Source organism: Vipera ursinii (assembly GCF_947247035.1).
Source record: "Vipera ursinii genome assembly, chromosome: 6".
Lineage (NCBI taxonomy): Eukaryota > Metazoa > Chordata > Lepidosauria > Squamata > Viperidae > Vipera > Vipera ursinii.
The window spans coordinates 62,614,582-62,738,341 of record NC_139515.1 but is presented as its reverse complement, the minus strand read 5'-3'; the positions used below and the strand labels follow the sequence as shown (position 1 = coordinate 62,738,341).

Sequence of the window (123,760 nt, the reverse complement as noted above, 5' to 3'; positions counted from 1 at the left end):
CCATAATTACTGTAAATGTACTTAAATGTGCAACAGATTAGTTTTTCCTACTAATAGGCAGAAGAGTACGCTTGGGTGGTCTAGAAAGAGATGCTTAAGCTTTGTTTTATTCAAAATTCCCCTTGTGCAGAAAGAAAAGAAACATAATCCTGATTAATGAAGATCCAACTAGAGAAACTTAAGAGAAGTTTTCAAGGGAGAGACAGACTGAGAGAAAAGGAAGAAGATATTACATTAGAAATGAAAAATGACATGAATACTGAGATAATTGCAATAAAATCTACCTTGTCAATCAACTTAGCAATGTATTGGGGATTTATTTATATCCTGATTCAATGAAGATGGTCTCATTTGTTCTGGAACTCATGAGTGCTTCCTCCTATCATTTGTCATCATAAGAATTACCCCGTGACATACATTATATTTGAAGTTTATACTGAGGGGCTTGGTCAGGTTTTTCATTGGGAAGGTTGAAGTTAGTTAAGATGGCTCTTTATATTTATGATTTCTATATTAGACCCCACCCAGGTTGATTTGAGAGGATATTTTGTGGAACAAAATCTAAATGCACATATGCCTACAATAAACTACTGTGTGCCTTAAAGGGTACAATGCTGGAACAGTAGCAACAGCATCCTTGCAAAAAAAAATACACTTTTGTGGTAGAGTTGACCTAGAGCAGGGTCCGGGAAAGTTGGCACATACTGTCATGGAAAAGAGAGATCCCAAAGATGCTATAACCACGGCAAAAATCAAGAAAATACCCTTCATGCGATGCGGTGTCAAAACGTGTGCCGTTGCTTAAGGACGTTATTTAAGGACGCACTTTATCTCCTTATAGGGGTGAAAACGCCGAAAGCATGAAAGCAAATAATGGTTTGCACGAAAGCAAGCGTGCTAACACTGACAGAAAGCATGAAGGGGAGAAATCAGTCACACACACACCCAATCACTCTGCAACGCGGGTTTGTAATAAGAGGCGTCTATTTAATTGCAAAAACACCGTAGCCGAAAAAGTTCCAACTCAAAAACTTCCAATATCGCCAGAAATTTCGTTTGTTGCTGATCCGCCCACCCCACTGAGACAATCAATTGAGATAGTACATTCAAATGAGTGTGGTCCATGCAGCCAATGGAAAGGAGGTTAGTGGGTGGAGTCTTGATCCACTTCCTCGGAGGAAAGTTTGTATTCATAAAAAAAAAGGTCGGTGGTGGAAGAGTTCTAGTTGTAACTTAAGTATAGGCGTGCGTAGTAGGAGTTGCATTCTCAAGGTGCGTTTTTTTCCCCTCTCTATACTCTAGTGATACTGTATGAGCCTGCTATTTTCTAGTCACACGTTACTACTAGATTAGCATTAAAAACTATCCCATTCTTAATAAGTTGGTATTACTTTATTTAAATTTTCAGTAGAAAATTTACGTTTTCCAATTGTTGATAGTTGCTGATATTTTATTTTCTTCAGTTGCAGGCAGAAAGTGAATTATTTAGAGGTTGTGAATTTCTTGCAGGTACAACAAAATTTTCCTCTATTAGTAAGTTCCAGAATAGTTTCAAGTGACTCTGCTTGATTTTTATGTGTTTCTAAATGTATTGCGTGATAATTTAAAACAGTGGAAGAAAAGGGGGGGGGGAATCACGTAAGGAAGCATATAAAAATAAAGATGTGCAGCAGACATGGGTTATGAAATTTGAGTCTTTCTATGATATGCATTGTAAAAATCATTTCTAATTTTCTTTCTAAAATTACCGTTGACTCCTAAGTTGTGCTAAATTCTTAAAGTCAGGTTTCTAGTGAATGAGCAGAAGCTACATTTTGTCTGATAGGAAGAGAAACTAAACAAAGATGCTTGTGTAGAGCTTATGCTGTGGAGTGTGGTTTTTAGTTATCTAAGAATCGGTTGATATAACTGCATGGTAGCCTGAGTTATAGCCAGGGCTTTTTTTCCTCAGTTCCGGCACCTTTTTTGGATGGAACCTTGTAGGGTAGGCAAGGCAGGTTGTATGACATGTGTGAGTTCCGGCACCTTTTTCTTTTACAAAAAAAGCACTGGTTATAGCCATTCCTTTTCTTGGGGGATGTTGTACCCTGATAGTTTTTTTTTCCCTTTTCAGTTATGTCTGATTCTCTGAGACTGCCTGGACAAATCAATGCAGTTTGTTTGGCAAGGTTTTTCAGAAGTGGTTTGCCATTACCTCCTTCCAAGGGCTGAGGAGAAATGACTGATCCATAGTCGCCCAGCTGGCTTTGTGTCTAAGGCATCTCCTGGTTTCTAACCAAATGCCTTAACCACTACACAACCTGGCACTAAAAAAGCACAGTAGGATTCATAGATTAATCACACAAATAGAATATATAAAAAAACAGAAGAAACTGAGATGAGAAATTAAGGATATAAAACCAGTGTTACGTTTGAAATATAAAATGGCAAGGGCACTTGTGTTTAATTAGTTCAGTCAAAATCATTTGACTTACATTTATATCCTCATGATCACAAATAATTAAAAGTGCAGAAAAGTACCCACTGTCATTTAGCTGGTTCTTAACATTGATGGAATTGCGCATCTGAAAGCATTATACTGTATAATGTTGAAGCATCAAGATAAGTACAAGTGTTTTGGCATGCACCACACACATATGAAAGTTAGAAGAAATGTCTCTCAGCTGGAATGATGGAACAGGAGATATGTAGGCATACAATACTTCTTCAGCCTTTTATCATATTTGCATCAACGGCAAAAGATAGCTTCTTAACATTGGAAGAGCTTTTGCTAAAATATGTGCGTCCAAGTAAGAAATGTGAAAATGTATTCCCTTTGTAAACCACAGTTACCTACAGAATAACCCTTGCTGGAGGATCCCAGCAAGTTAAAAAAAATTTTTTTTTGAGAAACTGCAGTTGTACTGTATCTAGGAGACAGCAGGTTGAAAAAAAACCTTTATAAGATGATTCTCTGCTGGCACAAGTGAGAAAATTCACATAGCAAGTCTACCTAAACAAGATATGCTTGTGTGGATGTTTTATTACCGTGTAACTGTAGGCATCTCTCTAGCTTTGATATTCCCTTCTGAAAATTCTTTTGCAGGTGATGAGAGAGCAATCTTACAATTGCCAGTAGATGCCAGGCTGTACAAAATGTTTTCTCTTTGATAAGTTTGGAGGAAACAAGGGGTATTTTTGTGCCTTGTCTTCTGATCTGTTCACAGCTGTTCTACTATCCCTGCTCTCTCCATCTTTCCACAAAACTACTTGCCTAAGGCATCTTTCCTTCCTTGCATAGACTATGTCCGAACCAGCTGATTATGTTCTCTGTGAGAAATTTGAGGCCAATATGTTTGCCAAGAACCGATGCCAGAACTGTTTGCGAACAATCACTGCTCATCAACATGGTAACCAGGTGAGCTTAATTTTGATATGGAGGAAAATAATTCATGAGGAATGCTTAGTGTTGGGAAGGGTAGCATCATAAATGTTACAAGGGGAGTTTTACAACAGTAAGGGGTTAAAACAGAAGCAATATTTCTGGTGATTAAGATTTAAGGCAATAGCGGCCAATCTCCTTTTTAAAAAAATCAAGAGTCTGTTAGCATCTTTTCCAACTAGCAGACTTTATTTAAAAGGATAAGCTTTTATCAGTTGCAGCTTCATTCTCCCTTTTAAACATTACCAACTGTGCTGGACAAATGTAACCATTTGGCCAGAGCATGCGCTTAGAGTATTTAGCTGAAATGGAGAATTACTCCTTTTTACTATTGTGGCTCCCAGAATTAAGATGCTTTATAATTCCAGAAATCATACAGTTTAACTTGAACGAAAATAATTGTATAACAGACATTTTTATTGTCCAGAAGCTTTAAGCAAAAGACTTGCATTTTGCAGGAAAACATCCGGTCATCATAACATATTGAAATGATGACATCTGTTCATTTCAGTAGGTAAAAAGTAGGTAAAAAGGAGTAATTCTCCATCTCAGCTGTTCTTGATTACAGCTGCTAGTCACACGTGTAGCATAGTTGTTTAGAACAAAAGATTTACAACCCTGGCGTGTGGCCAGGAAATTCTGCAATAAACTTTGAAACTCCTCCCACTATTCTAGATAAGCTAAAGGATTTACTAAGAACTAGACTACATCTCCCAGAAGCCATCTCTTAAGGAAATAGCATTTAACCCTTTAAATGCTAAATGTTCTCACATACAATTCTCTTAATGATACAACATTAATCCTGTAAATGCTAAATACTCTAACACAGTTCTTAAGCGCATGCACTGGCCAAATGGTTACATACTGGTCCAGCACACCCAAAAACTAATTCTTAATGAAAAGGAGGATAAAGGTAGTAATCCTGTTCAATGAACCCACTTCTTGTCCTTTACATTTTTATATATATGTAAAAACACTTTTGTGCTAGAGTTGGTGCAGATATTTGGGTTGTGGATGTTGCAGGTGTGGAATGGAGGTGGAAGCAACAAGTTTGGCAATTTATCCTGAGTCCCCATCAGATGTTGTCCTCAGAGAGCAAAAGATGTTTTTAATATTGTACTTGGATGGGATACAACTAGGAATTCCTCTGGCTGTAGGCTAAATTAGAAAGTTGAAAGAAAAAACACCTCAGAAGAAGGCAATGGCAAATCACTTCCATGTTGTAAATCCTCCAGAAAAGCCTGAATAGATCTATTTATGTAGTTGCCAGGAGCTGACCTGAACTCAAGGGAATTTTTATCTTTGTTGTGATAAACAAGAATTGCTGGAATGATCTATAGGCACTGTGATAATATGTGATATGCAGGAATCTTAAAGAGTGCACTAGCAAGGGATGTAATATAATAGTGATGCTTTGCCAGATCTGAAAGAATGTGCATATATCTATGGAATTCTTCATTTGAAACACAGGAAGATTCAAATTCTGGATACTTAGCAGAATAATTATAAGAAAGGTGGGGCAATTAAAGCAGGCATGTGCTTCAGTAGACATCTGTGGTATGAACAATGCCACAGAAGGAAAATTATATGTATGCTGTAATAGATACAGAATGGCTAAATGATTTATCTTAGAAATAAAGACTCAAGATTATTGTAGAATAAGCACTTAGTGTCCTCCGGATATATTTTATTTATTTATTTATTTATTTATTAAAGTTTTATACCGCCCTTCTCCCGAAGGACTCAGGGCGGTGCACAGGGCAATAAATATTAAAAAACAAAGTACAAAAGTTAAAAAACAATTAAATAATTTATGCCCGATATATACAATAGTTAAAACCATATTAAAAAACCCAACCCCATATTAAAAAACCCAACCCAACTCTATCAGTCTCAGCCAATATAAAAAATGGCAAGTGACTGCAGATTTTAAAAACTTTGAGAGTCCTTCTCCAAAGTTATCTACTACCTTTATATTTTTCAGAACTTGCAAGGGAGCCAAGATGACTTTGAATACTTACAGTTCTTCCTCTCTCTCAAGAGTATTGTAGATCTGGGCTTTTCAACCAGTGGTACGGGTACCACCTGTGGTACATTGGTACCTAGCAGGTGGTACGCGACCATCCTAGAAAAGTGGTAGCTGAACTGGTGGTAGCACCGCAGAAGCCTGAGTGAGAGATGGCTGGAGCTGCAGGGCTGTCAGGACTCAGCGGAAGCACCAGGATCAGCGCTTCTTCGGGGCTCTCAGGGCTCAATGAAAACACCAGGATCAGCACCAGGCTCCAGCTGGAGCTCGGCGCTGATCCTGGTGCTTCTGCTGAGCACATGCTGAGCACAGAAGAAGCGCCGATCAGCTGGAATGTTGCAGCATCTCCAGGGTCTTGAGATTTACATTCAGATGCTTGGCAACTGATTTATATTTATGATGGTCACAGTGTCCCAGTGTCTCTGCGGCAACCACCCAGCAGACATGGGGAATAAAAACCAAACACCCCCACACACACCCCTGCTGCCAATCCTCAACAGAAATGCTCACAACAATGAAAACCTCGGACAGGAGGAAGAGTGTGGCCGGGCGGGCAGGCAGGTGTCTTGCTCAGCTGTGGCTTGGGGGGGGCACTTTTTGCAGTGCCATTGTAACTTCAAACAGTCACTAAGTGAACTGTTGTAAGTTGAGGACTACCTGTACTTCATCAGTTTTTTCCTTTTTTTTGGGTCATCAAATTTTTGACACCTTGCTAGGTGACCGGTAGTACTTGGATGTTGACATATCCTAAAAGTGGTACGATGGGTGAAAAGGTTGAAAAGCCCTGTTCTAGATGTGCTAATCCATGACCCTATGCTAAGTTTGGGATAGTGGAGGTTGTTGTGGTTGAAAAACATAGGGAGAAAATTGCCTCATCCTCTTTCCATTATTCCTACAAGGAGCACTTGATGATGGGGCACTTTCTTCATAGGCTGTTTGCAATCCCTCAGTTGGGACTGCTGGCTGATCCTTATTTGGGGCTTCTTCTCCTTCCTTTTGTTCTCTCTGGATTCCTTTGACTTCTGCTTAGGTAGAGGCTTTCACCAGGCTCTTCAGCCGTAGCACCAGCAAACCATGTTCCTTCCTGTACCTTTAAATATGTAAAGTGGGATTATTGAAAAGAATGCCCCTTTTTTATCCTTGTAGGACTGCATCTACTAAAATCCAGCTTTCTGCACCTGCCTGTGATACTAGAAGGCTGATTATTCAGGCTGTAAACTAACCTTCATCCACCTGGTGTTCTTTGAGGGCTTAGATTTCTCTCCTCCCCCCTTACAATTCTCAGGTAGCATGCTGAAGACTGTGGAGTGGGTGGGGAGAGGCCGCTGAAAGTGTCAAAAGTGACTATCCTCTATTTTCCTGTTTTGAAGCATCCTGTGGAAAGCAGAGAAGTTACTCCTGTCACAGTCCCAGCACTTCCTAAAACAATGTTGGCTTGCCGAAAGGAAAGAACACTCCTTCTTATTGGCTTGCTTGCTTTAGTACTATTTGGAAATGTGGAATATCAATAAAATTCTAACGTTTAGTAAAAATAATAATAATGATAAATTAAGGATTGTGTTAGGAGGTGTCAGTGGCTGAAAATGTCGACTCAAGGTCTACTGTGGAGATTCTAGGAGGATTCTTTTCTAAAGGGCTAGGAATTCTGTGTCTTTAATTGCTTCGTGGCAGGCGGCTAGTCAGCAGGTGAAACCTGCCCTGTTTATTTTCTGCAAGGCTCTAGCATGCTTTCTGGCCTGGTCTAGATTGACTGGGCAAGCATTAGCACCATCCTTCCTTATAGAGTGCCAACTTGTAAACAATGGGTTTTACGTTGTGTTTTGTTCACTGGGCTTCATCAGCCCAGGATTATGAAATAGTAATGAGGCTTCTTCTCTCCAATCCTGGCCCTCTAGAATTTCCTCCTGGCTCAGCTATGTGCAGCCCAGAGCCAGTCCCCCTGAGCTTGAGCAAGACAATGGAAAGGAAATGGAGGTGCTGACAGCCAGTCTGCTAGGGACCCTCCCTTTGATGATCAAAATCTGTTAAGGTAACCTGACTGGGTTGAGGGGGTGGAGGGCTCTCTAGCTGAATAAGGCAATAGGATGCTCTTAAAGGCACAGGCACATTTGAAATTCAACTTAGGATCTAAGTAGAAGAGGATGATTTACTTACACTCCATTTCTCTGGAGCAGAGCAGGCAGTGCTTCTCATTAGTTGGTTCATCCCTGATAATCATGGACTTGATCAGGAACCATATGCTAAACCATAATATTTATTTTATTTATTTATTTATTTATTTTAATTCCATTTATATCCCGCCCTTCTCCGAAGACTCAGGGCGGCTTACAAGCTTAGCAGTAGCCTTCATTCTATGTATATGCCTGCTTATTAGGGCTTTCACACACACACACCAAGCGGCATTATATGATTGATTTTCACTTCTAAATAGTGATATATGTGATAGATGTGATATATGTGATATATGAATTCAGCCTATGAGTCAGGTAATCTACACCTCGACTAAAGTTCAAGCTACAATTAGCAAATCTGTGGTTTAACACTGTCTGTAGGATTGGAACTGGGGTGGCCAATTGTAACCTTCAGTATAAAATTATTCCATTAGCCTGGCATAAGCTAGGAATAATAAAAAAGTATCCTCTAAATGGGTTTGTAAATTCCATGAAGCTGTATTGGTTGATTTGGTTCTGACTTTGGTGTTGTGTGAACCCAACTAATAGCTTATTCAGCAGCCTGGGCTTTGCACAGTCTGTGAGTTCCGCCTGAGTGGGAGCTTGGAAATATTGCCAGGCAAAGATGGGTCCATAAAGAGATATAGATGCAATACGAGTAGCTTGTGCATGGCCCCTTTCCAGTTATTTTGCATTATAGATCTTATATCCCTTCTATGTTGGCTGGTCTGGGAAAAGCTGCATTGAAAATGAGTTGTGGGCACTAGATAACTATATTAAATGTTAATGTGAGTTATCCCCTCTGAAGAAAGGTATGCACCAATGGCCAGAGAAGGTTGACTGTGGTGCTGGAGACAAGTGTTGGTAATGTGGTATTCATATTTTTTTAGTCTATGGGCTTTTTGGTCCATGATTTTCAAAGTTCATTCTGGGCCTCTTTATTTGTTAGGTTGTATCAACCTTTTCTCCAGGAACTCAAGGAGGTTAACATGAGGATTCTAACAACTAACCTGATTGCCTGTCTAAGAGCATGACTGGCCCAGATTGCCCAGTCATTGCCATGACTGAAGGTGAAGTTCAAATCTTGTAAAGTGAACAAAACATTTGAGATATTTTTTGTTGAGGTGCTGCTTAAAAAACAGTGAGTTAACAGTATTAGCTGTCCCAGTACAGGTAATCCGCAACTTAAAAAAGTTCATTTAGTGATGGTTCGAACTTACAATGGCATTGAAAAAAGTGGCTTATGACCATTTTTCACACAACTGTTGCGGCATCCCTGTGGTCAAGTGATCAAAATTCAGAAGCTAGGCAACTGACTCACATTTATGACCGTTGCAGTGTTCCAGGGTCATGTGACTACCTTTTGGGACCTTCTGACAAGCAAAGTCAATGGGAAAGCCAGATTCACTTAACAACCATATTACTAATTTAACAACTGCAGTGATTCACTTAACAACTGCTTCAAGAAAAGTTGTAAAGTGGGGCAAAATTCACTTAACAAATATCTCACTTAGCAAGAAAAAAATTGGGCTCAATTGTGGTTGTAAGTCGAGGACTACCTGTACTGAAAGATTCTGAGCAATCAACTACAACACAACAAAACAAAAGTTATAAAACAACAAACTGAATTAAAATAAAATCAGATAACCAAATAATCTGATTAAAATGCTAAGATGGGCACCTATAATCAAACCAAAAGAGGCCAAAGGCTCATTGGAATAATGGTGGCTTTAATTGTTCACAGAAGATAACCCCTGTCTTTCCTCTGAGAGCTGCTGAAGAAGCAATAGGGTACCTTTCTTCCCATGTTTTATAGCTTATCAATTCTTTCTGACAGGGATTCAAAAAAGATGCCATAAACATTCCTAACTGTGTTGCTAGTACCAGCGAATTTGATCCTGGTGATCCATGGGACCCTCTGTGCATTCTAGCATCCCAGTGTAAAGTCTATGTATATGTGGGTTCTGAAGACAGAAGCGAAAGGTAAGAACTGTATTTGTGAGACAAAAGATGGTTTATTTCTGAAACTTACAGCCAGTTCTTCAGCAGGCATACAGAGTTTCCTGGTCAAGCTTCAAAAGTGTGTAACAGGGATGAACAAACTTTTTATATGGTAGACGACATGTGATTTTGCATAATGTTACAAGTCTTAAATATAAGGTGATGTTGATACAAATGAGAGCCAGTTTGGTGTAGTGGTTAAGGCAGTGGGCTAGAAACTGGGAGACTGTGAGTTCTAATCCCACCATTGGTACAAAGCCAGCTGGGTGACCCTGGGCCAGTCACTTTTTCTCAGTCCTAAGACGAAGACACTGGAAACCATTTCTGAAATAATATTAAGAATTGAAGAAGATCACAAATATTAAGATCTGAAAATAGGAAGATAATGGCATAAACTGACTGTGGTGGTCCTAGTGGTTATTAGCACACTGGGTCCCATACCAAAAAAAACTTGGACAGCACTTAAAAATTCTATGAATTGACAAAATTTCCATCTGTCAATTTTAAAAGGCCACACTGTTTGGATCTGCAAATATACTATGCCAATACATTACAACATCTTAGGTTGTTGGGAAGAAGTTGATGTACATGATAGGCAACACCAGTTAATGTACTGGCAGCTGTGACTTCATATTGTTGAGAACAGACAATCATAATGCCTACTCCAGATCCTTGAGAAGGATTTGATTGGTGGATAAAAATGTCAAATGCTGTGTAGACATCTGGTGGACTATATGACTAACCACAATACACAATACATAGTGAAATAAAAATGCCATTCTTGGAATATTTGATTATTTCAGAAGGTTTTACTCATTTTTATTTATTTTAAACTGTATTGTAAATGAATAGACTATCTCTAATGATATCCCTATCCCTACAGTGCCAACTTCCTGAGTACTGTAAACAAATCTTGGGTCTCCATTCATAGAGATAATAACAGTTTTTAACATAACTGCTACATTTTCACTCCTTGCAGTTTTATATGGCAATAGTAAACTATGTGAAAGGTTCTTGTAGCAGGTAAGTGTGAAATGCACCTGGCTATCCAGTGTGATATTTAAATATGAATTGAATTTCCCCAAAAGACAATTTGTTCTCCTTATCCCAGTTATTCCTAAGCATAGTTTCAGAATGGTTTTGCACAAAGGCTCAGGTTATTTTATCACCAACAGTGTGATTTAAACTATTTTTTTAAGTTGGCAATATAGTGAGAGTTTTTTCTTTTTGAAAAAAAAAATCAAAATATAATTAATTTTCTGCAGAGATACAAGAAGTGTATTTTTAACTTGCTTTCTGTGATGTCAGTGGTTATCCTCAAACATTCAGACTTTGCATGTTAACCATAAAGAAAAAATGTTGCAGGCGGTTCTTTTAATGTGTGATATGTTAATTTCACAAGGTTTTTTTTTATTAATAGTCATGTAATTAAACTGTATGATCCATTTAATTGGCTGTTTATATTGTACACAAACATTCTTTTCAATGTTATTTTTATTGAAAGACTTGTAAATATTTTTAAGAGATGACTATTTGTTGATGTATAGGTCTCTTACATCATCCAAATTTCCAGGAAGCTAAAACATTTAGGACATGGGTGTCAAACTCACCACATCATGTGACGTGTCGCAATGTATCGCAACTCTTTTTGCATTGCCGGCAATGGGGCTTCAGTATGATGAAACTGGCCCGTAGGCCGGCAGTTTGACACCCCTGATTTAGGAAATCTCTCTCTCAGTCCAACTCACCTCACATGGTGATTGTTGTGGGGAAAATAGGAGGAGGAAAATGTGTTAGATATGTTTACCACCTTGAGTTATTTGTAAAAATAATAAGGGTGGGATATAAACAAAGCTAAAACCTAGTATTTCAGTTTTAGCATGATCAGAGAATGGTGCTGGTAAAGGAATTATTTGCATGCAAGTATATCAGAGTAGTAAAATCCATTGCTGGCTGGATTCTGTGTAGAGTTTCTCCCACTTAAATTGGAACCTTACACCTTCCTTGGCTGATAGGAGACATCCAGCCTTCTTACTTCAGATAATTATGAGTAGAGCAGTGAAATTATACATTCATTTTTGGCTCTTACAGTAGACCAATGACAATAGAGGAGCAGAACATCAGAACAAAATTATAGCATTTCACTTGGCAGAATGAGTAGAAGAATTTCCAAATGCATCAGCCTCATGTGACACAGGTTTAAGTCAGTAAAGTCAGCACCAAATAAAAACAAATCTGGAGATTCACTTTAACTAATTGGCATAACTCTTGATTTTGACCACCTTTACGTGATTTATTTTAAGCAAGGCTGAGCCTTCTATTATAGGCACAGCTCTTAAAATTACAATTGTACCTTAAATGTTGGTGGTTCTCAGTTGTCTGACTCCTGCTTGCCCCACAGCCGGCAGGAAAGCTTGGATCACACTCAGCTCAACTGCAGCAATGAAGAATCTGAAGCAGCAAATACGTGCCCTGATGCCAGCAATATCCTCAGTACTGATGCAGATGACAATGCCATGCTTAGTGAGGTAAGATCAATTCTCATATCTGCTTTAACAGTAACTCTTCCATATGCATGCAAAATATTCCATAGTTAACATTATTCTTTTTACCACACAATACATGTACAATGAACTTCCTGCATTCCTACATTTTTTTTAGCGACCTGAAGGGAAAATAGGTCTAGTCTGCACATTCTCTGCTGCTACAGAGCTGTATGGCACTTTTTTTTAATCCCATTTATATCCCGCCCTTCTCCGAAGACTCAGGGCGGCTTACAATTTAAGCACAAACCAATGTGCTTAGCAATAGCCTTCATTCTATGTATATGCCTGCTTATTAGGGCTTTCGCCCCCCCCCCCAAGCGGCATTATTACAAAGTCAGCTTATTGCCCCCAACAATCTGGGTCCTCATTTTACCTACCTCGGAAGGATGGAAGGCTGAGTCAACCTTGAGCCTGGTGGGACTCGAACCTGCACTAATTGCAGGCAGCTGGTGTTACTTAAGGAGGCATTAGCCCACTGCTCCACCAAGGCTCTTCCCAAAATTTGCTCATGGACTCTTCTGGAAACCTTCTATTCAGGATTCTGCCAAAATAATGTTTGCAGGCACAGTTAACAAACCAGACCCTGGTAGATGTCCCCTCCACTCTTTCTACAAAAGAATAGCATCCTTCCAATAGTCAGACCCTGATGCAGTTTTCACAAAAACATTGAATGAGTAGCACATGCATTCCACAAGCAAAAGATCAGTACAGGTAGTCTGCAACTTACGGCCACAATCGAGCCCAAACTTTCTGTTGCTGAGACATTTGTTAAGTGAGTTTTGCCCCATTTTAGGACCGTTCTTGCCACAGTTGTTTAGTGAATCACTGCAGTTAGTAAGTGAATCTTGCTTCCCCCTTGGACTTTGCTTGTCAGAACGTTACAAAAGGTGGTTACGTGACTCCAGGATATGAGTCAGTTGACAAGCATCTGAATTTTGATCGCATGACCATGGGGATGCTGCAATGGTTATAAGTGTGAAAAATGCTCATAAGCCACTTTTAGTACTGCTGTTGTAACTTTGAACTAAATGAACGGTTGTAAGTTGAGGACTACCTGTATTTTAATATTCCTTCACTTACCTTCAACTTCACTATTTGAAGTTCTTACCGTGTGAAAAGCATTCTCACCGTATGAAATAATAAGTACATGAATAAATCTGCTTCGTTGTAGGGACTTTTTAGCGACATGTTAATTCTTATTCTCTTAGGACCAGGAAATGACTAGACTGCTCAGCAACATTCTGGAGTCTGAAAAAGAAAACTCACTACACCTTGCAAGTCTGAAGAAAAAGGTACAATCTGAAAACTTGCACCCTGATAGGCACAGATGGGCTGAGGCAACATCCTGTAGAAGAACAGTGTCCTGGAGTTGTCTGAAACCAGGTATGTTTTCCTATCACCAACAACTTTCTGAAGACCTTGTTTTTAGAAAATAATCTCCTCATAAAAAAGAGACTTTAGTGCTCCACTACGGAAAACAAATCTGTATTCTAAGTAAACTAAAAATTATTTTCTCTCTCACAGTTTATTTCAATCTTCCCTAAAGGGTGTCTTCCAGATGTATTAGTCTTCAGTTCACATACCTTTCTGTTATACTAGATTTCAACTCTGTTTGGCGGTTTGGGAAAGCCCTATCTAGGTTTCAAAGAACCTAAAAGTTTTAGACAGGTTAGTGGTGGATGTAAGGGAAAAAGGAAGTAATACTTTTAAAAATAGTTTTTATTAAAATATTTTGTATACATTTAGGTTTTTTTTTAAAAAAAGATATAATTAACATAAGAAAAAAGATATAAAAAAGAAAAAAGAACAGAGTAGAACAGAAAACATGAAAAGGCTTCTGATTGTCCTCTTGGCAGTCATACATACAATTCCAATCAAACTTCTCTGTAAAATTACATCATAATCCTCTTCTTTCTAGAACCTATAATATTATGTTGGCCTCTTTCCATCTGTCAGGAATCTTTCCATTCTGTAGAATAATATTCATTGTTTGTTGTAAATGTTGTAAACATTCATCCTCAAAACATTTATAATAAGAGGCCAGCAAACCATTTGGGCCAGCTGCCTTCCTTGTTTTAGTATGTTTTTCTTGACTTTTATATAGAGTAAAACAATGCTGGGGAAACATTCTGCATATTTGCATTATCTGTTATTACAGTATTTCCTTCTTATAACTTTAGTATTACTTTATTTTTCTTTTCACAACATATGCCACCCATTTCTGCAGTATACTTGCAGATTCAACTTTTGTTTTGCATAATTCATCTTTATTTCCATCTCTCTCACTGTTAACATAGATAACCACTTCTGTAGAAGCTTAATTTGGTGAGTAATTGTTGTTCTCTCTGATGACATTTCCTGTTTTGCTTTTCTCTGTCTCTAACACTTTAGTCCTAATTAACTCTTCATAGCTACAATCACACAATCTGGCTCATATTACAATTACCTTCTTATTTTGTAAAATCCATCAAATGTCTAATTTCCTTAATAAATAATCAATATTCCCATGAAGTTCCATTCTAGTTGTCTAGTTAATTTTACTATTTTTAAAGAGACTTCAAAGACAATTCTTCTGTTTTCTAAAACTATTGTCCCCTTATATCTGTTTAAAACTTAAATAGCAATCTTGTTTGCTTTTAAGTCAAAATTAGGGTTTTTCCCCTCTTCTTAATTTCAAAAAGAAGGCAACTGAATGAGTGTCTTTATTCTTTCTTGTTGCTTAGAAAATCTCTCTTAAGACATAAATTAATTATATCTGAAAGTGTTTTTTTTAATGAGTCTTTGGCGGGTCCAGTGTCCATAAGAGCTGCACAGTGTTTTTGAGTGCAGTGATATTCCCTCTACTTCCAAGCCACTCAACCCATGATTGACCACAAGAAGCAGAATTCCTGTGGCCTCTTTCTCTAGAACACAAGTGGACGATCTCTTGATCTCTGAGGAAAATTTTGTTGACCAGAACTTTCAACCTGGCTGCCAATCTGTTTGCCATGGTGTTGTCCCTGCTCACAGGAATGTCTATCCCATCATAGATCCTCACTCAGGAAAGAAAGTAATATTAAGAAAAAGATTACAAATTTGAAATGACCTCCCAGAGAGGACAAAAAAACAACAAGAAGAGAATTTCTGAAGAAGAAGAAATTAATATTAGGCACTAAAGTCTTTCCCTTTGACTCATCTTCATTGGATTTCTAAGTAACCTTTAGTACTACTAAATACTAATACTTATTTATTCAGTAATATTTCCATACACTGTGTGAATAAGTTTGTGCCAGGGACTTAGAAACACTTCTTCTCTCCCTTCTTTGAAAACTGGCATTCTGCAGATCATATCTCAGAGCTAGAAACTGGACTCCATTCATGGGAGGGGTCCATGAAGGAATGGAATGCACGTTGCTTTAGTTCAGTGTAGAAATCTTTTTGGTAATCTGTTTTTCAGCTTACTCTCATCATTGAATATGAAGACTTATTTTGTCCTGAGCAGTGGTGGACAAGCTGCGGTTACAACCAGTCAAAACAATCTTTACTCTCATCCACTCATAATTCCTTTCGACCACCTTGAAATTATTAGATGGGGATTGAGGGCTTTCCTTTTTGCTCACCATGCAAATGCCAAAAGGTTGCTTTTAAATTCTCTAGTCTCGTGAGCATTTTTAAATTAAGCTTTCTATTGGCCAAAAGGATTTGCTATGTCAATTTGGCCACCAGTAAGCATAACTGATAATACAAGAGCCTTCATCAAACTGGCATCCCTTACATAGTTGGATTGTAATTCATGTTTTCACTAGCTAGCATAGCCAAGGGGCAGGCTGGCTGAGGCTTAGAAACTGGTAGTTCAACATGTCTGGACAATTGGTCTGGAAATTCTGTAATAACTCTACTCCATCAATGTATAGGAAGATTCTGAGAAAGAATAAGGCAGAATGCTTTTTGTTAGTCCTTTGGGGTCTTTGTTGCCCAATTCTGTTTTAAAAGCAACTCTCTTCAGAGATATTTTTGAACTGTTCCTTTCCTAGGGATGTGCAAATTTTTGAACAATTTGTCATATCATTTTTTTCCTTCTAGAATCCAGGGCTATGAGCCAGGATTGTGGGGACAGCAGGAGGAAGCATCAAGCTGAGAGTGGCTATTTCTCTTTGGAGTGTTGTAAATCAGAGTCAAATTGGATTTCTTCCACTTCCTGTCCTAATCATAGCATGTTGCCTGCCCCTAGTAATGCCACAGGAGCAAGCAGGTGGACTACTTCCTCCCTCAGCTTGGCAGATTCAGAGATGAACTGGCACAAGAGTGGCAGCAGTGAGGGCCGATGTGGGCTTATAAGGCAGAACTATACAATCTTGGCTGACTTACCCAAGGCAAAACGGCTCCATCGCCAGGATGCTTTTGAAAAAGAGCACAGCCGTGCTCGTAGTCCAGGCCGAGCAGAGGTGGAACGGATTTTTGGGCAGGAACGCAGGTAAGAGATGCCGTTGCATCCCAAACTGCAACTTTTCTCAGCCACAAGCATTGGAACTAGACAAGTTTTTGTGCTAACAATATTACTACAAAGATTCATCTATGATAATATGGAGGACATTCCTTTTGGTCCCTTTAGAGCAGGGGTCTGCGGCCCACTAGCGGGCCGTGGCACATTTAGAACTGGGCCATGGAAGCGATGGGCGAGCATGCATGCACAGCTCCACTTGTGCGAGTGGCAGGCACATGTGCTTGCTGCTTGCACAAATGGAGCTGCACACATTTGCTCACTGGCCACGTGAAACTATCCCCTCTCCAAATTGTAGTGACTCACTTGACAATCATTGTAAAAACAGTCATAAAATCGAGTCTACTCATGTGGTGAGTAGACTAGTCAAAATTCTGGGCTCAGTTCTGGTCATAAGTCAAGGACTGCCTGGATTACATACCTTATTATACCAGCATTCACTTGACTTTGGGAGAATAATAGATTTTATGCTCAAACATGGCTCAAGGCTACCAGACAGGGAAAAAATTTTTATAGATATTATTACAAATAATATTAAAACATATCCTGGAGTTTAAATGCTCATATTATCCCTGCGTTTGAATGTGGAGGTCCTTTGTGGGTTGTTTCAGTTGTTTCTGAAGACTGTCTTTTTAATTTTTTGGGTTGTTAGGAAGTCAGAGACACTGGAAGTGTTCCAAGCGCTGGAAGAAGGCCTCCTAGAACGGTTGGACAGTAAGTCCTTGAAGGTGGCCAAGGAAGGGCGATTAGTCAGAAGGCGGTCGAGCCCCACCCTGTGCAGAGAAGTGAGTGTCTGGTCCACAGACAGAATTTCAGTTTCATTTAACAGCTGAATATAGAAGGGGGAAAAGAAAAATGTATTTTCAGTGTTGCGTTCCTTAATTTGTCTTGCTTTCTGTGATAGTCAAAATGAAACTCTTGCTTTTTCGGCTTTTTCAACTATGGGGCAGAATACTGAGGAACAGACCAGTCCACAACAGCTGAAGATTGTACCACTTTTAAGCACATAAGAGAGTTGTTATCTTGAAAATGCTGTGCTAACAAAATCTTCCTGGTTGCACAAAATTCACCGTGGTGCAAGGGAAAAGCAAACCAATTTAATCCTCCCTTTGATGTGCTAGCTTTCCAAGGCTATCAGATTTGTCCCTTACATATCTTTGCATTGTGGTGTTGGGAAGAAACTGCTTTGCCTTTTCATTTGCCAAAGGATGGCAGAATACTTTTTCATGTGTGGGCATGGCAACTAAAAATAGTTGAAACCTATATTTTAATTTCCTCAACTGCTAGTGGTGTCTGCCAGTGGCCCAGTCCTAGGGAATGTAATAATGTAATAACAGATGTGAACATCAAGTCTGAAAAATAGTCACTATGTGTGAACCAACATGATACAGGAATCTACTTTATCTTTACAAAATAAACTTTTGTTGTTTGTTTTAAATATACAGATAGGGGGCAGCAAGGACATGGGAGGGTCAGAGATCAGAAGCTCAGAATAACCTGCTTGACCAGTTAACCTGATACTTATTATTTGATTGCACTACTATGTGAAATTTCTGGGCTATTGAGAATGTTCCGTGTATTTTGTAAATCCCTTACTGCTGCAAAATTTAGCCTCTTCAGTGTTTTGGATTTATTTTTTTAGAAGTCTTTGCCATGTACTTAGAACAAAGTTCTTACCATCTTGGGCTACAAAGCAGGCTTGTAAGCATTGGAAAAGGTCAAAGAAAATCTCAGAAGGATTAGAAAAGTATAACTAGTAACCATTAATTTTCCTAACTCCAAGAAATTATAATTTTTAATCATTTTGTTTGACCTACATTTCTGGCTGCCAGATGTGTTAAAATTGTAGTTCCCAGAATTTTTTTTTAAAATCCCATTTATATCCTGCCCTTCTCCGAAGACTCAGGGCGGCTTACAATCTAAGAAGCACAAATCAATGTGCTTAGCAATAGCCTTCATTCTATGTATATGCCTAATCAATATACTTGTTGAATTGTGGGAATTGCAATCCAACCAATTTGAAGGATCTTAGACTGGGAAAGACTGGTCTTGAGCTATTGAGCTTTATAGTAGAATGTTTTTCTGCATATGCAATACCCATCTGCTTAAATCGTACAGCCCTAGAACTCCACTATGTCTTTTTGTAATACCTGAAAAATAGTTGATTGCTAGTTGCTTATCTCCAAATCCCAACACTTCCAATCACAAGCATCAATGATATTTTAGCACTACACAATATCTACTGAACCTTCCTGTTCTAAAAGCAATGGCAGCACTTTTTTGCAACATAGAATATACATTAATTTTTAAAATATTGCCTTAATTAAATATTTCTGCTTGGCACTGACCACAAGGCAGTGGAGGATACACAGTGTCACCAAAGGCATCTTGGTAAGTTCAAGCAAGTCTGATTGAATGTGATTTTATCATTAAGTGGAATGAAGCAGCAATTTTGGCCCCTGCTAATGAAAACAAGGGTTTCTGTTTTATTTAACAAACTATATTTGCTTGTATTGAATATTCAACAGTGAGAGACATGTAGCAGGACACTCTTTTATTAGTGAAAATTAAAAGCATATATGAGGAAATCAGACACTGTAGTAAATTGAATTTCCTACAGTTATAAAGTTCAACACGAGGGATACTTTTCTGATGGATGTCTAATTTCCAAGATAATCCATTAAGTTTAACTGTTTGCAATGCATACCTAGATGGGACTTGCATGATTTGTTTTCTTCCCTTCCCTGCTACAGGTAAAGAAAAGATTTCCATGGGAACCAGAACAGCCCAGGAAAAGAGAATCTCTTTGCATAGGAAGATCAGAACAGCAACTCAAGATAAGTAGCCAGAGCCATGGTGAATCCTTCCACTTAAGGAGCCCAACTCAGCAATCAGAGAGAGCAATTCAAAGTAGAGGGATGCCTCTGTGCACAGCAACTTCAACCTCTCAGAAGATGGAGAGAGAAGGAAGGAAATTGGAGGAGCTTGTGTCCTGTCTGAGTTCCAGTGCAAAGAGGGTTGCCCTTTGTCCTATGAGCCATGGGAGGGAAGTGGATAGTAATAAAAAGAGGCAAGTGGAGATCTTGCATCAGAAGAGCCCTGGGAAGAATGGCACAGATACTAGATGGAAAAGCAGTCCAAGTACCTTGCATACTGCTAATCCTTCAAAGACTTTGGACAAGAATCAAGGAAGGCTCACAAGGCAACTAGATAGATATAAAGAAAGTGACCGGAAGGCACGAGGAAAACCTTTGCTCCTTATAGGTACAGTCGACCAGCCAAGGAAGGACATAAGAGACTCCGAAGAAGTTATTTGTGCTGTTGGCCCAAGAAATGGAATCACAGCTAGAGGGAAAGGGGGACAGCCATTGGTTTGTTCAAGGCGTGGGCATGATCAGTGCGGAACCCAAGAAGTGAAAAAGTATTCTTTTAATCCTAGGAAACAAATGGGAATCAGTTTGAAAAGTCCTAGTGCAGAGACTGTGAATAGCTCTACTACTGGAATATCTACTAGTAGAAGCAAAAGAGATATCAGACATTCTCGCGATCCATGGAGATGCAAAGAAGACAACTGGAACAGCTTGAGAGAGCTCAGACACTCTCCAAGTCCTGGGAGTTTGATGGAAAGTAGCCAAATATCCCTTGAACAGACAAGATGCAGTGCTGCTTCACAGCAGCACCTAGAGAATAACTGGAAAAGTCAAAGGGAAGCCAGGAGTTTAAGGGCCAGTGCCAGTAGTGATGGGCTGAGCAAAAGAGACCGTTCAATTGCTTTCACTCAGAAGGAGAACGACTTGCAGGGTTGTTGCACATCCTTTAGCCCCACAGACCCTACAGTTTTTGGACAGAAAGGGATGGCCCAAGAAGTTCTTGCACACACCATCAAACAAGAGACTGGCCCAAGAATCCAAGAAAGCTCCCAGAGCCTTGTACATCCAATGACATTCTTGAAAAAAGAGTGGGTAAGGCAAGGGGAGTGCTTCCATTCTGCCAAGGCAGGGCAGCAACAGTTGGTGGATAACAGGAAAAACCAAGGAGCTCCAGTGAAATGGGCAGAGGATGAATGGATAACTTGGCAGAGGTGTCCCAGTCCCTCAACAGCAGAAAAGCATCTGGGAAATAATAAGGAAAAGCTTTTCTATCAGGTAAGGAAGAGATTAAAAAAAAAACCTGCCAGAAATTGCTTTCAGGTTGTCCTATATTTTCTCTTTCTTCCTGTCTTCTGCCTGGTCTTCAATATGCAGTATGGATAAGCAGGCATGGTTCAGAGGATCCTGCTTTCTGACTCCTGAAACAACATTGATATGTTTGCTTTTTAAGTCAGTATGTACATACGATGTGTGTGTACCCCTGTAAAATATGTCATTTGCACTATTGTATGAACAGTTGAGTCAAGGAGTGGAATTATATAAAAATAGAAAAATGTAGCTAGTACATCTTGGTAGATGTGTGGGAAGATTCCATGGCCCTAATGTCGGTTCTCTAAAAAACATGTTTTATTTAACTAACCAAATGTCCACAAATGATTACTTCAATCTGCATATGCAATATTAATATAGATGAAGGGTTACTCATTCAGTAGAACAAATCTGAACTGTTGAAAAGGCATTAGGAAAGGGCTGTTATAAGCAATCTGTACTACATACTATAGAATATAAAAATTTTCTATAGAATATAAAAAAATGTGTGATGCAAAATAACATATTTACATTGATATTGTGTAAGGCACACTAAAATAGCTTAGAATTGCTATTTTATAAAGACATGCTTATTTAATTTTAAAAAATCCTTGACAAAAACATGCATTGGCTTCTGAACAGAAGTAATGTTTGCTTTTTGAGGCATTTCTTCATTATCCCATTAATGGGGAAATGGGGATTCTCCTAAAATATACTTTTCTTTCTGCACTTTCCTTTGTAGAAACAGCAAGGTGAAGGGCACATTGCAACAAGTGCTTGTTCCTCTAGAAGTCAAATCCTTTATCTGGACTCCAGTAAGAAACATAAGGTACAGTACAACTTTATCCTTTGGCTCAAGTATACGCAACTTGATGTCCTTCTAAGTTTTGGATTTCTTCAATTCCGGTCAACATGCTCAAAAGGAAGGGACTATTGGAAGAAGTCCTGAATATCTGTATAGCCATAGATTGTCTACTCTTGATTTAGCTCTTCAACATTGCCTACTCTTGGCACCTCAAAAAAACCTTATACTTTTCTTTGGAAAGAATTCTTCTGTGCATATTTGGTGCAAATTCAATCCTTAGCATCTCCAGATGCCTGTTAATATATCTTGGACAAATATTGTAATTATAAGAATTTGAAAAGATTTGTTTGTTCTCCTAGGAATACAGGCAACTGCCTTGTATCTGATCAGTCTGCTGATCTATTTAGTTAAATACTATTCTGATGAGAATTGCTCTTCAGAGGAGTTTCCCATCTTTTTTCACTAGATGTTTTTTGCAGGAGGAGTCAGTGGCTGTGTGCCTCATACTTTTAAAGTTGGTACTCTGTCCCTGAGCAATTCTTCTTAAGGGACTGGTGGTACTGAGATCAGCCAAGTACAAATGATATCAAAACTGATAGCAGACTTAGAGACCACTAGGAAATACTAGGGGTGGCAAGCTTAAATAGTTTGTAAAAATGCATTTCTGAATTGTGATCAAGAAAACATGGAAGTACCTATGAAATCAGGAGTTGGGGCTTGACATGAAGATTTATTGACATGAAGGTTTATGTCACCGTGGAAAATACAATACTGATGCAAGCCCACTGAAGATGTTGATGTTTTCAAATAGATGATCATAGGTTGCAAGTAAATGAAATGCACAGAACTAAAAAATATTAGTTCCTTCAAGATTAAAGAATTCCAGTCCCCTTAATATTTGGGTATAAGACTGAGAAAGGTCCCTCTTGCCAATTGCCCTGAATTTATGGGTCCAGGTACAGTGCAGTGTTCAATCTGGACTTGAAAAATCTGATTTTAAAAGTAGTGCATGAATAGCAGGGGCATTGGGGACTATTATTTATTGTTCAGGTGGAGATGGCTGGCCAGCTGGCCTCTTCTGTAGACATTGCATCAATCCCTGCCCCGCACCTCAAAAAAAACAAAAACCAAACCCTTTAGAGCAAGCCTCTGCTTGAATTGCAGCTGCAAGTGAATGATACCAATTTGCCTGCATGCTTTAGGCCAGCTTAGCACCTGTATATCTGCTCTTCTAGACACTGCCTCTACTGTTGAGCATGTTACACCCTTAAGGGAGGCAGCAGCAAAGTAAATAGCCTGAAAGAACCATTAATCCCTATTTAGAAGCGATGACACTGAAATGACCTAAGGCTATATGCAAATATTTCTTTAGTGGGAAGAGATATTCTGTAATACAAGATAAATACATATTTGAGGAGAGTTTGTAAATATACAATCTCCTTAATTTTTTAAAAGACAATATCCATTATTCAGTTAATCTTTTACAGTAAAAACAGGCCTCCATTTACATTTTTACAGATACCAGCTATGAAGAATTTCTCCATTTAAGTCAGGGGTGTCAAACTCGCCACGTCATGTGACGTCTCACAATGTATTGTGACTTTTTCATTGCCGGCAATGGGGTGGGTGCCTGATGCATCTGGCCCACGGTCCGGGAGTTTGACACCCCTGATCTAAGTATTCTGAATTGCATAATTTCTGGGAGGGGAGTGGAATGGAGGGAGGTATTTGGTATAGCTGGTAGAGGACTGCCCTGGATGTCATGCTCCATGGCTACCCAAGAAAACTGTTGGTTTTTCAAGTTCTCCTGGCATATTTTAATAAATAGTACATACATACAAATGAGTTGGGCAACATAGATAAGGTAGTAGACTCATTTTTCTTCATAAAGCAATTCCCCCCTGTATTATTGCATTTTAATCTGAATGTTCAAAATGAAAAATGCATATTTTGTGAACAGAAAATGTTGAAGTACCTTTGCCAATAATTTCTGTTCCTTCTTAGAAATAAATGGTCTTATATTAGACAACTTACAAATATCCAACAGGGAAAAGCTGGCAATTTCTTAAGTACAGTCATGTAATTTTAACTGAAGATGGAAGCAATTTAGTGATTTGCTACAACGGATGTAATACTGAGCAAGGTTGACAGATAGGAGACAGAAGCAGCTGCTTAGTACCCTGTTTAGGAGGTGGTATGCTGGGGTGGTTTTCTCAATGGGTATCATTGACAGAGTGTTCTCTTCCCATCATCCTGCATTTTTCTTGCTAGCAGCAAACCTCATCAATTTTTTCCACAGTGGACACCAATAGTTTTTCTCAAACAAAAAAAGTGTTTTCAGCTGCTGGGCTGTACAGTAAGCAAGTACTTTCGTTTCCAACTGTGAGTGCTTGAAAATGACTTTTTTTTCCTTACTTTATTTATTTAATTGGTTCTTAGGTTGCAGAGTCATTTGAGTTCCCAGAAAGCAGAGTTAGGGCCTATTGTGTCCTGGCTGAATAGACCATTGATGGTGATGCTACATATTTCTTCAGGCTTTTCCAGAGATCATGTCATTACAAGTTCAGCTAGTGCTAGTAAAATGTGAAGGGAAGTGTGCATTTTCTGAAGCAATAAGCTTTTCATTTGGTGCCGGACAGAGCTCCATTTAAGAAAAAACAATGAACAGTAATTCAGATTTCTCTGTGGGATGTATTTATATTATTAAATTTGATTTATGCTTTAATTGCCCAGCCATATAGCTATATAAAGGCAATCCCTCCCTAACTAGAAAATTCTTATCTTTATTTTTAATGATAAAAGAGAAGATCATTTGGAAAAAAGTATGTTCAATGTTAGCTTAACAGTTTCCTGTGTGTTTTCACGCTTTTATTCAGTCTATTCATTGGAGCCTTTCTACCCTTGGCATCTATGTATGGTCCAAACATAGCATTGCCTTCATCTCGTCCTCAGTCCATGCACAAGTCCTAAATTTTCCTTAATTACTATTAAGGAAAGTAATTACTATTACTGAAGTAGTATTTTTCTCCTCATTCTGGCATTAAGCACAGGCAGCCTCAAGACATCTGAAATCTCTTAGGCTTTGTCAGTGTTGCCAGGCAAATGGAGAGACTACTATGCCCTGAAATAGAATCAGGATAGGGATCAGCAGTAGAGACAGCAAATTTATGGCAGCCTAGTTCCCCTGACTCAAAGCTGGGTAGATTAACTATGTGGAAAGGTCAGTGGTGAGATTCAGCCAGTTCACACCACTTTGGCAGAACCAGTAGCTAATTTTTTGTTGCCCAGGCCCAGAATGGACTTCCGAAAGTGGCATCTACACAGAGAACCGGTTGTTCACATATTTGAATCCCACCACTGTGAAAGGTCATCTTTGAGGCAGCCTCCCTGAGGAAATTCAAAGTGGAGCTATGTGTCCACAGTCTTTGTATAACTTGAATACAGCTAGCCCTTGACTTACAACCATTTGTTTAACAATTGTTCAAAGTTACTATGGCACTTTGAAAAAAAGAGACTTATTACTAGTCCTCACATTTACCTCACATTTACAATGGTTGCAGCATCCTGGGGACATGTGATTGTCTTTTGAGACTTTCCCAGCTGGCTTCTGACAAGCACAGAAAATGGGGGAAGCCAGATTTGCTTAACCATGTGATTCATGTAATTGGAGTTATTTCCTTCACCACCATGGCAAAAAAGGTAATAAAATTGAGTGCCATTCACTTAAAAGTCATCTTGCTTAGCAATGATAATTCGGGTCCCAATTTTGGTTATACATTGAGGGCTACCTGTACTCAGTCACATTAAGGGTCAAAATACTCCACTGCACACAAAATGGAAAATAGGCTCCTGGTGCAGGGAGTGACGGAACTTAAATTTATCTTAGAATGTTGTATTTACTCCTTATTTGTAAACAATTTAATGGTTTTGTCACCCCAACTATTTCTCTTATCTTTAGATTTTATGAAGTTGTAAGTTACAAACATTTTAACCTTTATTGGCTTGGTATGGATAATGGGTTTTCTGTTGTTTTTTTAAGTTTCCAGAGAGTAGTCATCTCAATTTGCTGCTGTCATTACCTTGGCATTTTAAAGACAACATTTTGATTTTTTGGTCCCAAGCTTTTGTGAATAGAAACAGCTCACTTGATTATAGAGGTATTTTAATCTGGGACTAGAGGCATAAATAGGGAGCTGAGAATTATGAAGATAAAAGAAATGAAATGCAGTCCGATTGTTTTTAAAAGTTTGATACTTAAAAACTGTTGTTGGTCTTGAACCTGTCATTCCACTTTGATTTAGGAAATGTAATTGGCACAATTCTTGCTCTAACGGGGTTTCCCTCACTTAAATTATTAGTGTTTTTCATTATACCTCTTGGATTGCAAGATAGAAACTGTAACTTTTTCTGGTTCAGGGAAAAGCAGAAATGTAAATACTCATTTTTACAGCATTGCATACTTCAGAGCAAATACGCTGTCTGATCTTGTCAGCCTTTGTGCAGAAAGATGAGCCATAGATTCTCTCCCCCCCCACCCACCCCAATCAATGCAAGCCAGACTTTATATGTAAACCATCAGCACCTGAAAGCAGGACAAGAAGCAATGGATGGAAACTAGTCAAGGAGAGAAGCAACCTAGAACTAAGGAAAAACTTCCTGACAGTTAGAACAATTAACCAGTGGAACAACCTGCCTCCAGAGGTGGTGAATGCTCCAACACTGGAAGTTTTTAAGAAGAGACTGGACAGCCATTTGCCTGAAATGGTATAAGGTTTCCTGCCTGAGCAGGGGGTTGGACTAGATGACCTCCAAGGTCCCTTCCAACTTTATTATTATTGATTATTTATTTTTGCCAAGGGACGTGGTGGCTCAGTGGGTTAGGACGCTGAGCTTGTAGATCAGAAGGTCGGCAGTTTGGCGGGTCGAATCCTGAATGCCGCGTAACAGAGTGAGCACCTGTTACTCGTCCCAGCTTCTGCCCACCTAGCAGTTTGAAAGCACGTAAAAATGCAAGTAGAAAAATAGGAACCACTACGGTGGGAAGGTAACAGCATTCCGTGCGCCTTTGGTGTCTAGTCATGCCAGCCACATGACCACAGAGACGTCCTCGGACAAACGCTGGCTCTTCGGCTTTGAAACGGAGATGAGCACCAGCCCTCAGAGTTGGAAACGACTAGCACGCACGTGCGGGGGAACCTTTACCTTTACCTATTTTTATTATTATTATTATTATTATTATTATTATTATTATTATTATTATTATTATTATTATTCATGATGAATTCCACAAAACACCTTTTATCCTACTTAGGTTTGCCCTCTCAGGCTTCTTTGCACAATTAATATCAGATTAGAAATAACGCCACCAAGGAAGGCTGAGGTAAGGGTGCTTTTTTCCCCGCTTTCTTAAATTGCAACCAGTCTTCTCCCTCCTTCCCAATAATTCCCAGGATTAGAGAAAGACAGGGGAGGAAATACGCGCGGGAATCTGGAGGGATGGTAAAAAGGAGGAAGGCGCAAGCCTTCGCGCCGGATTGTAGTTCGGCATTCGCGCCTCGAGGTTTTCCCTAAGTTGACAGGCTCTTTTTTTACTTGTTTTCATTGGCCAGCCTCTCCTTTGCTCGGGTTGCCAGGCGCAGCCCGGCGCAGGGTCCGCGTTGGGGAAAAGAGCGCGCGGCGCCTCTTGCCGAACCCCGCCGCTTCCCTGCTCCCTCGCAGCTTTAGTCTCTCGCGCCCGCCTCCCCCATTGGTTCCTCTTGCTTCGGGTCAGCTAGGCTCCGCCCCGTCTCCGCTCCTGCTTCCTCATTGGCTGCTTGGTCACAGCGCCTGGCGAACGTTGCAATTCGATACGTTCTTATTGGCAGGGAAGAGCCTCCCCAGGAAGTTTTTGAGGAAAAAGAGGAAAGGAAAAAAAAAAAAGTTTCTCCTGGGCGGATCGGAGAAGTTAGGCGAGTTGGAAAGCGAGCGGGCGGGCGGGCGGCGAGAAATGGCCATTGATGCCGCTGCTCCCGGCAGTGACTTTAGCGTCGCTTGGGGAGGCTGATAACGAAAACGTCCCGGGAGGCTTGACAGCCGTTCGCTTGAGACGGCAGCATGACGGTGAGTGTCGCTCCTGGGAGACTTTTTGTGACCGGGGATTCCGGTTGTGTGTAGAGTGCCAGGGGTCTTCAAACTTGGCCCTTTTATGACTTGTGGACTTCAGCTCCCAGAATTCCTCAGCCAGCTTTGCTGGCTGAGGAATTCTGGGAGCTGAAGTCCACAAGTCATAAAAGGGCCAAGTTTGAAGACCCCGGTCTCTGGAAGGCGTGTCCGGTCAAGTTGAGCGGTCAGGCAATCCGCTACCTTTCGGCTTCGAGCTAAGTCTCGCGTTGTAGATGTCCGCCGGGCTTTCCCCCGTTTTTCCTCTCCTAACGGAGGGCCGATACCTGAACTTCCCTGCTATGGCGCCCCTTTTTAGGCCTGCTGCTTTTTTTTTTTTCCCTCCTCTTTTGGGGCAGAGGTCACGCGTTTGAACACGAGTGCGTGCCGCGCTGGACTTGGGGAGATTTTTGCGCCGGCGGCTTTCAGAAGGGAGAACGGAGGCGAAGATCCCCTCCAAGCCCGCTTGGCTGAAAGCGGCGGACGCCAGTTTCTCCTCTCCTTTTTTCTCTTTGCCTCAGGCAGGGGAAAAAAAGGTGGGCAGAACGAGCAACCGGCTCGATAAGTGTCTTAATTTTTTACTGAAAAAAGATCTACGCAAAGCTTTCTCGGCAACGCAGAATTCTTTCGTTAGATAAGGCATAACGAATTCTGGAGGAAAAGTCTTATTAAAACACGCCGAACGCTTATTCTGGCAGGAAAAAAAAAGATATTCCCTCATGATAGTATGGTGTTCATAAAATATCCATATCCGTGCGAAAGATATGTTTATAGCTAGGAAGAGCCGCTGCTCCTGGGTAAGAAAATAACATTTTGACTGTCCCAGAAAATACCTACCATCCTTTCTAGGCAGACCTAAGAAGTTGGCTTTGTGCAGGGGTCGGCAACCTCGGCTCTTTTATGACTCGTGGACTTCAACTCCCAGAATTCCTGAGCCAGCATAGCTGGCTCAGGAATTCTGGGAGTTGAAGTCCACGAGTCATAAAAGAGCCGAGGTTGCCGACCCCTGGCTTTGTGCAATCTCTTTTCTTCGATTTCTTCTCTTTCCCATTCAGACCTCCTGGGAATGGGTGTGTTGTAATCATAGCATGGAGCAGTTTTGAGATGAACATCGTGTTGATTTGGAAAGCACAGGGGTTTTTGTTTTTTTTAATGGCTGTTGCATATGAGTTGTTAGGCTTACTTTTGTGGAAAACTTTGGAGGGGAAAAAAAAACCTTAGCCAAGCATATTCTGTGGATCTGTTTCTTCTCCTTAGCCTGTGAGTTGGACATTATAAAAGACATTACAGTAAACAGCGTGTGGTTTCCTGTTTACTGAGAAATTTTCAACATTTCATTCCTCCTCTTTACAGAAAAGAGTAACATCCAACATTTTGTGGAATTTCTGAAATAGTTGGCCATAACGGTATTTCTTCTTATCCTTAAGAAAATAAGGAACCGGGAGAGGAGATTGTTCCTGAATCCCAAAAAAGGGAGAGGAGATTGTTCCTGAAAGGGGATGGGATGGGTTGTGGAAAGGGATGGGGTACAAGAGGACTAATACTGAAACTTTGTCTGCTTTTTGTAAATTTGTGTTATGGACCTTTCCCCCAATGCGTTAGGACCATGGAACAGAATTACGTAGTGTGAGATTGAACAAACTGAATGCAGTAACAAGTTAATGTCCCTGGCAAAAATCTTACCTTCCCAGGCTGATTGGCAGGAAACTGATTTGCCAGTTGATCATGGTGGCTGGTGTGAAGCTTGTTGGATTGTGAGATCAATGAGCTTGTTATGCAAGAGGTGAAAATAAATGGGAATCTTAGCTCTTTTACCTTTTTGTTTAGCAGCCATGAAATGCATCTGCTTAGATGTTTGAGGGCAGAGCACTGATCTAGGAATATTTGTAATGTCCTAAAATCTGTGAGAGAGGGCTGGAATAACGTGTGTGTGTGTGTGTAGTGATAGCATTTGGTTATTTATCCTGGCTGCATGAAGAATGAAGGCTTCAAGTGATTCCACAACCATATTAGGGGAAAGCCATGACCCTGAGTTTGCTCCCTGCTTCCTACTGCCTCATTAACATCCTGCAGCCCTTCCTATCCTTCCTGGAGACACCACTCCTTTTCCTCTTCTCTTGCCCTTCTGACCCTCCCACCACCACCACTCCTGGCTCACAATAATTACTGAGAGAAGAGAAGAAGGAAATGGGCACATGAAAACGATTTTCAGTCTTGAGGTCTGTGTGGAGTCACCCTCAGTTCCACAAGAATGGCATAATTCCTGGTTAGATTTTTCTTCTTTTGGTTTTCCATTCTCTCTATTTTTATTGTGGGTGGGTGGAGTTGATTATCAAGCCTTGGCTACAGTGCAGAGGGAGAGGTGGTTTATTTAAAAAAAAAAGTTAATAGTGTTGAATTCCATCTCACTAGCTAGAAAAGGCGAGGAGCTTACCTCTTGCTATTGCTACATTTCTTTCTTCCTTTTGACAGTGTCATTTTTATTAATTCAGTTTTAGTGAGTTCTCAGTGCTTACACAAGAAAATTTTTCCAGGTGATCTTTCTTTGCTCTTAAACAGATCTGTACTTCTTTGGTGGTATCTATTGGAGACAACATGTCATTTACAGAATACAGTAAAGTCTGTGTTACAGGCATGCATTCCTCAACATTTAACCCAAAGGAATGAGTAGATAATAGTAAATGGCAACAAACAATAGTTTGTGTGGAAGTATATGGGACTGTCACCCATGACAGTTACCAGAGGTTACATTCAAATAAAATACTAAGCAATTTAATATGTTAATGAGTTTTGAGTTTCAGTCTCCCTCCCAAGGCATGGTAGTTGAAGAAAGGGCAGGTCAGTTCTTCCAATTCTGTTCCAAAAAGTTGCTGTGGATTACACATTTCTGCATGAATTTAAATTTAATTTTTTTTCTTGAGAATAAGTGCCCAAATGCTGCAGTTATGGGGGTTTGATGCTGGAATTAAGTGCTGAACTAGCAGTGGGGAGCCCAAGTTTCTGATTCTCCGTTAGGCATAGAAGACAGCTGGGTGACCTTGGCCCAGTCTTGGCTCAGTCTGTATTTCTCAGCTCCCAAACAGCATCAAGTTTGCTGATTAGCCTGCTTGAAGAACTAACCTCTCATTGCATCATGCTTTGATGCCTTTGCTCTGTGAAGTAGGCAAGCACAGAGCAATCCAGCAGACTCCTCAACAAGTAAGACAAATGCTAAAAGAAAAAGAAAAAAAAACCCTTGGAATTTGTGGCAGCTGAACTTTTGTGAAATAAACACAAAACTCAGCATAGCGCTTGATCCTTGTGTTGAAACAAAGTCTTTGAGTTTCATCCAAAGAGGCAATGATCTGTGATAGCTTACAAACAAGGATTAGTGGGTTTTTTTTTATTTTAAGCTATGTAAGCCGTGGACTGCTTGTTAAGATGTAGTACCAACCCTGCTAAACTATAATGTATCTTACTTGTTTTTCATTTAGCGTGCAAAGACTAGCCATTGTAGTTGGTGAAACATTGTTTTATTTATGTTCCATCTTTCTACCCCAACAATATTCAAAACATCTATCATTTTTTTTAACAATTCCAAAAAATAAAAACACAAATTACCATCAATATTAACATGAAAAACTAGTAAAAGTTATGCCTTCATAGATTTTTAAGACCAGGGTTTCTCAACCTTGGCAGCTTTAATATGTGGCTTTCCAACTCCCCAGCCAGCCTGCAAGCCTCTGAGAGCAAGAGCATCTTCAAAAGGGACTCTTCTATCCATTTTATTTATTTATTTATTATTGGGACTTATATGTCGCCCTATCTCCCAAAGGACTCAGGGCGGCTAACAACAATAAAATACAATAATACAAAAGTTAAAAAGAAATTAAATTAATAGCCCCAGTAGAATAAATTTAAATTAAGTTAAAAATTAAAAACATAATTAAAATCCCTGTCAGTCCAGGCCAGCCTGATGGAAAAGGAGTGTTTTGAGTCCGCGGCGAAAGGACCGGAGACCCGGGGCCATCCGAAGCTCAAAGGGGAGTTGTTTCCATAGGGCTGGCGCTCCCACAGAGAAGGCCCTCCCCCTGGGGGTCGCCAGCCGACATTGTCTAGTCGACGGCACCCTGAGGAGGCCCTCTCTGTGTGAGCGCACTGGCCGATGGGAAGTCGTTCCTGGCAGCAGATGGTCCTGCAAGTATCCCGGGCCTAAGCCATGTAGGGCTTTAAAGGTAAGTACCAGCACCTTAAATCTCACCCGGAAGACAACCGGTAACCAATGTAGCTCACGCAGGAGGGGTGTAATATGGGAGTATCAGGATGCTCCCATCACTACCCACGCGGCTGCATTCTGCACCAGTTGAAGCCTCCGGGTGGTCTTCAAGGGCAGCCCCATGTAGAGAGCATTGCAGTAATCTATACGGGAGGTAACGAGTGTGTGAGTGACTGTACGTAGGGCATCTCGGTCCAGATAGGGGCGCAACTGGCGCACAAGGCGAACCTGGGCAAATGCCCCCCTGGCCACGACTCCAATATGATCTTCAAAACTGAGTCGTGAATCCAGGAGGATGCCTAAATTGCGTGCCCTATCAACGGGAGGTAACACCTCTCCTCCCATAACCAAAGATGGAACCTCTTGGACTCAACAAGATGCCGGTACGTAAAGCCACTCAGTCTTGGCCAGGTTGAGCCGGAGCCTGTTCTTCCCCATCCAAATCTGTACCGCTTCCAGGCAACGGGACATCACATCGAGGGCATCACTGGGTTGGTTCGGGGTGGACATGAAAAGCTGGGTATCATCAGCATATTGATGATACCTCATCCCGAAACCACGGATGATCTCACCCAGCGGCTTCATATAGATGTTGAACAGGAGGGGCGAGAGTACCGACCCCTGAGGCACCCCACAACTAAGGGTCCTAGGGGCTGACCTCTGCCCCCCTGCCAACACCGTCTGCGAACGGCTCGAGAGGTAGGAAGAGAACCACCGTAAAACGGTGCCTCCCACTCCCAATCCCTCAAGACGTCACAGCAAGATATCATGGTCGATGGTATCAAAAGCCGCTGAGAGATCTAATAGGACCAGGACAGAGGAATAACCCCTATCTCGGGCCTGCCAGAGATCATCCACCAGTGCGACCAATGCCGTCCGTCTCCGTGCTGTACCCATGCCTGAAACCCGATTGGTACGGATCCAGATACTCAGTTTCCTCCAGGACCAAAGGGAGCTGCCGTGCCACCACGCTCTCAACAACCTTCACAAGAAAGCGAAGGTTGGAGACAGGACGAAAGTTATTTAAAATAGCTGGATCCAAGGCAGGTTTCTTGAGGAGGGGCAAATTAACAAATTCATACAAGGAAAAATAGTTCATGATATAAGTAGAACCATATATATTTAAACTTTATGAAAAACATTTTATACTAGTTGTACCGTAGTTGCTAGACACTCTTTAAAGTAGCCCATGTACGATAAGTTGCAATAGCCAGATGTAATCCCGAGTGCCGCGTAACAGAGTGAGCGCCTGTTACTCGTCCCAGCTTCTGCCAACCTAGCAGTTCAAAAGCACGTAAAAATGCAAGTAGAAAAATAGGGACCACTACTGTGGGAAGGTAACAGCGCTCCGTGCGCCTTTGGCGTCTAGTCATGCCAGCCACATGACCACGGAGATGTCCTCGGACAAGCGCTGGCTCTTTGGCTTTGAAACGGAGATGAGCACCGGCCCCTAGAGTTGGAAACGACTAGCACGCATGTGCGGGGGAACCTTTACCTTTACCTTTAATCAGCATTAGTCATTCTCATTAAATTCTGCTGGCTTACAATAATTATTAATGCATTGGCATTAGCCACAATTGCACAAATATACTTCTTGCCATAGCTGCCCTCTTTGAATTCAGTACATCTGAGGATTAAGGAACACTCACAAACTATGGAACTTCTCTTTCTGGAGGAGTACAACCCTGTACAAAAATAGTCTGAACCTGTCACTGAGTTGAGTTACCTATTTATCATTAGCGCATTAATATTACATAGGTTTCAGCTTGTTCTCCTTCATCCAATCCATTATCAGGCTTAGGCGAGACTCAAAGGTATCTAAAATATCTGGATGCTAATAAGCACTAGAACTGGGTTCATCAGTCTGGGTAACATCCTGCTACTGTGCTTTGAATGATCGCCCCTGCAATTTCATGTAGATGTTACACTGTAGGGACGAGACAAGGAAATCTATGGGATAGTTTCGATCAAAGCTTTAATATTAAGTAGAAGTTTCCAACCACCACATTCTGGGTATTGCTTTATATGAAATGCTGGAACTACAGTAAAAGCTAAGGCCCAGTTCCCTCAGATAATCTAGAAGGGTGTCTTGTTGATCATTTTGAAAGCAACCAAGAGGTCCAAAAGCTCCATGGTAAAGTGCATTCACCATTTTCCAGTTTCACTGCAGATCACCAAATTAGCCAAAAACTGTACTTGAAATGTTTCCAGAACATCAACCATAGGTTTGGATTACTTTTCCCAGAAATTAAAATTTTAAGAGTGATATAATTGTACAGAACTCTTGGTCAATAGACAAGGAAGCACTGAATATTTTCCTCAAGTATGGGCCTAGCAATAGTAGAAGCCTATTAAGCAACTATAGTTTTCATCTCTGAAGACATCTTGTGCACATATTCAAGAGCTACAAATATTCTAAAATAATATACAAGTAGTTGCTGCTGAGATTATGTCTGTATGATCTGTTCCAATGCATCACAAGTCAAAATACATCCTTTCAAGTTTATCTGCAAAAAATAATTTGGAAAATAAAGCAAATGAGTCACTGAGTCAGTGATTGCCAACCCTTGACCTAGTATGGTATAATTTTAAGACTTGGCATGTCTAAGAATTTGGAGTTCTGATTACTGCGAACTTGGAAATACAGGAGTTTGAGGCTATTATTCTTTTAATGGAAAACTTATTTAACATTATGGCGAGTGCCTTGTCACTCAATCTATTCTTGTCTTCTCCATTAACTATTTCGATGAAAACAATGTAGAGTTGGTCAGCATTTATTTAAACCAAAAGAGTTGCATGGAAATTATTTATGGAAGTAACTTGTATTTTGGTAGAGAGTAGTTATATGAAAAACTCAACCAATGGTTGGTGGAATCTAATACATGTTTGCCTGTTTGCATAATCTATTCCTAATTTCTGTATAGTTATGCTTTAAAAAGTCTTTGGAGAAGGGCGGGATATAAATGGGATTAAAATAAAATAAATAAATAAATAAATTAGAATCTCTTCTGTTACATGTTGCTGCTGGCCAGAAAAGATTTTCTCTGCTGTTTTATATTCCACACAGATGGTTTTCTTGCTGCTTCTGAACACCAAAACCTAAGTCAGAATCGAGCCTTCGAGTTGTGTTTTTTTTTACTATGGTTCGTCACATAGCCAGATGTTTAGACTGGATTTTATATTTTTATCCACCTATTGAGTCCTTCCCAAGGACCTGGGATGGGCAGATGTGGATGTTTGGTGGTGTTAAAGATATGATTGTTTCAGTAAACTTACTTTTTGCAATTCATTGATGGTACTATTTTAAATGTTTCTGATAATCAAGATTTATTTTAAATAAATGTATACAGTGCAAAGTCACTTTGGGCTATGCTGGAAGTGCATTTCTGGAATTGCAGTCTAAACAATATGACAATTTTGGGCTTTGAAGGCTACTTTATATCATTTTTTTTCCGATAGAAGGATCTTTGTCCTCACTTATTAGAAAGTAAGAATTCTTTACAGTTTACAATTGAAGTGAAGGAAATACCATCAAGGTGATTAACTTCTGGGAAGTTCCATTCATACAAGTTGGAATAGTGGACTGGACTCAAGTAGAACTAAAAGCCCTGGATAGAAAGACCAGAAGAATAATCAGAATGAATTCACCCTTCTGCTATGCAGAGTTGTTGACAGGCTCTCCTTACGAAGGAAAATGGGTGAGCCCAACATGTGGCAAGTACAGGTAGTCCTCGACCTATGCCAATAATGCCCATTAGGTTCGCAAGTTGTGAAAGCCATTAGGTGATTGTCTTATTTAACGACCATCCCTGCTCTCGCCAATGTGGTTGTTAAGTGAAAAATGGGGGCCTCGGGGACTTCAGGGGGGCCCTGGGGGGGCCTAGTGCAGGCTGTACCCTGACCTCTCACCCCCCCCCCCAGACATGGCATGCTCTACTTCCTGCCCTCTAGGGTATCTGGAGCTATTGGGCCTGCTTTCCACTCCACTGGGTCCCATACGCTCCTCCCCCCTTCACAGATCACTCACCTTTTACTGTAGGTTTCCTTCTGGAAGTTCCAAAGATCACAACTGGGGAAGAACGGCAAACTGCTCCATCCATATGATGCATGGCCTGGCACCAGAAGCAAATACCTTTTTCAGATCAGCCTAGCAATGCAGCCAAGGGATGCCGCAGCTTGCTCTTCTGCACTATCTTCCTTTCTATTCCAGGTAGCCAGAAGCTGTGTGGGAAACAAGCTGGGAGAGCTTTGTCGCAACATCATTTTCCACCTCGCAACTTTTGACCTTTTTTTCTAGCCCAGGTGGCTAATGGCTGTCACAACTTGTCCACCTGTGCTACAAAGGGAGGTGAGAAGCTGTTGAGAGGTGGGGAAACAACGCTTGGACAATTTTTACAGAAGTGTCAAATTCAGAAAAATGAGCCTTTGTGCATATTCCACAGATATTTGTTTATTTGTGATGTGTAAATTAGAAGGGACAGATTATAAGATATTCTTACACGATACCCTGTTTATACAAGTAGTCCTCAAATTACAACCACAATTGGAGTAGAAGATTCATGAAGTGGTGCAATCGTTAAGCAGGACACAGTTTGACTGCAACCTTCCCTGCTAGCTTCCCCACTAACTTTGCTTATTGGAAGCTGGTTGGGCAAATTGCAAATGGCGATCACATGACTACAGGTTGCTGTATCTGTCCTAGGTGCAAGCAGGTTGCTAACTGCCTGGATTGTGATTATGCAACCACAGGGATGCTGTGACCTTCATATGTATGAGGACTAAGTTAATTTCAGGGCCCTCAACTTCAGTCGCTTAACAAATGGGTGTAAGCTGAGGACTATCTAACTTGTATACAAGAGAGGCAAACAAAGTTCTTTTGTTTGATTTACATTGATTTAAGTTTAATTTATATCTGAGCAGAATCAGAAGCAATAAATATTAACAACCTATTAAAAAAAAAACTTACCACGGGACATTGCTTTTTAAAAAAAATGTACGACAAAAGTTGTCTTTCCCATACCCATTAATATCTTACTCTTGTGCAATGTGTATATGTAACATTACTTTGGCTGGAACATTTTACGGTGTTGGTTCCAGATCTGTATCACTGATTTTGCAAATTGGAATGACCTTGTAGTAGTCTGGTCCGGTGCAGCAAAGTAGCCATTCACGATTATAGTTGTTGTTTTTTTAAAAAGAGCTTATTTTTCCTATGAAAATTATACTGTTTTGCATAGGAAAATTTATATCTGCAGTGAAATGGGATAAAAAATATTTTTAACTTTGCTTTCAAATTTTATTTTAAGAAATTTACATGCAATTCTTTTATAAATACACTCAAAATCCCTAACAGTCCAGTGTTGATTTAGTATCTAGTTAGTGTTGAAAAATGTGCTAAGTCTTGGAAGAGAGAGCAAAGAAACTAGTTTGCAGAGATAAACCTCTGAAGCTGGAAATTTGAATCCAGGTCAGGGGAACTAGATGCACCAAACCTCCATAAAGTTGCTTGCAGTCCTCAGGTATCCTTTTTCAGGTTGTTTCATGTTCCTTGATGTTCCTGTGGGCATGACTAGGATGAAACACTGGATAAATAGATGTATCAGTTAACTGAGGGTGAAATGTTCCAAAACTCAGCCTACTCATTTATTGCTGCTTGAAAACCCTATAGATACAAATCAGAAAAAAAAATGAACTGTGATTTTTGATGATTAAAAAAATAGTTAGAAAAAAATAAACTTTCCTTTTTGTAGCCATAGAATATGAGAGAGTGTTGTAATTATGCTTGATTTGCTGCAAAGAAAACCAGAAGTTTTTTCTATTTTTTTATATTTTTGCACTTTTGTCTGTTTTTCTCTCTTTTCATTTCTTTTCTTTCTTTATATTAGTTTTGGTTAATTTGTATATTCTTTTAAAATCTTTTTAACAAAATTTATAGGTACAGGTAAGTCCTCACTTAATGAGTTACAACAGACTTTCTTCCAAGAACAACTTATGACCCAGTTCCGGAATTCCAACAGCTGTGCTGCCCCCCCCCCCCCGCCCCCCAAATGCAGTCGTGTGATCACATTTTGGACAGTTGTTAACCAGTTCATATTTAGGCCATTTGCAGCATCCTGCATTCATGTGTTTACAATTTTAGCAGGCTTTTGTCATTTTTCAGCATTTATTTCTGGGTTTGGGCAAAAAACACCCATTGAGTAAAACAGGTTTGCTTAATGACTGCTGCAAAAAAGGTAATAAAATCAGGTACAATTATGCGGTGAGCCTTTTAATGATTGCCACAATTTATAACCATAATTCCAAGTTCATGTATGGTCATAAGTCAAGGACTACATATATGTGTGTGTGTGTGTATTTGTGTGTGTGTGTATATATATATATACACACACACCTAAAATGTTATGTGTGATCTTTGTCCACCCATAGATTGTATTAATGACCAGTTACAACAGCACGAAAAAAGTGACTTGTGACCATTTTTCACACTTATGACGGTTGCAGCCTGCCTGTGCTCACGTGATTTACATTCAGATGCTTGACAACTGATTCATGTTTATGACACTTGCAGGGTCCCTGAATCATGTCGTCCTCTTTGGCGACCTTCTGACCAGCAAAGTCAAAGGGGAAACCAGATTCACTTCACAGCCATGTTATTAATTTAAGAACTGCAGTGATTCACTTAACAAATGTGGTGAGAAAAGTCGTATAATGGGACAAAACTCACTTAACAAATTTCTCGTTTAACAACATAAATTTTGGGCTCAATTGTAGTCGTAAGTTGAGAACTACCTTTACATTGCCAGAGTAATTCAGTGCTAAAGAAAATTTAAAATCTTGGTTCAGGCCTTTTGTAGATGTTCTTAGCCTGGTATCTTCTAGATCAGAAGCCCCCAACCTTTTGGGCACCAGGGACCGGTTCCATGGAGAAAGGTTTTTCTGCAGACTGGAGAATGTGTGGTTTTGTGTGCTGGATGGGAGCTTTGCTTGTTTGTGCGGCCCGGTACCAGTCCATGGACCGGGGGTTGGGGATCCCTGCTGTAGATATATTGAGCGGTGGGTTTTGATTATGGTAGTCACAACACATTCTTAGTAAGATACCAGCTAGGGAAAGCCAGATTTATTTTTGAAAAATAGAAATTGTTATAGTTAAGGTGGAGGATACAGTGCCATGTTTGGTTTTCTCTGTAACTTTACTAATGCTGTGTGCAGAACATTTCTCATTCTCTGTCACACAATCTTTTTATTACAGGACTTGTTTGTTTGCTTTTTTTTCTGCCCTAGTTACGAAGTCCTGTTTGCTTTTGGAGTAGGGTGGATACAATATTTAATTGTGATGAACCATTCTGATTTGATGGATTTTGTGAAATACTTTCAGTTGGGTTCTGTAACCTCATTTCTGAAAAACATGAGCAGGTCACTGTTTTCCGGTTCCAGGTATATTGGGGATGTGGCACAGTTCAAAGAGATTACAGATAACAGCAGCCTTTTATGTCTGATGATGAAGTTTGGTTAGAATTAGATCATTGCTGCAGCGGTCATAGTTTCATTTTAGTATAACTGCACAGTGACTAAGAATGCTTTAATGTATTCGTTAAGTAATCCCTTAATTAACTAATTCATTATTTTAGACTTCCTGAATCTCCGGTGTGTGGACTACACAGCTATGCTGGCTGACAATAGTAGGAAGTCTTGTACGTATATCTGAAAGACTTAAGTGGAGGAAGGGTAGATTGCATCGCCACTGACAACACTGAAATTAAAACTCACCTCCTTTGCATCAAGTTTATATCATAATTTAGTGATCTGTTCTTGCTGCTGAACTTCTAGGTAACAGGGAATTAGTGTGCTAACTTTTGTCTATTTAAATTTATTAATTGGTTTTGGCAGTATATATTTATGACTTCCATGTGAAAAAGATTATGGCTTTCCCAGTTAAGATAAGCCACTGCAAATCAAAAGTTGAAATGGAATTGGAGGGATGTCCTAATGTCCATGCTACAGATTGCTTGATACTTTCTCTTGACTTGGTCTCCAAAGTTTGTGTGGACTTTGTGCCATTTTAATCTTCTCCACAATCCTGTGAAATAGCCATAAGCAAAGAAATTTGGTCAGAAAACCAGTCTACTTAAACTGGACAATTTCATCAAGCTAGCTTTTTTTATGGCTACCGTGTTGTGCTGGAAAGATTCCTGACTTTCTTAGCCTGGCTTTTTTTCCATGTGGCTTCTGTTTTTGATTTGGAGGAAACTGTTCAGAACATTATGGCTTTATTATTTAATTTTTATCCTTAAGTGGTGGCCCCCAAACCTCTTGAGACGTACAAGGTATTTGTAATTCTCTCAGAAACTGTTGGACTCCCCTTTTATGCAATCTTGCTATAAACTACTAGATGTCTTATGAGCATTCCTTTCTTCTTCTTCTACCTTTTGCCAGTCTAAGCAATTCCTCTCCTTTGGTATTTACATTCTTGGCATACTTGCACACTATTATCATATTCCCCATCAACTTCATTTTAGTAGGGTAAGCATTTTTTATTCTTTTTAATCTCATGCAGCATAGGCCTCTTCAGACCTGTAAGAGGATTTGTGAAATACACATGTGCACGCATGCACACACAGAGACATTTTACTACATCTTGTAGCATGTTGTTTTAAGCTGAAATGTAACACTTATGGCATAATTTAATTTGCTGCTGATTGTTTTCTTGTATGACACATCTTTTCTATTATTCTTGTTAATTTAATATTGCCAACTTTCATCTAATTGGGCTACCATATTCTTTTCCAGTATTCCTTTTTCCTAGGTTTTCTTGAGAGCAATATGATCTGCTTAGGCAGGCTGCATTGAGAAGTTAATACAGTTCAAAGTTAGAATACCTGTATATGTAGAAGCTGCCAAGATCAACCATTAGCATCACCGTTTGAAAAGAGTTTGGTAGCACAAATTTACCCCAGCTATGGGCTTATAAGTGATAGCAATACAGATCGTCCTCATTTAATATCTACGTGTTCAGCAATTGTTCAGAGCTACGAGGGCACTGGAAAAGGAAGTTACAACCCCCAGTCCTCATAGTTGCACTTCACAGCATCCCTGCATTCACACGATTATGATCCAGACACTCAATCAATCAGTTCGCAATTACAACATTGCAGTACCCTGCAGTCACATGATCACCATTTGCAATTCTCACTGCTGGCTTCTGGCAAGCAAAATCAATGGGGAAGACAGCAGAAGGTTGCAAAAGGCAATCACGTGATTGCGGAACATCACAAATATGTGGGATTTGCCTAACAAATGACCGCATCACTTAGCAACAGGATTCCTGGTCTCAATTACCATTGATAAGAAAAGAGCAGTTGTAATAAATCACAATGCCTGAAGGATAGAATTGGGAAACTGTTAAGAGTATTGGAAGAGAAACCCTAGAAAGCTGCTTGCTATTTAGAGAAAATATAAGGATTCAAAAGTCTGGTGCCCTCCAAATGTATGAGAGTGCAGTTCTCATATTCCCCCTATCAGTTGGTCAGGCTGGAATGTCTTAATCATTTGCAACCTCTAAAGATGCCAGGATGTTGTTGAGAGAAGTGGACAGCTTCTTATTAGAAGGACAACTAATCTAATTTCATCTCACGTTTCTAAGATGTCTGTTGATGATGCTTACTAGCATGGATTTCTGGAAATTTATATCAAAATGTTGCATTTACATTTTGCATCTGAACATTTTCATATCATTGATAGAACTATCAAACATCCACTTGCATATACACAACCTGCTGATTCCCCAAGAGAGCAACAATGATTTAGATGGTCTGAGTTTGAACGCTTCATTAAACTGCAAAATGTCTCAGATTTTTAAAAATGAAGCACCAAGTGAATCTTTCCTATAACCCAGGGTTTTACTTTTGAAATTTGACAACTATATCTGAGTATTATTACGGTATTCTGTTGTTTCATTTATAGAGAAATTATATCTACATTTGTTGTAGCAATTTTTTAAAGTCAATAACCTAACATCAGATGTTTTAAGTACAACCCTTAACCCAGACAGAAAGATCATTTCCATGGGGGTAATATTATGTTTTTTAAAACCAAAGTATAATCCGTTGCAGCTTCTAGTTTTTCTTGACCAAATGTCACTTTCGTATATATTTATAATATGTATTGCTATGTTTCCACTTGGGTAAATACTTGGATAAATGAGATCCATCTCCGTATTTTGATGTTTGTTGCAACTAGGAATATCATTCCTTCAGATCTGCATAACAGCCTTATGCATCTGGATTTTAAATACTGTTGAAAAAGGGGCTGCCAGGTATAAATATATTATTTATTCTTTTTCTATCTTTCCTTTCCTTTTTTATTTTTTTCCATTCTCTTCTCTCTCACTTTAATTTGTATTAGTTTTACAATCATATTTCTTAATTTTTCAATAAAATTATATTACAAAAAAGGAAACGACAACCTAGAAACATTGGTTCTATCTTTGCTTTCTTTTGCCTCAGTTGTTCTACTTCTATTTGCAAGTGTTTGTATTTCGTAATTTTTTCTAGTTCTTTCTCTTTTATTCTGCCATCTCCAGGTACTGCCACATCCACTATCCAGACTTTTTTGTCTTTCTTATCAATAATGGCTACATCCAGGGTGTTAGGTGGCAAGTGCTTGCTTGTCTATCTGAATTCTAGAATCCCAGAGCACTTTAGCTTCATCACTTGCTATTACTTTGCTTATTTTGTGGTTGCACCAGGTTTTGCTCGCAGGCAAATGGTGTTTCTTGCAGATATTCTAATGCAGGGGTCCCCAGCCTCCGGTCCACAGCATGCCAGGAAGTGGGCCGCACAAACAAGCAAAGCTCCATCCTCAGGATGCAGGCAGTATTCAAACCCACACCCCCCTCTGGTCCATGGAAGAACCTTTCTCCATGGCATCGGTCCCTGGTGCACAAAAGATTGGGGACCTCTGTTCTAATGCACCATTGCTGTGATGGAATCTGGCACGGATTGCAGAAGGGAGGGGATTTTTCTGCATACCAAGGATTTAAAGCCGCTCCCTCCTCCAGACCAGCGCCAGATGCCATTACAATTGTAGCTAGTTTGTCGTGCCATTTGTACCCAGTCTAGTATGCAGTCCTCTTGCAGCAGCTAACTAGGTGTCCACTGTTTCTTCCACTTCTTTGCAGAGGCAACATTTGCTGCCCGTTCCCGTCTTCTCAGTTTTTGTATGGGCTAGTTCACAGGTCTGCAACCCGCGGCTCCGGAGCCGCATGCGGCTCTTTCAGCCATCTCCTGTGGCTCCCAGTCCTCTGCCATGTGCAATTCAAAAAAAAAAAAGTGGAACTAAAAAAGTTCAACCAATCAATTCAAATATGCAGGGTAGGTGCATATCTCGCCTTGGCTCCACTCTTCAGTGAAACCCTGTTCTGCGCATGTGCGCATGTATGCGCATGCGCGCACATTTTTTGCGGCTCCCAGTTTTTCCTTTTGTGAGGGAACCGGTTCTGAGTGGCTCTTTCACTGTTTCAGGTTGCTGACCCCTGGGCTAGTTATTTAGGCTTGGTCTTGTGCAGCTAGAATTAGCCCCAGTAATAATAATGGGGCCATTAGAATCAGGGCCATCTGGATTTTGTGGAGGCCCTTGTTTCAGAGGGCAGGTGCTACTGCATAGAAGGCAGACTTCCAGGATCCCAATAGATGACATTGTTTACTCAAACAAACCCAGAGTACACCAACTCAGCAGGATGAAATTGGTCAGGCAGATCCTGTAGGAGACAGGTGGTATCACATAAAGAGAACTTCTGAATACAGGTAGTCCTCGACTTACGTCCCTTCATTTAATGGTAGTTCAAAGTGACTTACAACCAGTTTTTGCACTTATGACCATTACATTGTCCTGCAATCACATGATCAAAATTTGGTTGTTTGGCAACTGGCATGTATTTACAACAATTGCAGAGACCCAGTCTCACATGATCACCATTTACAAACTTTCCAGGGAACTAACTAGCAAAGTCAAGGGGGAAGCCAGATTTGCTTAATGACAGCTATGATTTATTTAACAACCATGGCAAAAAGTTGTAAAATTAGGTGTGACTCAGTTAATAATTGCATAGCTTAGCAACAAAAGTTCTGATCCCAATTATGGTCATAAATCAAGGACTACCTGTATGATAATTTTGAGCTGTTCTGTAACCTGATGGGAAATGATCAGCATTATATATAATATATGTGGAAGATTCCAGGTTGTTGAAGGTCCTAGACCTGGAGGCACAATTGGTCCTTCAAATACCTTGATCTTAGGTCATTTAAAAAGATATTGACTACCCACCCTTTTGAATCCATTGTATAGATACCAGGTTATGTACTGCTGCTATAAAATATGGTAGAATGCATACATGAGACTTAACTAATGGGCAACAAAAATTACCCTGAGCTCTTTCAGGTACTAAAACAAAATTTTACACATTTTCTTCATGACTTTGATTGTCCATACCTGTCTGATATCTAGGAATCTGATGAAATTGAAATCTCTTTAGAATGGTAGGCTAGAGACAGTCCGCACTTTGTGACCACAATCAGGACTACACTTTCGGTTGTTAAGTGATGTGGTCTTAAGGGAGTCATTATGTGAACACACCTGGTTTTACAACCGTTTTTGCCACAGTTGCTAAGTGAATCATGCATTTGTTAAGGGAATCTGCCTTCCTCATTGGCTTTGCTTGTGGGAAGCTGGCTTGTGACTCTGAGATGCCACAAACAGTGTTGTGAAATAGCTGTTGAGGGGCTCTTCTTCATTCACATGGGATAATTTCATCTCCCTTCTTCTGCTAGGTACTGCCTATTATTTTTTATCCTTTTTTAAACTGGTATACATCCAAATAAAACTGGTAGCAGCTGTCCAACATTTTTATTTTTAAAAAATACAGATAGTCCTTGACGTATGGCCACAATTTTGCCCCAAATTTTTGTTGCTAAGTAAGACAGTTGTTAATTGAATTTTGCCTCATTTTATGACCTTTTCTTGCCACAGTTGTTAAGTGAATCACTGAAGTTGTTAAGTTAGTAACATGTTTCCCATTGGCGTCCCCATTGACTTTGCTTATCAGAAGGTCGCTAAAGGTGGTCGCATGATCCTGGGACACTGCAAACATAAAATATAGATTAGTTGCAGAGTGTCTAAATTTTGATCACATGATTATGGGGAGGGTGCAACAGTCATAAGTATGAAATATGGTCATACTTTTCTTCAATACCTTTGTAACTTTGAACAGTTACTAAATGGAGCTGTTATAAGTCAAGAACTACCTGTACTTGTGGAGCTCATTGGCATTTGAAAGTAAAAATGATGTCATTAGCTGATGCTTTTTTCCTGCTATGTGTTCTGTTCAACCTACGACCGGCCCTGTTTGTGTGTCAGGGACAACCCCTTTTTCCTTTTAACAGTCAATAGGCTGGAAAAACCCAACCCAAATTTATTTACAGTTCAAACAAAAAAGCAACAGAATGTTTCCTTCAATAAATGATTCAAAATATCAAACAAGAGTCAACAAACAAGAGTTAAACAGAAGTAGCAAGAACAGACCAGGATTCTCTTACAATGTCTCCAAACGGTTGCCTTCAGCAACCAGCCCTGCCCACACCTTCCCCTTTTATTATCAGTCCCAAGGCGTGGCTTCTCACTGCCTTCTCTTCTTTTCACTGAGTTTCCTCATTGATTTTCTGCTGGATTGCCTTCTGCTTCTAGCGTCTCTGAACAGATTCAGCTATGACTCCTCTGAGTCCGACACCTCGTACTCACACAGCTGAACCTCATGAGGAACATGTCTGGAGGGGCCAGGCTGAGAATCCTGCAGTGCATCAGACCCTCCCTCCAACACCAAAAGCTCTCCAAACCCCTCCTCCTCCTCAGATTCATCGGACTCAGCTGCTGGGAGCACAGGCTGACACTGAATCACAACACTATGCTAGGAAACCCAAGCAACTATATTAAATACAAATTGACAAATACTGAGGATATACGAAGATAAGACCCTAATTTCCTGTTGTCTTCACACATTCATATGGACACCACACCATCTCTCACTTTCCAGTGGCTAGAGAAATAGAGAGGAGAAATGAGAAAACCTTGCTTACCCGGCTCTAGTTTCCATGTGGTGTTTTTTTCCCTCTATGTTTTCCTAGGGATATCAAGTTCCTGCACCTCAGCAGAGTAGTCCATATTCGTGTCAGAAGCACCTACAAAGCTAACCGAAATGGTAGGCTGGGATTCATAGCTGTAGCAACAGGTGGCCTTGCCCCATACCAAATCAGGTTGTACAATCTGGGATGGGCCTAGCACACATGCTTCAGTACGCCTGCCCATCAGCTGGGGTGTAACCAAACTCATTCCTCTGAGATGAAAGCAGAGAAAGTTTCTTTCAGGTTGGATTTGCAGGCTCCACTTGATCCTTTCTTAGACGTATTGGAAACTCAGCAAGACCTGAGTATCCATCCACGAACTGCTTCTGAACACTGTATCTCTGAGTGGAGAATGTGGCAGATGAGATCATTGGATGGTTTCTCTATAAATGCTTTTCTTGCTGCAGACAGCGCTCTGGTATGGATATATTATTTTATGTATTCTATATGAAGAACCTATGGAAGCCTAGAGTCATTTTGCTGGTGTAAACAGAGTTTAGATAACTGATTTAAATATTTTTGTTTACATCTTATTTTTCTTTATGATGATGATAGAACTACATAGTTCTATCATTTTGTTCTATGTTTGAAGGGCTTAGTATCCCTTTTGTTTGTCTGAAATGAAGAGAGATCTTCCTGAGGCAGCTGTCTTGAACTAGGGAGCCAAACTGGTTGGGGTGCAACAACAGCTGGCATGTGTGGCATTCCAAAATTTGGTTTGAATGGCATCCACCCTATCTATGTTTATAAGGTGTGTAAGGGTTTGTTAGCAGAAACAGGAAGGGAATGGCAAAGGTGGAATGCTTCTGGCTTACCTGAGAAGCTTCTACTGCACGTTTTACATTTAAGATTGTTTTTTCTCAAATCTGATTTGTGCCATAGCCTTGAGTGGGCGATTTTAATATTTATACATTACACCTCCTATGTTAAGCAAAGCTTAACTATGATTTGTTTGCTCCATGTTTTGTGCACAGAAAAAGGAAAACGTATTTTTTTAAAGATATGATTCTTAGTGCAGGATAGCCCTTTAAAAGAAAGTTCGGTTTTTTTGCAAATACACACAAAAGATGCTGTCCCTAAAGAATAATTCATGTCAATGATGAAAAAATGTGTCCTTTTTTTCTGAGAAAAAATGTGGGTAGCTCATTTATCTCAAGTCTAATTACTTATTTATATAGGTAAGTTTAAATGTATTCACCAGTCAATCACTACGGACTGAGCACTTTTAAAAATGTTGCAGAGAAAGAGCTCCTGACCTAGTCATGGATGGAGAGCCCCATGGAATGCAAGGGCTGTAGGCGAGATCATGAAATCAAAAAAACTACCCTAAAGAAGGCAGTGGCAAACAATTTCTGTATTGTTATTGTTGTATTATGTCTATTTAATTATCAGAGATTTGATTACTAATTTATTTGAGAGTTAATGTAGCTATGCAAACATATTAAGTGTGAGCTAATAACTGTATTGTACAAGCAAAATTAATGTTAAATAACAACCAGTACATGAAACTGTTAAAACAATACAGCTCACTTTTTTACATGTTGTTCCTGCCTTATCAGTTACCGGAAGAATAATCAGCTTCTGTTTGCTACTTAAACCAATCATGATTAGGAAAGTTTTTTTTTCTGTTAAAATCTCTAGATTTTGTCTGCCATAAGCAAGTTGGGAATGGAGCCAAGCATAGAATAAGTAGCATATCGTGTATGTATCATAACAGCTTATCTGGCAGTAAATGCTTATCTACCCTGAGGAGAGTCAGGGTATTAAGTAATAAATAAAATTATGTTCTAATTCTTTGAAAATAGATCTAATAACTGAATTTGGGCCAACAAAATGTTTCTTTTCAGTTCTACAACTGCAGTACAGGAAAAGCAGTAATCCTTATTACTCCCCTAAAGGCACTCTTGTAGCGATTCAGTGAGAAAGACCTGTTTGCGTGCTGCTGTTTTGAAGTAAGGTTATAAGCCTCCTAGATATTCTGGTAGCTATAAGTGTAGATGCTTGCTATTTTTTGTGTAGATGAGTTTTAATGTACATTCTTGTGATTCAGGGAGATGGAGGATGTGGATGTTTTGAATACATAAAAGAGCTGTGGTTGATTGTGTAGATAGGTTGGGGAGATATACTGTAGAGGACTTGGTCTCTCATCTTCTCTCTGCATAGAAACCAAGTAAGAGCTTTAAGGAAGAAAACTCTTTCATCTGAATCCTTCTCTATTACTACAACCCCCATCAGGTTAAAAAAAACCCAAACTAATCTTGGAGACTTAACTATATTTACAAAGCAGAGTTAATTAGTCATATGCAGGAAACATGCAGCAGTGGGTCTATGGGTGAATTTTTTCATGTTTTCAGAAGTAAGGGTTTATTGTATATTTCCCCAATGTGTGCTTTAATTTAGTCTTTTCCATCTTCTCGATGCACTGAAATGTCCTACTGTGCCACCCACTTTGTCAAAACGTTATGAATGATAATCATTGCATACTGGAGAGTATAAGGTCAGGGAATGGTGAGTTTAACCTTGTGCTCTGTATTAAATCTGTTCTGTCCTCATCTCTCTTTCCAGCCAGATCTTCTGAATTTCAAGAAGGGATGGATGTCCATATTGGATGAGCCAGGAGAGGTAAGGTGGAAGAATTATTAGAGCGCAATCATCTCCTTCTCTCTATTTGAAGAATTATTAGGACATAATCTACTTCTTATTCCTACTCTTCTTTTTCTTCCATTCCCACTGAAATAATGGTTTTACGCCAACCCCATTTTGAAAATGTGGAAATTAAATATGCTTTTGGTTTTTCTTCATAATTAAATGCATTGCTTTACAGAAGCTTTCGCTTGTGTAACATAAATAAATTATATGTGTCAGTAAAATACCAGTATGGATACTTTACCTAATGTGTCTTCTGTGATTCTTACTGTTGCATGTTGCATGTTCCTGTCAGAAATGGCTGACAAAAAAGTTGGGAGGAATTTTTTTCATAATTAAGTGGCTACTCATGAGGCCGAGTGTTTTTTGAGCAGTATAGGTGTTGAATGGTTTGTGTTTTTGAGAACAAAAACATCTTATATTTTGTCTTGCTGTTCTCCTTCGGTTAATGGTTTGGCCAACAGTGGACAAAGCACTGGTTTGTGCTGACAGATTCAAGTCTGAGATACTACCGGGACTCCAATGCCGAAGAGGTAAGAAAGTGACCTGCATGGGAATCTTTTGGATGTGGTAGTCGGGTATTCAAGGGAAGACTACTGTGCAATGATTGTATGTATTTCCTTCAGGGGAAAATAGAAATGATATGTCATGTATTTCTTTATACACTGAAAAGATAACATGACACTTAGCTTGGAAATAATTATTTAACTGAAGTTGATTAGAGGAAGGAGGCTCCACTAGGCTGGAAAGGTTGTATATCGGGAGATAGGAAATTCCTGGGCTAGATGATTTGCATAACACTTACGGTCTGGAGGTCTTTTCAGGCAGATGATCTAGATGGAGAAATTGACCTACGTACTTGCACCGACGTGACAGAATATGCAGTGCAGAGGAATTACGGCTTCCAGATACATGTAAGCGCTCAGAATCCTGGCATTTGGAAATGAAATAAAAGGGCCATATAGTTTACCGAGTCCAGCAAAGAATTCTCTAAGGTTCTTTAATTCTGTTGTGGAAAAGATGCTTCTGTTTTCCCACCATAATGAAGTAAACGCAAAAGATGGCAATTTAGCTTGTGAATTGAAATTATTTTTTAAACCACAGTCATAAAATTGTAACAGAGAGGATTTGATCAAGCTGAAGTTTTCCAAATGGAATAGGCCTTCGGTTTGCATGAATACTGTCGAACAGAGGGTTAAACTAAGTGGGACACAGCTTCAATTACAGTTAGTTGACTTAGGACTGTGTAATAGAGGCCAGAATTTCAGTTGTGAATCATTGTGTTCTTAAGGCATCATGTGACTGGACCTGGTGGTTTTTGCCATTTTTTTGCAGTGGTCATTAACCAAACCCTGTGGTCATTAAAGGGATCTGGAAGCAAATGCTGAAAGCCAACACAAAATGCCATAAATTGTGGTCATGTAATATGTGCAAATGACTGTAAAGATGAACTGGTTGCCAGGTGCCCAACCAGCGCATGACCATGGGGGTGTGAGGCCATCATAACTTCAAAATCGGGTTATAATTAGCTTTGGGGGAAGGGATCCATCATTACTTTGAACAGTTGCTAAGTGACCAGTCATAAGTTGAGGAATACCTGTAATACTTAGTTTATAAGGTTCTTATGTAATGTTACCCTTATTGAAATCTGGCTGTTTCCTAGTTTCCTGTTTAATCAAAACCCAAACCTGAACTCAAATGTACTTGCAGGACTTAGTACTATCTGAACTTGGTTGTTTGCTTACAGATGTTTCATTTTCCAACTTCTTAGGCAAATGAAACATTTGCAAACAAACAACAAAGCTCAGAGTGTATTAAGGACTCCACAGTTCAGTCCTGAGCTACACTATATTATCTTCTGTTGCCAGTGTATGCTGGCTTCCATTTGGCTCTTACCTTTTCTATGTTGAAGGTGAGCCAAAGGTGTACTTGAGGTGTATAATCAAGCACATTTTGTGTGTTTCTTTTTTCCAGACTAAAGATTGTGTTTTTACATTATCTGCAATGACATCAGGAATCCGTCGGAATTGGATTGAGGCTCTGAGGAAGAGTATTCGACCAGCCAGTGTGCCTGACGTCACAAAGTATGTGGTGCATCAAGCTTACCAATAATTAAATTATAAAGTTAAATCTATAAGACTATGACATTAGAATGGGGATGCCAGAGCAATCATCTTAAATCTGGTGCTCTTTAACAGACATGGTGGTTGAGAATTGCAAGCAAAGCAAACACAGAGGACTCTGCTGAAGTTTTGGTGAAAAACAGGTTTCTTGTGGAGTTGAGTGGAAAGTGCTGCACCTCAGTACTGTCTGCTCTGGTCAATAGTTCTTCTCTAGATTTCAGAAATCCCTCTTCTCCAGCCCCGATTAAATTGGATATAGGTAAAGGTTCCCCCACACATGTGTGCTAGTCGTTTCCAACTCTAGGGGCCGGTGCTCATCTCCGTTTCAAAGCCAAAGAGCCAGAGCTTGTCCGAGGACGTCTCCATGGGGTCATGTGGCTGGCATGACTAGACACCAAAGGCGCACGGAACACTGTTACCTTCCCACCGTAGTGGTCCCTATTTTTCTACTTGCATTTTTACGTGCTTTCGAACTGCTAGGTTGGCAGAAGCTGGGACGAGTAACAGGCGCTACGCGGCACTCGGGATTCGACCCGCCAAAGTGCCGATCTTCTGATCGACAAGCTCAGCATCCTAACCCACTGAGCCATCGCGTCCCTTGTTAAATTGGATATAGCATCCTTTAAATGTTCATTTGGAGTTAGATTGCTATGCTGGGCCTCTTTCTGATTCCCAAGAGGTTGTCTAGTTTGATCTAGTGTTATCAGTCTGGAATGCCTACTCTTCTCTCCAACTGAGCCAGGTGAAAATATTTATTAGCATTATTCATCATAAATGTTTTGTTGTATTTCCAACAATCTAGTTATTGTAACATCTTGAGAACTTGTTCCTCTTGAATTACTATGTGGGATAATAGGGCTGACTGTATCTGGATGGATCCCAGATCTGGGTGTCATCTACACTGAGAATCATTGTAGGCAGTTTCTGCAAACACTTTCCTGAATGATTTCTACTTTTAAGCTTGGCATGACTTTCCTCCTGGTTCCAGGCTATCTGACCACAATAAGGAAAACTCATTCCGCAACAATAAATCCCCCAAGAGTTCCTTCCGCACCGAGCTGCAGCCCAACACTGGAAGTGAGGTGATATCCAGAGCTGGCAGCAGGAAGGCTGAAGGACAGCAACAGGCTTTTGACTGTGTTGAGTTATCCCCCTTACAACAGCGGTCAGCTTCAAATCAGGGGTCCCCACAGCGGTCAAGAGGGAGCACAAGAAGTTCAGATGGAGCAGTCAAGCGGGAAGAGTTGGAGCGGGACCTGGCCCTCCGCTCGGAAGAAAGACGCAAGTGGTTTGAGTCTTCAGTCAGTGGGGGCCTGCAAACAGATGGTCCAGTGGAGAATCCTTGTCCTAAGAAGCCTCACGGGACTCCTCTTACTGAAGTTCAGAGGAGTCGGCTAAGTGAAGACATTGAGAAGAAGTGGCAGGAGCTGGAACGTCTGCCTCTAAAAGAGTCCAAACGGATCCCACTGATGGTGCTGCTGAACCAGGGCAAGGGGAACCCTGAGGATGCAAGTGAGGCACTGGAGAAAGAGGTAGAGGAAAGAGGGAGATGGGTGGTTTCAAAATTAGATAAATAAATAAAATAAATAGTAGCCACTGGCAAAGTCATCATGTGTGGGAGGAAATACCTCTGTCCTTTTCACAAGCCTGAATAATGCAAATGTGCACATTCTCTGAATTGTTTCTGCTGTTGATGCTGACTCTTTGAAATGTGTTGAAACAAGAAGGAAGGAGAAACATAAGCTTCTCTGCAGAGATATCAGTAATAGCATTTAGACTTATATACTGCTCCACAGTACTTTACAGCACTGTCTGAGTGGTTTACAATGTCCACCTATAGCCCCCACCAATTTTACCAACCTCGAAAGGATGGAAGGCTTAGTCAACCTTGAGCCTGTCACAATTTAACTCCAGGCTGTGGGCAGAGTTAGCCTGCAATACTGCATTCTAACCGTTGTACCACACAGCATTTTAGTTTAACACAGTACATGAAACATCCATAAAGCTATTGTGCAACTTGTGTGGTTTGCTCATAACACTAAATAACAGCAAACCAGCACACAGAGATCACTGGAATGGTTCTATGTTTCATTATTTGCAGAAACTGAACATAGTACTTTGAAGCTATCTAAGTATGGTGGCCAAAGCATAGAGTCACCTGAATAGAAAAATGACTTTTGAATGTTGCCAGCAACTTCTAAAATCCATTGTAGAAGTTGACTTCCATGCAGCAGTGATTATGATGTTTGGAGCAGCAAAAAGAGGGAAATATTAAGGGGTTTAAAATTGATGTACTGAATTGATGTATGAGCATGCCAGCATGTTCCTATGTCATAATATCAAGGGTGTGTGGATGGATTAGAGAGTAAGTCACTTGCCTATCCTGGTGAACTGGGACTCATGTTTACAGAAAATTATTCTTTGGTGGTGGTATTGGTTGTTTTGCTAAATTGTTTTTTTTTAACAGGTCCAAGTCCTGAGGTCACAGCTGGATTCCTTGCGTTCACACAGTGAGGCAAACCTCCATAAAAATGGGCATATGCCCCAAGGATACATTTCTCAGGTAATGGTAATAGCCCAACATAATCTTTACATTCTCTGGCTTTTTTTCCTTTCTCCACTGCAGTCACTAACTAGCCAATGTTGGTAGAGAAATGAAGAGAACTCGGACCATGTCCATCATTTTCCTATCAGAATTATCTATAATAGTGAGAGGGAGATTTTTTTCAATAGAAGGCACTTCCCCTGCACTCAGTAACAATTTCTACCAAGTCTTGGGAACTTTTAGCACCAACTTGTTCATTTAAATATTTAAAAAAAATCCTTCCCACTTTTAGATTTCTTTTAGCCATGATTACAGATTTAAAAACTGAATGAATGGAGGGACAAAGAAGCTATGACATTAAAAAAAACAGTTCCAGACAGTAATATATGGTTGTTTTAACTTTAGCTAAAGCTATTTGGAGTTCTTTTGAGGCCAGGCAAAACAGTGACTATAACATGTGAATTGGAAGGGAGAGTTGTCAAGTTTGCTTGGTGGTTGCACGATCAACAGAGAAGGTTGAAACCAAGATTCATTCGGTCTTGGTTTTATAATGCTAAATTACAGTATAGCATTTCCAAATAATAAGATGGTTCAAGATACATATGGTTAAGAGGGTTTGCCTTTGAGGTTCAGGAGTATCTACAGTTTATAGTGCAAAATAGGATACAATTAGTATCATTAACTAAATTATTTAATAAAAAGTAACTGGACAGGCTGAACTTGTTGACTGAAACTGTAAATTAGAGACATCTTTACATTTTGAAACTTTTTGTTAAATTTATTTTTATTAAAAATATTTCTGTTTTCTTATCACAGAATACTCTAAAGCTTTTCAGACCAATTGTAACATCATTCTAAAATATAGCAAGATGATGATTATGAATAGTTTTAATTGATTGTCTATTCAAAGTGAAACTGTTCCAATTAGGGTTACTGTAGATTAGAGCAGGCTATGAATACTAGAAATAAGTAAAGTACCTGATAATTATTAACAATTTTTTAAAATGTAATTTTTTAAAAAAGTACAAGTTACAGGCTAAAAAAAAGGCTAAAATGTAGAATTGATTTTTTAATGATACCCAAAGATACCCACATACTCCTATTGATACTAAGACATAGCATGTACTGTGACTCATTATTGAGTTACTTAGATTAAACTTAAGTTTTACATTTACACGTACGTTTACAAACTAAAATGTTAATATTGAACTTTGTTACTTGATTTCCCTCTGACTTTGTTCATGAGATGTATTTATTTAGATTATATTTGATTTACTTCAATAAACACTAGGTGACTTTTAATAAAATTAAATATTGTAAAACCTTATCAACGAACAGCTAGAGTTAAAAAGTTGAAAGTGACTCTGCAATGCACATAGCTCAAACCCCTAATCCTCAGTGGAAAAATGACGTTTTCACAGCTTTCCAGAATGCTTTGAAGAGATGGGGAGCCACCACCCCAAAGCCTGATTCCAGACTCTCACCCTAATCTCAGAGAAAAAGGACTACATCACCCCTTGCTAGCTAATTAACAGGAAGAGCAGATTCTATTTTTAGGTCCCATAAATAGGTTGGACCCAAACTATATAGTACATGCAGAACAATAACAGTATCTTGAATTTATTAAAAACAAATTGGTGATAAATATAGCCGCCCTACATTCTATACTAGCGAAGTGGTTCTCGCCCAGCAGCATGTAGTTTCCAGGTAGTTTTCATGGATAGGCGTGAAGTAGAATGCATTGCAGTATTGCAATCTAAGGTAATAAGATCATGAATCATTTGGCAGGTGATGAGGCCTGCCAAAAAAAGCCACAGGCTAGCTGAAGTTGGGCAAAGATTTCCTTGGGGACAGATGGTGTCTGCTGCCCCAGTGCAACCCCCAAGTTGTAGACCTGCTCCTTTAAGGGAAGTATAACTCTATCCAGATTGAGAACAGGAGCATCAGCAAATCCAGTGGTCTCTAAATGAGTAGTTCCACCTGGCTAAAGTGTGGTCTCTGCTCATTTAATTCCATTCAAAGTCTTATTGTTAGCAGTCATTGGGTAAGGATACACATTGCATCTCCTACCTGGCTAGGGATGGAGGTGTATAATTGTCATCATATTGATAATACCTGATGATGACTAAACAGACTTCTCCCAGTTTCATATATATATTAAATGACATGGGTGAAAGAGCAGAGCCTATATATGAACAGCCAAGAGTTTGATTGCTCCTCTCTATACTACTGACTGGAAGTGCTCAGGGTAAAATAAAACACCCAGCTCCCAATTCTCATGGGGAATTGAGGTCCGAAATATTAAATACTATTGATCGATGTAACAGGACCAGATCACCTGTATTCTCCCCATCCATATCCCAAAGGAGCATAATGCAATAATCCCAGTCTGAACTGTGACCCAAAGGACTGAGATAATCCAGGTCTGAACTGTGACCCAAAGGACTGAGATAATCTTTACAGGGATCTCTAAAATCATAATTCCACTACCTTCTTCAGAACCTTCAAAACAAGAAGGTTGGGTTCAGTAGAAGTTGTGTATCTCAGATCAAGAAATGAGCATTTGAAACAGAATGTACTTCAAGTACATCCTTAGGCCAGCTATCAATTCCCAGAAGTGCCTGAAGGAAACAGATGGCAGATCTTATGCCTTCTAGTGTGCTGCCCATAAGGTGAGAATCCACAAGATCAAAAGAATTACAGGATAACTTGCAAGACAGTACCCAAATTATCTAATTGGATTCTGCTGATGGGGAGTAAAGATTTGAGTAAATGGAAGCAATTGTATCTGCACAGGGTTTTGCTGTCATGGCAATCTGACAGAAGATTGTCAAACCTGTCCTTCTCTAGTAGGGATTAAATTACATTGGAGAATGGTATTAGGAGATCTTCTGCCAACACAGTGTGAACAGACATACTGATGCTTTCCTGCCCTTGCTGTCCCCATGCTGGCCCAAACATGGACTTCTACCAACTGGTCTGTAACGTCCTCAGAATTATGTGCCTTGATTGCTCAATTAAAACTGCATTTTAACATAGCCTTTCCATTGGAAATGTCTTACAATCTAGCCCTGATAGAGCTGCATCCGGGTGCATGGTACAGGTGCTTGTGTGTGTCTGTTTTTAATATGTTAAGTCCCTGTTAACTTTTTTGCAGTTATCTGTTCTCAGTGCTCCCCTATGGCAAACAGAGATGCATTTTTTATTAATTCATCACATAAAATCTGTTTTTCTGTTCTTCTCTCCCCATCCTCTTCTAGGAGGCATGTGAGCGCAGTTTTGCAGAGATGGAAAATTCCCATCAACAGGTCATGACAGAACTACAGCGGCATCACCAGTGGGAGATGGAGCGGTTGCAGCAGGAAAAAGAGCGTCTTTTGTCTGAGGAGGCAGCTGCAACAGCTGCAGGTGACACGATGCACACACAAAACTAAGCTGTAATGCTTTTCTTCCTATATACAATATGAAAAATAAGAAATTACAGATGCATATTCTAGCCATCTGTTTCTCCAATCATAGTTGATAAAAGATTTCCATTTTGACAATAGCAAGCCAGTTCAAATGCAGAGACTACTTATCATCAATCCAAGAAAGTAGATCCATAGTCTTTTCACTATAACAGAGTAATTTTTTAATGACACATGCCTAGTATTTGGTACGTATTTCTTTTGTTAGCGAATTCCATTTTTTTCCTAAATAGTTAAAATCATGTAGTGCTGCCCTCTCTCGATGAAGAGAGGCAAAGCATGTACTTTGATAGTTAACAAGCATCAAAAATAATTGTAGTCCACAGGCTGTAGTTATCCCTTTAAAATGCTAGGAAGATATGGTTGTTAACCATAGCAATGTTTTCATGATGGAAACAAGCAAAAGATAAGTCTTCAAAAGACAAAGGGGAACAAAAGAGAAGAAAAGGAGAAAGCAAAGGATGGAAAGTTTTAAGGGAATTTACATTAGATATCTTAAAATCAGCAACAAAGCTGAGAAGAGACCCCACTAGTGATTTGGGGGAGCTTCTACTTCATTTTTCATTGGTCCTTGTTAGGGAACTTCAAACAGTATGGATTCTTGCTTTGGCCTCTTCTTTCCCTACTGCCCTGACTCCTGGAAATAGCAGGACTAGATTCATTGAACTGGATTCCCCCCTTTCTGCTAGGTCATGCTTTTAAATAGCTTGAACTTGCAGGTGTTGATTTGTTAGCATTGGGGGTTCTGATGTTGATCTTAAAAATATTTTTCAGTTATTTTTTAATCTAAAATGCATTTCAGTATTGATAGTCTTTAGCAGCTGTAGATCTGTTAATGCATCCAAATCAAACTGTAAAATCAGCAGATGTTTTAATTAGATATATACAGGCATCCTGCATTTTTAGACAATTCAAAATCCTTTTATAATAAATCATTCTTTTTAAGTACATTTGATTAAATATAAGATAAAAATAGAAAAAGAAACAAAAGTTAGAAAACTGACAGAGAAGTGCAAAGAAAGAAGAAAAAAGTAGTGACTCCCGGCTTAATGCAGTAATATACACACACACACACACACACACACACACACACACATATATGTGTGTGTGTGTGTGTGTGTGTGTGTGTGTGTGTAGATCTAGAGTCTCAGGTTTCTTCCCGCGTTCCTTTCATCTTCAGAAAGTTGTGGCGACGTTTCGACAAAATCCCATCCGTCATCATCAGGCCGGAGTGTTCCTCCTGCTACACACACATACACACAAAACCTTTTGCTTTACATTTCAAAACATTCCAGGCTATTCCTATAAGAAGAAAAATATTCTAATCATCAAAACCTAAGATTAAAGTATCACTTTTTTCCAGTTTCAACTAAGAGACCAGAAGCAGTTCCAAGTGGAAATAAAACAAGATAAATTCTTCTCTTTAATTAAAACAGTTTTGCCATCTCCCCTAACTCCATCACCTTTATTATCTGCTCTTCCAGTCTGGAAATTAGTCTTTCCATCTTTGTGCACAAAAGACTTTCGCCACTGTAAACATAACTACAAAGTTCCAAATTTTCTTTAAAGTTCTTTGTCCATCAAACCTAAAAGGAAACTTCTGGTTTCAGTTTTATATTTATTTTAAGAATCTTCTGAATCATGATAAGCTCACCTGATGAAGACTTCATATTTGTGGTTTCAAAAATCTTTCATAGCTTTAAGATGGACAATAGGCAATTTGTTAAAGTGATTAGAAACTAACATTTACAAACTTAGCTTCCTTTAAAAGTCTCCAGCATGGTCGCTGGCAAGTTGGCTGATCCTGTCATCTCCTGGAGCTCCCACCTACAGAAAACCTGCTGTCCTGCAATCTCCTCATGAGGAGCAGCTGTCCAGAGCACATGTGGCCAATCTCCCATCTTTTCTTTGTCCAGAGAGGTTCCAAGGAACTGGTCTATTCACTGGTTCCTTGCTCTTGGCTGTGATTGTCAGTACCGCTTTTGTGGAGTTGTCTTTAATTTGCCATTCCCAGTAGTCCAATAGACAAGTGAATTTCTCTTCAAATAATTGCTTTGAGAAACTTGAGTAAAACCTCAAAGTAAAAACCTCATTTGTTAGCAATTATAATTGGGAATATATGAAATTTCTCTGTTTAACTGAATAACCTGATAATTCAGATCCTTTTAATACTATGGCAGTACGTTTTGGGAAGGAATATTCACAATGATCAATCAAATAAAATGTGTCATTCTCCATTATTTAAAGTAAAGCTTGGTAAGCAGATGTTCTGTTTGTCACCCGATACAAAGTATGAATGCAAAATTTCTTTCACTGGATTTTTCTCCTCCCCAAGACAATTTAGTTTGGAATACGGGTAGTCCTTGACTTACAACAGTTTGTTTAGTGACCGTTCAAGGTTACAACTTCACTGAAAACAGTGACTTATGACCGTTTTTTGCACTTACGACCATTGTGGCATCTCCATGGTCAGATGCTTGGCAACTGGTTCATATTTATGACGGTTGCAGCATCCCGCAGTCATGTGGTCCCCTTTTGCAAACTTCTGACAAAGTCAATGAGGAGGCCAGATTCATTTAACAACCGTGTTACTAACTTAACAAGTGCAGCAATTCACTTAACAACTGTGGCAAGAAAGGTCATAAAATGGGGCAAAACTTTTTTAACAGATGTTTCACTTAGCAACAGAAAATTTGGATTCAATTGTTGTAAGTCGAGGACTATCTGTATATTACAAGTTTAGCGGGTTTTACTGATCCTTCCTGTGTCCTGCCTCCCTTCCCTTTGCTCTAGCAATTGAAGCTCTGAAGAAGGCACACAGGGAAGAAATGAACAGGGAGTTGGGCAGAACACGCAACTTTCAGAAAGGATTTTCAGATCCAGATGCTCTCCAGAAACAGCATCGGTAAGAGACGATTGAAAAAATGATTATTGGAATCTTTATTATTGATGTAGGAGATATAATTATATCTATCAAAATGCTGATTGCTGTAGCATTTGATGAAAATCTTTGGGTGCATTTTGGGAGCAAATTGACTTTGCCATCAATTTTAAATGTAATATAGAAAAGAAAAATATAATTGGGCAGTAGTAGTCCTATTAATTTGTGTGCTTATTTAAATTCATTTGGACCAAATTCAATTTTTGTCCTACCTCTACGGCAGACATGTCAAATTCGCGACATCACGTGACGTCGCGAGACGTATCAGCACTATTTTGCCATTGCCAGCAATGGGGTGGGCGTGGCTTCCAGATGACATGTCTGGCCTGCAGGCCGGCAGTTTGACACCCCTGCTCTATGGTATGTCATTCTTTAACCCAGCCCCCGTGTGTTTTTGGGTTGCATTCTCCCTGCCCCATCTCGTTTAGCTAAGTGCAGCCCTTTTATAGGAAAAGCTAATGACCTTTCAGTTTTCACTTGTTTCCTTTCAACAGATGGGGCCAGATAGGCCTGTAATTAAGTGGGACCAGTAAGGCTGTTTTGCACCAGAGAGAGCCTAGAGAAGGAACTCTGACAACTCAAAAAGACGCCTAGGCACATCAGGCTTGGAAATGGGGATGATAGTAGTAGGCTGTATTTGTGTAGATTAGTGTCTGTCTCATGACGGCTATGTTTTGTTCAGGAGTTGCAAAATAAGATTCTTATTTTGGAAGAGACTGCATTGTTAGAAGACTAGCACAAAAAACTTACTGAAGGCGAAATTACGGTATCTGCTGCAGGTCTGATGTGGAGTCTCTGAAGCGGGAGTTGCAAGTGCTTTCAGAACGGTATTCCCAGAAGTGCCTGGAGATTGGGGGCCTTGTGCAGAAGGCAGAAGAACAGGAACAAATGCTGCAGCGTTGTCAACAGGAGGGGAAAGAGCTGCTTCGGCAAAACCAGGCAAGGGTGGTGCTGCCAGTAGCAGGAATTCTGAGGGATGAACAATGACAAAGTGGCGTTCATGAAAGGAGGACAGTTGCAATCTCCTTAATTTAAAATTCAATTTAAATACCAGAGAGCTTTCCATTCGTCTTACCTGGTGGTCCTTGTCTTGGCAGCTAATTCTGGGAGATTTGGCAACAGTTTTTCTGACGTCAGCCATAGACCTGTATGGAATCCCTAGGAGGCTGAGTCAGATTGAGCGATAGAATAGTAAACACTATTGAGCTCTGGAAAGACGAGCTTTGTAGAGAGCCCCGGCAACATTCAGCCTAAGATGTTTCTTCTCAAGACTGCACAATTGAAGATGGTAGCAGGCCATTGCGTAAAAATGGTGCAATTATCCAGAGCCTTTTGTCAATATAAGAAGTCAGACAGCCGTGGCTTTGCTATATGTAACTCGTCTTTTAATAACTTAAAAAGTTTTTAAAAATCGAAGGAGCAAAGCCAGAAACAATCCGTCTCCCTTGAGGACATTATCAGATGTATTCCCTCCATGGCCCTCAACTATTGGAAAAAATGTTTTAAAGGCTACAAGCTGCAAAAAGGCTTCCTTCGTCTGTTTGATGAATGTGTTATTTCATCCTCATCCTCCCAGGAGTTGCAGAGGCGTCTTTCAGAAGAGATTGGCCAGTTACGAGACTTCATTGCTGCTCGGAGCTCACGTGATGGTGCTTCACACAATGATAAGAGTTCTTGTGAGCTAGAGGTAAGGAGGAGGGTTGCTTATTGCCTGATACTTTTTGCCTGTCAAATTTTCCATTTTCTTTGTTTCAAGCATTAAATTGGCTATGTAATATTGTGAGTGAAATGAATCTCTGCTGAATCCAGAAGCAGGTACACACAGCTTTTGCGGCAACAAATAGCTAGGGTGGAATTGGTTTTTAAAAGGGAGATCTGGGAAATTATACATTAGCCAACTTAATGTATCTTCAAGACAATAGAAATGGTAATTGAGGACATAAAGAAAATCAAAAGGAAAATCAATCTGGATTTTGTCAAATTTCTAAAGTGGTTTTTTTTGTTCTTTGTTTGTTTCTTGAAAAAGCCACCAGGCAGTAGAGGATGGTTGAACAAACATGGTTGAGCAGGTTACGAGAACCAAGCCATAGAAAATCAGTTTGTTCATGAACACTATCAATTTCCTGTTTTGTATCAGACATCATTTTAGTCTAAAGGGGAATACTTGGGCAACCTAATTCCTGCTGTCTTCTGAGGACAGTATCTCACCCATCTTACCACATTGAAGGTGTTTCTTTTGTAGACAATTGTGTCCTGAACATTTCCCTTTCCATCTTTCTTCTGAAGGTGCTTCTTCGAGTGAAGGAGAATGAACTCCAGTATCAGAAACAAGAAGTCCAGTGTCTGAGGGATGAGCTCCAAATGATGCAGAAGGTAGATTCCTAAAAGCAAATCAGAGTTGCTGGTTTGCAAGGAGAAGTACATACACACATAGGCACAGACCGATCATTCCGTGCCCTCTAACAGTATGCAGTGTTATCCAAAGAACAGAAAAGTAGCAAGCTAAAGAAATTAAGGGCATCAGGTAGAAAAGGAAACCCAGCTAAAGCCATTTTGCACCAAATCATTCTGTGTATTGCTCCATATCTTTCTACCCTGGCAGATCACCTTTGCTTCCAATACATCCATACTCATTTTATACTCTGCCTTTAATTCTTTAAATTGTTTGGCTCTCTTTTTTGAGTGTCTTCTCAAATCTCTAAATTCTCAGTCATTCTTTTCATCTCAGCTTTCTTTTTTTTGCAATTTGATTCTCATTGTTTATGATTGACTAATACATTTCTTTCATACTAGTCACTTACTTAACATTCAGCACACATTCATTCTTAACTCTCTTCGATCTCATTTTATCATATTACATGGCATTCAACTTTGTTTCTCTCCTGACGTGCCTAACATAAAACAAAGTGAGCAAAAGCATGCTCTTATATGCAGCTATTGTCTTTTGATGAACATTCACTTCTTGCAATAGACCTATCTACTATTTCTCTAGAAGCATTTGCATATCTTAACATTTCTATAGCCAGGTTCCCATCTCTAGCTAATGTTCTACAACATTAATGTACATCTATTTGCTTTACTTTTTGCCATTTATATACTACTTGCAGACATTTAGCCAGTTTTCCCTGTTATCCACAGCTACCTTTGTGTTTGATGAATTAATTTTCATATCTATACTCCCTGTTGCATCACACAATCTAATATTCAAATCATTCGACTTCTCAGCCAACACAATATCAGCTGCCTCCTCTAGCATGTTTGTATTCCTCTTAACATCTCTGTAAGTCCATAAATACTTTAAACAACCAGAAGAACATCCAGCATCCCTGTCTTATGCTCCATTCAATATTGAGCTATGTGCTAAGCATTTATTCTTACATATGCTTTGTTGCAATCATATAGCACTGTTATTACATTCAGCAGCAAACCTCCAGCACAAAAGTTTCCATAATTCAAGCCTGTTGTATAATTAGTAACAAGTACTTCCCCTCAGAAGATGCCTGTGTCTCTCATTTGTATCCTTGCTTTCTAATCTTTCTGGACAATGGTACTTCCTTCCCCATCCAGGACAAGAAGTTTGCCTCAGGAAAGTACCATGATATCTACCTGGAGCTGAATCACATCAAGCAACGATCAGAACGAGAGATTGAACATTTGAAAGAGCATCTGCGCTTGGCCATGGCAGCCCTAGAAGAGAAAGAGATGCTGCACAACAATATTGGTATAAAAGACACCTTTGCATTAAAGACACATGTTGTGTAAAGTGGAGCTAGTCAAACTGCAAAGGCAGAAGGTGTTGGTGCCCCTTTTATCTCCAGCAGCAGAGATGCACCTTGTATTGGATATCTTGCTAATTGCTTCACAGTATTCAAAAACTTTCTCTTTGCCTCCTCTTCTCTCCCTTCCCCTATTCTGTATGCCAGAGGACAAATGTATAAACAAATTACTTGTAGAATTCTCCATGAAATCAGGTTGAAAGCCACAGGTTGGTCACTGCTACTGTATTAGTCTAGTCAAGCTAGGTTTCATTCTGCATCTAAAATAAGGATGTTACAGCTACAATATATAAATTGTCATCACCAAGACACTCCAAAGGTTTTAGATTTCCATCTTCCATTATTCTTGGCATGGCCACAAGTCCTGCTATGTAGCAAAGATACACTTTTTGAGCATAATTCAACGTTCTTAATTCTATTTCTTTCTTTGTTCCATAGGTTAGTTACTTTTCTGTGCACCACTTAGGAGAAAAAAGCAGCGTTCCTCTCCAGGAGCACTGGGCAAGACTTTACCAAATAACCATCACATCATCTGCATCACTTGGGCATGTTTTGAGCTGGATCCTATTACTAGCACCTTTTTGAGACTTTATAAATGAAAATAACTTTTATATTTTGGGGGGTGGGGATATGTTTTAAAATATGTTTCCCAGCAGTTAACCACAAAGGTGGACCAGATATTTCTCCCTAAAGTTCCTTTAAACCTAATTGTTCCTTCTCCCAAATATGTAGCTTATTTACATTAAAAGTGTTTATCTGCTTTCAGTTTTCTTCCAAATGGAGAAACAAAATCACACAACCCTCAACTTCAAGTTGTACAGTGTTGCTTCACAGCAGTCCATGTTGGAGATGCACTGTGCCGAAAGAATGTTCTGTTGATTACATTGTCAATGGAACTGGTTTGTCCAAAGACCATGCAGAGTTTAGGATCTATAAGTAGCAATTGTTTTCAGAACAATGGGAAATATTTTTTAATGTTAATTAAATGTCTGTGCATCCCATTGTAAACTTAAGTCTTCATCCCTGAAAGTTGGGTTCAACTAATGCATTCTCATGAGAAGAAATTTCACTGCTGATGTTGCCAGAGCCAAACAATGAAGGCGGCTGATTTTCTTTTATTTCTGCAGAATTAACTTAATAAAATCATTGACTATAGAAATGTGTGGTTTTTGCTTGGCAGCAGAAGGTATAAATGTTGAACCATTTTGCATTCTCAAAAGGTTGGTGTTCTTATATTATCATTATTGGCACTTAATGCTCTTTGGCGGTTCAAAGCATTTTCCCTGTTTTCTCTCTAATCTTAGAAATATTTAAGGCAGAAATAGGGAGGGGGAGTTTTATTTACATTTTGGATGACTTGCAATAGATCATCAAATACTTGACTCCAAATTGTTTGGCAATAACATTAGGAAAAAATTTCCACTCCTAAATTCATCTTTCATAATCTGTTCTACAAATTTAATTTTTCATTAGTTAATTTGGCTCTATTTAATAGACTCTGCAGTCCTAAAAAAAAGAGTAACTATAAAATCTGTCCATGCTTGCTGCATGATATGTAAACCACTAATGTTCCTGTTTCTTAGGTCTATTTCAGTAAGTGGCAACACCAAGTTGAACTTGGCTGGTTCAGAAGGTCTTGGACTATTTAATAATTGAATGAGATATTATCAGGAAATCCCAGAATATCAGATTCAAATGACAGGTCAAAAAAACATCCCAGAAAAAAACATCCCACTTCTATATTGTTGCCAAGAAAATATGTCATAAAATCACCAGATACTGGGTTCAGTGTAGAGACTCTAAATGTCCCTTAAGTAGAAATGCAACTACATACTTGCAGCAGTTACAATGTGCTCCCCAAATATTTTCTTTCATTATCCAAAACTGCTTATCAGAAAGTCCTTTTTACCAATATAGATAAAACACTTTTAAGTCAATAAGCAGAGACATCACTGTCAACAAAAGTGCGTATAGTCAAGGCTATGGTCTTCCCAGTTGCAATGTATGGCAGTGAAAGTTGGACCATAAAAAAGGCTGAGTGCCAAAGAATTGAGGCCTTTGAGCTATGGTGCTGGAGAAGACTCCTGCGAGTCCCTTGGACTGCAAGGCAATCAAACCGGTCAGTCCTAGAGGAGATCAACCCTGACTGCTCTTTAGAAGGCCAGATCCTTAAGCTAAAACTCAAAATATTTTGGCCACCTAATGAGAAGGAAAGCCTCACTGGAGAAGAGCCTAATGCTGGGAAAGATTGAGGGCAATAGAAGAAAGGGGTGACAGAGAATGAGGTGGCTGGATGGAGTCACTGAAGCAGTAGACGTGAGCTTAAATGGACTCCAGAAGATGGTAAGAGGACAGGAAGGCCTGGAGGAACGTTGTCCATAGGGTTGCGATGGGTCAGACACAACTTCGCAGCTAACAACAACAATTATGTCCCACTTGTGATTGGGTAATAGATTTGTGTGTTGTCACCTAAAGAAAAACCACTTTTACACAATTTGGGGCAATTTACTAAGGTTTGGGAAGCATAGTTAAAATTTCCAAACCTGATCTTGAACTTAACCCCAAATCACCCAGTTTTTGTATCTTAATGGGAACTTACTGTATGAACTTGAGTTTCTCTATTCCTATGGTATGCTGAGCACTCTACATCAGTGAAATGCCACATCTGAATGCAAAGGTTATGTGCAAACTGTTTAAAGTATGCAGATAAAGATTCTATTATTGCAAATCCATTAAAAAATATATGTTTTGAATTTTGTTAAAATGCTATTATCAGTAGTAAATATTCCAAAAATTATGCATTCTTACTCTTACAAATATTTTTCCACCCACAATTTGCCTTTAAAAAAATCATGCTCTGTATTTAGTACATTTGTATTAATTATATTAAAAAGGGACGCGGTGGCTCAGTGGGTTAGGACGCTGAGCTTGTCGATCAGAAGGTCGGCAGTTTGGCGGGTCGAATCCCGAGTGCTGCGTAACAGAGTGAGTGCCTGTTACTCGTCCCAGCTTCTGCCCACCTAGCAGTTCGAAAGCATGTAAAAATGCAAGTAGAAAAATAGGGACCACTACGGTGGGAAGGTAACAGCGTTCCGTGTGCCTTTGGCGTCTAGTCATGCTGGCCACATGACCACGGAGACGTCCTTAGACAAGCGTGCTGGCTCTTCGGCTTTGAAACGGAGATGAGCACTGGCCCCTAGAGTTGGAAATGACTAGCACGCATGTGCGGGGGAACCTTTACCTTTACCTTATTAATTATATTACACAAGATCAAATTTCAGAATTAAAAAAATCAAGACCATACTAGCGTTCTATCATGCAATTTAATTAGGTAGCCCACAATTGGTCTCTCTCTCTCTCTCTCTCTCTCTCTCTCCCTCCCTCCCTCCCTCCCTCCCTCCCTCCCTCCCTCCCCTTCCTTTCTTTCCAGGCTTCTCATTTGAGATATGGCAAAATGATAAATTCAGTTTAAAACTAGCAATTTCATGTATGCTGTAATTTCATGTTAAGAAAAACGGGTATTTCACATCTACTTAAATCCTCTCCCTCTAAAAATGACCTTGACTGAACCAAGAGAATATAGTTCACGTACATACTGGAGTCCAGCTAAGGAACACTTTGTACTTTGTTTCTCCAACCTCACAGTGATTAATCATGGTTTACGCTATCCAAATTAACGGGGTGTTGATAGCATGGCTGAAGGGTGATTGTGAATCAATTTGTCCCACTAACACAGCCACGAAAAGCTACGTAAGGGAAAATGTAGCTTTTGAGAATTATATTAAGATACGGTTGGGCTTTAAATAGCTAAAAGTCATCTTAAGGAAATCCTACTAAAAATCGTCACCTGTTATCTGAAAACCATCATTTTCATTGCAAAGAGAGCCGCGTATGTGTCCCCCAATCCAGCCATTCCTTTATTCTTTCATTGATTTCCTAAGCCGTCCTTCGCAATGCCTTTCTAAAGCAGCGGATGGGGATGACGCCGAAAGTAAACACAAATTTTGTCGTGAAGCAACTGAGGAAGCGAACGTCCAGTACCCATTATCTGGCTTCGCTATGGGAAACAAAGGAAAGTTGGGGGGGGGGCTAGCCTCTTTTGGGCGATGCGTGTAGTCTATGCCGAAGGGGAAGCGTGTGTGATCATCCAAAAGCATTTGATTGTGGCCATCAAAGACGAATTGTAAGGAGGACTAACATTCCTGTTTCTTCAATTCTTCCAATGTTGGCGCTGTCAAGTAAGGTAGAAGCCTTCCTTCTCCGACTACATTTCCCATAAAACGTTGCTCGCACGTTGTACGGTGGCTCTAGCCGTACAAACCACTTTGACTGATTCCCTCGGTAAGAATTAATCAGCTGATTGCTGAGAGCTCTTCAAAGAAACTATTGCTATTGTCAACAGAGAACTGTCAACATGCTTACATCCCATGGGGATTTTTTATTGCTGGCTCTTATCGAAACCTTTTAAATTCTTTAGTACATACTTACGCGGCTCATACAAAACTACTTTCCTGAGATCTTGACTCGTAATAATCACCAAGGAAGCAAAACCCCACTTTATAATTTCAATAAATTAAACGTTATTTCTTAACATTCTGGAAACATATTTTAGAATTTTGTGCAACATTTTTATACCTTATGTGAATCCTGTAAGTAACCCTCGATCTTAACGATTGATTTTGTACATTCCCTTGCTATTTACAATTCTGGAATATGGGGAAATTTGAAATTTAATGTACTGGCGTAATCTTTTCCCCCATTATGTTCTTCACAATTTTTCGGTATAATGAGTCAAGGCAAGGGAAAAGGCAACGTTAAAAAAAAGTTTTACATGAGTGCGTATTCCCCCCCCCCGTTTTTTTTTTTTGGTCAACTGTCCTAATTAAAAGCAGACTGGATTAAAAAAATATTTTTAAATGTGTAAGATACTAAGATAGTGATAAAAGGTAGAGATTAATGAGCCTAGAGCCTAATCATTTGAGAAAACAATAAGATTAGCAATCCCAATCTTGTTCCACGATGTTGAAGTCAAAGAAATTAAATCGAGATAGACGGGCCGGGGGTTGGGGCCAAGACCCTTCCCCACGACTATAGCCACCAACTTACTTGGTAGTTATCAAGCAACCTCGGGAGTTAGTGGTAGCAGAACAGGCTACCTTGTGGTTTAACTCTATTCTTCTGTCTTATATTTCCCCCCCCCCCCGTCCTCCCCCACGCCATGGGGGTCTTTACTTGCTTTCTCCAAATCGAGGAACGCCTGCTTGCCCCCTTCCTTTTTGGAAGTCTAAGGAAGCTTTCCCAAGAGAAAAAACGCAGGCATTGCAAAGGTGCTGACGTTTTATTATTCGCATTCTACTGCTGCCATATAACTTCATCTCATGATTTTGTACTTAACAAAAACAAAACAGACATACTGCTAACTCAATTTTTGGAACTGAGAAGCGACGGGGTATTTTGGAAAAGGGAAGAGGTGCGAATGTACCTGGACGTGTATTTTTTTGGTGGTGTTCTCCGTGTTGCTAGGATGACAGTTCGATTTTATAATTCCCTTTTTTTAAAAAAGTATTCAGAGGTGTGCTTTTTTTTAAACTTTTCCTCTCTAGTTTTTCCGATACCACAAGCCGACACTTAGTAGCTCCGAGTCTTTCAGGTTGCAGCCACGACGCTTTTCATTAATTTCTTTATTAACAACAACAATAACAACAACACTCCTAAGAGGGGAGAGGGGGGGGAACCACCTCAGTTCTTCCAGCAAGATGGCGATTGCACGTACATGTAGTCTTCCAACATTTAAGCCCCGCCAAGGCTGGCAAATTAGGGTTAATTCAGTTAGGGAAATGGCTCTTCAAACCCCTGTCGCCTCTTATCCCCTTCCCTTCTCGGGAACTTATGTTGGGAAAGTGTTGTAAGTAAGAGGGGAGGCTCCACCTTGAAAAGCCCAAACAAAACAGCTCGTATAAATCTCCAGTCTTTTAGTGGGGGACAAAACAAATCGGGGGGCCGGGGGCACGAAGGCAAGTTGAGCTAGGGAGTGATGAGGGGTGTCTGAGATAAGTCGACAGTGGGGTACTTAAGCAATGGGGGTGTTGTGTCCCCCTCCCGTTTCCCTCTTATGTAGACATACTTATTTTGATCCCATTGCAACCAATGAAGTACGTTTGGGGGTAATGGGGGGCGAGTGAAGAAAGACCCCATTCTTTCCCTCTTCGTCCGAAGTCAAAGGGAAGATCCAGAAGCGTCCCCAAGCTAAGTGCCCCCCAACTCCAGGCAGGGGGCTGCCAGATAGTCCTTGGGGGAGGGGATGGCTGCAAACTTCCCATCTAACAAAAAGGAAAGTTTTCTCAGCGCTAGGGCTTGGGGAGGGGGCGGCTGGAGGACGGGACCCACGGCATGGGGGGCGAGGGTCCCCCCAGAGACACCCCCAACCCTGGGGGAGCCGCTCCCCCCACCCTCCCTGGCCAGGTCTTAGCTGAGTCTCGGCTGGCTCGGGGCTCCCTGTGTTAGTTGGGGTCTGCTCCAGGGCTCCCCGCGCGGCTCTTGGGGCTCTTGGGCTGCCGGAACGGGGGTTTCTCATTGGCCCAGGGGTGCCTCTTGCTTGTCGCTTTCCCTCTTGGCTGGGTTCCCCTCGGCTGCTTCGCTAGGGGGGAGCAAAGGGGAAATGTCGAGGCGCCCCACTCGCACCCAGCGCCGTTTGGGGCGCCCTGAAGCGGCGGAGGACGGCTGCAGAGGGAGCCGGCCGCGGGGACCAAGAGCTGAAGGACCAGAGCAGCCGGCGGCAGTGGTGCGGAACCCAAGAGCCACGGGGAGAAGCGGGAAAAATCCTCTTTAGGCGGCGGAAGAAACACAGATGTCGGCGGCGCGGCGCCATTCGGGGCCTGAACAGGCAGCCAGCAACCCTGTCCTCACCGCGGTCCGCGCCTGAGTGCTAAATACCCGGATGCGCCGGCTGCTGCCTAGAGAACCAGACACAGAGCAAGAAGCGGAGGCAGGGCGCAGCAGAAGCTGTCAGAAGAGGTGGGGAATTGAGTCCCAGAGAGAGAGAAAAAAGAAGACAAGCAGGAGCTGGGCTTGGGCACAAAGCAGTCCCCAAGCCTGAGTGCGGACACCTGCTTCCTGAAAAGACTGGTGAAGGCCTTAGCCAGAGCTGCTTCTCAGGAGTGTGCATTCCCAAAGAAGACTGTCCTGACCACGCCCTGCCACCAACTGCCTGGAAAGACTGTAAGGAGGTGACATCCTCCCTGGGCATTAAAAAAGAACTCTTGTCAGAGAAACTGTTGGTGAAGTTTCAGTACATCTCAGCAGGGTCCTCTGTACCACGCAGGCTGCTGAAAAGAAGTCCCACGTGTCTAGAGAAAGTTTAGGACCAGACACCAGACCTGTCTTTCTGAAAGGAAACTGCACAGCAGGATGACTGAAAACTCTACCACAGCACCTGCTGCCAAACCCAAGCGGGCCAAGGCAGCCAAGAAGTCCACGGACCATCCCAAGTACTCTGACATGATTGTGGCTGCTATCCAGGCTGAAAAGAGCCGGGCTGGTTCTTCACGCCAATCTATCCAGAAATACATCAAGAGCCACTACAAGGTAGGGGAGAATGCAGATTCCCAAATCAAGCTGTCGATCAAGAGGTTGGTCACAACAGGTGTCTTGAAGCAGACCAAGGGTGTTGGGGCTTCAGGTTCCTTCCGCCTGGCCAAGAATGATGAACCCAAGAAGGCTCCAGTCAAGAAGGCCAAAAAGGAAGTCAAGAAGGCTACAACTCCCAAGAAAGCCACTAAGCCCAAGAAAGCTGCTGCCAAGTCCCCGGCTAAAAAGTCTAAGCCTGCAGCAAAGAAAGCCAAAAGGAAGCCAGCACCTGCTCCAAAGAAAGCCAAGAAGCCAAAGACTGTCAAGGCCAAGCCGGTGAAGGCCTCCAAGCCTAAAAAAGCAAAAGCCTCCAAACCCAAAGCAAAGTCCAGTGCAAAGAAGTCGACCAAGAAAAAGTGAGGGGCAAGTTTGGGACTTCTTTCTTGGAACTTTATTCTGTAAATAGATTTCTTCTTTATTCTCTACTCATTTCTATTGCAGCTTTATAAAGACTGAACAATTCTTGCCCTATACTTTAAAAAAACCCATTCATATGGAAGCTACATTTGGGGTTTGGTTTTGTTTTTCTATTGTACTTTGAAAGAGATTTTTATGTCATTATTTTATTTCCCTTCCGTATTAAGGTATGCAATACATGTGTAAGCATGAGGGAAGATTAATGAGGGACATTCTTAGTGTTCTTATTTTTGGAGGAAGATTTGAGAAATATTTGAAGGGGATGTGCTATGGGCCTTCCTTAATTGGATCTCCTCAACTGAATATGCCCTCAACTGTTCATTGTAATTGGCTTTTAAGAAAAAAATAGAACTTGTTTTATCATGGATGCATAAGCTCCCAATTTAGCTAATATGGTGGATGATTGTTTCTAGACCTAGTGAAGATTGGGTTGGTTGAGGTTAATAAGCTTTCCACTGACTTCATTCTTTCAGAGGGGGGCTGTGCTATATATAGGGAAGATAGAAATAGGGCCAGTGAAAAATACTGCAAATATTTGAATTTCTCCCTATTAATTGTACATATTGGCCACATTGGATTAAAGTGAAGGTGTTAATTCTTTTCCTGAAAAGAGAATAGAAATAATCAGGATGGGGTGTGTGCACAGTCTGACCACCGTCTGGTTCTGGCAATTTCAAGAGAAAGTGTTAATTGCTATTGGAATCTGGATGCTTCCCAGTTCTGCAGTGTCTGCCACCTAAAATTACAACTTTTACATGAGTATAATCTACAAGATTCCTTCCAATCTTCACTTTCTAATTATGAGTCTTTTGGGGTTAAGGGAGGAAGAAGAAATGTAGGGGGTAATAGATAACACAAACGTAGCCAATATTGAATAAGAAGCTGTATACAATTATTGCTAAGATTTGGAATGTACTTCCCCAAGAGGGGAATGGAAAACATAATTTTAAGTGCTCCAGATTTTTTAAAAAATCAAGTATGCTTATGTTTAAACAAAAGAAAATTCTTATAGGATTGATATTTGATTGTTCATTTTACTTTGTATGTGTAATTTTGTGCAAGGAAGATTTAGCTGTCTTTGTAATTTTAGGGTTTAAAATAAAATGTAAAACTAACATTTTAGTTATTCATTTACTTTATTTTGATATACTGTTATGTAAAAATCATTTTTATAAAATTTCAGATTGACCCTAACCCTATCCTCAACATTAGACAGATCACTAGCTTTCTCAGTTTTGGTGCTCTCCAGATACTATCTTCATCAAACATATCTGGAAAGCATGAGTTTAAGAAAGCTTTATTATAGCATTGATGACGAATTAAGAAACTGGCTGTTTGACAGGTTGAAAAGGAGAAGTTTTCATCACAGAAAAATCAATATAACTTGGCCACTAGATGTCAGCCGAACAAGACATAATCTCATTTTACTATGAAAATGTATTCTACGGTAAAAAATCTTCAACCTGCTATTTAGTTCTTTGTCTAAAAACCCTGTGTGAACTATAGACAAAGTTGCATTTATATTGCAAGTTGTGTGTGTGTGAGTGAGACAATTGTCTGCTACGATGTTGACAACTCTTGTTACATACTATCATAGATAGCAAACACATTTGATATTAGAATCATCAGATGGTCCCACAGTTCCTGGTTTGGAATTTGTAATAGAGATAGGAACAACTTGAATAGAATATTTGGAACTTGTGGAATGCAGAAAGTACTTCCACAGAACAAATACATCTGTTCCTCCAAGAATATCCATGCAGGTGTGGCTTTATAAAGTTAAAACAATTGACATTTGTATAACATGTTTAAGATCAAAATTCCAAATGGAAAATTTCTGTGCAGGGATGTTTGCTCTGTAGCTAAATCTTCACGATGGCTCCTGCATCTAGCCATAAGATTGAGATAAAATAAAGGCAAATAAAGAAGGGAAACTGGAAGAAGGCGTGCATCTATATCACTTTCTATAGCTATATCACACATAGCTGAAAATATGTCATTTGTCTTGTGATGCAGTTAGGAAATGCATCCACAATCACTGCTTTAAGCCAACATGCTTGGCACTTGGCTGCCTGAACTCACTGTAAATAGGTATCTCTGAAGTCAGCCAAAGTCTCCAGGCTGAACAAGTCTGTTACCTAAACAAACAAAATAATTTTGGAAATAGGTGTTGTGTTCCAATAATATCTACCTTTGAATGAAGCAGGCATGCAAACAAAACCCTGGCGTTTCCAGACTCAAAAACATGAAAAAAACTGAAAAATAGAATAGGAATAACTGACACTCTTAGCTGAAATATAAGCAGAATAATGAGCAGGTTTGGGGTGAATTTCCATCCTTGAAGATCATAGGAAGAAATAATATAAATGAAATAAAGTCTTGTAAACTAGTAATTGTAAGCATAGATTATTAAAGAACAGTGAATATAATAACATATCCTCCTAGCACAATTTTGAGAAATCTCATTTTTCCCCAAATTTGCATTTTCACACACAAATCCAGCTAAATATGTTCATCTTTAAACAATCCTAGTGAATATTATTAAATATATTATTTAAGTTATTATTCAAGTTAATGTATTATTTTCATTATAAAAACTACACCTCCATTTTGACTGCTTTCCAGATGTTCTCATATACAAACATTTTCCAAGCAGAATAAAAATATTCAACTTATATAAGGAACATTAAATTAGAACAGATATAAAGGGTAGCACAAAATCATGTGTAAATATTACATGCAGGAACAGAAAGATTCTGGCATGTTGGTAAATTACTTGCAACCTTATTTGATGATTCACTTTCGTGAATCCCCTATCAACTGAGCTTTTCAGTTTCAATTTTTTTGAACCTATGTGATAGCGGGGAACCAGGTGTTCATAGAGCTTAATATGTGTATTTTTCCTAATTTGTTCAATACATCTTTAGTAATTCAAGGCAAGCAAGAGAATAATGGGCAGATTTTAAACAATTTATGGGAGACCTCACTGTCAGATCTATAATTTTGCTTTATTAATGCATTGATATAGACATTTATTTGCATGATAATAGATATGTTGTTTCCGCTCCCTCATTTGTTTCTTACCTTCTCTGATCTCCGTAGGGGGCTTACAGTCAAGCCCAAAACACAAAAGAACAATATGAAGTGTAACAATGACAAACATAACAAAACAAAAATAAAATCTGGGTACAGTAGTTAAAAAGAAGTTGGTCTCTATCAGGGAATTGTTTGGATATCACATACTATTGGAAATCTCAAAAGCCAGACAACTTTATACAGGAGAGGCAATCTTTCAAGTAATTAGATCCTAAACCACTAATTGTACCAATTGTAACCAGCACTTTGAATGATCCCTAGCAATGAACCAGATACGTATTAAACATTTCAGCAATTTGGGAATGCTTCTTAAACTGGGCAAGGTCAACCAGTTCTGCCTGAGGCAAACGCTTATTCCTAATCCATCCCATATTTCTTTTGCAGAAGGGCTTCAATTGTCTCTTACTGCAGTACTGGCAACAGGATGGCATTTTTCAGCATGGAGATTCTCATGCAAGTCATTGTTGTCCCAAAGGTGTTTTTTAAAAAGTCAACTGGACTTTGTTTTTCCTTGAAGACGTGTTGCTTCTCATCCAAGAAGCTTCTTGGATGAGAAGCAAAACATCCAGCAAAAAAGCCAACACAGTGCTAGGCTGCATTAACAGAGGGATAGAATCAAGATCACATGAAGTACTAATACCACTTTACAATGCCTTGGTAAGGCCACACCTGGAATACTACATCCAGTTTTGGTCACCACGATGTAAAAAAGATGGCGAGACTCTAGAAAGAGTACAGAGAAGAGCAACAAAGATGATTGGGGGACTGGAGGCTAAAACATATAGGGAACGGTTGCTGGAATTGGGTATGTGTAGTTTAACGAAGAGAAGGGCGAGGGGTGACATGATAGCAGTGTTCCAATATCTCAGGGGCTGCCACAAAGAAGAGGAAGCCAAGCTATTCTCCAAAGCACCTGAAAGCAGGACAAGAAGCAATGGATGGAAACTAGTCAAGGAGAGAAGCAACCTAGGAGAAACTTCCTGACAGAACAATTAACCAGTGGAATAACCTGCCTCCAGAAGTGGTGAATGCTCCAATACTGGAAGTTTTTAAGAAGAGACTGGACAGCCATTTGTCTGAAATGTTATGGGGTTTCCTGCCTTAGCAGGGGGTTGGACTAGATGACCTCCAAGGTCCCTTCCAACTTATTATTATTATTATTATTATTATTATTATTATTATTATTATTATTATTATTGTTGTTGTTGTTGTTGTTGTTGTTGTTGTTGTTGTTGCTGTTGCTGTATTATTATTATTATTATTATTATTATTATTATTATTATTATTATTATTATTATTATTATTATTATAATCTTCAAGGAAAAAAATCCAGTTGCCTTTTGAAAAAGCACCTTTGGCACATTTCTCAGCATATAAACAAGATATCTAGATCGGCAAGCTAGTTTAGGAAGTGTGGGTGAGCTGTCCCTGTTCCTGTCTGAGATAAACTTTTTGAATTTGGAAACAAAATTTTCCTAGCCTGAAATCAGAGTTAGATAGACCTATTTGGAAAGGTCATCATTCTACAAGCCAAGAAGAGAAATCATTCTGTAGGAGATGGTCCCCTCCAATTTCCATCCACCTTATCTTACTCAACAGAACATCACATTAAGATCCCTGGGTGTGTATCAGTCAATTCCAGAGAGGTTTTTGATCCCATGTGGGTATGTGTTAAAGAAAAAGCACTGGCAATTTGAACTGATCCTATGTCCTGACTTCTGTTAATAATTTGTATATGATAAATTGATTGTAGCTCTCAAACTGACCTCAAGGCAGTTCCACAGGGAAAATGTGAGAGTAATTTGACCAAGAAACCTAGCAAAACATCTCCAAAGTTTCTACTTTGGAAAGTTTGCAATTGGCAGTGTAATTTTATTTGATACAGGCATTCGCCTGTCTGGAGAAGTACTGAGGCTCAGAGAAAACCTAAAACCCCAGTGCTGCTTAATAGAGTAAAAAGGCTGTTGAATAACAGCCATGAGAAATTTTAATGCATACTATACTGTATACCATTTGATTTCCTTTCAGAAATGAAGGTTGAGCACAGAAAACAGGCAACCAGATAGATTTATTATGCCATGTTCCATTTCCAGAAACATCCAGTAGCTTCAAGAGCCATTGGTTGTGTTCACTTAACAAGCCACATACAAGTAATCACATGTTGCTGTAGTCTGTTGTGTTAACTCAGCAAAAACAAGCTTCTCTTTTTCAGAGATTTCAATTGCATTAACTTGGGTGGGGGAGAGAAGGAAATACCATGTGTTTCACAACAATTCTTACTAATCCATATTAACATACATTTTCAAAATTTTCCATTGTTTTTCTAGCCAAACATTCCCTTAAACCAGTATTTCTTAAAATGTGGCCCTACGACCACTGGGGGTTCCCAAGACCCACTGAGGGGTCTGTAAAATTGAAATTATTTGCCAGCCTATGTTGAAAAATAATACAATATTAAAATAATATAATAATAAGCAATAATAGCAGAAAATGCATCCATTTTAGTTTTTAATACAATAAATATCAATAAATATAACTAATCAAACAAAACCTCCATAATTTTTAAAAGTGAGGAGGCATCCTAAGAGAAACAAAGCTCCTAAACAAATGCAAAATTGCTGACAAAGGTGATCGGTTAATTTTAAGCAAGATAATTTTAAGTTTATTTATTTATTTTTATTTTTATTACATTTATATCCCGCCCTTCTCCGAAGACTCAGGGCGGCTTACAAGCTTAGCAGTAGCCTTCATTCTATGTACCGTATATGCCTGCTTGTTAGGGCTTTCACACACACCCCAAGCGGCATTATTACAAAGTCAGCTTAAGCCAGCTTTCAGGTTTCTTTATATTCTTTCCTGTTAGACCTGCATTACTTGTTCCAATAACCCATCTGGCTATTTTTCATTCCGCTCCTTACCAATTTCAGTTCAATTTCAGCTCCGCTTAAGTGTCAGAATATCATTTTTTTTCCCCTTAGCGTTTCTCTGTCTCTTTAAATAAATCCTGCTGCTTATTGGTGCGGCTGGAGGGAAGAAGCCTTTTCTGTTCTCCGATTGGCTGCTCAGTCCACACCTCTTTTTACTCGATGCCTAGTGTGAGTAGTCTCTCAAATTTTATCTTCTCCCTTTGTCGGTGTGGCGCTCTGCCTTCGAAGCCATGTGGTGCAGCCAGTTCTTACGGTCCCCGGTTGTCCTGGGGCAATGCAGCCCTTCGCGGGCGCAGTCTGCTTTGGCCCAGCTCAAGCGCCTGCTGGAGGGTGAGCTGGAAGGTATCCGAGGGGCTGGGACCTGGAAGAACGAGAGGGTGATAACATCAAAGCAAGGCCCGCATATTACTGTGGAAGGCAGCCGAGGAGGTAAGCCATTGGGAAACAGAAACGAAAGAGAAACGAAGCTTTGGAAACTATTTGGCAATAGTTTCGGGAAATCATGTTCCCTTTTCTTATAGGTCTGGCACATTTGGTAAGCTGAAGTCAGACTATCATGATGCTACTAACCCTACAAGAAAAGGGGAAAAAGAAATCCCAGATCAAGTATAAGGGGTGAGGATTTAGGTTACTTTTAGAGTGGCCCAGTGGTGAAGATGCTCGCTTTCGTTCAGAAGGTTTAGGGTTCAATCCTGAGTTGATAAGAGAGTTCAGTCAGCTCCGGGGCCCCGTCACTTCTATAAAAGGGAGTTTTTTAAGGTTACTGTTCTCTTGTATGGGACAGCTCCTATTGACTTTGCAGAAAGAGCCACCACATCTTTTTCTTAGGAACTATGCATCTGTGGTCTTTCTAACACACAAAGGTTCAAACCCAATCTTTCTTATATGTCCCTTGGGGTGTCCTATAGTCCTGAAAAATGGTATTTTGTTGAATAAAACTCATCTTAAATTCAAGTAATACTGATTTGACATTTTTTTTAAACCCTAACCCACTGATTTGCTAAAACAAAATCTAGAAACTTCTTATTGGGAGCCATCTGCAAATTTCCCACAGTTTTCAGTGCCATTTTTCAACTGTAAATAAAAATTAGCTCTAGGAATAAAGCTTTTTCTAATGATGTGTAAGTTAAAAATCTTCAGATGCAGCTAATCCAAACTATCAAGTGAGAATATATTTTCATCAAATGTATTATGAGAAATTTCATATAGTCACAAAAGCTGTGCTAAAATATTAATGCTAGCATGTTCCGCCTGCTTATTTCAAATCACATTTGTTGTGTTCGGTGGGGCGACAGACGACACGGAGACGGGTTGGGGTTTAGTCTGTTTATTTCACTGCACGTGCCCTCGCATGGCCCTGTATTGCTTATATGTCCGGCCGGACGCTGGCCAACCCTCTGGCTGGAATCTCCCGCCTTGCCTCAGGCACCCAACCCGGTGTCCAAGAATTCCCGCCGGCTGGATTAGCCAATCACGAGGCTGTGTGGTTGTATACAGAACAACATTTATCATTTTAGTCCCTACTTCCATTTAGAGACAGCATTTTTAACTCTTTAGTATTTCTTTTTGTTTATTCATCTAAATAATTTGACCTGCACTGTGTCATTTGAGAATACGTTTAAAAAGGAGTGGTACTTGGAATTTTGCTGAACTAGAAACCAGTGCACAGGTTGCAAGTTTCTGAGTGAGAATTAACCTGTTGCATAAATGTTCATACCATCTCCATGGCCAATTCCTTCCTCACCACACTCATGTGAAAATTGTTGTGATAGTTGAGTTAAGAAAGTTGGGATAGGAGGGATAAGTGAAGAAGGGCGGACTTTTAAGGGTTGGGATCAACTTTTTTGAATGAGGCCATATTTGTACAAGAGTGGGTTTGGGGTAGATATGGGAATTCATGTTTTTTAACACTGATATCTTTTGTTAGGACTCTACTTTAGTTTTCATCTATTTCCCAGATTTATTGACAGCACAGGCTCTTGAGGTTTCTTTCAGCCCATCAGTGCCAAAGGTGGTTCCAAGCCAACAAGAAAGGGATTCAAGTATTCATATTTGGGACCTCAATTTACCCACTTCTGGAGTAGATTAATATTATAATTTAGCTTTGATCTTGCTAGTCCCATGATTAATATTTGCATTTATATCCATTACAATCCAAACAAAGATTCATTCTCCCATATTTGCTGGTGTAAAGAAAGGCCTTTTTAGTGGGCCTGGACTACTTATACTGTATGTGCATATATATAGTATTGAAACCTGCAATTGAGGATCAACCTTGAGGAAGACCTATAGGATGTTATTCTTAAGGCTCTATCTTCAGATGTTCAAATCTCAGACAAAAAGAATAAACTAGGTTAAGTAGACAAGACCACTTCATGACATAAAACAAAATCATATCTACAATTTAAAAATTGAAATATGGAATATATTTCTCTATATAATATATAGAAATATAGAATTATTTAAGAAGATGCACAGGGCTCAACTACTTGTGCCCAGTTCAATTCCTCTTCTTAATACATGTCATTTTTTGCAGATATCCTGAATTTCTGTGCCAACAATTACCTTGGACTTTCTAGTCATCCAGAAGTCATTCGTGCTGGACATGATGCTCTGGAAAAGTACGGAGCTGGCCTCAGTTCTGTCCGCTTCATCTGTGGAACACAAGTAGGAAGGCATAGGAATGTGGATCTGTGTAAATGCTAACATTTTATAATTCAATGAATAATACCTGATAGCACTACATTTGCAGAGCAAGCATTTGAAAATTTAATTTTGCTTAACAGTTGCTCTGGGCATAGGTTAAAGATTTTCAGAAGCGAGACAGAGTTCTGTTGTATTATTTCTTAGAACTGTTTAGCACTTTAATTTGGAGGCAATAAAAGTGCTTTGGAACATATGGGGTGCAATTAGATACACAAGGACTTTGTCTCTGGTGCAGAAACTCTCAGTGTACATGCAAAGCAACAGAATAATAATCAAAATAATACCAATAAAGAGTAAAGAATATAATAAGGATAAATAATGCAATAGCCATACTACATGGGTAAATACACATAGATATTAGATAGCACTGTAAGAATTAGTGTTCAGCAGAGTGATAGCATGAGGGAAAAACTGTCCCTGTGTCTAGTTTTGATCTGCAATGCCCTATAGCACCGGTAGGCAACCTCTGCTCTTTTATGACTCATGGACTTCAACTCCCAGAATTCCTGAGTCAGCTATGCTGACTCAGGAATTCTGGGAGTTGAAGTCCATGAGTCATAAAAGAGCCGAGGTTGCCTACCCCTGCCCTATAGCATTGTCTTGGGGGGGAGGAATTGAAACAGTGTATAGAATTTAACACTTAGATTTATATACCGCTTCACAGTGCTTTATAGCCCTTTCTAAGTGGTTTACAAGGGACGCGGTGGCTCAGTGGGTTAGGACGCTGAGCTTGTCGATCAGAAGGTCGGCAGTTTGGCGGGTCGAATCCCGAGTGCCCCGTAATGGAGTGAGCGCCTGTTACCTGTCCCAGCTTCTGCCAACCTAGCAGTTCGAAAGCACGTAAAAAATGCAAGTAGAAAAATAGGGACCACTACGGTGGGAAGGTAACAGCGTTCTGTGCGCCTTTGGCATCTAGTCATGCCGGCCACATCACCACGGAGACATCCTCGGACAAGCGCTGGCTCTTCGGCTTGGAAACGGAGATGAGCACCGGCCCCTAGAGTCGGAAACGACTAGCACGCATGTGCAGGGGAACCTTTACCTTTACCTTTAAGTGGTTTACAGAGTCAACATATTGACCCCTACAATTTTATGTCCAGGATGTATGGGGTCTGCATACTGTATATCTTCTCAGCCCTCCTTCTGACCCGAGCAATATATAGATCTTCTGTGGAAGGCTGGCTGGTTGCAATTCTATAGTTGAAATTTCAAATCTCCAGGACCTTTCCCCAGCTTACAGCACAATCCCAGGAAAAGACTTTTGGCTGAAGAAATTGCAGGCAGATGCATGCCCCTGCAGGCTGAGTAAATTTTTTTGCCTTTAAATCCAAAGCAGTGCACAGCCCTCAGGTTTATATTATGGAATCTCTAATTCTATAGCAAAAGTACTAAACTTGGGGACAGGAAGCAAGATAAAAAGATGAAAAAATATCATTACTAACACATTTCTGGTCTTAGGAGCCTAAAGTTCATAAGATTTGAGTTTCTCAGCATTCTATTATACACCTGTTATCCAATTCGGATGTTGTCTTTTCTCATATAGTAAAGGTAAAGGTTCCCCCGCACATGCGTGCTAGTCGTTTCCAACTCTAGGGGCCGGTGCTCATCTCCGTTTCAAAGCCGAAGAGCCAGCGCTTGTCCGAGGACGTCTCCGTGGTCATGTGGCCGGCATGACTAGACGCCAAAGGCGCACGGAACGCTGTTACCTTCCCACCATAGTGGTCCCTATTTTTCTACTTGCATTTTTACATGCCAACATTCTGATTGACAAGCTCAGCGTCCTAACCCACTGAGCCACCGCGTCCCTTCTCATATAGTAGGCCCTTCTAAATCTAAAGCTACTTTGATTTGTCTTGGCGGGATAATAATTAATGCACTTTGACTTATTTGGATATTTCTGAAAATGAAACAGAATTTAATATCAGCCTTCCATTCAGATTTGACTGTGTAGATACTGTGTGTTTGGTGTTGTGTCAGAAGTTTATTCTGTGTGGAGAACTGAGTTACTCCTGGACATACTGAAATTAATTGAGCATAATGTTGGAGGTACGGATCTATTAGATAATAAATAGCATTTTTTCTCAAGCTACTATTCTCAGATGTGTTGGATTGTTTATGGCACAGTGCTGCTTATGACTCTTATCTACTGAGATTGAGGCAAATCATGATTTATCAATGTGTGCATGCACTGTGATTATATCTCCAAAAATATGGGTGTAGATTTTTCAACCTGCATGAGTAATAGTGATAGTTGTGGTCATTTATGTTGGGATTTTTTTTTGTCTGTTTTCCAACTTTTTAGAATATACATAAGGATCTGGAGGAGAAGATTGCTCATTTCCATCAAAGAGAAGATGCCATTCTCTACATCAGCTGTTTTGATGCCAATGCTGGGATCTTTGAGGTTATTAACTTTGTGTAAATAGGAGACTGACGCAGTGAGGGGTGGATTACCCATCACAATCGCAGGGCAATTGTCTTTGCAGTAATTTCTGAATGATTTGCTATAGTAGATTTATTACAATAAATAACAAAATTGTTTTGATCCATCATGATGTTATTATGGCCCCATGATTAGATTCGTCACATGGTTTATGATATGATATAACAGAATAACAGAGTTGGAAGGGACTTTGGAGGTCTTCTAGCCTAACCCCCTGCTCAAGCAGAACATCCTATTATACCATTTTAGACAAATGATTGTGCAGTCCCTTCTTAAAAGCCTCCAGTGTTGGAGAACTCACAGCTTCTGAAGGCAAGCTGATCATATGATTTGATCTGGTTTAGTCTATTGTGTAAACCCAGCCAAATATAATTTATTTAATCATGATTAACCATGGCTTAATGTGTCATAAGTATGTAGTAAACAGTATTCCAGAAACTTGCATATGGAAACAGACATAAGAGTATAGAACAAAAAATGTAAATAGCTGTCAAAGAAAAACAACTGTTCAAGTAAAAAGACTGTTATTACATATATGCAAAATAAACATACCAACATTCCAAACAGCAAAAATAAATACCTTAGCAATATTAAAATGTTTATTCCCATTTATGATGGGATTGTTTTTTATAACAATTTCTTTTCTGATATTTACAGGCACTTCTGACACCTGAAGATGCAATACTGTCAGATGAACTGAACCATGCTTCCATAATTGATGGAATCCGTCTTTGTAAAGCCAATAAGTATCGTTACAAACATATGGATATGCAAGATCTGGAAGTCAAATTGCAGGATGCACAGGTTAGTAGCTGGACTACTCCTTTGCAGCTTGGTGGCACAGGGTGGGGAGAGGGGAACCGGGCCACATGAGCGATGGGCCGGTGCACATGTGTGCGTGCTGCTCAACTTGCACCAGCAACAGGCCAGAACATGCACACACAGGTCAAGTGCAAGTTGATCTACACATTTTTTTTTAATTCCATTTATATCCCGCCCTTCTCCGAAGACTCAGGGCGGCTTACAAACTTAGCAGTAGCTTCATTCTATGTATATGCCTGCTTATTAGGGCTTTCACACACACCCCAAGCGGCATTATTACAAAGTCAGCTTAATTGTCCCCAACAATCTGGGTCCTCATTTTACCTACCTCAGAAGGATGGAAAGCTGAGTCAACCTTGAGCCTGGTGGGATGCGAACCTGCACTAATTGCAGGCAGCTGGTGTTACTTAAGGAGGCATTAGCCCACTGCTCCACCAAGGCTCTTATAAATGTGTGTGCACACATGCCACCCTGCCACTCATGCAAGACAAGCTGCACACTGGCCCACCACTTGCGTGGCCCAGTTGCAAATAGGTCATGGGCCAGTAATGAGCTGCAACCTGGGGGTGGGGACCTCTGTCCTAGATTGTTCAGTAGAACAGATCTCCCAAAAACCAAAGCAAAAGAAAATTCTCAGGTTCTTTAACTAGACAGAATCTCTTGCCCATACTTTGTTACCCACTGTTCTGCACAGAAATATCGTCTACGGATGGTGGCCACAGATGGTGCTTTTTCCATGGATGGGGATATTGCCCCCTTAAAGGAAATATGTAGCCTCGCTCATAAATACAAAGCCTTTGTTTTTATCGATGAATGTCATGCCACTGGATTTCTTGGGCCCAATGGCAGGTAAGAAACTATTACTTTTTTCTGATGGAAAGGATTTTAGAAAAGCAGCTATAGTGACTATATTTGTTGAGAATAGCAAATTAAAATTTGTTTCTGTGTATACACATCCTGCATTCTGACTTGTCACATCAAATTATCCATGATTTCTTAAATAAACCATGATGTCCAAAGCACTGCAAAGCATTATTGATATGATTTCTGGTCCACAATGATTGGATTTACACAACAAGCTAAGTCAAGATCAAATGAAACACAGTATGATTTTGCATAGTATAGATAGTTCTTGCTTAATGACTGTCTTGTTTAGCAACCATTTGAATGTCCTATGGCACTGAAAAATAGATTTATGACCATCATCAAAGTTACATTAGTTGTAGCTTCCATGCAGCAATGGGTTTGCAATTCAAATGCTTGGCAACAAGTGTAATTTACAACATTTGTAGCATATCACAGTCATACAATCATGTGCAACCTTCCCAGCCAGCTTCTAACAAGCAAAGTCAATGGAGAAGCTGGCAAGAGGTTGCAAGTTGTGGCTTAACAGCTGCAGGTGATTCACTTAACAATTGTAGTCGCTTGATATATGTTGGGTTTGGTGATGTACTATGTTGCTTAGCAATGGAGTTGCCGGTCCGAATTGCGGTGGTTTAAGTGAGGATTCTCTGTATATTATCCCTCTCTCAGCAGTATATAATAGGTTCTTGATAACAAGAATCATGGACTAGAATTGAAGTTACATCATTATAAAAGGTTTGATGGAATGGGGATCTGCTTAAAGGATGACGATAATGTGTTTGCCATTCTGCTTGTAGGATGACAACAAATACAATGCATTCCATGCGGTATTTACATTTGTGTGAAATTCTGTATTTAAAGGGAAGTATTAGCCTTTTATTTATGCTTGCATTACTCCTTGTACATAGATCAATTTTTTCTCAGACTGTGTTTCTGGGAATTCTTTTGGGAATTGATCATGAGCGGTAGATAAGTATTCCTAAAACTATATTAATCTTCTGCAACACAAGTGCTGTGGAGAAATAAGCACATTCAGATTATATACTCACCTTGAGGTGTATAATATGCAGATCCAATAGAGTGCAAGAGTTCTTCAAACCCAGCATTGAGTACCTTCTTTCTACTCCTTTAAAGAATAGCTGGCAAATAGAGAGAGGGCTCATATGCTGGATCTGAAGCATATGTTTTCACTTTGGATCTGAGTATAATGTATACTGCTTGCTATCAGACTTTGTTAGTCCCTTTTTTCAAATAGATTCTTTTGAATACATCTCCCAATACTTTCTGAGCATAAGAGCTTTTTTAATAGCAAGAAGAACAATATGCTTGATGGAAGAGTTCTGTGCAGACAGGACATCAAACTTAATCTGGAGTGACTTCTTATGTGTACAGAGACGTGTGGAAGACAATTCTAGATCTGTTGGGGGCAAAGTCTTTTCGAGGGAGACTTAAAAAGCAAGAACATACAAAAATGTGTGTGCTATAGAATAATCTTCCCTGATTGATGCCTTCCAGATGTATTGAATTGCAATTCTCCCATCATCCGAGTCCCAATGCTGAGTTGGACAAGACTGTAATAATGGCTTGTATTCTATTAGAATTTACAGTTTTCCTTTTCAAACTAGATAGTTGCTTGTATCCTTACCTGGAAGGGCAAGGCTACATGAAGTGAGTTAGTGTAAGCATGCTGATTTTGGATTGTTGTTACTATGACTTGAATTGCCTAAACCAGACATGTTAAACTCGCAACATCGCGCAACGTATCGGGACAGTTTTGCCATTGCTGGCAATGGGGTGGGCGTGGCTTCCGGATGATGCGTCCGGCCTGCGGGCCAGGAGTTTGACACCCCTGGCTTAAACTATTAAGGTTCTTTTCTCCCTGCAGGGGCACCGATGAGCTTTTGGGAGTGATGGATCAAGTAACAATCATCAACTCAACACTTGGAAAAGCCCTTGGGGGAGCAGCAGGTGCCAATTCCAGCTAGTGGTTTTAACATATAGTTTCCAAACCCTGGAAGCCTTGAGGAAAGACAGGACAATTTATTTTCTATTTTAGCTTACTGTTTTATTTTATTTTATTTTTATTTTTATTCCATTTATATCCCGCCCTTCTCCGAAGACTCAGGGCGGCTTACAAGCTTAGCAGTAGCCTTCATTCTATGTATATGCCTGCTTATTAGGGCTTTCACACAAACCCCCAAGCGGCATTATTACAAAGTCAGCTTAATTGCCCCCAACAATCTGGGTCCTCATTTTACCTACCTCGGAAGGATGGAAGGCTGAGTCAACCTTGAGCCTGGTGGGATGCGAACCTGCACTAATTGCAGGCAGCTGGTGTTACTTAAGGAGGCATTAGCCCACTGCTCCACCAAGGCTCTTTATGCCTTGCTTTACATCACAAGCAGTTTTGCAGATCTTCCTGCTCCTTGTATGGAAATAAGTTTGAAGGAGAGCATGGATTTATGGTCTTGTGCTAAAGACACCTTTGCCTATTCCAACCTGGTGCTTCCTAGATGTGTTTGATACCAATTGCCATTATTATTTGTCAGGATGGTAGGCTTCATTTTGGGGAAGGCTGCGCAAGACCGAAGTTTGCATAAGAAAAGGCAATTTAAGAGAATAATTGAATTTCAGGTAGCAATTCACGGCTGTCCAGTCTTAGTACTATTTCTGTCCATTTCTTGGTCAGCTGTAACTCCTGGGTATGTATCACACCAAACTAATTGATCCACCAACACCACACAAACCTATTCATGGAAGGAAGAAGCATTTTGGATGGGTTTTATCTTCCCATATCCATGTTCCTTCGCATTGTTTTTCTCCATTCTAACTATGGAGGACTTAAACTCTTTTACTGACCCCTTTTGAAAGGAAATCCTAGCCAAGCCTCTAAACATACATAACACTTTAAAGTCTACCTCTTGCAATATCTATGACCATTAGATAAATTTGGGTTGGCTGCAGGCCACATTCCATCAACCTGGCCCATTTTGTGACATTTCTCGAGTCCCTCAACATTCCCCTGATGAAATTTAGTAGCAAACCACCCAATAATATCAACATAATTTTCTTCAGGTTGGGGCTAAAGGAGAAGTGATGTGTATTAAGCCACTGATAGGAACAACAGCCTTATTGTAACAGAAAGAAAAACCAGAAATTCAGGCTTTACCTCATCCTATGCTGTCTTTAGTTCTTTGCACCTACAACCTCTAGCCCAGGGGTCTTCAAACTTGGCCCTTTTATGACTTGTGGACTTCAACTCCCAGAATTCCTCAGCCAGCAAAGCTGGCTGAGGAATTCTGGGAGTTGAAGTCCACAAGTCATAAAAGGGCCAAGTTTGAAGACCCCTGCTCTAGCCATTCAAAAGTATAGTTGCTGACCACAGAGATATTGATTTACCTCTCCTTAAGGAAAACAAAACATTTTGCCCATGTTTGCCATTTATTTCTTCTTCCTGCATCTAATGTGGGTTCCTTTCAAAGTGAAGTAAAGAACTTGGTTGCTCTTTTTGCTGAGTACAGGTAGTCCTCGACTTACAACAGTTCATTTAGTGACTGTTAAAAAGTTACAATGGCACTGGAAAAAAAATGACTTGTGACCATTTTTCACATGACCTTTGTAGCACCCCGATGCTTATGTGTTCAAAATTCAGATGCTCGGCAACTGAATTCATATTTGTGACCATTCATACTAAGTTTATGTGATCATCTTTTGCGACCTTTTAACAAGCAAAATCAATGGGGAAGCCGCTGATTCACCTAACAACCGGGTTAGTAACGTAACAACTGTGGCAAGAAAGGTGGTAAAATGAGGCAAAACTCACTTAGCAAATGTCTCACTTAACAACAGAAATTTTGGGCTCAATTGTAAATGTAAGTCAGGGACTACCTATACTGTACTTACTCTTCCTCACAAGAGTATGAATTATCAAGAGGAGCACAGACCACCAGTTAAGATGGCAATCCATTGGGATCTTCGATCATCACTGTCTGGAATATGAAAACAGCAAAAAATACAGTGTGTCAGGTCCTTGGAAGACTCACTGGGGATTACTGGTTGGTGAATTACAAGCCTTGGTGCCTGTAATAGAAAAAATACTTTTTCTCTTTGTAGGTGGCTATACAACTGGTCCTAAAGCACTCGTGGATCTTCTGCGGCAACGTTCTCGCCCCTACCTCTTTTCCAACAGCTTGCCTCCTGCGGTTGTGGGCTGTGCCTCCAAAGCTCTGGACCTACTCATGGAGAGCAATGCCATTGCACAGTCCATGGCTGCCAAGACTTCACAGTAAGGGAGGGTATATTGTGCCCTTCACTCTAATAATTTATCTAATAATAGATTGTACTACAGGGCAAGAGGATTTGGTTTACCTATCAAACTAGTGTATGGGTTGCTTAACTGTTTAAATAAACCTATATTTGCACTGCATGCTAAATCATAAACCATGGTTAAACCATAAACACAGAATGCCAAGGAGAAACTAAGCAAGTTGTGTAATGTCTTAGCATGATGCAAGAATTGAGAAACATGCTCTAGAGTTTAACAAATCAGCAGTCCTTACTCTGCAAGGATTCCCTCCAGTAATACATATTTTAGCCATTGGGCATGTTTTGTGATACAAATGGAAAAAAGAGGCTTATCAGCTTGGGCTGAGAAGTTTATATTTTCATCCTTATTCATCCAGTTCCAATAACTGTTTTTCAAATGAGAACTGAGAAATGAACCAAACTCTCTGCCTCAGACAGATGTACTCCCACTGAAATACTTATAATTCCATATATAGCTCTGTCTCCTAAAAGATGTACTAAGAATTGCTACACAGTTGAGACTAATCTGATTTCCACATTTTCTCCTTATAGGAAGGATTTGTTTTTCTTCCTGTTGTCTTCTATTTTGATTTGCTTTTTCTATATACTGATCCCAATCCTTAATGAATGCTCAACATTTCAGGCAAAGGCAATGAAGTACCTTGTACTGCTGTGCCAATTAGGTGAGCTAATGAAACTGGCTCAGCTTATAGAAAAGGTAGAACCTCTGTTAAAATGTAGTAACATGGTCCTCTTGTTTTAGCCAGCCAGCCTCCAGAATGTTCCATTTCATTTTCTGATATTTCCCCAGCATTCTGTGGATATTGGCAGAGTTTTAATGTAACTGCTTTGGTCAGTTTCATGAGAACCATTTTTACCCTGTTCTTCCTTGGCCTCTTCTTAAAGGTGTCACAATGTGCTGAACTTACACATCCAATTCTGGTAGCACCAAGTGCTGCTTCTCCTGGTCTTCTTCCTAATGATTTGAGATCAGCAATATGGAATTTAGACTAATTGTGCCTTCATTGCAAATGAGCTCTGAATCCTCTTATGGTTAATGTGAGATGGGGAAAGCACTTCAGCCAGTCTTCTGTGTGTGAGGATGGGGGAAGAGAGAGTAGGAGCCATCTGACTCCTTAATGAGTTGTCTGTGTGCATACTTCACCAAACTATTGTAGTTTCTTTGCAGTCAGTGGTGGGAAGGAGAAGAAGAGAGTTGCTGGAGTCAGTTGTTGCCTAACTAAATAATCAAGTATGCTTAGATCTTATTTATTTTCAGAAGTGGAACTTGTCCCCTTATACCACACAAATTCTCAATGGTTCTCACTTTATATAATTATTGGCACCTATCATATGAATTTTCTTAGGAATTTACTATTCCTAAGGATTGAATTGTTGAGATGCCAGGCATATCCATTTAGCTCAAAATAGATAAAATATGATTTTCCTCTGACCTGCAGGTTCCGAAGTAAGATGGCAGCAGCTGGATTTACAATTTCAGGCAATAACCATCCTATTTGCCCTGTGATGTTGGGTGATGCCCGGTTAGCTTCAGTGATGGCTGATGATATACTAAAAAGAGGTAAATGTTCTGTAGTGGTAGGGGGCTTTGTGATTGCTTTGCCCTCAGGAATTGGTTTCAGTGCCAATTAAATCGTAGGAGGGCTTAAAGTTATCATACTATATCCAGTATCCTTTAAACATTCTGTCATAGATATCATGGGCAGTAATAATCCATAACTTTTAGAGGGCATTTGTAACAGCCTGCTTAAAATATTAGCACTGTGAGAAGAAAAGAAATCACAACCTTCTGCACTGAAGGGCATCAGAGTTGGAACTAGTGCTTTCTTGTCCCACTCAATTTATTCTTTAACAGAACAGGTAAATGAGGATAACATCTTGGCAATTTTCAATTTCAAATAGTTGAGCTGCAATCATTTGTTCAGTGACGGTTTTAATTTATTATGGCACTAAATGAAGGGAATTAGGATCAGTCTTCAAAGTCCCAGCCGTTGCTGCACCACCCCTCCCCTCCCCCATAGTCATGTGAATAGAAATTGGGCACTTGGCAACCAGCTCATACTTACGACCAGTTAGAGCAGGGCTGTCCAACCTTGGCAACTTTTAAGACTTGTGGACGTCAACTCCCACAATTCCCTAGCCAGCATTGCCAAGGTTGGACACCCCTGAATCAGAGCATCCCACAGTCACATGATCACTGTTACCAACCTTTTCTGCATGTAAAGTCAATGGGAAGCTGGCGAGGAAGATCACATGTCACTGTGATAAGCATCCCCTCCCCAGCTTTTCTTCCCTCATTCACATACGCTGTTCCCTCTTTCCCCCCTAGCGTGCTCATACTCACTGACACCCTCCTTCCCTAGGCCTTCCTGCACTTGCACACAAACATGCACCCACCAACCCCCTTCTTCCCTAGCCATCTTGTGCTTGCACACTGGCACAGCAATGCATCACAGTTTACGACCACATCGCTCAGCAATAGCAATCCTGGTCCCATTGGCCACCAAAGCTCAACATCTGCCTGTAGAAGAAACATATGAACTAAATTGCTGCTTCTGAGAATTCTACTATTTTTATAAATGAAGCAGAAATTCCTTTTTGGAATTCATAGAATTATGGAACTATCTAACAACTGAAAGATTATGTCAAGAGTTATCTACTTCAGTGAACTGGATCCAGGAAAACCAATTAAGTCATCCTCAAGAAGGGTCCTTCCTTAAAAGCCTTCTCAGATGGAGAACCCACGACGTTCCTAGGTAGACTGTTCAACTCTTCCACAAATCTTACTACTGGGTAGTTTTGCTTATGTCTAAGTGAAATCTAGGTAGCTGCAGCTTGTATTCATTATTTTTGACCTTAGTATCTATGGAGTGGAAAATAGTTTGTGACCATCTTCCCTATGATGAGTCATGGCAAATATCAACTGAACTTTTAGCAATTTCCAACTTCTCTTTTGTCTCATAAATGTGCCATTTTGTGATTTTGAAAGAGATCCTAGAATTATCTCTAAGACATTATATAGTACTTTAAGGTAAAGTAAAGGTTCCCCCACACATGCGTGCTAGTCATTTCCAACTCTAGGGGCCGGTGCTCATCTCCGTTTCAAAGCCAAAGAGCCAGCGCTTGTCTGAGGACGTCTCCATGGTCATGTGGCCGGCATGACTAGACACCAAAGGTGTACGGAACGCTGTTATCTTCCCACCGTAGTGGTCCCTATTTTTCTACTTGCATTTTTACATGCTTTCGAACTGCTAGGTTGGCAGAAGCTGAGACAAGTAACAGGCGCTCACTCTGTTACGCGGCACTCGGGATTCGACCCGCCAAACTGCCGACCATCTGATCGACAAGCTCAGCGTCCTAACCCACTGAGCCACCGCATCCCTTTTATATAGTACTTTAGGGCTGCTGATTTATTTGCTTCCACCTTGGTTGATGAGTCATAAAGAGGCAGTGAAATCAGAATTTTGACTTGGAGTATTCTGAAATGCCCTTTCAATTTAGCTACTTGCTTCTGTTCCTTGTCTTCTCTCTTCTTAAAGCCATCTACTCTTCCAAGAGCATCTCCTTTTTCTGTTCATTCTTCTGCATTCTTTAGAACTTTTCTCCTAATTAGATTAGGAAAGATTCTGGCCTGAAACTCTGGAGGGCCAGTTGAAGCAGAGGATGCCAAGGGTGATTCAACTGTGGTCTGCTTTAGAAGCTTCCTAGGACTGGACACACCACACTGTAGCAAATATGTACACAATGCTTTATTGCAGTACACACCTTCCCAACAACAGGCTATTGTTCTGGGTCCTAAATTCATAGGGCTGGAAGGAACCTAATCTTCTAATCCAATCTCTTGTCCAAGCTCTACCCTGTTGCCATTGCCATGTAAATACATCTTTAATACATAGTCCTTTATGCTCAGTCTTTTAATATTCCATTCAAACAAAAGTCTCAAATTTTATAAAATAGCATGCAACCTTTGCCTTTTTCCAAAAATTCTTGCACTTGTTAGGATAATGTGTTGCCTCAGTGTGGTTGTTCCTTTTCTAGTTGCTATCAAGCTCCCACAAAGCTCCAGGCAGGCCTCCCACCAGGATATGCTGCTCACCATGGCTTGTTGAATGATAGTCCTGTTGCCTACTTGTAATAGCTGCCAATCTCCAGACATTACCTCCACCCCTCTCATCTGCATGTCCTTGGCTTATTACTTTTTCTCGTCCACATCCACTCTGTTAGTGTTTGCTTTTGTAAGCTATGAACTGAGGTGGGATGTAAATCAGCCTGTGCTTGAAAATGCCAGATGTGACTCAATTATTACAGGCAGCTGGAACACCAGCTTGGGTACTTGTGAGTAGAATTGTGAGTGAATGAATGTATGAGGGAAACGGAAGTGGGAAGCATTTTTACCTAGCTGCAGCTACCCTTCCCAAGTGCAGAGAGCAATCCCAACTTCACTCCTTTATGTCAACCCACAGCAAAACCAAGGTTGGACTAACAGCAGCACCGTTTTTGTCACCCAACAGGCATTTATGTCATTGGCTTCAGCTATCCTGTAGTGCCCAAAGGAAAAGCCCGTATCCGAGTTCAGATCTCAGCTGTTCACAGTGAAGAGGATATTGATCGATGTGTGGAGGCCTTTATTGAAGTGGGACGTAAACATGGAGCCTTGCCTTAAATGGCTGCAGGAAGTGAACTGTGCCTTTCTACAACTGGAATCAAATGATGCTATTTTGCTGTCAGATAACCCTTAAGCTTTGCCAATGATAAGGATTGTGAAAATTATAGTTCCAAATCCCACGGTTTGCCTGCTCCTTTTATATGGATTACTTTGCAATAGTTCCAATGATGCAATGTTAATTGAAGGTTTATGTCTTTTTAAGAACTACAGTCCAATACTATGCTAGAAGATTAATAATGATTGCCTCTCCCATGGTCAAAGGCAATCAGAGCCTATAAAACAAGGGAAATGGTTGCATAAAATACTCCATTCTGATTTGGGTCTTATGATGAGGCATTGTGGCTCCATTTTACCTCTTCATTGCAGAACTAAATTTCTCTTTATGGAAGCAGTTTCTTCAGATTGATCACTAGAGGGCATATTTGTAACTCTGGCCTCAGGGACCCCAAGGCAGCAGAACATACATACATTGCAGTATACTGTATTGCTTTTCATTATGAAATTCCATCATTGTGATATATTCATTGCCCTTACAATATACCAAAATATTAACAAATATACTGGTTCTCTGTGTTTTAATAGTCTCCTTTGTATAAAAAAAGAATTAGAAGTGGGAAGAGGGGAGTGGGGAATAGGATCTGTTCTAAATGGGGCAAAGAAGCCAGAGTACAAGCATATTTGCAATGGGGTAAAGCCAAATTTGATTTTGCTACTCTACCATGTACATGAGATTACCATATCTGGCCTGTAAAAATCTGGACAGCACAAAACAGCAGCAAAGAAATATAGTGCACCAGGCTAGTGATTCTATATTTCTGTAGCCTCCATACGGAAGCCCTACTAGTATAATCCATTGTTAAAATTAAGAAAGCGATCGGGTCTGTAAAATCAGACTAGCATAACTATAAGATATAATGTATATCTTTATAAGATATAAAAATATACCTTAAAGCATTGTCATTTTTCTTTTTTAAAAAAGCAGTATTGACTGCTCATTAAATTAGCATAAACCAAACCTTTTTCTGTCTGAGGTGAAAATAATATCTCTGCACATCTTGCGCTACATACAAGGATGGTGGCAACCAGTGAGCTAGTTGCAATGGCTAGAAACATACATTCTGTGCGATCAATGAATTACATGAGGTACCTTTGCGAAACACATGGAAAAATCGGACATAAGCACCTTTCCTAGTTTTCTCTAATTCATCTTACTCGACATTTTGCAGCGATACCTCTTGGATTGTGTTGTCCTGAGCAACAGCAAACTGAATAGGAAAGAGACGAATATCAAAGTGTCTTTCCTTAATCCTCTTCATTATTGCAGCTTTCCAGGTTATAGTGTGCTTGCTGAGTGGGGGAGGTCAAGGGTAGAGGAAATGAACATTTGAAAAATATGACAAAGCAGGATATTCACATACATATTTTTTTTTAATCCCATTTATATCCCGCCCTTCTCCGAAGACTCAGGGCGGCTTACAATCTAAGAAGCACAAATCAATGTGCTTAGCAATAGCCTTCATTCTATGTATATGCCTGCTTATTAGGGCTTTTGCCCCCCCCCCATTTTTACAAAGTCAGCTTATTGCCCCCAACAATCTGGGTCCTCATTTTACCTACCTCGGAAGGATGGAAGGCTGAGTCAACCTTGAGCCTGGTGGGACTCGAACCTGCACTAATTGCAGGCAGCTGGGGAGGCATTAGCCCACTGCTACTTAGGGAGGCATTAGCCCACTGCTCCACCAAGGCTCCACCATTTTGCCAATGTTCATAGGATATAATTGCAAAAATAGAATTTGTATGTATTCCTTTGAAGCAGCCTTGACTCCTGGCAACTGACTGACCTACTTCCTGCAGTTTTCTTGATAAAAATTCAGAAATGGTTTGTCATTGCCTGTTTCCTAGGGCAGAGAGAAAGTGACTGGTCCATGACTACTCTAAACAACACTGAGTAAGAGATTGCTAAACTCATATACATCAAAACGTCTCATCACAAAGGATTTTTAACACATTGCAGTTAGTTGATAACATACTGGCAATCTCTCTCACATGTAACCTGCATCTTTATAATTGACCTGTCTTCCTTTCTCTTTGCCTCCCAGCTTCATCCTAATTTAAATTCTCCATCAGGATCTGATGAAGGGCTCATAAAACCTTATGCCCTTTGATAGAATTTGTTAGTTGGAAAAGGGCCTATCATTTTTTTTTGTACAGTTAACTAACATAGCTCTCCTATATTTGGTATAATGTGTGTGTGTTGTGTTTGTGTATAACTATGACCATGTACAAAAGGAAGAATATCTTTACAAGAGGAGTCTGTTCATAGATTTTAAACAACACTGCCTCAGTGAATCTATCTTTCTGCCAACAAGAACATCCTGGCATTTCTTTTGGCAAAAAATGCAGCTGCTGTTATCTGGCAATTTCCCATACACATTGTTCTCTCTGTAACAAGCCATTCAATCACAATGATTTCTACCTGTAAATTAAATTGCATCAAAATATCACCCAGACAAGCCAGAGAATGCTCTTTTAAGATGATGGAAGGTTGGATAATTTAGTAACTTACATGTCATTTCAGATACAATATATGCCATCAGTTATGTAACTTTCTTGAAGGTTATGAAATTATTATGTGATATCATCCTGCATAAGTCTAATTAGAAATCTCAGGGAACATGTATAGTATTACGGTTGTATTGCACCTCATTGATTTTATACAACAGCCTATCCCAAATCCAGATACATCATTTATGCAATTACATTATTCCCAGACATGGGATATATTTGGAAGGAATATATAGAAAGGAAACCAGGCCAAAGGAGGTTTAGCAAAGCAGGAAACTTCCATTTACTTAAATATTTGGTAAGAATTCATGTGTGTGTGTGTGTGTAAACTGAATAGCAGTTCTTTAATTTCAAAGACCTAGATCAAAACCACAGAGCAGAACAGAACTTTTTTTTTTACTTTTTAATAGAGCCCACAATGGAAAATGTCAAGGTTTGGGTCCATCCATATTATATATAAGGCTTACTACATTATGTATAACCAAGACTACAATCCTCTCTAGTAACATAGTGATAATATGATATTAGTTAACCCAAATTCTAATTATGGCCTTTTATTTCTTTATCCGCCTTTATTTTTTTCACATTAACCTCATGCATCACCTCCAATTAAAAGAAAGAAATGCTATTACTAAATTTCCAGAGTTCCAAAACTCTTGATTAAAACATATTTAGTTTCTGCTATTATTTCATGATTGCACATTTGAGAAAGATGCTGGTGTTTCTATTTTGCATTTGGCTAGCATTCCTTGGCTAAGACAGAGAACTTTAATACCTGGTTATGTTTTGTTTTTACATAGCTGTGAAAATTCCTCCAGGCACAGGTTTTCAGATGGTTCGTGAAGTACTTCTCTCATTTTCATTACAATTATTGCTTTCTAGATTTCAACCTCAAGTCTATGTCATCTTGAGGACTAGCTTTCATCTAATTGAGAAATGACAACAAATCCTCACAAAGTCCAAATGCTGCAGTATAAACTTCACTTTATCCGTATCATGAGCAGGCACATTTACATCCAGTTACCACAGGATAAGGAATTTGTCTCCAAACACATTCCTTACGAGACTTTCTAAGATTCAGAGACTGGGTTCCATTTATCCAACAATGCCATGCCAGGAGTTTGATGTGGGTAATTTGGGCTGGCTGGCAAGTCATGCCTGGAGGCCAAGTGCATCCAGCTTGCATCAGGTCACAGTATGTATGGCGTATCCAGCGTGGCCAGAAGACAGATCCCATGTCTATCCAGGAAGAAGTTAAAGAACAGATTGCACTATCCACTAGCCATCGACGTAGATGATAAATGAAGGACTGGCTCAAATTATGAGCGATCCCATCTTCAAAAGGCAGCAATGGTAGCAACTTGGGAAGCTCTAATCTGCTTGTCTCCTGCAGGAGCTTCTTCCTAAATCGGGCTGTATGTTTAGTCAGCTCTCGCTTCTGTGTGCTCAGTTCTTTAGTGCTTGGGTTCCGATCTCGGGGGTCCTCAGGAGACATCCAGAAAGGTTCATAGGAAGATCCCAGAAGTTTCATCAACTTGGAAGTACGCAAGTGCTTTGGCTTGGGCACAGCGTAGTGGTAGTCCTCAGGAGAGAGGGAGAGGCTGTAAGGCCTTGCTTGAGTCTGCAGCTTACTCCAAATAAGATGTATGTCAGGATTGGACTGCTCCAATGCCCTGATGTTATTCGATGGTCGGGGAACCCCACTTAAGGAAAAGCCTCCTTTTTGAGAGACAAAAATTGCCCCAATGTAGTGGAACCCCTGGCTCCATTGCTCCAGAAGCAGCATACAGGCCAACCATGCTTTAACATCCATGTTTCTTCAAGACTTGAATGTGTCTCAATTGCTGCAAGCTAACTCTATGAGGCTTTGTTTCTCTCCACCTCTTTTATTATCCAGCCTTTGACCCCGAGTTTAGCAGCTCCCCTTTTCCCCACTTGCAGGCTTTGATAACAACAGCACTGTGGCTCCCATTGACATAAACAGAGGGGGGGATTAGCCCTTGTTTAACCCATTTGGACATTTTGTTTATTAACCTAGGGTTTTAATGATATGATATCATCAGCATTAATGGTTCAGCAACTCTAACTTCAGCAATTCACCAGACATTGTCAGATTAAGTTTTTGTTCTGATTTTTTTTGTTTATATCAGCATTCCCCAACTTAATGCCCTCCAGATGGGGGTCAGATCACAAATCCATCATTTTCACTAACTCCCTCCCCCCATGGCAGACCATCAATTTGGTATGCATGCATATTATCTCAAATGATTAATTGTAACAGTAAAACAGTTTCTGGATTATCTTGCATATCAAGATTTTGTTTGATTGCTTGCATTGCATTTGGATAATTTGCATGTTCTGCAGAACAGTTGTGGTTCTGGAATTGGTGAATTCTTTGGGAACCTGAACATAGACCTTGCAACTATTTAAAAATTTGATTCCATCTCCAGCAATGAAATAAAAAACTAGGAATGGTTCTTTTTACGTCTATGCCTTTACTAGAAATCCTTCAATAAGACAAACATTCAATTGCTAGGCATAATAGATGACACATGCCTCATCTTCTCTGGAAAATTGAAAATACTTCAGTTAAAATCCTATCTGAAATTTCAATCCAGAATTCTTTGTAAAGGCAATAATGATTCTTTGTAAAGGCAATAATGATTAGCCGTGACCTGGGACCCATTCTGACATTAGAATTAAACAGTAGAACATGTTGAGGAATCATGTTCTGTTGCATACACCAGGGCTTTTCAACCTTTTCACCCATTGTACCACTTTTAGGCTATGGCAACATCCGAGTACCACCAGTTGCCTAGCAAGGTGTCAAAAACTTGATGACAGAAAAAAAAAGGAAAAAGGTGATGAAGTACAGGTAGTCCTCGACTTACAACAGCTCGCTCAGTGACTGTTTGAAGTTACAATGGCACTGAATAAAGTGCCCCCCAAGCCACAACCAAGCAAGACACCTGCCTGCCCACCCGGCAGTGCTCTTCCTGCTGTCTGAGGTTTTCATTGTTGTGATCATTTCTGTTGAGGACTGGCAGCCGGAGTGGGGTGGGGGGTGTTTGTTTTTTATTTTCCTCCCCTCTGCTGGGTGGTTGCAGCAGGTTTTGGTCACTTCACATGACCCTGGGACACTGTGACATGTCATAAATATGAATCAGTTGCCAAGTATCTGAATGTAAATCACAAGACCCTGGAGATGCTGCAACATTCCAGCTGATCGGCAGTTCTTCTGGCTCAGCAGAAGCGCCAGGATCAGCACCAAGCTCCAGCTGGAGCCTGGTGCTGATCCTGATGCTTCCACTGAGCCCTGACAGCCCCAAAGAAGCGCTTATCCTGGCGCTTCCGCTGAGCCCTGACAGCCCTGCAGCTCCAGCCATTTCTCGCTCAGGCTTGTACGGTGCTACCACCGCTTCAGCTCATTCCCCTCCCCCGCTACCACTTTTCTAGGATGGTCACGTACCACCTGCCAGGTGCCAATGTACCACAGGTGGTACCCGTACCACTGGTTGAAAAGCCCTGGCATAGACGGTAAGTCAGGACAGAGAAAACTCATAATAAACTATATGTTTGGTCAGGAAATAGATCAGTCATAAGAAAAATAGATTATTACATCAGAACAATAACTATGTGGTGCAAAGGGAAGAGATAATTCAAACATATTCTAACATTAACTCTTGGAAACAGAGAGTTTTTAAGCTAAAAGGTTCACTATTATACCCAGATTTCAGCTGTCACAACCAGTCCCTATTAACTTGAATTATTTCCTCATAAGAAGTGCTACATCTTAAAACTCCTATACTGACAAGACATCCTGTTTTACAGCTGGAGTATCTTTATACATCCGCATTTCAACCCACTTGCATTTTTGGGGCCTGAACAATGTTATTCATTTTCTCCAAGGCAACTCTGACATTTAAACAACCACAAACACAAAACAGCTGATTCTAAGGAATTCATATCTCCCCTCCCTCCCAATTCAATATTTTAAAAAAAGGTGTTTTCAAGACATATGTGATTGAGAAAACTAAACTAACTAAGATATTCAAAACACTGTTTTTACCATTTTAAATTATATCCAGTGGCTGCTGCATTCAGCTTTTCTGATGGAGTTCATGATAACCTGTATCTCAGCACCACACTATCTAAGTATGCCCAATGTGGTACCTTGTGATGCCAGGTGCTGATGGACACCTTACTTGTTTTTTAATTGTTGTTTGTATTTAATACAAGAATAATAAAAGGCAAAAAACCCACTGAAATATAAAATGTTCTCTTTCTAATACAATTCAATTTTAAAACAAATTAAACCTTGATCAGGTAAATTAATGTCTTTCCCTTCCACAGATAGTCAGTTCAAAAATTGGGAGGGCACACATACCAGTATTTTTTCTAAAAGCAAAATAATAATTTGAACAATCTAGCCACAGATATAAAGTTCTTCATAAATACAGACATCTTAACTCTCTTCCTAAAACCTGGTTCAGGTTCACATTACTAAGTGAAAATCTGCAGTCTCTTGGTCCTGATGCAAGGACAATCCATTAAAGGTTCCAGAAGACTCCCTGGATGCCACTGCCTGTATTTTATCATCCATCTACAGTTGAGTCAACCAAGGATATTCTTAGGTGTGACTTTCTGAAAGGATTTTTTCCCTCTTATTCCATGTCCAGATGCTGCATGTTGGCCAGATAGAATGTATTATTGCTCATGGAGGAGGTAGACTGAAATTATATATTTTGCATCAATTTGTGGCTCCAACAGGTCCTGCTGGTTCTCTATGGGCCTGCCCTCTTCCTTTTGGCCCCTGACCTGTTCTCTTGCCCCTCCGTCCTCTTTTCAGTGTAAGAAAGACTGGAGCTTCCTAATGCAAGCTTTGTGTTTTTTTCCCCAACAAAACTTTATTAAATATTAAAAACATATAAAATCCAAAGGAGAAAGACAAAAGTTAGAATGAGGAAAGGAGTGAGCAGGGAATAAAACAAAATTGGGAAAAAGCTATAAAACAGATTGACTTCCAACTTTTTTCTGTACTGTTATACAAGCATGAAATACAATGATCCTTTGAACTGGAATAAACCATAGCACTCAGTACCTGTATAGTCATTAGCAGTTCTAGTCATCTAATTCCAAGGTTAAAATTTATTTTCTTTTAGCGTCAAGCAAAAAGTCCAAAAATGGTTTCCAAGTAAAAACAAGGTTTTTTTATATAAAGACTTTCCTTTATTCAAAGCATCCCCATCTCCGCCAAATCTATTCACAATCTATTCTTCCATTGTTGATATTTGTGAGTCCTTCCATGTCTGCACATAAAGAAGTCTTGCTGCTGTTATCATGTGTAAGAACAGAGGGTTTTTTTTAATAGGTTGATCAGCAGTTGATTTGTCAGGGTTAGAGAGTGTGAAGCCTTGATGTAGACTGTCCTTGGCTTAATGTAGGCAAACAGAAGTGTGATTGAAAGGACCCTGCTTTGTTGGAGCAAAACTACATAATGGGCAAGGAGAGACAGGAACACTTTATTTACAATGCCTGCTGCCAAGGCCACGTATCTCCAGATGTACCCATTGCCATGGCAACAAAACATTTGCATTCAGGAAGAAGTTATCTCCTTTTTTCCTCTGTTTCATGTTTAACTATTATTTCCAGGAGAAACTATTCAACATGAAAAAAATAATTATAAGTAATATTATGAGGTCCTTTATATAAAGTCCATGAGATAGCCATAGCTCAGTGTAGATGTCCTTCAAAGTCCCCTTCCAAAGTATCAGTTCAATTTCAATTCAACAGGTTTTCTATCCTTTTTACCCCATCTGCTTCCTACTGCTTCCTACTAACAGCATCAAGACTCTTCAAATAATCCTGTCTAAAAAATATCAGCTTGAAGGAGTGAAAGCTATGCGTAAATAAATATTTCCAAGTAAATAAACCTCAGAATCATCAAGTCCAATCTCTTGCTTAATTCAAGAATCCAAATTAAAGTTTTCTGGATGAGTGTGTACCTCATGGCTTCTTACTGGCATCAATAGCTGATAATTGGCTGTCAAGACAATGTTCTTTAGATATTAGCTCATATTTGAATTCTGGATCTTCTATTATATTTGTATTAATTATGTTTTGCTCATACAAATTATAAGTGACATAATTATGACTTATAAAAACATCACAGGTTTTCAAACTCACTAGAGAGTCAAACACTGTATAATGTTTACTTGCTAGTGCTAGATTTTGCTCAGACTGATTAATATAAATATTAAGGTTAGGGTTATCTGTGTGGGTGATATAATTCAATCTAAAAGCAATAGCTGGCTCACCATTATTTTAAATGACATGACACTAACTAGATCTAAACCCACACCAACACCTTTATTTTTATTTAATATTGGATAAATATTTAATACTTGCTTAATATGTTTGCTTTGAAGAATTCTGCTATATGGTTTCATACAAAGTCACTATATAACAACCAAATAGATTATGTAGTACATGAAATTTCTCTCACTGGCTGTTTTTCAGACCTTCTGAGACAGCCTGAATGTTTTGATATATGTATGTTTAGAGGCATCGCATTCAATTGTGTTGCCTTTTTATTCCAAAATGGCTTCTTTGACATCTGTAATGGAATGGCTCAGGAAGTTAAAAAGCTCTGTGTTGTGATTCAGGGTCAGCCTGTGGGTTCGGCAGTTGGGTCGGACGACTCAGAGGAGGAGGAGGGGGGTGTTGAAGAGCTTGCTGATGATGGCCTTGAGGCTCCACAGAGCCCTCAGCCAGGCCCCTCCCACTTGGTCACGACGGAGACCCAGCTGGGTGAGCCTGACAGCGTGGATGAAGATGACCCACAGCTGGCCCTGTTCAAGGACGCCCGACGCAGGAGGCAGTCAATCAGGAGTAAACAGAGGAAGGCAATGGGGCACCTCGGAAGGAGGCAGAGAGAGGCCACGCCCTGAACTGTATTTAAGGGGAATGTGTGGGAGGGCTGGTTTGCTGAAGGCAACCGCTTGGATAGTTCCTCTTTCATAGCTCCTGTTTCATGGTTGGTGTCTTGTCTTGCTCTGTTTTATGTTACTAAATTTGGCAGGCGTTATTCCAGCCTCTTGCCGTTTGTAAAGGGGTTGTCCCTGCTTTTGCTGCAGGGCCGGTAGCAGGCTGGTACAGAACACCTGGTTCGAAACAAGCCACGGCCCAGTAGTAAGCTGTGGCCATTAATTCTTTTGTGTGCAATGTATTGTATTAGCCTATGCAGAATCCAGATAGTCATTGAAGGGATATGCTGGCATATATTGCATTGAAAGAAGAAAAAGTGGAGGCATCTCTACCTCAATAAGTACCAGACATGTTCTGAATTTTTGGCTACCACAGCCTTATGAGGCTCTCCTTCTGCCATGTTCTTTCAGAGTGTAATCCTAGCTAAGATTGAGTCGACTGGGATAAGATGTGATTCCCTAGCAATTGTTACAGAAAGCATACTCCATTTGGATTTGCGCTCAACTGGATCTTCCTCCATAAGCCAGTCAAATGTTCGGCTAAGAAATCTTAGTACAACAAACCATCAACTCTAGTTTACATCCAACAATAATTAGGCTCTCACAATGTGCTATGCCAAACACTGTGTCTTAACAAAATGTGTGCATCCTGTTAGTTCTGTGGAAAGAAAGGAAATCTAGAAAAAAAAAACGTTTCCTTCATTGGAATTAGGATACTGGGATGAGATATAAATCAAAATTTGGGGGGTACATCCCACTGCTATTACCAATACTGTAGTATATTTATTTTATATCATTTGTGTCAGAACAAACAAAATTATGAAAATAAAATCAAATAAAAAATAAATAAACAGGACCAATTAAGACATGGTATAAATATGCTTGTTTGAAATAATGTTTCCAAGCACCATCATGAACAAATTTCTCTCTAGAAACAACTGTAAATTTAATTATAGCCACAAGAACACAGTTTTAGTAGAATACAAAAGTAGAGGAAAATTATTTTATGATCTAATAAATCTATTTTGTGCTGCATAATATATGACAGGATGTTTTCCTGGAATCTTGCAGAAATAGGACAATAAAGAAAGTATCGAGAAGATCCTAAACCATATTTGTTCAGTACTGTATGGACAAAGGCATGAATTATAGAGAATAATTCATAACTTGCCTTCAGGCACTGGCAATGTTATCAGCCACATTCATAACTGATCCAAAGCCCTTGTTGAAAAATTCCAAATTCATACAAAGTTCTATAACAATAGGAGTTTTAATGGAAGGAAAGCAAAGTTATGCCCTATTATTTGCTAAGGCAGAATTTTAACAGAATAAGAGAAGGGACTTGGGAGATCTTCTAGTCCAAAGTTCAAAATCCTATACCATTTCAGATAAGTGGTTATCCAATTACTTCTTTAAAATCTCCAGGTTTTGCTCCAGTTGTGGAACATGCACAACTTTTGAAGATAACCCATTCCATTGATTAATTGTTCAGTCAGGAAATTGTTCCTTATTTCTATGTTTATTCTCTCCTTGATTAGTTTCCATCCATTGCTTCTTGTCCTGCCCTCAGGCACTTTGGAGAATAGGATGACCCCTCTTCTTTGTGGCAGCACCTCAAATATTGGAACACTGCTATCATGTCAGCTCTAGTCTTCATTAAACTAGACATGCCCAATTCCTGCAAATGTTCTTCATGTTTTAGCCTCCAGTTCCCTAATCATCTTTGTTGCTGTCCTCTAATCTAATTTGATTGCATACACAAACATGGATCTTTATTCTTTTATGATAAACATGGATCTTAAACATGGATAATTTCCTCTATAGCAGAAGGAGAGAGATGGGGAGAATCCTCAGTGGAAAGCTCCTAAGCTAGGAGCTGCTGATGGGTAGATCCTGCCCATGTGACATATTAGTCTATATTTGTTCCAAAAAGCAATGTGGCTATTATAGAGGGAGGTGAAGTGTCAGAGCTTGAGTCAGTAATTTTAAAAATATGTCTGTATGTGTTGCTATTCTTACAGAATTTATCCCAGTCTACCTGGAGTAGTACCCTCAACATATAAATCTTATGTTGTATTGAGATGTAAAATTCTCTTGGAGCTCAGTCATAAAGCTCTTGGCCTTTATTAGTGCTTTTTATACTTTATGTCTAAAATATACTCTAGAATTAACTGCAAATTTACTTTATTTAGAACACATTTTATTCTATTCTTTCACAATGGAACAAAATTGTCATCTTCTTTACTTTCCCAACAATCCAGTGAGGTAGGCTGGACTGTGTATATGCCACACAGCTAAGGTTCAACTCAAGGGGGTTCTTTGAATTAACTCCACCATATTTGTTTTACACACACCTGCAGACTCCAGGGCCTATTTTCCAAACAAAACAATACAGGATATACACATAGACAACAATTGTCTAAGCTTACGTCCATTTTTATTAACCCACCCATTACCCCTTCTATTGCCTGATGCCAAACCGTAGTATTTATAACTTTTTGAGTATTGTGGTGTTCTTTGTGGCATGAAAATAATTTAATCTAAATGTAGAAATGATTTATATGCCACAGACAGACTTGCAGTATGATCTTGCTTGACCCAAAGTGACAGGCTTTAAAATGGTATTGGTATTGAATTATTTATTTAAAAATGTGCAAACTGTTCTTTTGTATAAATCCTAAACTGTCTTTATTTATAGGACTGATATGGGAACCAAAGAGTTGAAGAATGTCCTCTGTTTTACAAAGAAAAATGACACCTTGATGAAACGGTCAGTTTAATCCCAGGCAGATGAAAATAATGGCACTAGTTAAACAGTAGCAGGAAACCACACAATGATAGTAGCTCATAATTATGATAACAGTTTTCTGGACATAAACCATGATCCCAAATATGTGCAGGTTTCAGTTAAATAAATAACGTGTTTCACTCTACCTCTTGCAACTGAATGGACGTCAGAGTAATAATGTTTGGCTGACCCAAGCCTAACCATCCGCAGAATATTAAATGGATAATTATTAACTATTTTGTCTGAGGGTTACTAGCATTTTTACTCAGTATAATTCATCTGTTCTGGAGACTTTTATGCCAACATGCAAACTGCAATTTTAGATAATTACGAAAATAATATTTTTTCACCTTTGTTCTGTTATTTGATGTGTGAGCGTCTTGCATATAAAGTGTGCATTCTACCCAGGGCTTTTTTTCCTCATAGAACGCTCAGAACGGAGTTCCGGCACCTTTTTTGGATGGAACCTTGCAGGGTAGGCAAGGTGGGTTGTATGACATGGGTGAGTTCCAGCACCTTTTTCTTTTACAAAAAAAGCACTGATTCTACCATTCATACGAATAAACTGAAGCATGTTACCAGACTCTGAAATTGTTTTTTTCATATACATGGCTTCTATAAATCCAAAGGAAACTAATCACTGGAATGAAACCTAAATATAAGGCAAATTCCGCCTGTGTAATTAATCTGGAAAAGCTGTTTGGGGGTTATGCTAAAGCATAGTAAGAGGATGGTTCTTTTGGCCACAGGGAAAGGAAAAGAAAAGAAACTTCTTAATATATTCTGGAAATCTCTCTATGCCAGCTGATATATAGCTTTATTTGGTTATGGTCTTTGGGATGTCATTGTTTCCATGGTCATTCAGAAGACACTACTTAGCTGCAGTTGCAAATATAGTATTGAGTGGAAAAATATGCTCATCTGTCATTGATGGGAGCAATATATAAGATGGGTGGATGGATGGATGGATGGATGGATGGATGGATGGATGGATGGATAGATAGATAGATAGATAGATAGATAGATAGATGATAGATAGATAGATAGATAGATAGAAGATAGATAGATAGATAGATAGATAGATAGATAGATAGATAGATAGATAGATAGATAGAAGATAGATAGATAGATAGATAGATAGATAGATAGATAGATAGATAGATAGATAGATAGATAGATAGATAGCATTGAATAAGTAGTTCTGGCTCCTGGAGGGTTAACACAAAGGCACAACAAAAACAGGAGGGGGAGAGCAAAGACAGATTATAGGATGAGAAGAAAGAAGAAAGCAGAGAAAGGGAAGAGTTGAAGCGATGTGCTGAAAGTAGTACAGGGTGGGGGTGAATCACAGACCAAATCTGGTCATCACAACTTCAGAAATTCTGCTCAGCCTTTTTTGGGGGGCCTCTGGAGTGAAGGGAATGAGGGCTTCTTCTTGTTGCTAGTTACTGCTTCAAGTCCAGGAGGAGTCCATCTCTTGTCTAATAAGAGTAAGTGCAGCTTACAAGGAGGAAGATGGCTTGTTACAGAGTGGCTTTCCAACAGTTCTGCAGGTTACACAGAGATCAAAGGAGGGAGTAAATGTTCCTGGAATGGCCAGATTCAAGACCAGCTCTGCCTATTTTTAGTGGGGAGAATTTCAGGTGTGTTTTCTTCCGTGGCAGTTTTATGTTCAGGCGAGGCAAAGAAGAAATAACTGTTATTTGAGGCAGAAAATGATGCAGAGAGCTGCATACCATCTCCAAATAGGGCATGTGGCAGTGGACAATAACTGTATGGGCGAAGCTCAGAGCCAGTCCAGCTGGACAGCAATAGAAAAATAAAACTGCATATTCCAATACCTGTGTTGTCAAAGGGGAGGATAGCAATTCAGTGTTTTTTGAAGGCTGTTTTCTTTAGGTAAGTGGCTCATGGTTGTGATATGTCAGCATTTGTTTCTGCTTTATTAACTTCACATGGTACTGTTCTCTGTTAGTAATATAACACTTTTATCTTTGACAATTTTCTTTGTTCGAATGTGTAATTTTTCTTTGATGAATAAAATAAATAATAATTTTAATAATAATAATAATTTTTGTTTGCTGAATACTATAAAATAAATAATATATTTGGTATATCTTTCTACCAAGGATAATGCAAGCTCTTTGTGTGAACTTCAAAGCACTCCAGAGGCGAGTAGTAGAAAGAGAGCATTTCGAGAAGCTTTATGATTCTGGAATAAAGCACAGACATTTGTCACTGAGAAAAAATTTTGACATTCAGAAAGCTAATTATGTTAACTAACCTATGTTCTTTCCTCAGTGGCTCTGAGAAATTTTCCTCGGTGGCTCTGAGCAAAACCTCTCTTTACATCTGCATTGCTAGCATAATGGACAGTGTCAATTAAAAAGTCATGTGGAGCTTATTTTAAATAATAATCATACACGAGTGAAGGTGAATATACCTGTCCCGGGATAGCGTTGCAGGATCCAATCTGAGTCGGTCACCGGGACCAGAGATTTAGTCTTCTGAGCTTTCGGACTCGTGCTGGAGCCCCCATCCTCAGGGAACGTCTCTCTAGCAGAGTCCAAATGCTTGGAAGACCAAACCTCTGGTCCCGGTGACTGATCCAGATTGGATCTTGCAATAATCATACAAATTGTGTGCTTTCCCATTAATCTTACTTTAGAATATGTTATTATCACACAGATTTAAAAAATGAAAATATGTAATCAAACCTGGTATAATATTTTTTCACTACTGGGATTTATTAACTTGCATTTTCCAGGCTTTTGTCCTGGCAGAATTTATTTCTATTGGTGAAAAGAGCATAGACAGCTGTGGGATTATATTCATAATAGTTTCATTGAGGGCCTGTGTTGGTCCCTTGTTTAAGCCACCAAGGTTATCTCTTTTTTTACAACCAATTTTTGGAAGAGTACATACTGTAAACAAGCTAAGTGTGGCATGATCAGGAGGTGCAAAATGTCACTATTGATTATTCAGAATTATTTACTTAACATGAACAGTGGAAAGGAAGGTGCAGAAATATAAAAATAGACTGCCAAAAGCAAAAACCTCAATTGTGTGCACCAGAAACAAGCCTAAAGCCTGAACCCAGTTAAATCAAGTTAAAACTAGAGATAGACATTAGCTTTATTCAGTGATTTGACATGCTCAGCTCCAGTATGAATTGTTCTGAAAAATCTGCAAAATCTATTTGTAGAAAAGGACCAAAGAATGTGAGTAGACATTAAGTGTTCCTTGCAGATACTGTACCTGTTATTTCCTAAAATCAGGGCTTTTTATCTCATAGAACGCTCAGAACGGAGTTCTGGCACCTTTTTTGGATGGAACCTTGTAGGATAGGCAAGGCGGGTTGTATGACATGTGTGAGTTCCGGCACCTTTTTCTTATACAAAAAAGCACTGCCTAAAATCATATACTGACTTCATTCATTATATGAAGCCATAATGTTATTAATTGGTTTTGGTTGTGTATAATGTATGGACCTAAGGTCATATGTGAATCAAATTATTATGACTAAACTTTTTTTTCATCCATACATTATATGCCAGGGCTCCTATAATTCCTATGACTGAGAGGAATCCAAGATTAAGTTTTTCATAGGGATACCCTTTGACATGGCTTTATGTAAAATAGAGGACCTGCCTCAAAACCTATCAATTTGTACAGGATCACAAACAAAGAAAAAGAAAGAGATTTAACAGCTATGGGGAAAATAGCTGGGTAAAGGAGGGAAGCCTTTAAGAAAGAAGTTTTGAATTCGCACCTTGAGTAATGGAGAAGAAGGAGCTTTATTGCTCAATAACAACATTAAACTAGCATATTGAATATAGGCATTTAAAAGATTCTGGTTGGATACATGAAATATACCAAGCCATGGTTTATTTTAACAATGGTTTATTGAATAAACCACAGTGGCTAGATTCAAACATGAAACTGCTACAAACCATACCGTATAAATGGTGTTGGCTGGATTCCCAAAATAAACAAAGCCCAACAATGCAAATTCATGATTTAGTGACTGTCAAAAACAGATCTCAGGGCCAGCTGACAAAGATGCCCAATTCATGCCCCTTAAGTAGAGCCCAACATATTACCATCCAATGCTGTATGCTCTTGGAGAGTAGATGGGTGCAAAATTGCAGCCAATGCCATTCAAATTGACAGGTTTGCATGTTGATCAGAGCTGCTGTGTTTAGTTTTTGTGGATCCTATTGTCATATTTCTATTCTTCTTCTGTTCTTGTGTTTAAACATTGTCACACATAAATACATTTCATCCAAATATTATTTTCTCCCTGCTAATTTAAGAAAAGCTTAACCTGTTGAATGCATGTGTCAGATTTCTGCTAAAGACAAAGCAGGAAAGCAACAACGTAGAGAAGCAATTGCCTTCGTAGCTGGCTTTTCATCCACTAGTGGTGTCCTGGGTACAGAATGCTTTCCTCAAGACAGTATGAGTGGCCCCTACTTCTTTGTTTTAGGCACTAAGTAAATTCTAGGCATTAAGTAAATTCCTGCCTTATGTACCAAGAGATAGTTTCGTATTTTACACACTGTGCCTTTCTTAATGCATCCATTTTCTATGTACAGTATTTTTGCTTTGAGAAAAGCAGGCATTTGATGCACTGAAATTGAAACTAAAAAGCATTTGGGTGTTGCCTTTAGTGGACATAGAAATCTAATTAAATAAAAAAATAAAAAAAATAAATGCAGACACATGATAAAGCAAAAAGCTTCTCTGATTTTGATATCAAGATAGGAACGTCTTGGCACACATTTGCATTTTGCCTGCAGTTGCTTTCTACTCAGATCTCACCAGCTGTTTTCATGATAAGCCAACATACAGAGTCATCAGATACTCAAAAAAATTGTAATGTTTGTAATTGTTTTATTTCATTTTAATTCTGTTTGTTGCACGGAGTCACTTGTTGATATGGGCAGCTATATACAGACAGTCTTCAGCTTACAACCATTCATTTAGTGACTGTTGAAAATTACAACAGCATTGAAAAAAGTAATTTATGACCGTTTTTCAAACTTATAACTGTTGCACACTTGCCAAGTGGCATGTATTTAGGATAGCTGCGGTATCCCAGGACCAACTTTTGCAACCTTCTGACAAGCCAAGTCAATGGGGAAGCCAAATTCATTTAACAACCAGGTAATCTACTTAACAAGTGCAGAGACATACGTAAGAACTGTGGTAAGAAAGGTCATACAATGAGGCAAAATTCACTTAACAACTTTCTTGCTTAGCAACAGAAATTTTGGGCTCAGTTGTGGTTGTAAGTTGAGGACTACCTATAAATTGAATAAACAAATAAAATAATATGCCAGTCCTGACCAGTGTCCCATTTGCTTTGTATATTTCAGGAGTACAGAATTGCTTCTGTTTGCTGTTTCAGTTTGCAAACATTTTTACCCTGCTTATTTGAAACCATGGTTGCTGGGTATAGATTTACCTTTGAAAAGGTAAATGCACATATAGTAATGCCAAGGTACAAATTTAGAACAAGTATATAGTCCTTGCTCCAAGGAGCTTATAATGTAAAGTTTAACACAAAAGTAAAACCCAGGCATAGCTCGCTTCAGCAGGAGGTGTATATGGTATATTCAGTTTTTTAGTTGCATGTGCTAAAGGACCTAGTTTGTCAGGAATGGACAAGCTTTAGGTCACTGTAGAGCTGAAGGAAATTGGAGATGGAGAAGCAAGGCGAAGGTTGAAAAAAAAACAAAAGTATGCTTTAACACAGACATAAAGTGTGAGTAAGAGGATAAGATTCATTCTTCCTTGATTCAGCAGAACAGTCATTTCCTAGCCAGCCCTTCTGGGAATTGCACTCCACACATTTTTCAGTTGCCAAGATTGAGAAATACAGCATTATAATATAAAAGGCAGGGAGGGAAAAACTCAGGCTAGGCTTTCAGAATTCTATTACTATAGTTTAGCTGAATAAAGTATAGTTCCAGCTACATTTGTTGAGTCTGCTTCTTTTCCTGGTTTACCTCAAAGGGCTGACAGTCACTTATAGCCAGCCCAGCATCACTTTTTCAATTCTTAAATCCCCATGAATCAGGAGGAGTCTTCTAGCACCTTTTCTAACTGATTTTATTAAAATGTTTTATTTAGAAAAGGTGCTATCAGACTCCACCATAGACTAACATGGTTTTCCTCCTACAATGCCAACATACAGCAACCCCAAAAAGAGTGGGAGGACACAATGTTTCTGACCTTGAAGCATTGCACATTATTTGTCCTGCCCACTTCAACCTTAAGCCTACATTATTTTACTCATATAATTTAAACATGGCACCTCTTGCCTTCCCACAACCTGTTCTGGGAAACTCTTGACTGCCAACTTACCGTAACTCCCCTATATTGGCCTTGAATGGTAGGTTGCTTAGAATGGGAGAATTGGAGAAGTAAGATCATGGAGGCTGAGTGCTGTCAAGAGGCAGTAGCAGCAATGAATATACCTTAACCTGTGTCCCCTGTATGGGCTTTCAGCCCTCAGGTGTGGTCAAGTGAAATAAGATTTAACTGTCAGTCCAGTGGGGTTCTTTGGATGGAATGGTAGTGAAGAAGAATCAAGTTATCCTTCATCTCAGGTTGCCAAATTCTGGGATAGAAAATGAAAATGGCAATTTTTGGAGGTAAGAAGAGCATATGCTGAACCCAGGAGTGAAAGCCATCCTTAAGGAGAGGTCATCGTTTATTTCTCTTTCTATTTTTGCCAGGCCTAAATTATCTCTGATGGAGAGATGCCAGACAGCTGGAATACATCTTCCGTCAGCCGAGAAGCAAGAGCTGGAGGCATTATTATGCCTGTGGTCTTTTCCCTCATCTTCCTTGTAGGCACAGTTGGGAATAGCCTGGTGTTGGCTGTGCTGATACACAATGGAGAGGTGAAATATAATACTACAAACCTGTTCATCCTCAACCTGGCAGTGGCAGATCTCTTCTTCATTGTTTTCTGTGTCCCATTCCAGGCCACCATCTATACTCTGGATGGATGGCTTTTTGGTGCCGTTGCCTGCAAAGCTGTGCATTTCTTCATTTACCTTACCTTGTATGCCAGCAGTTTTACCCTGGCAGCTGTCTCTGTGGACAGGTAAATATATATGTTGTGTGTATTAAGGCACTGAGATGTATTTTTTTTAAAGAAGAAGAAACCATTGCTTAATATGATATGTCAGTCTATTTATTTCTAAACAGGAGAAGGAAGACAGTATCCAAAATCTTAAAGTACCTGACATGTGACCCTATTAGAGGAGAATATTTGTAACTCAGGGTTGAAATGCGGAGTCCTTGTGCTCTCTGAGCTACATGTACATGTGTATAGTATGTAGATGAAAGGTACGTAGATCTTCTGAGAAAGCACCCATCCACAGCACATAAACATAAACAACGTTTACATGTCATTCAAAAGAAACAATCAACAAGCCAAAAAGGGAACAAAAAGACCAAAACACATTCTCACCAGCAATCAACACCCAAATGAGCAAAGATTATCACCAAGATTAACATTAGACTAACAATCAAGAAGCAAACAATACCCCAGTCAAGAAACTGACAAAGGAGCTAACAGCCCGACCAAAGAACTACCAAGACAACTCCCACCAACACTAACAGGGCGAGCCACTAGAGCCACTAGAGCAGAATTCCTCCTGGCTGAGGAATTCTGGGAGTTGAAGTCCACAAGTCATAAAAGGGCCAAGTTTGAAGACCCCTGCACTAGAGTATAAAATGAGAACAAACCCCACTCCCTAATAGCACTGAGGTTATTACCTAATTTCAGTATTGAAACATGTGCAAGAAAACAACCAAGCTCAGAAAGCAACAAGGAGCCCTCATGTGGTCTATTTTTATTTATTTAAAAAATATACTTCCTCTCTTCCTATAACTAAGGCATCCCAACTGATTTGTCTCTTATGTGGTTGAGGCCAGAAGTATCCCAGGCATGCCTGGGAGATATAGAAATGTCTCAAGCTAGATTAGATGGCTTCCAATCAGATTGAAGGATACATTTAAAATCAACCATGAACATTTTTATGTAAATAAAAATATGACACATCAGGAAGGTAGGATCTAAACAGCCTGCTCCACATTCTGCTAGCTTTATAAAGGTAAAAGGTAAAGGTTCCCCCGCACATGCGTGCTAGTCGTTTCCGACTCTCCGTTTCATAGCGGAAGAGCCAGCGCTTGTCCGAGGACGTCTCCGTGGTCATGTGGCCAGCATGACTAGACGCCAAAGGCGCACGGAACGCTGTTACCTTCCCACCGGAGTGGTCCCTATTTGTCTACTTGCATTTTTACGTGCTTTCGAACTGCTAGGTTGGCAGAAGCTGGGACGAGTAACAGGCGCTCACTCTGCTACGCGGCACTCGGGATTCGACCCGCCAAACTGCCGACCTTCCGATCGACAAGTTCAGCGTCCTAACCCACTGAGCCACCGCGTCCCTTGCTAGCTTTATACTTGCTAGCAAAAATCTTCCAGGCAACAGAGTTTACATGGATTGTTCACCATACCCAAACTCTCTCATTCCATTCAACTGCATTCAGAGTTGTAGCCTTAGGCTTGATCTCCATCTTCATTCCCAACCTCCACCTACGTCACAGCCAATTAAAAAGAAAGTGTCTTGCCTTCTCTGCATAATTATTTCTATTTTTATCACTTTACTCTTTTTTGTGCTTTCCCCTTAATAATTGTAGCGTACTTACCAGTTCTTTCTGTTTAATCTCAAATGGTGTATGAATAAATTCTTTCAGAAAAATGTCGTATCTAAACATAGAATGAATTTTTGGCATGGTTCAAATACGTGGGTTCCAAAATATTTCTACCTATATTGGGGGGGGAAAGATCCATATCATATTTGTGGGATTATGAAATAATGAACACCTACATCAATTTCTGTAGATTTTCAAATAGTTGGTTTGGGTGGCATTTTAAGTGTCAAATTCATGCCGAAAAGGGAATGAAAAAGGTTTGTCACAAGGAGAGTCTGAATCTGGAAGAAAATGGGCCAATAAGAGCAATGCATTTAAGCGATAAAGGTGAAAATAATGATAGGTGTATTTATATCTATTGAATTTATCAATCTCTGCCTTGTTTCCAGATATTTGGCTATTTGCTACCCACTGAAATCTCGGAATCTCCGTACCACTTGCAATGCAGTCCTTGCTATTATCATGATTTGGACCTTCTCCCTGCTTTTTGCAGGACCCTATCTCAGCTATTACCAAACCATTAATTACAAGGAGACATTGATCTGTGCTCCAGTTTGGGAGGACCAACATCGGAAGATCTTAGACATCTTCACTTTTGTGTTTAGTTACATCCTCCCAATCACTGTTGTCAGCCTGGCTTATGGCAGAACCATCAAATTCTTGTGGACTGCTGTAGACCCGCTGGAAAGAATCTCAGAGTCCCGCAAAGCCAAACGGAGGGTCACCAAGATGATTATTACAGTGACTGTCCTCTTCTGCTTGTGTTGGCTGCCCCACCATCTAGTGATCTTGTGTTTCTGGTTTGGCTATTTCCCCTTTAACCAAGCTACCTACGTCTTACGCCTAGCTTCTCATTGCTGCTCATATGCCAATTCCTGCCTCAACCCAATTGTTTATGCTCTCATTTCCAAGCACTTCCGCAAGAAATTCAAACAAGTCTTCAGTTGTGTTCTTGTCTAAGACAAGAACAAGAAGGAGTGAACTGACAATAAATCCAAGTGGCCAATGGTTTCATCAACCAGACTGTAGGTTTCTTTGGAGGAAACACAAAAGTAGCATGGTTTAATGAGGAAAATATGAGCTGTTGCATGGATCTGTTGCTAAGAACATGGGAAGATATTCTTCCTGAGAAATGGCTCTAGCATTTACAAGACATTACAGTATCATATGTGTACAGAAATTACAAAAGGACCAAGAAAATTCTGGAACTATCAACAGTCACCTCATTGACTGCAACATGGACAACAGTAATTTTTAACTATTAATGGCAGATGGTATTAATTATCCTTTCTCAGCATGACTACCATATTTTCATTCAAATCAGGCTTGGGTTGGTGAAGGATAGGTTGACTCAAATTAATTTTTTTTCAATGCAACCAAAGTACCCACAATTCCTTAGGGAGCATCTTGATATTACTTTAGACCATCTTCACGAAGACATGTAACTTGAAAATGGTGCACAAGCTCCTTATGCCAGAGTTAGAGGGATGTGAAGATGAGCCTGGAAGTTCATTCTAATACTTCTGATTTACTCTTCTAGGAGTGGTTACAGAAAGCATAAATGAAAGCTTCAAAGTACTTGGGTTACTATAGGAATTAGGGTTTGGAAGATATATCTATGAACAATGGGGTGGTTGCTTATGTTTTTGTAGCTTGTGGATCCAGACTGAAAAATGTAAATGCGTGTATTCTTTCTCCCCTTCATCTTGTAATTAAGACACATTATGTTTGGATTTCTTTATCTTTTGATTTTGAATTTGTTTTTGCTTATTTTTTTAAAATAGGATTTTACATTATTTTAAAGCACTTAAGCATTGTTTGAGAGAGGAGAAAGTTGTGGTTTTGATTGTCACAAAGATAAGCCAATAGAGCTGTATTGGCTGATGTCATGGTAATGTGAGCTAAAGTTGAGAGGTGGCTCTGATTCAAGCCTTTTTAGGACTCTGAGAATCCTAAGGATAAATTTTCCACTCAATCTCTCCTCCTTTTCTTCTTGTTGCTTCCAATGTCAATATAGCTCCCACCACTCACCCACCCACCCAAACATGGTCTTAGTAAACAGATGTGTTAGAGGAAACACCGAATTATAGAATCATTTTTGGAGCTGAATTTGATAGTTTAGTTTTATTCTGCAAAGAAGTATATGGTTTTAATTTAAAGAAATGTTGAAACATTTTTGGGATGGAAGTCCCTCTGTACCAATATGTGGGGCTTGTAGCTACTGAAACTTTTGCACACCCAAGAGACCCCACTTACCATCTCAAAGCTGGAGTTATGTAATTTGTAATAGAATTCACACATCCATACTCAACCATAATGAGATTGTTTGATTTTAGCTGAGCATATTAGATGAAATCAACCCTCATAGTTTGATTGAGAAACAAAAATATGACAAGTGAACTCAAATTATTGTGTATTTATTTTGGGGTTGAGCAGGAGTTTTAAAGATTAGAGCAGCTTTTTTTTATCTGCCTGTTCATTGCAATTTTGTCTGCCTTGCGCAGTTAATTTGAATTCAGCAGTAACCTAGAAACAAAGTGCTACATTACTGATATCAATGAATAAGTATTTCTCCAAATGTCTTTCAGTTAAAACCTGTTGTTGCTTACATACTTATTTGGGGTGCTGATTCTATTGATTTAATGGGACTGACTTCTGAGTTAGCATGAATACCAGTGAGAATCATCAGCATAATAGGCTCTGGTCCTGTGCTCTTTTCTTAACAAACAAAAGGAATTAGCAGAATACATTTTTGAATGAGTAATGATAAACTGGGATTTTCTATCAGTGAGACTGACTGCCCCAAAGGCCTGATCGAGGTTTAACTTTAATTATTTCACATTCATAAATGTGCAGCACAGCACGTCTATTTCTGTTGCCTGACTTTGAAAATTAGAGCTGGCCCAGGCGTATTTAGTCAATTAATCCTCACCTTCTAGTTTTAAGGCTTTGTATCAGAACAAAACACAATCTTCAATCTTGCATCTTAAACCCAACAGTAAAGAAAGCTGATAGCTCATATAAATAGCTTATTATTTCAGTTTCACTTCAGGATCTGTTGCTCCAAAGAATTGTTGTAAAGCAATGAGAATATATGACAGTCAATTACAGTCTGTTATTATCTTTCCACTTTTCTACGAACTGCAGAATCATGGGAGCTATTATGAGGTTGATTTTTCTGCCATACAACTTTCCACTCAGGATGAGTTTTCTAGGGCCATGTTCATCACAGCCTCACAAGATTCCTTAAAGCAGTTGAAAATGGCACAAAATAACCTTTGCTTATATGTTCATTTTTTAAATTTACATTTTTAAATTTAAAATGCATTCATTCAAATAGGCTTTGCTGGTTTTTAATCAATGCATAACTTATTTATCAAAGCAGCACTTATTTACCAAAGGAAGATGAGCTTAGCGTCTTTCAAATCACCTTCATTTCCCACCCCCCAATATGTCTTTATAAGCCCAATTGGCCCATCAATCTTCTTTTAGGGCACCTGTGTATGTGATACCAGGGCGGCTTTGATCAGTCATTGGTGGATTCCTAGCGAAGTGCCTGCATGTGAAGAAGACAAGTCATGGCTATTCACGAGCCACTCTCAAAATGTCTCCTTCCATGAAGACAATGCATGTTGTTAGCCACTGAGAATAGGGACAGCATATTACTTTCCCACCAAGCTATTATTTTGACACCTCAAGGGCTGGATGACACTAGTAAAGAAAGGTTCATTTGTGTGTTTGTAATCTATGTTTTGCTTTTTTTTTTTAGTTTCCCTTTTGGATATCTTGCCTATTCCTTTCCCAAGTAGTCTATCTATTAGTAAGAATCCATTATGACGATAGTAATGCTTTTCTTTCATAGATACAGATTATGACAAAATAGTATGTGTGAAACCATTACAATGAAAATCAAGATAGTCTTTATCAGATTACTACTCAAACCTCCATAAAACTATTCAACATCTGGACACATTCCTCATTGCATGTATTGATACAGAACAATTTCTGCATGTGGCAAAGGATTGGGGGAAAAAAACCTTTACTTCCATTCTGGAAACCGGTCATCTCCTTCTTCAGAGTTGCATCGTATAAAGCATTCTAAGCTAAGGCTATTGCCTAGAAGAAACTTTAAGAATTGTAATTGTGCTTTTAAAAAAGACCCTGCTAAATGTCACTTTGTTTTTTGTTGAAGGCAGCTAAGCATAAAGTAAACCAACTCAGTTCTAAACAGAAATTGTGTTGTGGGATTGCAGAGGTGTGGAAGCGGTTTGGGAGTATCACAAGCATTGTGTGTGGATGTGCCACACATGTTGCTTATTTGTCTTTATTTAATGAACACTTTCTTCTAGTCCATCTTACAGCAAATATTTTAATATGCGATTGGCAATATAGCCATACAGCACTCTTAGTCATGCTTGCATGGAAATAAGTTCTACCACAGGAACTTACAGGGCACTGTGGTCTTGGGTTCAATTGTGAGCTTTTAGCACCAAGCTAAAAACCAGGAGACTGTGAGTTCTAGTCCTGCCTTAGGCATGAAAGCTAGCTGGGTGACTTTGGGCCAGTTATTCTCTCTCAGCCCAACCCACCTCACAGGGTTGTTGTGGGAAAAATAGGAGGAGGAATGAATATTAGTATTATTATTATGCCCTTGAGTTATTTATGAAAATAATAAAGGCAGAATATAAATAAACAAAATAATAAGAGACTGAAGAAATTAGGTATTCAGCTCCAAAATGTTATTAGATAAGTTCTGCTGTATGACATCTGCCATACTGATAAAATTGAGGCATCAATCTATTTTATTTCTTCACCAGTTTATACGTATTTACAATTTACATACCATTTATCTATCAAAGAAGGGGAAAGAGAAAAGGATTCAAGTATTGTGCTTATTTTGACAACAGAGGTACTAAAACTGAATCTAAATATGATTCTCTGAACAGACTCAGGCTCAGCAATGTAGTGAAATATAATCTTTATCTGAGAAAAGAAAAAGAAGCTAAAGAAAGAGTCAAGAAAGGAAGCCGGAAATAAAGATTCTTCTAAGAAAAGCAGACCAAGAAAGTACTGCAATGTATGTTCAGTAGCTATTGTAAATAAAATAAAGAAATGCTGTGTAATGGCCAGTTCATAAAGAACAATCCATACAAAACTGCCTTTGTGACATGCATTTCTCAAAGAAATCTGCATGTCAGCTATTAACTCTTTTTACGATCTAATGAATGGAAGTTTTTTTTATGTACACTCATTAAAACTTCTATTTGGTGATACTAAGGAAATCTGAAACAAAGCTATCAGATTCATATCTAAGTTTTAATTCGTGTAATTGTAAATACACACACAGAGAGACACACCGACACACTTACACACACACACACACACACACACACACACACACACACACAAAGGCACACATATACTGCTTTTTAATTATCACAGAATGCCACTTTGGCTGAGCTGAAGCAAAATGGACAATCCAAAACTGCAGGGTTGCCAGGCTGAATTGATGCTCTGCTATATTCCTATTGACAGTAACTTGTTCAAATGAGATCCTTGGGGAAATATTATTCAGAATGGCAAAACATTTACTTGTCATCCTGGGGAAGCTTTTTAGATTTAAAAGGGAGAGAAAGAAAGATGGCAAGCATTGGCTGTGACTATAGCCAGGATAGTTAAGCTGCCAAGACAAAATAGGGGAAGGCAAGTCTTTTCCCATTTCCGTCAAAACATGGGATGAATGCGCCCCAACAGCATGAGGCTTTCTGCTGTGTTTGCTTATAACAATGCCTTCAACTCACACCCACCCATACTTGAAGCAATTTGAAATTATCTGGCTGTTCAAACGTTATTGTCGTTTCCCCCCCCCCAAACATAAGCAGATAACAAGACACGTGGTTTGTTATGGGTAGAATCATACCACTAAACCATTCAGTTGTTATCCTAGACAGGTGACTAGGGACTGTGATCAGTCCAGCATCTACTGAATGAACCGCTTCAAGCTGAGGTGAACAAAACTTTTTTCCTCTTGATCCTGTACAGTGTCTTTGTCTGTACTGAGCATCAGGAGAACCCAGTTCTTTTACACTGGGCTATCCCTTTATACTGATCTGTTCTACAAAGTGACCCACAGTTTGGAGACCTGAATCAGCTTGAACAGCAGCTGACTATTATTTATTTATTTATTTTTGGGACTTATATGCCGCCCTATCTCCCGAAGGACTCAGGGCGGCTAACAACAATAAAAAACAACGATACAAAAGTTAAAAGAAATTAAATAAACAGCCCCAATAAATAAGTTAAACTAAACAATTAAAAATTAAAAACATTTTAAAAAACCCTGTCGTCAGTCCAGGTCAGCCTGATGAAAAAGGAATGTTTTAAGGCCACGGCGAAAGGACCAGAGATCCGGGGCCATCCGGAGCTCAAGGGGGAGTTGGTTCCTTTTGGGGCTTAATATTTTTTTTATCAGCTTATGACAGTCATTTACAGTTTCTGAAATACAAGTTTTCTAATATTTCATCACAGAAATGCTTATTTTTTCCCTCTCTCCCTCCCTGCTGTGATAACTTGCTGTGATAACTTGCATGGTCAGGGTTAGGATGACCCACTGCAGACTTTACACATCAGCTGTTCAGATAGTGAGAAAGCCCTGTTTATATTAATTGCTACTAAGATTTGGAATTGTTCTGTGTGAGTCCAAACAGTTATATAGCCATAACAATTCTTTTCTGTCTGTTTTCAGATTCGCAGTCAATGATAGATATGCTTTAATCTCTGAAAGCTTTCCCTGATCTGGTGCCATCCAGATGTGCTAAAGTTCTAAATCTTATCTTTGGCTCTCCTTCATATTAAATTTTTTATTCAGCCTCTGCTGCTGCACCGCTTGTTCTGGTTTTGATTTCTTTATATTTTTGATGGTTTAGTGGCTAATACATTTTACAAATAGACGTCACCTGCCTCTGGTCAATGCTCTGGGTTTTCTGTGGTTGTTATAATCCCTTCCAAATGTAATTAAAACTATTCAGACTCTGAACAGTTGTGCATCCATCCCTAAGTATACTCTGGGGGGGGTCCATTGGGTATGGTAAAAAAAAATGGAATGACAGTGTGATTGGACCTCTACCTTATGTGCATCACAAGTCTCTTCTGATCCTGTACGTATATGTAAGTGTATATTAGCATTTTAAAAAAATCTGTGATATGAGAGAGAGGGGGGGGGAGGTCTATGTGATAAATATCTGTTAATATTCCCACTATCTTCTCAATTGTGGCATTATAAAAATGTTACCACTGCCTACCATCCATGACAATCTTTGATCACCTGGTGATTATACCTCTCCCCAATAGTTAATCATAATTTTACAAGGAGTGATGATCCATTTATTCTGGATGATCAGGTTTTTGTTACATAGGATATCAGCCATCTTAAAACATACACAAAAACTGGACTGGCTATTATTCTGCTATGGGAATAGCAATGCTATGGGACAGATGTGATAACTACCCAGAACACTTACAGGCTCCAGATCTGAGAAGGAACTGTGGACACTGACACAGGTTTTGTGAGGAATGAAACACCTGTTTCTTCTATGATACTGTAGGTCAGATTGATTTTGAACCAATAAACCAAGAAGTAACAGAAAATGCAATAAATAAAAATTAGAAAATGATGATTATGCCAAAATAGTGATAGAGATGGTCAAAACTTTCCCTTTGGAAAGTTGGTAGACATTTTATGGGAGAGGGATCAGTTTTGCCTAATTTACATTTTTCTTTTTTGCCATTTGTTATGAGGTGGAAGAACTTCAAAACTGACTTTGGGGCAAATCCTTTACAGAGTTTAGCTATGCAGAAGCAAACTTATTACAATTGTGGTATTTCCAAGCCTGGCACTCATGAACTAAAGTAAGATTGGGATTACACATTATATTAAGCCAGGGGTCTTCAAACCTGGCCCTTTTATGACTTGTGGACTTCAACTCCCAGAATTCGTCAGCCAGGCATGGTGGCTGAGGAATTCTGGGAGCTGAAGTCCACAAGTCATAAAAGGGCCAAGTTTGAAGACCCCTGTATTAAGCCATGCAGTTTGCTTAATCTAGTATGAACCAGTCATGCAATGTGTGAATTTAGTCTAATCTTCTATATTTTAAGCAGCTCCCCACACTTCCAGAGGAGCTTGAGATGGAGATTGTTTGGTGGACTCAACTCCAAATTTCATCTACAAAATTTTCAAATAGGGACAGGTATAATAAGCAGAAAAGGTCAGTAGATGTATTTGTACATTATGAAAAAACATAATATGGTTTCCTCTATGTTTAGCATAATGTGTGAATCCAATTATTGTGGTTTGTGAGCCATGGTTATGGCTTAACATATTGGGTAAACTGAAGAAATTATACCAATAAATTGTGTTTGAGCACAAAATGGAGTCATATAATGTATAAACTTACTATTATTGCTTCTAAGGTAAAGGTAAAGGTTCCCCCGCACATGCGTGCTAGTCATTTCCAACTCTAGGGGCCGGTGCTCATCTCCGTTTCAAAGCCAAAGAGCCAGCGCTTGTCCGAGGACGTCTCCGTGGTCATGTGGCTGGCATGACTAGACGCTAAAGGCGCACGGAACGCTGTTACCTTCCCACCGTAGTGGTCCCTATTTTTCTACTTGCCTTTTTACATGCTTTTGAACTGCTAGGTTGGCAGAAGCTGGGACGAGTAACAGGCGCTCACTCTGTTACGCGGCACTCGGGATTCGACCCGCCAAACTGCCGACCTTCTGATCGACAAGCTCAGCGTCCTAACCCACTGAGCCACCACGTCCCTATATTATTGCTTCTACTTACATATAAACCTCTAAGGTATTCCAGCAAATCTGATTAAGTTTAAAAGATACTGAGATATTTATAGCCATAGTATAAAAATAACAAAACATACATATATCACACACTCCACTTCTTTTGTATGTTGCATCCCACTGTTGAAGGCAAGTACTCATATCATATGGTTTGTGTTGTGCTGTTGAGAAGTGCACTTTATCATTCCTCCCCCTCCTCCATAGGCTTTTGGAGATATTATATAATTCTTGTCATTTCCTCCAAACGAT

At 39.7% G+C, this 123,760-nt stretch overlaps 5 protein-coding genes and 1 long non-coding RNA gene across 6 annotated transcripts; 4 read left to right on the top strand and 2 right to left on the bottom strand.

Moving 5' to 3' along the window:
• Window positions 1–3,283: 3,283 nt before the first annotated feature.
• Window positions 3,284–64,849, top strand: TRIOBP (TRIO and F-actin binding protein; the record flags this gene model as incomplete). Its single annotated transcript, XM_083365373.1, has 22 exons — window positions 3,284–3,397; window positions 6,818–6,928; window positions 9,456–9,601; window positions 12,021–12,147; window positions 13,374–13,548; window positions 16,228–16,618; window positions 17,298–17,430; window positions 19,399–20,790; window positions 21,566–21,652; window positions 48,758–48,814; window positions 49,303–49,371; window positions 49,663–49,752; window positions 50,813–50,922; window positions 51,950–52,493; window positions 53,429–53,524; window positions 56,767–56,914; window positions 59,767–59,878; window positions 60,694–60,853; window positions 61,491–61,601; window positions 62,201–62,287; window positions 63,482–63,635; window positions 64,129–64,849. 22 exons carry the CDS (start codon window positions 3,284–3,286, stop codon window positions 64,131–64,133), a joined length of 4,419 nt encoding a protein of 1,472 aa, XP_083221499.1. The 3' UTR covers window positions 64,134–64,849.
• LOC310642078 lies at window positions 30,129–35,967 on the bottom strand. Its single transcript, XR_014492827.1, has 3 exons — window positions 35,551–35,967; window positions 30,887–30,976; window positions 30,129–30,347 (listed from the first exon to the last, which is right to left on the bottom strand). It is a non-coding gene; the product is annotated as an uncharacterized lncRNA (long non-coding RNA).
• A 5,802-nt stretch (window positions 64,850–70,651) lies between the features above and the next one.
• On the top strand, window positions 70,652–72,848 carry H1-0 (H1.0 linker histone). The gene has a single exon (XM_083365471.1). The coding sequence runs from the start codon at window positions 71,098–71,100 to the stop codon at window positions 71,674–71,676; it is 579 nt and encodes a 192-aa protein (XP_083221597.1). The 5' UTR covers window positions 70,652–71,097; the 3' UTR covers window positions 71,677–72,848.
• A 4,852-nt stretch (window positions 72,849–77,700) lies between these two features.
• On the top strand, window positions 77,701–94,592 carry GCAT (glycine C-acetyltransferase). Its single transcript, XM_083365460.1, has 9 exons — window positions 77,701–78,185; window positions 80,293–80,423; window positions 82,765–82,866; window positions 83,563–83,709; window positions 84,422–84,576; window positions 86,477–86,559; window positions 88,705–88,876; window positions 90,357–90,478; window positions 93,429–94,592. The coding sequence occupies exons 1-9, from the start codon at window positions 77,987–77,989 to the stop codon at window positions 93,578–93,580; spliced, it is 1,263 nt and encodes a 420-aa protein (XP_083221586.1). The 5' UTR covers window positions 77,701–77,986; the 3' UTR covers window positions 93,581–94,592.
• Window positions 94,593–97,142: 2,550 nt separating this feature from the next.
• On the bottom strand, window positions 97,143–97,961 carry LOC310642072 (noggin-like; the record flags this gene model as incomplete). The annotated part of the gene is made up of 1 exon (XM_083365466.1): window positions 97,143–97,961. One exon carries the CDS (start codon window positions 97,959–97,961, stop codon window positions 97,143–97,145), a length of 819 nt encoding a protein of 272 aa, XP_083221592.1.
• Window positions 97,962–112,597: 14,636 nt separating this feature from the next.
• GALR3 (galanin receptor 3) lies at window positions 112,598–115,618 on the top strand (the record flags this gene model as incomplete). The annotated part of the gene is made up of 2 exons (XM_083365465.1): window positions 112,598–113,042; window positions 115,048–115,618. Exons 1-2 carry the CDS (start codon window positions 112,693–112,695, stop codon window positions 115,616–115,618), a joined length of 921 nt encoding a protein of 306 aa, XP_083221591.1. The 5' UTR covers window positions 112,598–112,692.
• Window positions 115,619–123,760: the final 8,142 nt, after the last annotated feature.

Excerpts from the sequence above, each read along its gene's own strand:
- H1-0 (XM_083365471.1), top strand. The coding sequence starts at position 71,098 with ATGACTGAAAACTCTACCACAGCACCTGCTGCCAAACCCAAGCGGGCC.
- GCAT (XM_083365460.1), top strand. The coding sequence starts at position 77,987 with ATGTGGTGCAGCCAGTTCTTACGGTCCCCGGTTGTCCTGGGGCAATGC. Across the intron at positions 80,424-82,764 it reads GCTTCATCTGTGGAACACAA|AATATACATAAGGATCTGGA; the intron begins GTAGGAAGGCAT and ends CCAACTTTTTAG. Across the intron at positions 90,479-93,428 it reads TGATGATATACTAAAAAGAG|GCATTTATGTCATTGGCTTC; the intron begins GTAAATGTTCTG and ends GTCACCCAACAG.